The sequence below is a fragment of the Coregonus clupeaformis genome, chromosome 24 (assembly GCF_020615455.1).
Source record: "Coregonus clupeaformis isolate EN_2021a chromosome 24, ASM2061545v1, whole genome shotgun sequence".
In the NCBI taxonomy this organism is placed as follows: domain Eukaryota; kingdom Metazoa; phylum Chordata; class Actinopteri; order Salmoniformes; family Salmonidae; genus Coregonus; species Coregonus clupeaformis.
The window spans coordinates 46,752,736-46,896,914 of record NC_059215.1 but is presented as its reverse complement, the minus strand read 5'-3'; the positions used below and the strand labels follow the sequence as shown (position 1 = coordinate 46,896,914).

General features: G+C 45.4%; 1 protein-coding gene and 1 long non-coding RNA gene across 2 annotated transcripts; both read right to left on the bottom strand.

Annotated features, from left to right (window-relative positions):
• Positions 1-36,818: 36,818 nt before the first annotated feature.
• Positions 36,819-38,161, bottom strand: LOC123481808. The gene is made up of 2 exons (XR_006657326.1): positions 37,634-38,161; positions 36,819-37,570 (listed from the first exon to the last, which is right to left on the bottom strand). It is a non-coding gene; the product is annotated as an uncharacterized LOC123481808 (long non-coding RNA).
• A 342-nt stretch (positions 38,162-38,503) lies between these two features.
• On the bottom strand, positions 38,504-102,116 carry LOC121537759 (CDK5 and ABL1 enzyme substrate 2). Its single transcript, XM_041845386.2, has 9 exons — positions 101,593-102,116; positions 82,408-82,503; positions 69,504-69,581; positions 59,101-59,203; positions 54,403-54,568; positions 48,201-48,298; positions 42,436-42,542; positions 42,115-42,319; positions 38,504-38,716 (listed from the first exon to the last, which is right to left on the bottom strand). The coding sequence occupies exons 1-9, from the start codon at positions 102,111-102,113 to the stop codon at positions 38,576-38,578; spliced, it is 1,515 nt and encodes a 504-aa protein (XP_041701320.1). The 5' UTR covers positions 102,114-102,116; the 3' UTR covers positions 38,504-38,575.
• Between the last annotated feature and the right edge of the window lie 42,063 nt (positions 102,117-144,179).

Genomic DNA, 144,179 nt, shown 5'->3' with positions numbered 1-144,179 from the left:
TCTCTGTCTAAATACAAAACACCTCCCTCTCTGTCTAAATACAAAACACCTCCCTCTTTGTCTAAATACAAAACACCTCCCTCTTTGTCTAAATACAAAACACCTCCCTCTTTGTCTAAATACAAAACACCTCCCTCTCTGTCTAAATACAAAACACCTCCCTCTCTTTAAATACAAAACACCTCCCTCTTTGTCTAAATACAAAACACCTCCCTCTGTGTCTAAATACAAAACACCTCCCTCTTTGTCTAAATACAAAACACCTCCCTCTGTGTCTAAATACAAAACACCTCCCTCTTTGTCTAAATACAAAACACCTCCCTCTGTCTAAATACAAAACACCTCCCTCTGTCTAAATACAAAACACCTCCCTCTGTGTCTAAATACAAAACACCTCCCTCTTTGTCTAAATACAAAACACCTCCCTCTCTTTAAATACAAAACACCTCCCTCTTTGTCTAAATACAAAACACCTCCCTCTCTGTCTAAATACAAAACACCTCCCTCTCTGTCTAAATACAAAACACCTCCCTCTGTCTAAATACAAAACACCTCCCTCTCTGTCTAAATACAAAACACCTCCCTCTTTGTCTAAATACAAAACACCTCCCTCTCTTTAAATACAAAACACCTCCCTCTTTGTCTAAATACAAAACACCTCCCTCTGTGTCTAAATACAAAACACCTCCCTCTCTGTCTAAATACAAAACACCTCCCTCTCTGTCTAAATACAAAACACCTCCCTCTCTGTCTAAATACAAAACACCTCCCTCTCTGTCTAAATACAAAACACCTCCCTCTTTGTCTAAATACAAAACACCTCCCTCTGTGTCTAAATATATAATACAGAGGTGGACACATTCATTTTCTCATGAATAAGGTCGAGCAACCTGCAAACTACTTCATTTTTTTCTGACAGAAATAACACCATTCTCCATGCACTGTAATTTGCAAATTGATAAGAGCTATTGATAAATGCTAGGTAAATGAGTAAGCCGTTTGGATTAAGGGGATTGTAAATATAAATGACAATTGTTTTAGATCTATTTTACCTTATAATTGCTGGAGACGAACGGGAAACCAGTCATATGGCAGCAAACTGAAGCATATCAACATGTCACCTTTAACACAGTTAAGTTTATAGGCTATAGGCTTCTGTAGCCGTGCACAAATGACAGTATAGGGCCAAATCTACCGTGTTGATTTGTGATTTCTAGAATGCTTTAATTATATGCCCAGACTTTTCACTGTATTTTAACAATGTGTATCATGTTAAATATTAGCCACTATCTGTAGTCACTGTCAGTTATACCCACATACATTTATAACTGTCACTTTAGTGTTAGTTCCCTTACATTATGTATCAGTCCATTACATCCTTAGTTTACCTTTCTTTCCTCTGTCACGTTCCTGTGGTTGTTCCTGAGGATCGCTAGCAATAGTGGATCATATTAGGCTAACGGATTACAAGTTGTGTAGCCCAAACATAACACTTTGTATTCCGAACAAAAAGTTAATTGCTTTGCCACATTTTTTGCAGTATTACTTTAGTGCCTTGTTGCAAACAGGATGCATGTTTTGGAATATTTTTATTCTGTACAGGCTTCCTTCTTTTCACTCTGTCATTTAGGTTAGTATTGTGGAGTAAATACAATGTTGTTGATCCATTCTCAGTTTCCTCCTATCACAGCCATTAAACTCTGTAATTGTTTTAAAGTCACCATTGGCCTCGTTGTGAAATCCCTGAGCGGTTTCCTTTCTCTCCTGCAACTTAGTTAGGAAGGACACCTGTATATTTGTAGTGACTGGGTGTATTGATACACCATTCAAAGTGTAATTAATAACTTCACCATGCTCAAAGGGATATTCAATGTCTGCTTTTTTATTTTTACCCATCTACCAATAGGTGCCCTTCTTAGCGAGGCATTCCAAAACCTCCCTGGTCTTTGTATTTGAATCTGTGTGTTTTGAAATTCACAGCTCGACTGAGGGGCCTTACACAGATAATTGTATGTGTGTGGGGTACAGAGAGGAGGTAGTCATTCAAAAATCACGTTAAACACTATTATTGCACGCAGTGAGTCCATACAACTTATTATGTGACTTGTTAAGCCACTTTTTTTACTCTTGAATGTATTTAGGCTTGCCATAACAACGGGGTTGAATACTTTTATTGACTCAAGACATTTCACCTTTCAATGTTTTATTAATTTGTAAAAGATAATAATAAAAAACATTATTCCACTTTGACATAAGGGGTATTGTGTGTAGGCCAGTCCATTTTAAATGCAGGCTGCAATACAACATTTGGAAAATGTCAAAGGGTGTGAATACTTTCGTGCAATGACAACACACCTGGTAAGGCCCGAAGAAAATAGGGGTTTGGATATTGTTATCAAAAGGACATGACTTGTGGGGTGATACATACTCTTTCCAGCAAACACAAATGAGTTGTTAGGACATCTCCTGGACGTCCTTATGACGTCTCCTGGACGTCCTTATGACGTCTCCTGGACGTCCTTATGAGGTCCCAGTTTGCTGGCCCTAGTCAAAAAAATCCTAAATGATTCCAATAGCAAAATCCTATTAGAATCCAATAAAAAATCATATCAGGACTCCAATAGGATTGGTTCCTATAGGATCCTGTAAATTAAATTCCTATAGGATAGTCCAATAGGACTGGTTAAAAAATCTGATAGGATGTTTCTATGGGTCATACTGCAAATAAATGTGCAGCCTTGAATCACTCTCATATTGCAGTGGTGTGTTGAAGAGGTTGAGAACCTCAGGGAATTACCACTGGTGTGAGTGAGTAGGCAAAGATATGGAGATTGTGCTCTGGTTAAGGCCTTCCCACACTGTACGTCAGATTCAGTCTTTTACGATTATTGAATGTCACACTGTGCGATGTGACAAAATGAAAATCTTTGATATCAACCTGGCCAGATTGTACGATTTGTTCAGTTTTGAGTCACATTCTGCGATTGGCTTGCGAGTCTACGTCAATATACGTAGGCTTCGTCAACTGCGATGTTTCAAGCGTGGCTTCAAAAGAACAACAAGCTGTTGCTATGTTGATGATTGACAGACACTGTTCCTCTTACCTCTGTGACGGTGCGCTCCTCCGACCGAAAAGCTCTCGAATTAAAAGACGCACATCACAACACGGAAACGCTATAAGGCCGAATATAAGCCCCCATAGCTCGAATGTGATATGCGCCTCCACATAATCATTGCAATTACTCAATACAAGCGTTGATATTTTGACATTCGAAGTGTGTTTGTTATTTGTAACTAACACAGGCCATTACTCGCACCAAGTTTTCATTATACGATGTGTGAATTCTATAGTCAAATAATACTGTATTTATCCATCTGCGGTCGGGAAAATAACAATGAATAGAATAGTATCAATACTATGGCTTGACAGGTTATGATAAGTAGGCAGAGTGAATGAACGGGCTGCTGCACAGTCACTATGAGAGCTCGTTCTAGTGCACCTGGTTAAATTGTGCAAAATATATATATTTTTCTTACATTTACATTTACATTTTAGTCATTTAGCAGACGCTCTTATCCAGAGCGACTTACAGTTAGTGAATACATATATATATATTTTTTCATACTGGTCCCCCGTGGGAATTGAACCCACAACCCTGGCGTTGCAAACGCCATGCTCTATCAACTGAGCTACATCCCTGCCGGCCATTCCCTCCCCCACCCTGGACAACGCTGGGCCAATTGTGCGCTGCCCCATGGGTCTCCCGGTCGCGGCCGGCTGCGACAGAGCCTGGATTCGAACCAGGATCTCTAGTGGCACTCTGTAAATGGTTAAACTAGCGCAAAATATGTGATTGTGGCAATAATTTGAGTGTGTGTAATAAACACTATCAACCCAAAATTAAAATGTTGATTTATTTTTTACATATTATACAGAAAAATATATATAAATGCAACATGCAACAATTTTCAAAGATTTTACTGAGGAAATCAGTCAATGAGGAAATCAGTCAATTAAAATAAATTCATTAGGCCCTAATCTATGGATTTCACATGACTGGGAATTCAGATATGCATCTGTTGGTCACAGATACCTTTTTTTTTTTTTTAATGGGCCTCACAATGTGCCTCAGGATCTCCTCACGTTATTTTTATGCATTCATATTGCCATCAAATTGCCTGCCCATACCATAATCCCACCGCCACCATGGGGCACTCTGCTCACAATGTTGAGCGAGCAAACCGCTCGCCCACACAAGTGCCATACACATGGTCTGCGGTTGTGAGGCCGGTTGGATGTACTGCCAAATTCTCTAAAACGACCGGAGGCAGCTTATGGTAGTGAAATTAACATTCAATTTTCTGGCAACAGCTCTGGTGGACATTCCTGCAGTCAGCATGCCAATTGCACGCTCCCTCAAAACTTCAGACATCTGTGGCATTGTGTTGTGACAAAACTGCACATTTTAGAGTGGCTTTTTATTGTCCCCAGCACAAGGCTTTTTTGTCCAGTCATTGTAATTATTGTGTTTTCTCATGTTATGGATGGGAGAATGTAATGGATCTCATTGATTATATACCAAACTGTTGTCATCACTATCATTGGAGAACTATCATATAGCTCCCATACAATTTAATTTAAATAACTAAATGATATGCCACACCTGTCATGGGGATAGATTATCTTGGCAAAGAAGAAATGCTCACTAACAGGGATGTAAACAAATTTGTGCCCAATATCTGAGAGAAATAAGCTTTTTGTGCGTATGGAACATTTCAGGGATCTTTTATTTCAGCTCATGAAACATGGGACCAACACTTTATATGCTGAGTTTATATTTTTGTTCAGTGTAATGTGTCTCTGCTAAAAGAACAATTCAATACATTTTATGAGAGGGTTTGCAAATTTGACCAATCACTGCATTTTTACAGCATAAAATGTTTCAATGAAGTAGCACGTCAGCAATTTTTCTTGACAAATTCGACAAAATAATTGGAAATTGCCATGCAACATTTCTGAATTGCAGCAGCAACATCAAGCATTTTGGCCTGCACCTATAACAAAAAAAACGCAGCGGAATCCTGGAGGGACTGTACAGTGAGGGGAAAAAAGTATTTGATCCCCTGCTGATTTTGTACGTTTGCCCACTGACAAAGACATGATCAGTCTATAATTTTAATGGTAGGTTTATTTGAACAGTGAGAGACAGAATAACAACAAAAAAATCCAGAAAAACGCATGTCAAAAATGTTATAAATTGATTTGCATTTTAATGAGGGAAAAAAGTATTTGACCCCTCTGCAAAACATGACTTAGTACTTGGTGGCAAAACCCTTGTTGGCAATCACAGAGGTCAGACGTTTCTTGTAGTTGGACACCAGGTTTGCACACATCTCAGGAGGGATTTTGTCCCACTCCTCTTTGCAGATCTTCTCCAAGTCATTAAGGTTTCGAGGCTGACGTTTGGCAACTCGAACCATCAGCTCCCTCCACAGATTTTCTATGGGATTAAGGTCTGGAGACTGGCTAGGCCACTCCAGGACCTTAATGTGCTTCTTCTTGAGCCACTCCTTTGTTGCCTTGGCCGTGTGTTTTGGGTCATTGTCATGCTGGAATACCCATCCATGACCCATTTTCAATGCCCTGGCTGAGGGAAGGAGGTTCTCACCAAAGATTTGACGGTACATGGCCCCGTCCATCGTCCCTTTGATGCGGTGAAGTTGTCCTGTCCCCTTAGCAGAAAAACACCCCCAAAGCATAATATTTCCACCTCCATGTTTGACGGTGGGGATGGTATTCTTGGGGTCATAGGCAGCATTCCTCCTCCTCCAAACACATCTGACCACAACACTTTCACCCAGTTCTCCTCTGAATCATTCAGATGTTCATTGGCAAACTTCAGACGGGCATGTATATGTGCTTTCTTGAGCAGGGGGACCTTGCAGGCGCTGCAGGATTTCAGTCCTTCACGGCGTAGTGTGTTACCAATTGTTTTCTTGGTGACTATGGTCCCAGCTGCCTTGAGATCATTGACAAGATCCTCCCGTGTAGTTCTGGGCTGATTCCTCACCATTCTCATGATCATTGCAAGTCCACGAGGTGAGATCTTGCATGGAGCCCCAGGCCGAGGAAGATTGACAGTTATTTTGTGTTTCTTCCATTTGTGAATAATCGCACCAACTGTTGTCACCTTCTCACCAAGCTGCTTGGCGATGGTCTTGTAGCCCATTCCAGCCTTGTGTAGGTCTACAATCTTGTCCCTGACATCCTTGGAGAGCTCTTTGGTCTTGGCCATGGTGGAGAGTTTGGAATCTGATTGATTGATTGCTTCTGTGTACAGGTGTCTTTTATACAGGTAGCAAGCTGACATTAGGAGCACTCCCTTTAAGAGTGTGCTCCTAATCTCAGCTCGTTACCTGTATAAAAAGACACCTGGGAGCCAGAAATCTTTCTGATTGAGAGGGGGTCAAATACTTATTTCCCTCATTAAAATGCAAATCAATTTATAAAAAATGTTGACATGCGTTTTTCTGGATTTTTTTGTTGTTATTCTGTCTCTCACTGTTCAAATAAACCTACCATTAAAATTATAGACTGATAATTTCTTTGTCAGTGGGCAAACGTACAAAATCAGCAGGGGATCAAATACTTTTTTCCCTCACTGTATATTGCTGCACCACTGATAATACGGTCAGCTAGAGGGACTCCTCCCCTCGCTGCAAACACACTCGGACAGATGCTTAGTAAACATGTGCAAAACATATGACGCTGTAAGCTCTGTCTCTCCATTGTTGTCACACACACGGTGCAGTCAACGAGAGGGAATCAATCCTCCTCTAACTCCACACAGACACGCAGGCATGGTCATGGAAATGAGATGTAAAGGGTAACCCGACCACAGACACTCGTAGTAGAGTGTCTCTCAGGACTGAGTCACCCACATATGAGGGAACCCTCTACCTACTCCACAGAGGAACTCTGGAGCTCTGTCAGAGTGACCATCGGGTTCTTGGTCACCTCCCTGACCAAGGCCCTTCTCCCCCCCTTTTTTTTTTTTAGGGGGTAGATCAGATTTAATATTGCAGATAGATTGTAACTTCCATCAATGTAATTGTCTGCATCACTTCCAATCCTCCATGTTTTTTTTCTCGCAAATATACGTATATATATATATATACATATATATACACTGCTCAAAAAAATAAAGGGAACACTTAAACAACACAATGTAACTCCAAGTCAATCACACTTCTGTGAAATCAAACTGTCCACTTAGGAAGCAACACTGATTGACAATAAATGTCACATGCTGTTGTGCAAATGGAATAGACAACAGGTGGAAATTATAGGCAATTAGCAAGACACCCCCAATAAAGTACTGGTTTTGCAGGTGGTGACCACAGACCACTTCTCAGTTCCTATGCTTCCTGACTGATGTTTTGGTCACCTTTGAATGCTGGCGGTGCTTTCACTCTAGTGGTAGCATGAGACGGAATCTACAACCCACACAAGTGGTTCAGGTAGTGCAGCTCATCCAGGATGGCACATCAATGCGAGCTGTGGCAAGAAGGTTTGCTGTGTCTGTCAGCGTAGTGTCCAGAGCATGGAGGCGCTACGAGGAGACAGGCCAGTACATCAGGAGACGTGGAGGAGGCCGTAGGAGGGCAACAACCCAGCAGCAGGACTGCTACCTCCGCCTTTGTGCAAGGAGGAGCAGGAGGAGCACTGCCAGAGCCCTGCAAAATGACTTCCAGCAGGCCACAAATGTGCATGTGTCCGCTCAAACGGTCAGAAACAGACTCCATGAGGGTGGTATGAGGGCCCGACGTCCACAGGTGGGGGTTGTGCTTACAGCCCAACACAGTGCAGGACGTTTGTCATTTTCCAGAGAACACCAAGATTGGCAAATTCGCCACTGGCGCCCTGTGCTCTTCACAGATGAAAGCAGGTTCACACTGAGCACATGTGACAGACGTGACAGAGTCTGGAGACGCCGTGGAGAACGTTCTGCTGCCTGCAACATCCTCCAGCATGACCGGTTTGGCGGTGGGTCAGTCATGGTGTGGGGTGGCATTTCTTTGGGGGGCCGCACAGCCCTCCATGTGCTCGCCAGAGGTAGCCTGACTGCCATTAGGTACCAAGATGAGATCCTCAGACCCCTTGTGAGACCATATGCTGGTGCGGTTGGCCCTGGGTTCCTCCTAATGCAAGACAATGCTAGACCTCATGTGGCTGGAGTGTGTCAGCAGTTCCTGCAAGGGGAAGGCATTGATGCTATGGACTGGCCCGCCCGTTCCCCAGACCTGAATCCAATTGAGCACATCTGGGACATCATGTCTCGCTCCATCCACCAATGCCACGTTGCACCACAGACTGTCCAGGAGTTGGCGGATGCTTTAGTCCAGGTCTGGGAGGAGATCCCTCAGGAGACCATCCACCACCTCATCAGGAGCATGCCCAGGCGTTGTAGGGAGGTCATACAGGCACGCGGAGGCCACACACACTACTGAGCCTCATTTTGACTTGTTTTAAGGACATTACATCAAAGTTGGATCAGCCTGTAGTGTGGTTTTCCACTTTAATTTTGAGGGTGACTCCAAATCCAGACCTCCATGGGTTGATAAATTTGATTTCCATTGATAATTTTTGTGTGATTTTGTTGTCAGCACATTCAACTATGTAAAGAAAAAAGTATTTAATGAGATTATTCATTCAGATCTAGGATGTGTTATTTTAGTGTTCCCTTTATTTTTTTGAGCAGTGTATATATATACATACACACACACACATATATATATACTGTATATATTCACACACACACATATATATATATATATATATATATATATATATATAAATATAACACACACATATATACATACACACACACACACACATACAGTGCTATGAAAAAGTATTTGCCCCCTTTCTAATTTTCTCTAGTTTTGCATATTTTTGATACTGAATGTTATCAGATCTTCAACTAAAACCTAATATTAGATAAAGGGAACATAAGTGAACAAATAACACAACAATTACATATTTATTTCATAAACAAAGTTATGCAACACCCAATTCCCCTGTGTGAAAAAGTAATTGCCCCCTTACACTCAATAACTGTTTGTGCCACCTTTAGCTGCAATGACTCCAACCAAATGCTTCCTGTAGTTGTTGATCAGTCTCTCACGTCGCTGTGGAGGAATTTTGGCCCACTCTTCCATGCAGAACTGCTTTAACTCAGTGACGTGTGGGTTTTCAAGCATGAACTGCTTGTTTCAAGTCCTGCCACAACATCTCAATTGGGATTAGGTCTGGACTTTGACTAGGCCATTCCAAAACGTCCAATTTGTTGCTTTTTAGCAATTTTCATGTAGACTTGATTGTGTGTTTTGGATCATTGTCTTGCTGCATGACCCAGCTGCGCTTCAGCTTCAGCTCACAGACGGATGGTCTGACATTCTCCTGTAGAATTCTCTGATACAGAGCAGAATTCATGGTTCCTTCTATTAAGGCAAGTCGTCCAGGTCCTGAGGCAGCAAAGCATCCCCAAACCATCACACCACCACCACCACGCTTGACCTTTGGTATGATGTTCTTACTGTGGAATTTTTTTTCAATATTAGGAAAGTGTTCTTAATGTTTTGTACACTGTGTATAGCCTATTACTTCAACAATTTCTTTACAAGGCAGAATACACTGAGCATACCAAACTGCCCCCCTATTGCATGTGTTCTTAATGTTTCGTATCCTCAGTGTATCGTAGCAATGTTAAGCCAATAGGGGTTTGCAGTTGCATCACGAATCACCTGGCAACCACACCAGGCGCCATGTTGGAAGACCAGAGTCACTGTGGTGGAAGAACAACGCCACCTGCTGGTCATTTGCGATGATGGCACAACCTGTTATAAATCTCTGGCCAGAAAAAGCGTGATATTTGAAGAAATGTATTTTGTCGTAGGTACAGCTCCATACAACATAGCTAAAACGGAATGGTCCCAAAATGTGGATATGTAACCATTCATTAGCTATTGTGACATTGGTAACTACCTGGTCTTTAGCCCAAACCCCTACTATATGGAAGAACTGAAAGCATACAAAGGTTTAAAGGCATACGACTTTTTCCATTTCTGGATGGGTGAGACAAGTGAGGGTGAGACTCCTGAATGGGATTGACTTCTTGACAGCTATGTGTATTTGACACGATACTGGTTAGCCAGCTGACTTCTTCCCTCTTGTTGTTGCTACTGCCAAAGTTGGTGCACTGCTCACGTCACCCAGTCAATGACAAACCACCTGTTGAAACGTAATAATACATGTCATAATCAATACAGCCACAAGGGGGAGTTACAACACTGCGAAACCAATGACTGTAAACGTGAGAAAATCCCCAGTCCATTTGTGCTTCACACATCCATAGCCGAACTGGGATAATAATACATGTTGGTCACAAAATGTATTCTGTATTTTCTGTCAGTCAACTAAAACCCATACAGACCTCTGAATCGTGCATTCTCCCAATTTTGTCTAATTTTCTGCCATTGTAGTTGCTTAGGCTACTAACATTAGCCAATATGGTTTTTATTCTGTCTGACAGGTGTTGCACTCACAGAGTCTGCGGGAAACCGTAACCTCTCCCTGGATTATGTCAGAACAGTCAGGAAAAGTGCTGGCAGCTCACTGTGGCTGCGTGGCAGGATTGGGCGAAAGCTTGCTCCCACATCAAAAATGCAGTCCTATTTTACACTGATGCTGCGTTCAGAATAAGAGACACCAAGACTGTCACAGAGGAGAAAGCCTACCGGAAGTTGCCATCCGTCATACACAACTTGGAGTACAAGCCCCCCCCCCAAGTACTCCCGGACCTGTGGAGCGAAGCCGGGTCCTGAGGAGTTAAAAACCAACTGCGACGCCATCAAAATATCAGTGACAGAAGAACGGGCCGAGAATGTTGAAGGGGGCAACACGAGACCAATCCTCAAGCAAATTCTGGTTCTGCTACAGAGCTGGGAGGGTTACAGCATCCCACTTTGGATCTGTTTGCAAAACGGACCCCTCAAAGCCATCCCAGAGCCTTGTCAAAACAATCTGCTACCCTGAAGCGAGAAAATTCCACTCTGCAGCCACTGCATGGGGTTGCGCCCATGAACATCTTGCACGGCCTGATGACCTGCTCTCATGAGAACCTATAAATGATGAAGGCGGGTCTATTCATCAACCAGCAGTACTCCTGCATTGGTGCCAGTCCAGATGGACTTGTCAGTTGCGATTGCTGTGGAATGAGCTGTGAGGAAAACAAAGGAGGATGCTGTCAAACCAGGGGACGAGCATGTAGGAGCGAAATATCTGGAAGCAGGAGATTATGGGATCCTTAGCCAAAATCATACACCCAACTACTACTACCATGTTTAATACCAGATGAACCCATGCAATGTCCTGTGTGCAGACTTGGTTGTCTGGACTGAAGCTGACATTCATATTGAAAGAATAGAGAGAGATGCTGAATTCTTGGAGAGGAATGCATTGATTGCTGAGCACTTCTTTAAGGTTGGAGTCCTCCCAGAGTTAACTGGGAAACCTTTCTCCCAGGTCTGAGTGGCACTTACAGGTGCCAATGTGATAATGAAGATGGTTTGCCTATGACTAACCACAACAATTACACTGTATACGTTAAGATGTGTTTAAATTGTAAAATAGAGAAAGAGTTAGGCTATAAGAAACACATTTGATTTCGTCATGGGGCAAGGCAAAGCATACAGAAGTCTAGTATGTTTACAATACATTACATTGAAACTGTGTTTCTGTTTAATCAGCAGTCATAACAACTCCTGTCATTCAGGTGAAGGTGCGCTCTACTCAAATGGCACAACAGTCATTCAGTGTCACGCCCTGGCTCTGGGACTCTTTTATGTTGAGCCAGGGTGTGTAGATTCTATGTGTTTGTGTTCTGTGTGTAGGATCTAGTTTATGTGTATCTATGTTGGCCGGGGTGGTTCTCAATCAGAGGCAACGAGAATCAGCTGTTGCTTGTTGTCTCTGATTGGGACCATACTTAGGCAGCCGTTTGGCAGTAGTGTATTGTGGGATCTTGTTCCGTGTTGGTTTGTGTATTTGACCGTGGACTTCACGTATCGTTTTTTTTTTTTTGTTTGTGTGGTGAATATAAATAAAGTATGTTCGCATTCCACGCTGCGCCTTGTTCCGCTCCTTTCAACGATCGTGACATTCAGACTGACCAAGGCACAGCATACGACAACCCTCAGGAGCAAATGAGAAAGTTCATCGCCATAACACTGTCCAGCAAGGAGTATTTCTGGATGAGACTTCCAGTGACCCTCTCAACGTGTATTCTTGAATTTGCCATTTTAACGCGTCTTCTCCAACTCAACCCCATCTCTAGTTGCTTCTTTCCTCTTGTAAAGGCAGGTATCAACAGACAGGCCCATACTGTTCCCAATACTATCTGCGATATTAAAACCACAGTCTGATAGGACAGCATCTCCAGGAAGGAGCTTGCTTAAGAAGTCACTGTTTTCAGTAATATGTTTGGCCGACACCCTCCCACCCCATCCTTTTGAGATATAGGAAATTACACCTAGTTATTCCACTGTGTTAGTGCTTGTAGGAGGACCAAGTCTGTGCCTTTTCAATTAATCAATTAGGTTAATTAGGTGAATCAAATCAACCTTTCAGATTTGACTGACTTTCTATTCATATCTCAAAGTAATCGATTATGACTGTGACTGATCTGCCAAAGTTCCTTCTGAAACATGGTGTTCCGTAGCTGTTCCCCATCTGGCCAGTAGATTAGAGAGATTTCAAGTAAACATAGAGCACATCAACATTACAGGAGAATGTTCGGGACACAGTGGATACAGATACTCTAAACATGTGGCTTAAAAGTTGGACAGGTGTATTTAGCCTGAGGAACGTTAAAAGTCAACATGAGTCCCTGGAAGGCAGCGAGGCCTTGCTTGGAGTAGACCTGGGCACACACACTGAAACAACAACATTAACATCATGTAATCAGGCAAACCTGTGAAGTAGAGTCTGAATCCTGAAAAGTACATTTACAGTAGACGGTAGTGTATGGTTTCTCATTGGTCAATGCCTCAATGTCTGACAGCACCATCCCTCTCCACAGCATCCAAAGGCCAAAGCCAAGGCCACATCATCTTCTACACTTCTCTGTGCTTCTTCTACCAGTCTTATTTCCTTCCTCATCTGGGTCCTTTTACATCTGGGGCAACGGACGAAGTAGGACAAGACGTGGTCCTCTGTAGCTCAGCTGGTAGAGCACGGCGCTTGTAACGCCAAGGTAGTGGGTTCGATCCCCGCGACCACCCATACACAAAAATGTACGCACGCACGACTGTAAGTCGCTTTGGATAAAAGCGTCTGCTAAATGGCATATTATTATTAAGTTGAAACTGATGCTGCTGCAGCGTTGCTCATCTTCAGAGTGGGAGTAATACAAGCGGTTGTCGGGAGAGGTTGTGTTTTCTCTAGCAGGAGGTAAGCTTGGCTTCTTATATGGTGTTGAGTAAAGCTTAAACCATGTATTTAGATTGTAGGTAGGTATTGTAGTTAGGTATTATAGGTAGTTTACTCAGGTAGTTATTGTAGGTTATTGTAGGTTATTGTAGGTAATTATTGTAGGTAAGTATTGTATTCGGCGGACCCCGGCGAAGCACGAGGCTAGCCTACCCACTACTTGGACCAACAAAGCTAGCTAGCTAGCTAGCGGGTAGCTACTGGTAACTTTTAGCAACTGTGGTTAGTTGTTTCCAATGTTATTTCACGCTTAAGAGTACCTGTGATTGAGCCAGCTAGCTGCCACCATTCAGCTGTTTTTCTAACCTCATTATCCGAGGCATTAACGTTAGGTGGTTGGTAGCTGCTGTACTTAATTACAGCTACTGATTGCAGTCTGCCAGTTTGGCTTTATACATAGCTTGGGCTTTGTCGAGTAAGGCTTAAACTATGTATTTAGATTGTAGTTAGGTATTATAGGTAGGCATCGTGGGCTGTATATTATTAAGTAGTATAGGTAGGCATCGTGGGCTGTTGTGGGTAGTTGTTGTGTAGTTATTGTAGGTTACTTTTGTAGTCGGCGGTGCCGGGTGTAGCACGAAGCTAGCTAGCTAACTCACCTCCTGGATTAGCTGGCGAGTAGCTATTAGCAACGGTAGCAACTAAAAACAATATCCTTTTAGCCAGCTACATTCGTTCGCAGCGACGCCGTTTTTTTTTCTTCTTTTTTTTCATTTTTTTTTTCAAACAAAGTCAACACAGCAGCCATTGCTAGCTAGCCAACACTACCAGCTGGCTGTACTGTAGTAGCTAAATACAATATCTTTGTGCTAGCTAGCCAACGTTTAATCATTGCTGCGTTATGAAAGAACTAGACACGGACACGAATTATCTGTTTAGTGTGTTCACACACTATTGGTAGTTTGTTGTAACCAAGTATTGGTGCTAAACTGTGTGTTATTGGATGCTAGCATGCTAGTTAGCTATGGCGTCATAGTTAGCTAGCTGAATAAAGTAAGTTGAGTCTATTCCTTGAAACATTGAACCGCTGTAGTTTACAACAATTCTAATTTCTAAGTGGAAGTTGTGAGAGTTTTATTCGGGTGGTTCAGTGAAACAATTATAGTTTCTGAGGTGGAAGTTGGGAGAGTTATATTTTTTTTGGTGAGGGAGGCCTGCTCTCTCCTTTCCCAGATGTTTAGTTCATTTCATTCCGATCTCCTCTGCATTATTGTAGCCATCTGCTGCAGCCTGTCAACTATGCCTCTGCCTATCCCTGTTCTCTCCTCTCCGCACAGGCTACACAAACGCCTCACACCGCGTGGCTGCTGCCTCTCTAACCTGGTGGTCCCTGCACGCACCACACACCTGGAGTTCCAGGTCTCAGGCAGCCTCTGGAACTGCCGTTCTGCCACCAACAAGGCTGACTTCATCCCAGCCTATGCTACCCTCCAGTCCCTCGACTTCCTGGCGCTGACGGAAACATGGATTACCACTGAAAACACTGCTACTCCTACTGCTCTCTCCTCGTCTGACCATGTGTTCTCGCATACCCCGAGAGCATCTGGTCAGAGGGGTGGTGGCACAGGAATCCTCATCTCTCCCAAGTGGTCATTCTCAATTTTTCCCCTAACCCAGCTGTCTATCTCCTCATTTGAATTCCACGCTGTCACAGTCACTAGCCCATTTAAGCTTAATATCCTTGTCATCTATCGCCCTCCAGGTTCCCTTGGAGAGTTCATCAATGAGCTTGACGCCTTGATAAGTTCCTTTCCTGAGGATGGCTCACCCTTCACAGTTTTGGGGGATTTCAACCTCCCTACGTCTACATTTGACTCATTTCTCTCTGCCTCCTTCTTTCCACTCCTCTCCTCTTTTGACCTCACCCTCTCACCGTCCCCCCTACTCACAAGGCAGGCAATACGCTTGACTTCATCTTTACTAGATGTTGCTCTTCTACTAATCTCACTGCAACTCCCCTCCATGTCTCCGACCACTACTTTGTATCCTTTTCTCTCTCGCTCTCCTCCAACACTACTCACTCTGCCCCTACACAGATGGTAACGCGCCGCCGCAACCTTCGCTCTCTCTCTCCCACTACTCTCTCCTCTTCCATCCTATCATCTCTTCCCTCTGCTCAATCCTTCTCCCTCCAATCTCCTGACTCTGCCTCCTCAACCCTCCTCTCCTCCCTTTCTGCATCCTTTGACTCCCTGTGTCCCCTATCCTCCCGGCCGGCTCGGTCCTCCCCTCCAGCTCCGTGGCTTGATGACTCATTGCGAGCTCACAGAACAGAGCTCCGGGCAGCGGAGCGGAAATGGAAGAAAACTAAACTCCCTGCCGACCTGGCATCTTTTCACTCCCTCCTCTCTACATTTTCTTCATCTGTTTCTGCTGCTAAGGCCACTTTCTACCACTCTAAATTCCAAGCATCTGCCTCTAACCCTAGGGAAGCTCTTTGCCACATTCTCCTCACTGCTGAATCCTCCCCCCCCACCCCCCTCCCTCCCTGTGGATGACTTCGTCAACCACTTTGAAAAGAAGGTTGACGACATCCGATCCTCGTTTGTTAAGTCTAATGACACTGCTGGTCCTGCTCACACTGCCCTACCCTATGCTTTGACTTCTTTCTCCCCTCTCTCTCCAGATAAAATCTTGCGACTAGTGACTGCAGGCCGCCCAACAACCTGCCCGCTTGACCCCATCCCCTCCTCTCTTCTCCAGACCATCTCCGGTGACCTTCTCCCCTACCTCACCTCGCTGATCAACTCATCCTTGACTGCTGGCCATGTCCCTTCCGTCTTCAAGAGAGAGAGAGTTGCACCCCTTCTCAAAAAACCAACACTCGATCCCACTGATGTCAACAACTACAGACCAGTATCCCTTCTTTCTTTTCTTTCCAAAACTATTGAGCGTGCCGTCTTTAGCCAACTCTCTTGCTATCTCTCTCAGAATGACCTTCTTGATCCAAACCAGTCAGGTTTCAGGACTGGTCATTCAACTGAGACTGCTCTTCTCTGTGTCACGGAGGCTCTCCGCACTGCTAAAGCTAACTCTCTCTCCTCTGCTCTTGTCCTTCTAGACCTGTCTGCTGCCTTTGATACTGTGAACCATCAGATCCTCCTCTCCACCCTCTCCGAGCTGGGCATCTCCGGCGCGGCTCACTCCTGGATTGCGTCCTACCTGACCGGTCGCTCCTACCAAGTGGCGTGGCGAGAAGCTGTCTCCGCACCACGTGCTCTCACCACTGGTGTCCCCCAGGGCTCAGTTCTAGGCCCTCTCCTTTTCTCCCTATACACCAAGTCACTTGGCTCTGTCATATCCTCACATGGCCTCTCCTATCATTGCTACGCTGACGATACACAACTAATCTTCTCCTTTCCCCCTTCTGATAACCAGGTGGCGAATCGCATCTCTGCATGTCTGGCCGACATATCAGTATGGATGACGGATCACCACCTCAAGCTGAACCCTGGCAAGACGGAGCTGCTCTTCCTCCCGGGGAAGGACTGCCCGTTCCATGATCTCGCCATCACGGTTGACAACTCCGTTGTGTCCTCCTCCCAGAGTGCGAAGAGCCTTGGCGTGACCCTGGACAACACCCTGTCGTTCTCCGCTAACATTAAGGCGGTGACCCGATCCTGCAGGTTCATGCTCTACAACATTCGGAGAGTACGACCCTGCCTTACACAGGAAGCGGCACAGGTCCTAATCCAGGCACTTGTCATCTCCCGTCTGGATTACTGCAACTCGCTGTTGGCTGGGCTCCCTGCCTGTGCCATTAAACCCCTACAACTCATCCAGAATGCCGCAGCCCGTCTGGTGTTCAACCTTCCCAAGTTCTCTCACGTCACCCCCCTCCTCCGCACACTCCACTGGCTTCCAGTTGAAGCTCGCATCCGTTACAAGACCATGGTGCTTGCCTATGGAGCAGTGAGGGGAACGGCACCTCCGTACCTTCAGGCTCTGATCAGTCCCTACACCCAAACGATGGCATTGCGTTCATCCACCTCTGGCCTGCTGGCTCCCCTTCCTCTGCGGAAGCATAGTTCCCGCTCAGCCCAGTCAAAACTGTTCGCTGCTCTGGCACCCCAATGGTGGAACAAGCTCCCTCACGACGCCAGGACAGCGGAGTCACTCACCACCTTCCGGAGACATTTGAAACCCCACCTCTTTAAGGAATACCTGGGATAGGATGAAGTAATCCTTCTACCCCCCCGCCCCCCCCAAAAAATAAATAAAATAAATTTTTTGTAAAGTGGTTAACCCACTGGCTATAGGGTGAATGCACCAATTTGTAAGTCGCTCTGGATAAGAGCGTCTGCTAAATGACTTAAATGTTAATGTTAAATGAGTCCAGTGGACATGGTTGTCTTGATAGAGAACAGCAACCTACAGTAGATTAACTAATGAAAAGCACAGGGCTCTTGATTTTACACCGCCTTTGTTTTTATTGATCCATACAATATATTAAATACTTTTGTTCACTATCTAGCATTCAAAATAATAGATGGATAATCTCTAAATCCCCAAAAGATGTCACTACACCTCTAACGTTACACATCACCTGTGGGACAAGCCAATTTGCTAGCCTCCAGTAGTTTCTACAATGCATACATATAGACGTGTTGCGGTATAAAGGACTTACGTATGTTTTCTTATTAAATGGTAACTAACCAACCAGTTGTCTTATCCAGGACCAGGTTGCGCCAATAAACAACAGCAGTGAGACGCATACTAACGTTAATAGACTACAAGCTAACTAGCTAGCTAGCTAATGTTGGCTAACTTAAGAGTCTTGTTGTTAACATCTCGTTAGACTGTAAATGAGGACTTGGTGGACTGTATATTCTTTAGGTTAGGTTTTACTTTGTGTTCTCTCGCGTGTGCTGGTAAGGGCACAGATGACAGACAGTTAGGATTCCAGTCGAGGTGGTTTAATAACGCTGAAGATGCACGGGCACGGAACAACACCGCACAGTGTATGTAGTATGGATGGGCTAAGGTACTTAGTGGTCTGGCAACTTGCTTCAACCAAAGTGTGTGTGTGTGTGTGTGTGTGTGTGTGTGTGTGTGGGTCTGCAAGTAAAGAGAGCAATAATGATACAATAGTGAATGACAGAATACAATCTCCAATTCACATCTCTTCTAAACAATATCCATGGCTATAACATGACTACGATGACTTAACGCTATACAGGACCATAGAGCGCAATACAACGTGACTGTGACTGCACTCATTTGAGATCAAAAGGGGTGCAGCCGCACGTGTACTACAATGCATAGCGCCATCATCTTCATTACAGGGCTACAACGGCACAATGAACTTCAATACCTCTAATCAGTGAAATACAATGTAATACCCATATAATGTATACCTATACAATTACAGGGCAATATAAACAGAGCACTGGAGTCATTATCCTTAACAAATACAGGGTTAAATGTCCGAAAAGATATGACAACCAAAACCGAGCTAGTAAGCTCACAATCGTTAGCTCGCAGTAGGAACTACTCATTAGCATAACCATAAATATGAAGTTATCTTTGCAGAGTGCATCTTCAGACATAAACACACCTGAAAGATATGAAATATGTACTTGCATAATCAACAAGGACGCACACTTGCCTTGGCTAACACAATGAAAGCTAACTGGTGTGAAAACACGAGGATGGCTGGAACTTTCTCTCACTTCTCTCCAGCTGATAGTGTTAGAAATTGCGTAATTCAAATCTGGTATTGGAATAAGAATCAAGAGATCTTCAATCCAAGCTACATTTATTATACGCAAAATGTATGTATGATAAGTATGAAGGTTCGTATATACGGGTCCACTGAAATACCACGCAGGGCACTCAAGAGAACTAATCCATTGTTACAGGTTCTTCCTCAAATACTCTGACAGAGAGATAGTTCCCACCTCTCTGCTGGCCAATCAGAGTAGAGACTGAGCGTGGTTTAGACTTACTCAGCCAATCCGTTGGCGCACGGGCTGGTTCCCAGCCCCTTGGCGCTCCACCGTTCCCAGGCATAAGTTGCTATCATAATAACCTGTGGAGTCAGCACCCAAAAGACACCATTCCACTGTACTACGTTCAAGGACGGTTCACAGACAACAAAGAGGCAGTGTGCGTATCTGTGAGAAATACAAGTCTTATCTGTCACGACCCGGTGCGAGAAACAGTCACTAATAATTGTCAGAACCCAGAAGATGAGGCAGACACAGCTGTACTAGAGATGGTGGTTTAATTAAAGAACAAAATCTTCAGGCAAAGAAACTAAATCCACAATGTCCAAAAATAAAGCCAAGAGGCACAAAGAGGAAAACCTCCAAAAAACAAAAGAAACTCCACAAAGTGGTAAAAAACAGCAGGGAAAAACAAACCTCAAAAGACTACTCAAACAAAACACAAGAACTAAACCAGAGAACCTCTGGAAAATCCCACCAGAGAAATATCTATATAAAACAAGGCTTGGGCTGGGGCTGGGTGCTAACTTACAAACACTGAGCAAGGAACTGAGGAACACACAGGGTATAAATACTAACAAGGGAATTACCTACAGGTGCAAACAATAATTAGAGCAAGAAAAACAAAAGGTACAAAAAAGGTGCAATGGGGACATCTAGTGACCAAAACCCGAACAGTCATGGCCAAAACCTGACAGAATCCCCCTCCTAGGAACGGCTCCTGACGTTCCTACCAGCCTTCTCAGGGTGGAGGGCCCTGAACTGACGAATGAGGTCAGGGTCCAGTATGTCCTTGGCAGGAACCCAGGAGCGCTCCTCGGGACCGTAGCCTTCCCAGTCCACCAGATACTGCCAGGACCGCTGCACCCGGCGGGAATCCAGTATCCGGTGGACGGTATAAGCCGACTGGCCACCGATGACACGGGGCGGAGGGGGGAGGTCTGCCTGCCGGGATAAGGGGAGAAAAAACAACAGGTTTTAATAAAGAAATGTGAAATGTTGGATTGATCTTAAGTGATCTGGGTAAGTGCAGGCGAAAAGTAACGGGATTGACTCTCCAGGCAATCTTAAAGGGACCGATGAACCTCTGGGACAGCTTGCGAGACTCCACCCGTAGTGGTAGGTTCTTAGTTGAGAGCCATACTCTCTGGCCGGGGTACAGGGTAGGACCGGGACGGCGACCTCTGTTGGCTTGTCGTTGGTACTGCTGAGAGGAACGCAGAAGATTAAGACGTGCCTTCTTCCACGTAAGCCGACAGCGTCTGATGAACCTCGAGGCTGAAGGCACTCTGACTTCTGCCTCCTGGTCCGGGAACAATAGAGGCGCATAGCCAAACTGACACTCATGCGGGGACATACCAGTGGAGGAGGAGCACAAGGTGTTGTGCGCGTACTCGGCCCAAACAATGAAGGATGACCAAGTGGACGGGTTGTTGGAAACCATGCATCTGAGGGTGGTTTCCAGCTCCTGATTCATCCTCTCAGTTTGGCCATTGGACTCGGATGGTACCCTGAAGATAAACTGGCCGTGGCCCCTATGAGTTGGCAGAAGGCCTTCCAAAACCTTGAGGCGAACTGGGGACCTCTGTCGGAAACCATATCTTGCGGAATCCCAAAGACTCGGAACACATGGTTAATCACCAACTCAGCTGTTTCCTTGGCAGAAGGTAATTTGGTCAAAGGAACAAACCTGGCCGCCTTAGAAAACCTGTCGATGATGACTAGGATCGTAGTATTACCATGGGACGGAGGAAGGCCAGTAATAAAGTCCAACGAGATATGGGACCAGGGTCGGTGGGGAATAGATAGAGGGTGAAGGAGTCCTTGAGGGCGGAGGTGAGAAGATTTGCCCTGGCAGCACACGGAACAGGCCTTGATGAAAGTGGCAACGTCTTCTTTTATGGTGGGCCACCAGAACTTACGCTGGATGAACTCCAAGGTGCGGCCTACGCCCGGGTGACAGGTGAGGCGAGAGGAGTGCCCCCACCGAAGGACTTGGGACCTTGCTGCCTTGGGAACAAACAACCGATTAGCAGGACCTCCTCCAGGGCCCGGTTCGATGGCTTGAGCTTGTTTCACGGTATCCTCCACTTGCCACGAGATCGGAGCCACGATCTTAGCGGCCGGAAGGACAGTCATGTCAGTATCTTCTCGAATGGCAGGAGAGTAGATTCGTGACAAGGCGTCCGGTTTGAGATTCTTCGACCGGGTCTATAGGTGAGGATAAACTGAAATCGGCTGAAGAAAAGAGACCATCGAGCTTGTCTGGCGTTCAACCGCTTCGCCTGCTGGATATACTCCAGATTCTTGTGGTCCGTAAGCACTTGAAACGGTTGAGAAGCCCCCTCGAGCCAGTGTCTCCATTCCTTCAATGCCATCTTAACCGCTAGGAGTTCACGATCCCCCACATCGTAATTCCTCTCGGCCGGGGTAAGCCGGTGAGAGAAGAAGGCGCAAGGATGAAGCTTCTTGTCTTCACCCCTCTGAGACAGGACAGCTCCAACCCCAACCTCTGATGCGTCTACCTCCACCACAAAAGGTTCATCCGCCGTTGGTAGTGTCAGGATGGGAGCAGAGAGGATGCGCTGCTTGAGTCCTTGGAAGGCCGTCTCAGCTTCTCTACCCCACAGAAACCTTGTGTTGCCACCCTTGGTTACCGTCGAGAGAGGGGCTGCCACCGAGCTGAAGTTCTTGATGAACTTGCGGTAAAATTGGTGAAGCCCAGGAAACGCTGAACTTCCTTAACGGACTTGGGGGTGGGCCAATCCGCTACCGCCTCTACCTTCTTGGGGTCCATCTGGACTTGTCCGGGTTCCACTATAAATCCCAGGAATTGTACTCGAGAGGAATGGAATTCACACTTCTCCGGCTTAACGTACAAATGGCTGTCTAGGAGGCGTTTGAGCACTTGTCTGACATGCTTAGTGTGTTCTTGAAGGGAGCTCGAAAAGATGAGGATGTCATCCAAGTAAACAAACACAAAGATGTTAAGCATATCCCTAAGCACATCGTTTATGAGCGCTTGGAACACAGCCGGAGCGTTGGTCAGGCCGAAGGGCATCACCGAGTATTCGTAGTGACCAGTAGGCGTGTTGAAAGCGGTCTTCCACTCGTCCCCCGGGTTTGATCCGCACAAGATGGTATGCGTTCCGCAGGTCAAGCTTAGTGAAGACAACTGCTTCCTGGAGCAGCTCAAAGGCTGTGGCCATAAGGGGTAGCGGGTAGCGGTTACGGACGGTTATGGCATTGAGTCCCCGGTAGTCGATGCAAGGTCGTAATCCACCGTCTTTCTTGGCCACAAAGAAAACCCCTGCTCCCGCCGGCGAGGTAGATGGACGCATGAGGCCTGCTGTCAGAGCGTCCTTGATGTAGGTATCCATAGCAGCTCGTTCGGGAGGAGAAAGGGAAAAGATCCGACCCCTGGGAGGGCAGGTCCCCGGCAACAGGTCGATGGTGCAATCGTAAGGTCTATGGGGTGGTAGTTTGGTGGCCCTCTGTTTGCTAAATACCAGTTTGAGGTCATGGTAACACTTTCGGGAACTCGGGACAAGTCGATGGATTCTAGAGACTCGGAAGGAGAACTCTGGGAACTCGGGAAGATACAAGTGGCTTGGCACGTAGGGACCCCACTGCTTGATAGTGCCCACAGACCAGTCGATGTGAGGGTTATGGCTGTGAAGCCAGGGATAACCAAGGACGAGAGGAAACTCGGAACAGGAGATCAGATGAAAGTTCATCACTTCCTGGTGTTGGGAAACTGAAAGTCGTAAGGGGGTAGTGGCACGAGTGACAAGTCCAGATCCCAAAGGACTTCTATCCAACGTAGTAACCCTTATGGGGTCACTTAGAGGTTCAGAAGGAACGCCATTCTCCTTCGCCCAGATCCCATCCATGAAGTTACCTGCGGCTCCAGAGTCTACCAAGGCTTGAAGAGAAAACTCGTGGTCGTCCCAGGAAAGGGTAACTGGAATGAGCAGGCGGGAGTTGGATGGATGGGAGGAGGTTATGTTTCCGTTACAGTCCTCCCAGGCCTGCACGGGAGAGTGCGTTTCCCTGGAGCCCGGGACACGTGGAGCGGAAATGGCCCGGTTTGCCGCAATATAGACAGCATCGCTCCCTCATCCGGCGGTCTCTCTCAGCCTGGGAGATGCGTCCAACCTGCATGGGTTCTGGTGGAGCCAGCGAGGATAAAGGTGGAGACTCGGAGCTGGAACCGATAGGAGCTAGGGTGAGCGGTCTATGGTTTTGTTCTCTCTCTCTCAGACGCTGGTCTATGCGTGAAGCCAACTTGATAAGGGACTCGAGGTTGTCCGGTGGTTCCCGAAAGTGGCCAGTTCATCTTGGATGGTGTCAGAAAGACCCTTCAAAAAACACACTGTGAGCGCCTCGTCGTTCCAGCCACTTGCTGCTGCCACAGTGCGGAACTGGATGGCATAGTCCGTCACGCTGCGCCGACCTTGGCGGAGAGTCAGGAGCTGTTTGGCTGAGTCAGGGCCGTTGGTAGGACCTTGAAACACTCGCTTGAATTCTTCAGCAAAGGTAGAGTAGCTGGCACAGCAGGGACTTTGGGCATCCCACACAGCAGTAGCCCAGGCTAGGGCCTTTTCCGACAGCAGGGTGATGATATATGCTATCTTGGACCGGTCGGTGGGAAACGCATCGATGGTTGCAGCTCAAAGGAGAGAGAACATTGGGTGAAAAACCCCTTACAAACACTCGGATCCCCTGAGAACCGTTGGGGAGGCGGCAGACGAGGTTCAGCCAGGGGATTAACTGCCAGGGGCCCTTGAATCGGATGAACTGGAGCAGAAGCGGTTGCCGGGGAAAGTCGATCCGAAATCTGCTTTATGGAAGTCAGCATCTCTGACAGAAGTTGAGAATGTCTAGCCATTAAGGCCTCTTGCTGAACCAGAGCAGCTTCGTGGCGTTGGACAGTCCCCTCATGGTGGGACAGCATGGAAAAAAGATCCTGGGTACTGGCTGCCTCTGGGTTCATAATAATGGCTCAGTGTTTCTGTCACGACCCGGTGCGAGAAACAGTCACTAATAATTGTCAGAACCCAGAAGATGAGGCAGACACAGCTGTACTAGAGATGGTGGTTTAATTAAAGAACAAAATCTTCAGGCAAAGAAACTAAATCCACAATGTCCAAAAATAAAGCCAAGAGGCACAAAGAGGAAAACCTCCAAAAAACAAAAGAAACTCCACAAAGTGGTAAAAAACAGCAGGGAAAAACAAACCTCAAAAGACTACTCAAACAAAACACAAGAACTAAACCAGAGAACCTCTGGAAAATCCCACCAGAGAAATATCTATATAAAACAAGGCTTGGGCTGGGGCTGGGTGCTAACTTACAAACACTGAGCAAGGAACTGAGGAACACACAGGGTATAAATACTAACAAGGGAATTACCTACAGGTGCAAACAATAATTAGAGCAAGAAAAACAAAAGGTACAAAAAAGGTGCAATGGGGACATCTAGTGACCAAAACCCGAACAGTCATGGCCAAAACCTGACATTATCTATAAGAAATACAAGTTCTATCTCATCCTAGCCCCTAACGTTCCTCACATGAATCACAGCCTGTTATGTGAAACAATTTATATCAGTATAGTACAAACCTATGCTTATCATTAATGCATTCCTTCTAAGCTATTCATCACATACAGATCAAATTATGAGAAAACAAATTCACAATGGTTAACTTGATTAATAAAGCATAAAACACAGGATTAATAGAACACAAAACATAAGATTATTAAAACATAAAACACAAACAGGGAAGTAAATTTTTGCCCCCTTTAGACACCCTCTAGGGTGTCACTCCACCAAGCCTGGTAGGTCATATCCTTCATTCCTTAGGTCGGAGTCCGGGATTGGGCCGTATCTCACCATCTGTTGGGAAACCACCTTCTCCATCTCCTTTTCTCACCAACCCTCAGACACAGGAAATAAGACAACATCCACAAAGAACAAGTATACCCATAGAAGCTATAACTTCACCCAGAATAGTTACAACAATAGTTTTCCATTTACCAAATATGTTATAATAATAATAATATAATAATATGCCATTTAGCAGACGCTTTTATCTAAAGCGACTTACAGTCATGCGTGCATAATTTTTTTTTTTTGTGTATGGGTGGTCCCGGGGATCGAACCCACTACCTTAGCGTTACAAGCGCCGTGCTCTACCAGCTGAGCTACAGAGGACCACAAACCAACCGTTATCAAACCAACCGTTTATGGAGCTATCAATACCAGAGTTCTCAGCCAGTTAGTTCGTCAGCGTGGTGACTCCCTGAAGCGCTTTGGTCACGGACCCGTCCGGTGCTGTATTGTTGGAGATGAAAGTACAGCACATAGATCCAAACAGAACACAAACCCCGTCCGGCTCAGCCAAAAGCATATCTAAAGCTATTCTATTCTGCCATGTCATTAAGCTAGTTGCCGCTGTCTGCTCAGCTAATCCCTTTATTGCATCACGAGTGTGGTTTATAAATCTTTGCTGGTTATAGTAAATATAATTCATCTAATCTACGTTTTTATTAATTGTTGACCACCAGAAAATACTTGATTCAAACCCAGCTGCGATCTGATTCCTAGCTTTAAATTGTTCTGGAACCCCTTGAGGCAGTGGCGGTTCTAGACACATTTTACTAGGGGGGCCAAGGAGGGGCCAGTGTTTAATCAGGGGGGCACACATAAAAAAACTGGCAACACATGATATTCAAAGATTATAAACTTTATTTTACTTTAAAATCATATGACATTTATTATAACACGTATTTTGTACAAGAGTGCAGATGCAAGAGAGATAGTGCCATAAAAATGAAAAAATAAATAAAAAATTAAAAAGTACAGGGTACAAATACAGGGTTCATATTCAATGTGAACAAAACTCCAGGATACAACAAAGGGTACAACAATGTGCCATTTCCTATTTATGGAAGCCCCACTACTGTGGACAGTTGATTCCACATTTTGTTTTAAGAAAGAAAACTTTCTGAGTGATTTATAAACAAAACACACTACCCTGTATCCATTTAGGTAAAATAAACCAAATCAGAAAAGAAATTCAATTCAAAGAGGCTTTACTAGCATGACCATATTGACATACAGTATTGCTAAAGCACATAAACAGGGAAACGTGTTACACATTAACATCCAGTAGTCCAATAGGATGCAGACAATAAACATTAAGTTAACATTCGTTTAAAAGCAACAATCATGTCAACACAATGTAGCAATATGAACAACACTGATGGATATCAGCAACAACATGAAAACAAGAATATTACAGGTGTCTGTGTGTGTGTGTGTGTGTGTCTGTGTCTTTGTGTACTTCACTGTCAGTTGATGAGCAGGTGTACAAAAAAAGGCTTTACAACATATATGGGCAAGTCCATTTAGGACAGCACATTTCCACCATAGTTCACATTAGGAAAAAATGACAGCATGAATGCTCACTAAACAAACATATACTACATATACCTTTTTATACACATTTTTTTTCAGTAATTTTTTAAGAGTGAAAGGGAAGTAAGCAATCGCTCATCATAGGATCATACATATTTCAGTTACAATATTAGTTACAATATTAGTGTTAGTTAGATCATCATGTCAAAGCTGGACCTGCAAAGTCTGAACGACACAAGTGTGCAATGATTGGAGTGATTTTGTTTCTTTTTTCTTGCTTTGCTTGTTTTCAAAAGGAAAAATCATAGTTGGTAAAAAATAAAATAAACTTTCGTTGAAAGGTATCACACTGTATAATTTACAAATATCTAAAGAGGTTTAGTGGATGCCATAAAACATCTGTGGAGCTTGAAGATTTGTAGTACATAGATGTTTGGCAGAGATAATTCAAAATAATAAAATCATAAACTCTATCTATCTATCGGGAGAGAGAGAGAGAGAGAGAGAGAGAGAGAGAGAGAGAGAGAGAGAGAGAGAGAGAGAGAGAGAGAGAAGTGTTTCCTTAGAGCAGTACATGCAGCAATCACTTAATGGAGTGATGTCATAATGGGCCACAAAACTTTGGGGATGTGGATGGAAAGTTACAGGCAGGAGAGGGGAACCAACAGAAGCAGGTCTTGAGACATGAGTTTGCCCTTTTTGAAAACCTCTTGAGAGAGGATTGGTGGGATATATATACATACATACAAACATACATACACTCTAGTAGTGTGTGGAACTACTGGTACTGTGAGGAAAAAAAGATAGATGATGTAAAATGAAAAATAAAACAAGCTTCAGCTTCTTAAGACACGGTGGGTTCATCTAAGTAGACACATGTAACTTCATGTGGACACCAGACTGTCTTTGTCTACACATCTAACTTCATATGGACCCCAGACCGTCTCTGTCTACACATGTAACTTCATATGGACACCAGACTCTTTGTCTACACATGTAACTTCATATGGGAACCAGACTGTCTCTGTCTACACATGTAACTTCATATGGACACCAGACTCTTTGTCTACACACGTAACTTCATGTGGACACCAGACTAACTCCATTCATTTTACCGGTGGTATTGAGAACAGATAAACCCACCGTGTCTTAAGAAGCTCAAGCTTGTTGTTTTATTGTTCATTATATCTCTTTTTCCTCACAGCGGCACTCATACGCTACTAGCGTATATATCATATAGATACACTACAGCAACAGGATACGGCGGTTGTGCTGTCTGGCAAAACGGTCCACAAATACATCAAGATCCAGAGCCTTGGCCCTTCTGGACTCTATGCTCAGGACACCAAGATCACCGAGTCTCTCATCACTAGTGGTGGACCGCAGGAAGTTTTTTATCAGTTTCAGTGTGGAGAAACTGCGTTCGCAAGAGGCTGAGCTTACAGGAAGGGTTACAGCAATCTTGCACAGTCTAAAGAGCTCAAAGAAAACTTCCCTGTATGGCTCAATAAAACAAACCAGCTCAACTGTACTGCATGGCTTTTTGACTTCACCACTCTGTATTTTTCTGTCCAAAACTCTCTTAAATTGATGGAGCTCATGCCCTAAATCATCAATGTCTGCATTATACAAACGGCCAAATGAAAAAACATTGCTCTCCTTTAAAAAGGTATCACTCTGGGGACTGAGAGACTGTATGCTTCTCATGAGCTCACAGTTTGTATTGGAGAAACGTCTGTTCAACTCATTGAGCATGCTGTCAATTACAGGATAGAAAAATGATGTGAGAAACATATCTTTGTCAAGTTCTACCTCCCTCTGACCAACAGTGCTTAGCGTGCAGTAGCCACTGAGTCTAGAGCTCAGCATTTTCTGACGTTTCGCCACTGACCTTGTTGCAGAATCACACTGCTCACAAATATTCAATGCTTCATCCCACAACTCATCAAAGAAAGACTCCTGCCTGTGGTCTTTCAATGTCAGGACTAAAGCATTTACTAAGTCAACAGCACTTGACAGATCAACAGTTTGTGACTGTAACATGTCAGACAATAGCTTTGTCTCCCCAAACAACTTACGCAGAGTAACAAGATGCACAACAAATTCTAGGTCAATTTGAGCAAGAAGACCTCGGGCCTCAACAGTTCTTTCACCATGACGTTCTTGAGCAATCTCTTGCAGTAGTCGTTTAAGGGCAGGTAGAGTGTCCATGATATTACGTAGGGGCTAGAAATCGGCATGACCAACGTGTGTCGCTTAAACGTTGCAGCTCTCTGGTTCTGCCATACATTTCTCTTTGGAGAGACAGCCATTTTGGGTGCACATATGAGGAAGAAGTAAACATATAAAGACTCTGTAACAAAGAAAAAAACTCCTCCGTTTCTGGGACACTTTTGACTACATCAACTAACACTAAATTCAGACAATGAGCACTACAATGGACGTAGAAGGCAAATAAATTTAGCCTGTTCTTTGATCCTTGCCTGAACCCCTGAATGCTTACCGCTCATAACGGCAGCGCCATCGTACGCTTGGCCTACAAGGTTATTTTTGTAGTCCAGGCCATAACGTTCCAGTAAGTGTACTATTTTTCCAGTAAGCCCTGCTGCATCTAACCTCTCTGCAGATTCAAAATGGAGAAAACTCTCCTTAATGGCCCCATTGTAATAGTACCTGAGTGTGAAGGACATCTGTTCTTTTTTGAAATATCCTTTGTTTCATCTGCCATGACGCTAAAAACCTCACTTTTCTTCACTTCTTCTATGATTTCAGACCGAACCATTTCTGCCAAACAACCCAAAACCTCATTCTGGATGATCTTGCTTGTGTACTTTGCATTGTGAATGGAAGTTAATCTTCTCTTAACAAGTTGGTCGTGGTTAGCAACTGTGTTAAGAATTTCCCTAAAGTTTCCTTTGTTAGTGGACCCTTCAGATTCATCATGTCCTCTTTGTGCTATGTTTTGTGTAGCTGTAAGCAACAGCACTTCCCCAACTGTTTTAATGTATGCCTGATTTTCTTGTACTTGTTTAGTGTGTTCTTTGTCAAGGAGATCTGTTAGTGTTGCGTCAGTTCTAACAGCTCTTTGATAATCCCTCCATGCGATCATTGCACACTTGTGTCGTTCAGACTTTGCATGTAGTGAAAACCCTGCATTTCTCATAGTTGCCTTTTTCCAGTTTGTAAAACCAGGTGTTGAAACAAAAACGGTGTCTGGGGCATTTGGTGTGCTAAAATGTCTACATGCATAGCAACATATAGAGTCCGTCATTACAGAATACTCAAGCCATGGATGAGTAGTGTACCAGTTTGGTCTGAAGCTTCGTCTTCTGTCCCCCATCAGTGTGGTTGGGAATATCTTCAAGTTCGGCTGTACTGGTACGTCATACTTAGACTTGCTGATATCTGAAGAAGATGGACAGTAAACATAGGGCACAACTACAACATTTATTTACTGTATATCTGCATGTATTTCAAAATGTAGGCAAAGTATTTACTTTAAAAAAAAACAGAGCCATATTGACACAAAAATAATTAACAGCAGAAAGCAGCATTTTAAGGACACCCAGCAGGCCTACCATTACATTGTAATTGCATTGCTTTGCAAATAGTAAGAACCTTCCTCATCACAAACCTGATGGTGCAGTACTTGATCCACATGGATCCACTTGCTGTCCCTCTGGCTGTTCATCTCTCTGTCCCTGTATGCTTTCTTCTTCATGCTTCTCACCCTCTTCTTCATTCTCCTCGCCCTCTTCTTCATTCTCCTCACCCTCTTCTTCATCCTCCTCACCCTCTTCTTCATCCTCCTCACCCTCTTCTTCATCCTCCCTCACCCTCTGGAATTTCCCTCTCTTTGTCAGACCCCTCACTTTCATCACATGCTGGCTCTCCCTCTTCCTCAACTTTCTCAAAACCTCGATTTGTTTCTCTCACTTTTTTGTTTGCTGGGGCAAAAAATGACTTTATGTCCCTTCCTCGTTTCATGATAACTATTAGAAGAAGAAAAAACGTAGGGGCATGCATTACATTTTGTTACCTAACCATCCCTCCCTACTTAACACTGGCAGATAACCTGTTGATTACTTTACTAAAAATGTATTTGTTATCGCGATGCAACAGCCAAGACGGATGAAGTTACGTGGTTAACATCACAACATTGTGTAGACCTAGCAAGGATAGCCTACTAAAATTTGGATATTTGCTTCTGCTTCGATGAGTTTGCTTAGATATGATTACATTTCTAAACAAATCGAGACCAGACATTTAAAAACTTGATTTGATTTGTGTGAGGAACAAAAGGAACATGTAGGCTATGTGCAAGAACAACAAGTCACTTATGATATTAAATCGTTTTCCTTACCTTCGACTCCTGCAAATCGTAGCTCCTCTCGCAAATAGTAGTTGCTGAGCTCTCATTCACCGAAGCAGCACCACACGTGGCAGGCAGGCAGGCAGATGGCAGGATACAGTTTTTGGGTGCGCCACTCTAATTTACCCGTGTAGAACGTTGCCGTGTAGAGCGTTGCATTAGTTCCGCTTTTGGCGCTCGCGTGTAAAATAGTTATAAATTCATAATTTTTTATTTGGTCAGCACGGGGGGGCCACAGGGGTGGCCAGGGACATTTCCAGGGAGGCACGGGCCTCCCCCGGCCTCCGTGTAAAACCGCCACTGCCTCGAGGTACTGCTATCCCATCAATATATATCCTTTCATCAAAGGATCCCGGGAGGAGGTCCTACTTTCTACGTGACAACTCACCAGTCTCTGACACGTTTGATTGTTTACGTATGTAGGTGAGTTCACAATCAGTTATCACCACACAACCATCAGATGTCAGCACGGGCTTGGTTTTGGTTCCTAAAATCCTCTGGCTGCAACAAAGAGGAGAGATTAGTCATGGTCTCTTTTAGTTGTGACATTCTCTGTGTGGGAGCAGGAGCTAAGATGCCCTACCCTGTATCCTATCTGGAGCAGTGGAAACGCGTTTGAATCACGCTTCGCCATCTGGAAGTCCCACGGACGAATCTGGGTTTGGCGGATGCCAGCACAACGCTACTTGCCCCCCAATGCATAGTGCCAACTGTAAAGTTTGGTATGTAATGCTAGGTCAAAAAATCTAATAAAAAGGACCCCTTTGGGTCTCCGTAGCCTCGTCGCGAACCAAGGGAGGTGTGACAACGACGTGATTTTGGAGGTATGGCAACATGAGACTACAACTGACAATCTCAAGGTAACTCGCTCAGCTGACTTCTATTAACTTTATTCCAGCCAATAGCTTCGAAAACAGAAAACACATCAGTCCAGTCAGAAAATATATTAGATTTATTCTTCTGTCATACTGACAATAATACATTTAAAAAGTCCCATTTTATGCGATAACAAACAATTCACAAACAATAAAAAGGGGGACAACATTTAGGGGATATTACTATAAAAACAGTCCTGCACTTTGTTCAAAAGAATGTCAACTGGCGTTAGTCATGGACACGCCCTCCCTCCCTTAAATGGTACAAGGAGTAAGTGGTGTATAATATAATAATAATAATAATAATAATAATAATAAGCCATTTAGCAGACGCTTTTATCCAAAGCGACTTACAGTCATGCGTGCATAAATGTTTTCAGTCACCTGGTTGGTGTGCTACACAGAGCAGGGTTAGTTCTATGTAGGGTTGTAATATTACGCTAACTTTCCCCAAAATTCCCTGGGTTCCCAGATTTAAACAAAAATTTGGTTTATCCAATTTGGTTGATCAAATTTTACCCCAATTTTTCCTCCCCAATTTCGTAGTATCCAATTGTGTAGTTACGACCTTGTCTCATTGCGGCAACTCCACCGGGTTTCTGCTATCTCGTCAACTCCACCGGGTTTCAGCTATCTCGGCAACTCCACCGGGTTTCTGCTATCTCGTCAACTCCACCGGGTTTCTGCTATCTCGTCAACTCCACCGGGTTTCTGCTATCTCGTCAACTCCACCGGGTTTCTGCTATCTTGTCAACTCCACCGGGTTTCTGCTATCTTGTCAACTCCACCGGGTTTCTGCTATCTCGGCAACTCCACCGGGTTTCTGCTATCTTGTCAACTCCACCGGGTTTCTGCTATCTTGTCAACTCCACCGGGTTTCTGCTATCTCGTCAACTCCTTATGGAACCGTGATGCCAAATATGTTTGAAACAGACTGGCACCCAGGCTAGAGAAGGACTTAAATGTGACTGAAATAAATAGTAAAGTCAGTGCTACCTGAAGGTGCACCGATGGCTGTGTTTGAGAACATCAACGTTGTGATGCACTGTAGAGAAATGGTGACAGACAGGCTAATCTATATATATATATATAACAGGGATTAGTTATTTAGGATGCAAGATGATTTCTAGAGTCAGTCAGTCTGAAATTGATCTCGAACATTACCACGGTCTTAGTCTGAACCTTTACGCAGTCTCTGGGGCATTGGAAGCACTGTGGCCGGTGCCAGAGATTCTGAGTTTTGGTCAAAGTAAAGTCACAATGCATAAAATACCAACAATGGTTGCTACGACAATCCCATGTTTAAAAACAACTGAAAAAAACATCCCACTTTGAAGAGAAAGTTACGATTGAATGAATGTACAGCATTTGCTGACAGAATTTGTGATTGTTCTCCCTGCTTAAATAAAGGTCAAACAAATAACAAAACAAAAAAATCAGTCTTTATCTGTATAGAGATATTGCATGCATCCCAAATGGCACCCTATTCCCTATATAGTGCACTACTTTAGACTAGGGCTCATAGGGTTCTGGTCAAAAGTAGTGCACTATGTAGGGAATAGGGTGCCATTTACATTTTAGTCATTTAGCAGACGCTCTTATCCAGAGCGACTTACAGTTAGTGAGTGCATACATTATTTTTTTATTTTATTTTTCATACTGGCCCCCCGTGGGAATCGAACCCACAACCCTGGCGTTGCAAACGCCATGCTCTACCAACTGAGCTACATCCCCGCCGGCCATTCCCTCCCCATACCCTGGACGACGCTGGGCCAATTGTGCGCCGCCCCATGGGTCTCCGGGTCGCGGCCGGCTACGACAGAGCCTGGATTTCTGGTTGTCATATTGCTCAGGCACTTTATTCGTTGTGTACGTGTTTTGTGAGCAAGCTATTGAAACACAACATGTAGAACAAACGAAATATTAAACATTTCCCATTTCCTCAGTCATTATTCATTGGACATCTCCTCGGTACTGTTACTGCAATGCTGTCCACTAGATGGCGATAACGGGGTTCACGCCACTGACATTCACAGTGTTAACGCATAGTGGTAACACTGACACTATACCACCCTGGACATACAGTGGGGGAAAAAAGTATTTAGTCAGCCACCAATTGTGCAAGTTCTCCCACTTAAAAAGATGAGAGAGGCCTGTAATTTTCATCATAGGTACACGTCAACTATGACAGACAAAATGAGAAATAAAATTCCAGAAAATCACATAATAGGATTTTTTATGAATTTATTTGCAAATTATGGTGGAAAATAAGTATTTGGTCAATAACAAAAGTTTCTCAATACTTTGTTATATACCCTTTGTTGGCAATGACACAGGTCAAACGTTTTCTGTAAGTCTTCACAAGGTTTTCACACACTGTTGCTGGTATTTTGGCCCATTCCTCCATGCAGATCTCCTCTAGAGCAGTGATGTTTTGGGGCAGTCGCTGGGCAACACGGACTATCAACTCCCCTCCAAAGATTTTCTATGGGGTTGAGATCTGGAGACTGGCTAGGCCACTCCAGGACCTTGAAATGCTTCTTACGAAGCCACTCCTTTGTTGCCCGGGCGGTGTGTTTGGGAACATTGTCATGCTGAAAGACCCAGGCACGTTTCATCTTCAATGCCCTTGCTGATGGAAGGAGGTTTTCACTCAAAATCTCACGATACATGGCCCCATTCATTCTTTCCTTTACACGGATCAGTCGTCCCTGGTCCCTTTGCAGAAAAACAGCCCCAAAGCATGATGTTTCCACCCCCATGCTTCACAGTAGGTATGGTGCAACTCAGCATTCTTTGTCCTCCAAACACGACAAGTTGAGTTTTTACCAAAAAGTTATATTTTGGTTTCATCTGACCATATGGCATTCTCCCAATCCTCTTCTGGATCATCCAAATGCACTCTAGCAAACTCCAGACGGGCCTGGACATGTACTGGCTTAAGCAGGGGGACACGTCTCGCACTGCAGGATTTGAGTCCCTGGCGGCGTAGTGTGTTACTGATGGTAGGCTTTGTTACTTTGGTCCCAGCTCTCTGCAGGTCATTCACTAGGTCCCCCGTGTGGTTCTGGGATTTTTGCTCACCGTTCTTGTGATCATTTTGACCCCACGGGGGTGAGATCTTGCGTGGAGCCCCAGATCGAGGGAGATTATCAGTGGTCTTGTATGTCTTCCATTTCCTAATAATTGCTCCCACAGTTGATTTCTTCAAACCAAGCTGCTTACCTATCGCAGATTCAGTCTTCCCCAGCCTGGTGCAAGTCTACAATTCTGTTTCTGGTGTCCTTTGACAGCTCTTTGGTCTTGGCCATAGTGGAGTTTGGAGTGTGACTGTTTGAGGTTGTGGACAGGTGTCTTTTATACTGATAACAAGTTCAAACAGGTGCCATTAATACAGGTAATGAGTGGAGGACAGAGGAGCCTCTTAAAGAAGAAGTTACAGGTCTGTGAGAGCCAGAAATCTTGCTTGTTTGTAGGTGACCAAATACTTATTTTCCACCATCATTTGCAAATAAATTCATTAAAAATCCTACAATGTGATTTTCTGGATTTTTTTTCCTCAATTTGTCTGTCATAGTTGACTTGTACCTATGATGAAAATTACAGGCCTCTCTCATCTTTTTAAGTGGGAGAACTTGCACAATTGGTGGCTGACTAAATACTTTTTTTCCCCACTGTATCTTTACTCTATTCTACTGTTAAAATGAACCATACTGTCTGACAACACATTGCAAATGTATGATTACGTTCACAGTATCTATTTTTGGGGAAAGTGCAAAAAACATCCCTTTTTGAAAAAACGCAACTTAACCAAGGCCTAACTTCTGATTGACAACAGAACAGAATAGAGGGGGGAAACAAAACAGCAGAAACAATGAAAAAGTAACGTCCGTCTTTCACCTTAAAGCCTTGTGACGTAACACTGTTCATAACCGCACTATAACCATTATAACACAACGATTAGAACAGTGTGATTGAGCAATGTTGTCACTCTCTCAAGGAAAATTATATAACTTATAGACACAGAACGAAAACTAATAACAAGACACTGAATGAAATGAAAAAAACACATTGAAAATGGAAGACAAGGAAATAGCAATATGATAAATAATATAACCTCAAATGGCCTTCATACTGTAGGTCAGGGTTCTTCAATTCCGGTCCCGGAGGGCCGAAACACCTCTGTTTTTCCATCCTCTCCTTCTAAATCAGGGGCTAATTCAGACCTGGGACACCAGGTGAGTGCAATGAACTACCAGGTAGAAATAAAAAAAACAGAAGTGTTTCGGCCCTCCAGGACCGGAATTGAAGAACCCTGCTGTAAGTGAAGAAGATAATTATAATGATAAATACATGTTGAAAAAGTCTAAACATTTGAATGTAAGATTAAAGATTCAGCACCTCCATTACAGGCACATTACCAAGGGCTTGCCCCAAATGCTACCCTATCCCCCAACTACAGTGCTTCATTTCTGGTCTAAAGTAGTGCACTATGTAGGGAATAGGGGGCCATTTTGGGACGGTAACCCAAGTGTACGCTGGCACGTGTTCAGACACACATAACGATACATAAACATTACATGCACGGAGGAGGAGGAAGTCGATCACAACAACAACAACGCACCATAAAATGTGCTTGGATCAATATATTCAACGTTACCTCTAACATAGAGTGTGGTTTAATAATACACTGCTACTGTCTTTATATGTGATGTAGTACCTCAGTTCAAGGTTAGGAGGATCGGGCTCTTTTCATAGCAACAATCACCACCATCGCTTTAATACACAAAGAGTACTATAGGGAATAGGGTAGCATTTGGGATGACTCTTTACTAAGGGATGCTTGGTTATAATGCTGGAATAAGACCCTTGTGAGTTAAAAGCTACAAAGAGGTGCAAAAATAATGAAATTGTTTGGTTATAATATAAACATCCCTTTTCTTTTTTTTTAAACATCCCTTTTTTTCTCTCTCTCTCTCTCGAAGAAGAAATAGATAAAATATGATAAATATAAAAGCAAAAAAAGTTATCTTAAAAAGTTAGGATAACTAAAAGAAAAAGCTTTTTGGTTAAATGTGATGTTTCTTGTATTTGTTTTCCCTTTAACATGCTGACAGGAAGGTGATGGAGAAGGTTCTTCCCTTGTTGCTTGTTGCCCTAATGCCTGATTCCCACTAGGAGGCCAAACCGAGCCAAGCAGAGTTGTACTAGGCTGGCCTGGTTACACATCCACCATAGCTGCTGGAACCCTGAAGAGCAAAGAAAACACCCGGAGCCAGAACGGCCCTATAGTGTGAATGAAGCGTTAACTGGTATTCCTGCAAAGTGACACCTCACGTTTGATACCAATGCTACTGCTGAACTTTAGCACCCGCTAGTGGCTCATGGAAGCATGGCCACGCTGTTTAGTCCTGCCATGGAAGCATGGCCACGTTCTGTTTAGATCCACTAGTGGCCTGAGCACGTCTGGTTTAGAATCCACTAGTGGCTCATGGAAGCATGGCCACGTTCTGGTTTAGAATCCACTAGTGGCTCATGGAAGCATGGCCACGTTCTGGTTTAGAATCCACTAGTGGCTCCTGGAAGCATGGCCACGTTCTGGTTTAGAATCCACTAGTGGCTCATGGAAGCATGGCCACGTTCTGGTTTAGAATCCACTAGTGGCTCATGGAAGCATGGCCACGTTCTGGTTTAGAATCCACTAGTGGCTCATGGAAGCATGGCCACGTTCTGGTTTAGAATTTGTAGAAATGATACACTGTAGGTTGATAATAATACTATCATCAATTGTAGGAAGACTGATCGGTGCCAGAGCCTTCTCTAATTTATACTTCTTCAAGGTGAGAGTAAATACCAGTATTGTTACTGAGGTGAGTAAGCCTCAGAGTTTATGGTGCTTGGCACAGGAGGTTGGCAGCACCTTAATTGGGGAGGACGGGCTTGTGGTAATGGCTGGAGTGAAATAGTGGAACGGTATCAAATACATCAAACACATGCCATTCCATTCGCTCCGTTCCAGCCATTATTATGAGCCGTCCTCCCCTCAGCAGCCTCCTGTGGTGGTTAGGGTTTTATGAGAGTCACAGCACAGGACATAACTATGCCTTTACCCCAGAATCTCTCCATTCATTTCTCTCTCATTGTCTCTTTCTTCCCATCTCTGCTCCCTTCAAACTCCTTCATTTCTTAATCTTCTTCTAACCTCCCTCCCTCCCTCCCTCCCTCCCATGTCCACTAGGTGTAGCTCCTCCCCTCACCCCGCCCCCCCATGTCCAGTCTCCTGACCCTAGTAGGTGTAGCTCCTCCCCTCACTCCGCCCCCCCGCCCCCGCGTCCAGTCTCCTGACCCTAGAAGGCGTGGCTCCTGTCCCTGTGGGTGTGGCAGTGGGTGTGGCAGGGGCGTGGTGCTAGTTCTGCTGCACCAGTCGTCGGTAGTGTGGCATGATGGCGCTCTCAGGCAGGTACAGAGCCATCTCCAGGGCAACCAGGATGGTGAACTCAAACGGGATCAACTCTCGCCGACTGATACGGAAACGCTCCTCCAGTTTCTGCAGCGAAAGAGAAGATGGAAGAGGAGGAAGAGGAGGAAGAGACCTGTTAAAAAAGTTATGTGTTGCTCTACTTTTGCCCTTAGAGATCAGCCACAGGGTTTCCACACACTAAGGTGGATGGTGGATTTTAATCCAGAAAGACCTGACCCTTAGCAACGTAATATGAGTAATTAATATACAATATACAGTGGGGAAAAAAAGTATTTAGTCAGCCACCAATTGTGCATGTTCTCCCACTTAAAAAGATGAGAGAGGCCTGTAATTTTCATCATAGGTACACGTCAACTTTGACAGACAAAATGAGAAAAAAAAATCCAGAAAATCACATTGTAGGATTTTTAATGAATTTATTGGCATATGATGGTGGAAAATAAGTATTTGGTCAATAACAAAAGTTTCTCAATACTTTGTTATATACCCTTTGTTGGCAATGACACAGGTCAAACATTTTCTGTAAGTCTTCACAAGGTTTTCACACACTGTTGCTGGTATTTTGGCCCATTCCTCCATGCAGATCTCCTCTAGAGCAGTGATGTTTTGGGGCTGTCGCTGGGCAACACAGACTTTCAACTCCCTCCAAAGATTTTCTATGGGGTTGAGATCTGGAGACTGGCTAGGCCACTCCAGGACCGTGAAATGCTTCTTACGAAGCCACTCCTTCGTTGCCCGGGCGGTGTGTTTGGGATCATTGTCATGCTGAAAGACCCAGCCACGTTTCATCTTCAATGCCCTTGCTGATGGAAGGAGGGTTTCACTCAAAATCTCACGATACATGGCCCCATTCATTCTTTCCTTTACACGGATCAGTCGTCCTGGTCCCTTTGCAGAAAAACAGCCCCAAAGCATGATGTTTCCAACCCCATGCTTCACAGTAGGTATGGTGTTCTTTGGATGCAACTCAGCATTCTTTGTCCTCCAAACATGACGAGTTGAGTTTTTTACCAAAAAGTTATATTTTGGTTTCATCTGACCATATGACATTCTCCCAATCCTCTTCTGGATCATCCAAATGCACTTCAGACGGGCCTGGACATGTACTGGCTTAAGCAGGGGGACACGTCTCGCACTGCAGGATTTGAGTCCCAGGCGGTGTAGTGTGTTACTGATGGTAGGCTTTGTTACTTTGGTCCCAGCTCTCTGCAGGTCATTCACTAGGTCCCCCCGTGTGGTTCTGGGATTTTTGCTCACCGTTCTTGTGATCATTTTGACCCCATGGGGTGAGATCTTGCGTGGAGCCCCAGATCGAGGGAGATTATCAGTGGTCTTGTATGTCTTCCATTTCCTAATAATTGCTCCCACAGTTGATTTCTTCAAACCAAGCTGCTTACCTATTGCAGATTCAGTCTTCCCAGCCTGGTGCAGGTCTACAATTTTGTTTTTGGTGTCCTTTGACAGCTCTTTGGTCTTGGCCATTGTGAAGTTTGGAGTGTGACTGTTTGAGGTTGTGGACAGGTGTATTTTATACTGATAACAAGTTCAAACAGGTCCCATTAATACAGGTAACGAGTGGAGGACAGAGGAGCCTCTTAAAGAAGAAGTTACAGGTCTGTGAGAGCCAGAAATCTTGCTTGTTTGTAGGTGACCAAATACTTATTTTCCACCATAATTTGCAAATAAATTCATTAAAAATCCTACAATGGGATTTTCTGGATTTCTTTTCCTCAATTTGTCTGTCAAAGTTGACGTGTACCTATGATGAAAATTACAGGCCTCTCTCATCTTTTTAAGTGGGAGAACATGCACAATTGGTGGCTGACTAAATACTTTTTTTCCCCACTGTATATACACAAAAGTATGTGGACACCCCTTCAAATGAGTAGATTTGGTCCAATTCAGCCACACCTGTTGCTGACAGGTTTATAAAATTGAGCACACAGCCATGCAATTTCCATAGACAGACTTTGGCTGTAGAATGGGCTGAATTACTGAAGAGTTCAGTGACTTTCAACATGGCACCGTCATAGGATATCACCTTTCCAACAAGTCAGTTTGTCAAATTTCTGCCCTGCTAGAGCTGCCCCCGGTCAACTGTAAGTGCTGTTATTGTGAAGTGGAAACGTCTAGGAGCAACAACGGCTCAGCCGCAAAGTGGTAGGCCACACAAGCTCACAGAACAGGACCACTGAGTGCTGAAGCGCGTAGCGCGTAAAAATCGTCTGTCCTCGGTTGCAACACTCACTACAGAGTTCCAAACTGCCTCTGGAAGCAACGTCAGCACAAGAACTGTTCGTCAGGAGCTTCATGAAATGGGTTTCCATGGCTGAGCAGCCGCACACAATCCTAAGATCACCATGCGCAGTGCCAAGAGTCAGCTGGAGTGGTGTAAAGCTCGCCGCCATTGGACTCTGGAGCAGTGGAAACGCGTTCTCTGGAGTGATGAATCACGCTTCACCATCTGACAGTCCCACGGATGAATCTGGGTTTGGCGGATGTCAGGAGAATGCTACCTGCCCCAATGCATAGTGCCAACTGTAAAGTCTGGTGGAGGATAAATAATGGTCTGGGGCTGTTTTTCATGGTTCGGGCTAGGCACCTTAGTTCCAATGAAGGGAAATCTTAACCCTACAGCATACAATGCCATTCTAGACAATTCTGTACTTCCAACTTCGTGGCAACAGTTTACGGAAGGCCCTTTCCTGTTTCAGCATGACAATGCCCCCATGCACAAAGCGAGGTCCATAGAGAAATGGTTTGTCGCGATCAGTGTGGAAGAACTTGTCTGGCCTGCACAGAGCCCTGACCTCAACCCCATCGAACACCACCTTTGGGATGAATTGGAACGCCGACTGCGAGCCAGGCCTAATCGCCCAATGTCAGTGACCGACCTCACTAATGCTCTTGTGGCTGAATGGAAGCAAGTCCCCTCAGCAATGTTCCGACATCTAGTGGAAAGCCTTCCCAGAAGAGTGGAGGCTGTTATAGCAGCAAAGGGGGGGGGGACCAAACTACATAATAATGTTCGATGAACAGGTGTCCAGTTTTGGTCATGTAGTGCATGTGATGACTGAAAGTTGACCCAGGTAAACCTCTGATGTCATCATGTCTGTTAAAACAAGAAAATGACGCCCAGACAAACTGTGAATGTCTTCTGGGCTCTGCCCCCCTCCCCCCCCCCTCGCTCAGCTTTTTTAGGCCAGGTATATGCTTCAAATGGGTCCGGGAAACCAGCCCATCCCAGCCCAGCCCTTTGCACTAAAGCATTACTCCATAAAGATACACATACAAGAGCAGAATGTGAAAGACGCATACATCTATGAGCTTGCGTGATGTCTTGCTCCTTGAGGTCAACTTATAAAAGGCTTTATATAGCATACGTAAAGTCTTCATAAGCACTACATAGATGCTTCACAAAGCATTTAGAGGCTTTTATGTCATTCTAAAGGGATAACACGTACGTCTATGAGCTGCGTGACGTCCTGTTTCTTGAGGTCGCTGCTGATCTTAGCGGCGAGCAGCACACAGGCTCCAGAGACCAACTTCCTGTTGTGTTTGTTGAGTCGCCCCTGGAGGACCAGCTTCTCAAAGTAAACAAACGCCATCGCCACAGTGACTGCCTGCAGGCCGCAGTCGTCACCCACTGTACGCATCTCCCTCTTTAGACTGGAGAGAAGGGGGGGAGGAGAGAGGGGGAAAGAGAGGGGGAGAGAGAAAGGCAGGTGTTAGGATAAGAGTAAGACAAAGCATACTGAACATGACCACACACGGCAGTAGTATACCTCCTGATCTTGCTGAGAGTCAGCTTGACGTGAGGAAACTTCTCTTTAAACGTCTCGTTCATGTCCTTCTTCAGATCAGACGGCTTCACGTACTCTATCACTGTTGTCTACAGGGGGAGAGAGATAGGGAGGGAGAGGGAGGGAGAGAAGACGTAGGGAGGGAGTGGGGTAGGGATGGAGAGGGAGACAGATTGAGGAAGGAGAGAGGGTTGAGAGAAGGAGGGAGGGGTGAGAGAGAGGGGGAGGAGGGAGACAGAGGGAGGAGGGAGAGAGGGAGGAGGGAGAGAGGGAGGGAGGGAGGGGTGAAAGAGGGAGGGGAGAGAGAGGGAGGGAGGGGTGAGGGAGGGGAGAGAGAGGGAGGGAGGGGTGAGAGAGGGAGGGGAGAGGGAGGGAGAGAGAAATATAATATTGAACTTCTGTATAGCGTTTTTGGTTTGGCACAGCGACAAGAAGGTCCATCAAATCAAATCAAATTTTGTTTGCCACATGTGCAGAATACAACAGTGAAATGCTTACTTACAAGCCCTTAACACTTAGTTTTCTTAAAACTGCATTGTTGGTTAAGTATAAAATAGATAAGATACAAATTTAAATTTAAAATAATTAAAGAGCAGCGGTAAAATAAAATAACAGTAGGGAGGCTACATACAGGGTGTACCGGTACAGAGTCAATGTGCGGGGGCACCGGTTAGTCGAGGTAATTGAAGTAATATGTACATGTGGGTAGAGTTAAAGTGACAATGCATAGATAACAGAGAGTAGCAGCAGCGTAAAAGAGAGGGTGGGGTGGGGTGGGGGGGGAACATTTAGCTGTTCAGGAGTGGAGCCGGAGCACCAGTCTAGGTCCAAAAGGCTTCTTAACAGATTCTACGCCCAAGCAATAAGACTCCTGAACAGCTAATCATAGCTTGGGGGTAGAAGCTGTTAAGAAGCCTTTTGGACCTAGACTTGGCGCTCCGGTAGCGCTTGCCGTGCGGAAGCAGAGAGAACAGTCTTGACTTGGGTGACTGGAGTCTTTGACTAGGGCCTTCCTCTGACACCGCCTGGTATAGAGGTCCTGGATGGCAGGAAGCTTGGCCCCAGTGATGTACTGGGCCGTACCCACTACCCTCTGTAGCGCCTTGCAGTCGGAGGCCAACATACCAGGCGGTGATGCAACCAGTCAGGATGCTCTCGATGTTGCAGCTGTATAACTTTTTGAGGATCTGAGGACCCATGCCAAATCTTTGTTGTGCCGTCTTCACAACTGTCTTGGTGTGTTTGGACCATGACAGTTTGTTGGTGATGTGGACACCAAGGAACTTGAAGCTCTCAACCTGTTCCACTATCAATCAATTCAATCAATTTTATTTTATATAGCCCTTCTTACATCAGCTAATATCTCGAAGTGCTGTACAGAAACCCAGCCTAAAACCCCAAACAGCTAGTAATGCAGGTGTAGAAGCACGGTGGCTAGGAAAAACTCCCTAGAAAGGCGAAAGCCTAGGAAGAAACCTAGAGAGGAACCAGGCTATGAGGGGTGGCCAGTCCTCTTCTGGCTGTGCCGGGTGGAGATTATAACAGAACCATGCCAAGATGTTCAAAAATGTTCATAAGTGACAAGCATGGTCAAATAATAATCAGGAATAAATCTCAGTTGGCTTTTCATAGCCGATCATTAAGAGTTGAAAACAGCAGGTCTGGGACAGGTAGGGGTTCCATAACCGCAGGCAGAACAGTTGAAACTGGAATAGCAGCAAGGCCAGGCGGACTGGGGACAGCAAGGAGTCACCACGGCCGGTAGTCCCGACGTATGGTCCTAGGGCTCAGGTCTCTCAGTTGGCTTTTCATAGCCGATCATTAAAGAGTTGAAAACAGCAGGTCTGGGACAGGTAGGGGTTTCGTAGCCGCAGGCAGAACAGTTGAAACTGGAATAGCAGCAAGGCCAGGCGGACTGGGGACAGCAAGGCCCCGTTGATGAGAATGGGGGCGTGCTCAGTCCTCTTTTTCTTTCTGTAGTCCACAATCATCTCCTTAGTCTTGACCACGTTGAGGGAGAGGTTGTTATCCTGGCACCACACGACCAGGTCTCTGACCTCCACCCTATAGGCTGTCTCATCGTTGTCGGTGATCAGGCCTACCACTGTTGTGTCGTCGGCAAACTTAATGATGGTGTTGGAGTCGTGCCTGGCCATGCAGTCATGGGTGAAGAGGGAGTACAGGAGGGGAATGAACACGCACCCCAGAGGGGCCCCCGTGTTGAGGATCAGCGTGGCAGATGTGTTGTTACCTACCCTTACCACCTGGGGGCGGCCCGTCAGGAAGTCCAGGATCCAGTTGCAGAGGGAGGTGTTTAGTCCCAGGGTCCTTAGCTTAGTGATGAGCTTTAAGGGCACTATGGTGTTGAACGCTGAGCTGTAGTCAATGAACAGCATTCTCACGTAGGTGTTCCTTTTGTCCAGGTGGGAAAGGGCAGTGTGGAGTGCAATAGAGATTGCATCATCTGTGGATCTGTTGGGGCGGTATGGAGTGGGTCTAGGGTTTCTGGGATAATGGTGTTGATGTGAGCCATGACCAGCCTTTCAAAGCACTTCATGGCTACAGACTTGAGTGCTACGGGTCGGTAGTCATTTAGGCAGGTTATCTTAGTGTCCTTGGGGACAGGGACTATGGTGGTCTGCTTGAAACATGTTGGTATTTCAGTGAAGACACTTGCCAGTTGGTCAGCGCATGCTCGGAGTACGCGTCCTGGTAATCTGTTTGGCCCTGCGGCCTTGTGAATGTTGACCTGCATGCTTCAGTGTTGCTTGCCTCGAAGCGAGCATAGAAGTTATTTAGCTCGTCTGGTAGGCTCGTGTCACTGGGCAGCTCGCGGCTGTGCTTCCCTTTGTAGTCTGTAATAGTTTGCAAGCCCTGCCACATCCAACGAGCGTCGGAGCCGGTGTTGTACGATTCAATCTTAGTCCTGTATTGACTCTTTGCCTGTTTGACCGTTCGTTGGAGGGCATAGCGGGATTTCTTATAAGCGTCCAGGTTAGAGTCCCGCTCCTTGAAAGCGGCAGCTCTACCCTTTAGCTTAGTGCGGATGTTGCCTGTAATCCATGGCTTCTGGTTGGGGTATGTACGTACAGTCACTGTGGGTACGACGTCATCGATGCACTTATTGATGAAGCCAGTGTACTCCTCAATGCCATCGGAAGAATCCCGGAACATATTCCAGTCTGTGCTAGCAAAACAGTCCTGTAGCTTAGCATCTGCGTCATCTGACCACTTCCTTATTAACCGAGTCACTGATGCTTCCTGCTTTAGTTTTTGCTTATAAGCAGGAATCAGGAGGATAGAATTATGGTAGATTTTCCAAATGGAGGGCGAGGGAGAGCTTTGTACGCATCTCTGAGTGTGGAGTAAAGGTGGTCTAGATTTATTTTCCTCTGGTTGGACATTTAACGTGCTGGTAGAAATTAGGTAGAACGGATTTAAAAGTTTCCCTGCATTAAAGTCCCCGGCCACTATGAGCGCTGCCTCTGGATGAGCGTTTTCTTGTTTGCTTATGGCCTTATACAGTCGTGGTCAAAAGTTTTGAGAATGACACAAATATTAATTCTCACAAAGTCTGCTGCCTCAGTTTTTATGATGGCAATTTGCATATACTCCAGAATGTTATGAAGAGTGATAAGATAAATTGCAATTAATTGCAAAAGTCCCTCTTCGCCATGAAAATGAACTTAATCCCCAAAAAACATTTCCACTGCATTTCAGCCTTGCCACAAAAGGACCAGCTGACATCATGTCAGTGATTCTCTCGTTAACACAGGTGATAGTGTTGACGAGGACAAGGCTTGAGATCACTCTGTCATGCTGACTGAGTTAGAATAACAGAATGGAAGTTTAAAAGGAGGGTGGTGCTTGAAATCATTGTTCTTCCTCTGTTAATCATGGTTACCTGCAAGGAAACACATGCCGTCATCATTGCTTTGCACAAAAAGGGCTTCACAGGCAAGGATATTGCTGCTAGTAAGATTGCACCTAAATCAACCATTTATCGGATCATCAAGAACTTCAAGGAGACAGGTTCAATTGTTGTGAAGAAGGCTTCAGGGCGCCCAAGAAAGTCCAGCAAGCGCCAGGACCGTCTCCTAAAGTTGATTCAGCTGCGGGATCGGGGCACCACCAGTGCAGAGCTTGCTCAGGAATGGCAGCAGGCAGGTGTGAGTGCATCTGCACGCACAGTGAGGCGAAGACTTTTGGAGGATGGCCTGGTGTCAAGAAGGGTAGAGAGGAAGCCACTTCTCTCCAGGAAAAACACCAGGGACAGACTGATATTCTGCAAAAGGTACAGGGATTGGACTGCTGAGGACTGGGGTAAAGTCATTTTCTCTGATGAATCCCCTTTCCGATTGTTTGGGGCATCAGGAAAAAAGCTTGTCCGGAGAAGACAAGGTGAGCGCTACCATCAGTCCTGTGTCATGCCAACAGTAAAGCATCCTGAGACCATTCATGTGTGGGGTTGCTTCTCAGCCAAGGGAGTGGGCTCACTCACAATTTTGCCTAAGAACACAGCCATGAATAAAGAATGGTACCAACACATCCTCCGAGAGCAACTTCTCCCAACAATCCAAGAACAGTTTGGTGACGAACAATGCCTTTTCCAGCATGATGGAGCACCTTGCCATTAGGCAAAAGTGATAACTAAGTGGCTCGGGGAACAAAACATCTACATTTTGGGTCCATGGCCAGGAAACTCCCCAGACCTTAATCCCATTGAGAACTTGTGGTCAATCTTCAAGAGATGGGTGGACAAACAAAAACCCACAAATACTGACAAACTCCAAGCATTGATTATGCAAGAATGGGCTGCCATCAGTCAGGATGTGGCCCAGAAGTTAATTGACAGCATGCCAGGGCGGATTGCAGAGGTCTTGAAAAAGAAGGGTCAACACCGCAAATATTGAATCTTTGCATAAACGTAATGTAATTGTCAATAAAAGCCTTTGACACTTATGGAATGCTTGTAATTATACTTCAGTATACCATAGTAACATCTGACAAAATTATCTAAAAACACTGAAGCAGCAAACTTTGTGAAGACCAATACTTGTGTCATTCTCAAAACTTTTGACCACGACTGTACAGTTCATTGAGTGTGGTCTTAGTGCCAGCATCGGTTTGTGGTGGTAAATGGACAGCTATGAAAAATATAGATGAAAACTCTCTTGGTAAATAGTGTGGTCTACAGCTTATCATGAGATACTCTACCTCAGGTGAGCAAAATCTCGAGACTTCCTAAACATATTTTGTGCACCAGTTGTTGTTTACAAATATACACAGACCGCCACCCCTTATCTTACCGGAGTCAGCCGTTCTATCCTGCCGATGTAGCGTATATCCCGCCAGCTGTATGTTATCCATGTCGTCGTTCAGCCACGACTCGGTGAAACTTAAGATATTACAGATTTGAATGTCCCGTTGGTAGGATATCCGTGATCGTAGGTCGTCTATTTTGTTTTCCAATGATTGTACGTTGGCTAATAGGATTGATGGTAGAGGCAGATTACTGCACTGTGTCAGTAGGATCCTTACAAGGCACCTCTCCCTTCATCTATCTCTCATTCTCTCTCTCACCATGTATGAGGAGAAAATAAGGAGTGTGTGTCCTCTCTCACCATGTATGAGGAGAAAATAAGGAGTGTGTGTCCTCTCTCACCATGTATGAGGAGAAAATAAGGAGTGTGTGTCCTCTCTCACCATGTATGAGGAGAAAATAAGGAGTGTGTGTCCTCTCTCACCATGTATGAAGCGAAGATCAGGACTCTCTTGTGTTTCCCACAGGGCCACTGGGGGTCACTCAGAAGGTTGGGGTCATAGTCTGATGTGTCATCCACACCTGGAGAGCACAGAAACATACACATAAATACATATACATTAATACACAGACAATAATACATACGTTGCTATTGTTCACATAAAGACTTATACAAACAGTACATTCACATACAGAATGACAGATGCAGTCCATGTACTGCTTAAAAATGTGTTACGTGTGGGCTATGAATTGAAGTCCATAGTTTCTATAAGCCTACTGCACTGTGTCTGTCTGTCTGTCTGTCATTACATTAGCTGGTTTCTATAAGCCTACTGCACTGTGTCTGTCTGTCTTTACATTAGCTGGTTTCTATAAGTCTACTGCACTGTGTCCGTCTGTCTGTCATTAGCTGGTTTCTATAAGCCTACTGCACTGTGTCTGTCCGTCTGTCTGTCATTAGCTGGTTTCTATAAGCCTACTGCACTGTGTCTGTCTGTCATTACATTAGCTGGTTTCTATAAGCCTACTGCACTGTGTCTGTCTGTCTGTCTGTCATTACATTAGCTGGTTTCTATAAGCCTACTGCACTGTGTCTGTCTGTCTGTCTGTCTGTCATTACATTAGCTGGTTTCTATAAGCCTACTGCACTGTGTCTGTCTGTCATTACATTAGCTGGTTTCTATAAGCCTACTGCACTGTGTCTGTCTGTCATTACATTAGCTGGTTTCTATAAGCCTACTGCACTGTGTCTGTCTGTCATTACATTAGCTGGTTTCTATAAGCCTACTGCACTGTGTCTGTCTGTCTGTCTGTCATTACATTAGCTGGTTTCTATAAGCCTACTGCACTGTGTCTGTCCGTCTGTCTGTCATTAGCTGGTTTCTATAAGCCTACTGCACTGTGTCCGTCTGTCTGTCCTTAGCTGGTTTCTATAAGCCTACTGCACTGTGTCTGTCCGTCTGTCTGTCATTAGCTGGTTTCTATAAGCCTACTGCACTGTGTCTGTCTGTCTGTCCTTAGCTGGTTTCTATAAGCCTACTGCACTGTGTCTGTCTGTCTGTCTGTCTGTCATTACATTAGCTGGTTTCTATAAGCCTACTGCACTGTGTCCGTCTGTCTGTCATTAGCTGGTTTCTATAAGCCTACTGCACTGTGTCCGTCTGTCTGTCCTTAGCTGGTTTCTATAAGCCTACTGCACTGTGTCTGTCTGTCTGTCTGTCATTACATTAGCTGGTTTCTATAAGCCTACTGCACTGTGTCTGTCTGTCTGTCATTACATTAGCTGGTTTCTATAAGCCTACTGCACTGTGTCTGTCTGTCTGTCTGTCATTAGCTGGTTTCTATAAACCTACTGCACTGTGTCTGTCTGTCTGTCCTTAGCTGGTTTCTATAAGCCTACTGCACTGTGTCTGTCTGTCTGTCCTTAGCTGGTTTCTATAAGCCTACTGCACTGTGTCTGTCTGTCTGTCATTACATTAGCTGGTTTCTATAAGCCTACTGCACTGTGTCTGTCTGTCTGTCTGTCATTAGCTGGTTTCTATAAGCCTACTGCACTGTGTCTGTCTGTCTGTCCTTAGCTGGTTTCTATAAGCCTACTGCACTGTGTCTGTCTGTCTGTCCTTAGCTGGTTTCTATAAGCCTACTGCACTGTGTCTGTCTGTCTGTCTGTCTGTCATTAGCTGGTTTCTATAAGCCTACTGCACTGTGTCCGTCTGTCTGTCCTTAGCTGGTTTCTATAAGCCTACTGCACTGTGTCTGTCTGTCTGTCCTTAGCTGGTTTCTATAAGCCTACTGCGCTGTCTGTCTGTCCTTAGCTGGTTTCTATAAGCCTACTGCGCTGTCTGTCTGTCATTAGCTGGTTTCTATAAGCCTACTGCACTGTGTCTGTCTGTCTGTCCTTAGCAGGTTTCTATAAGCCTACTGCACTGTGTCTGTCTGTCTGTCCTTAGCTGGTTTCTATAAGCCTACTGCACTGTGTCCGTCTGTCTGTCCTTAGCTGGTTTCTATAAGCCTACTGCACTGTGTCTGTCTGTCTGTCTGTCTGTCATTACATTAGCTGGTTTCTATAAGCCTACTGCACTGTGTCTGTCTGTCTGTCTGTCTGTCATTACATTAGCTGGTTTCTATAAGCCTACTGCACTGTGTCCGTCTGTCTGTCCTTAGCTGGTTTCTATAAGCCTACTGCACTGTGTCTGTCTGTCTGTCCTTAGCTGGTTTCTATAAGCCTACTGCACTGTGTCCGTCTGTCTGTCCTTAGCTGGTTTCTATAAGCCTACTGCACTGTGTCTGTCTGTCTGTCCTTAGCTGGTTTCTATAAGCCTACTGCGCTGTGTCTGTCTGTCTGTCCTTAGCTGGTTTCTATAAGCCTACTGCACTGTGTCTGTCTGTCTGTCCTTAGCTGGTTTCTATAAGCCTACTGCGCTGTCTGTCTGTCATTAGCTGGTTTCTATAAGCCTACTGCACTGTGTCTGTCCGTCTGTCCTTAGCTGGTTTCTATAAGCCTACTGCACTGTGTCTGTCTGTCTGTCCTTAGCTGGTTTCTATAAGCCTACTGCACTGTGTCTGTCCGTCTGTCTGTCCTTAGCTGGTTTCTATAAGCCTACTGCACTGTGTCTGTCTGTAATTGAATGCCTGGCATTAATGTTGACCCACAATTCACTTTGTCAAGTTGAGCAGCGCTCTGGAACACTTAACCTGGATATCAGCGTTGGCAACACTCCCGGGCTACGTCCCAAATGGCACCCTATTCCCTATGGGCCCGGGTCTAAAGTAGTGCACTACATAGGGAATAGGGTACCATTTAGGATACAGTTCCTACATTCACCACCACCTGTCTCTGGGATCTGTCCCTGTCACCCTGACATCACAGAACAACTAACAGCTAGCGCAGCACACACACACACACACACAGGGAAGGGAGGCACGAGCACACACACACACACACACACACACACACACACACACACACACACACACACACACACACAAGGAAGGGAGGCACGAGCACACACACACACACACACACACACACACACACACACACACACACAGCTTTGTGTCTAGCTAATGAAGGGTCTCTAAATCGGGGACGTAGCGATGGACCAGGGCCGGACAGAGAGTACAGTGCTGTGATAATGACCATCTGTGGTAATCTGAAACACACAGAGACACAAACAAAAGCCATCCTCTCTCCCCCCTCTGTCTGTCTGTCTCTACCTCCCCTCTGTCTCTACCTCCCCTCTGTCTCTACCTCCCCTCTGTCTCTACCTCCCCTCTGTCTCTACCTCCCCTCTGTCTCCTCTCCTGTCTCCCCTCTGTCTCTACCTCCCCTCTGTCTCTACCTCCCCTCTGTCTCTACCTCCCCTCTGTCTCTGTCTCCCCCTCTGTCTCTGTCTCCCCCTCTGTCTCTGTCTCCCCCTCTGTCTCTGTCTCCCCCTCTGTCTCTGTCTCCCCCTCTGTCTCTGTCTCCCCCTCTGTCTCTGTCTCCCCCTCTGTCTCTGTCTCCCCCTCTGTCTCTGTCTCCCCTCTGTCTCTGTCTCCCCCTCTGTCTCTGTCTCCCCCTCTGTCTCTGTCTCCTCTCCTGTCTCCCCTCTGTCTCTACCTCCCCTCTGTCTCTGTCTCCCCCTCTGTCTCTGTCTCCCCCTCTGTCTCTGTCTCCCCCCTCTGTCTCTGTCTCCCCCTCTGTCTCTGTCTCCCCCCTCTGTCTCTGTCTCCCCCCTCTGTCTCTGTCTCCCCCTCTGTCTCTGTCTCCCCCTCTGTCTCTGTCTCCCCCTCTGTCTCTGTCTCCCCCTCTGTCTCTGTCTCCTCTCCTGTCTCCCCTCTGTCTCTACCTCCCCTCTGTCTCTACCTCCCCTCTGTCTCTACCTCCCCTCTGTCTCTACCTCCCCTCTGTCTCTACCTCCCCTCTGTCTCTGTCTCCCCTCTGTCTCTGTCTCCCCCTCTGTCTCTGTCTCCCCCTCTGTCTCTGTCTCCCCCTCTGTCTCTGTCTCCCCCTCTGTCTCGGTCTCCCCCTCTGTCTCGGTCTCCTCTCCTGTCTCCCCTCTGTCTCTACCTCCCCTCTGTCTCTACCTCCCCTCTGTCTCTACCCCCCCAGTCTCTCCGTGTCTCCTCCCCCTCCGTGTCTCCACCCCCTCCGTGTCCCCTCCCCCTCCGTGTCTCCTCCCCCTCCGTGTCTCCACCCCCTCCGTGTCTCCTCCCCCTCCGTGTCTCCACCCCCTCCGTGTCCCCTCCCCCTCCGTGTCCCCTCCCCCTCCGTGTCCCCTCCCCCTCAGTGTCTCCTCCCCCTCAGTGTCTCCTCCCCCTCAGTGTCTCCTCCCCCTCAGTGTCCCCTCCCCCCTCAGTGTCTCCTCACCCTCAGTGTCTCCTCACCCTCAGTGTCTCCTCACCCTCAGTGTCTCCTCACCCTCAGTGTCTCCTCACCCTCAGTGTCTCCTCACCCTCAGTGTCTCCTCACCCTCAGTGTCTCCTCACCCTCAGTGTCTCCTCACCCTCAGTGTCTCCTCACCCTCAGTGTCTCCTCACCCTCAGTGTCTCCTCACCCTCAGTGTCTCCTCACCCTCAGTGTCTCCTCACCCTCAGTGTCTCCTCACCCTCAGTGTCTCCTCACCCTCAGTGTCTCCTCACCCTCAGTGTCTCCTCACCCTCAGTGTCTCCTCACCCTCAGTGTCTCCTCACCCTCAGTGTCTCCTCACCCTCAGTGTCTCCTCACCCTCAGTGTCTCCTCACCCTCAGTGTCTCCTCACCCTCAGTGTCTCCTCACCCTCAGTGTCTCCTCACCCTCAGTGTCTCCTCACCCTCAGTGTCTCCTCACCCTCAGTGTCTCCTCACCCTCAGTGTCTCCTCACCCTCAGTGTCTCCTCACCCTCAGTGTCTCCTCCCCCTCAGTGTCTCCTCCCCCTCCGTGTCTCCTCCCCCTCAGTGTCTCCTCCCCCTCCGTGTCTCCTCCCCCTCCGTGTCTCCTCCCCCTCCGTGTCTCCTCCCCCTCCGTGTCTCCTCCCCCTCCGTCTAAATAAACAGGTCACACACTATAGTGCTCGTTATATTAGTATTATTGTGTCTGAAGCAGCGTTTCAGTAAACAGCATGTTTTGTGTGTGTGTGTGTGTGTGTGTGTGTGTGTGTTTTCAGCTGCTACTATACAGGACAGTTCAGCACCACAGGCAACCCAGCATGACAGGCAACCCAGCATGACAGACAACCCAGCATGACAGGCAACCCAGCATGACAGACAACCCAGCATGACAGGCAACCCAGCATGACAGGCAACCCAGCATGACAGGCAACCCAGCATGACAGGCAACCCAGCATGACAGGCAACCCAGCATGACAGGCAACCCAGCATGACAGGCAACCCAGCATGACAGACAACCCAGCATGACAGGCAACCCAGCATGACAGGCAACCCAGCATGACAGACAACCCAGCATGACAGGCAACCCAGCATGACAGGTCACATTAAAGCCAGCATGACAGGTCATATTAAAGCCAGCATGACAGGCAACCCAGCATGACAGGTCATATTAAAGCCAGCATGACAGGGCACATTATAGCCAGCATGACAGGGCACATTATAGCCAGCATGACAGGGCACATTATAGCCAGCATGACAGGGCACATTATAGCCAGCATGACAGGGCACATTATAGCCAGCATGACAGGGCACATTAAAGCCAGCATGACAGGGCACATTAAAGCCACCATGACAGGGCACATTAAAGCCAGCATGACAGGGCACATTAAAGCCAGCATGACAGGGCACATTAAAGCCAGCATGACAGGGCACAGCAAAGCCAGCATGACAGGGCACAGCAAAGCCAGCATGACAGGGCACAGCAAAGCCAGCATGAGAGGACACAGTAAAGCCAGCATGACAGGCCACAGTAAAGCCAGCATGACGGGCCACAGTAAAGCCAGCATGACAGGGCACAGTAAAGCCAGCATGGTAGCATGGTGCAGTAGAGGTCATAGCCCCGTGGACAGCAGGTGCAGTTAGTCCACAATATGATAATAGCTCCCTCTGAAGGACTAGGAATTTTCACCATATTACTTACCAATATGGTGCAACCTACATCCATATGATGCAACCTGGTTAAATAGAGATTAAATAAAAAATAAAAAGTCCAGTCCTATGTTGGAGTTAAGGTGGCGTTTCTGGGTTAGGGGTCAGGTGTTAGAGCCAGGTCTTACCCAGGTCCAGTCCCACGTTGCTATTCAGCCTGGTTGGGGTGTAGTTTCTGGGGTTACTGTTCCGGGTCACCTGGTTGAGGGGCACCTGGAGGGTAATGTCCACCGAGGGGGTCTTCTGGCGGACCAGGGCGTTGGTCGGATACAGAAACTGGGCATACGACACCGTCTATGGAGGAAGATCAATCAACCAATCAATCAATCAATCAATCAATTATACATGCAGGAACAATCCCACAGTTTAGGATTTACAGTCGATCTGCTGATGGCCAGAGGGACAGGACAGCATAGCAGCACAGCTGGATACAGAGAAACTACAGCACTGAAACAGCTGGTTACAGAGAAACTACATCACTGAAACAGCTGGCTACAGAGAAACTACAGCACTGAAACAGCTGGCTACAGAGAAACTACAGTACTGAAACAGCTGGCTACAGATAAACTACAGCACTGAAACAGCTGGCTACAGAGAAACTACAGAACTGAAACAGCTGGCTACAGAGAAACAACATAACTGAAACAGCTGGCTACAGAGCAGTGCAGGAAGAAAAATAAGTCATACACTCATAATAATCATTTTCTGTCCTTTTATTTTTGTACTGCTAGAGAACCTAACGACACAGCAGGACAGAGCACAGGGAAGCGAACCACAGCGCAGTGGGAAACGGAACGGTGCAGTTCAATTCACACTGCTGTGGACTGCAGGTGCAGTTTAAGGGGGGGGGGTCTCTATCTGTTTGGACTACTCTAGCTTTGGGGGGCCTATGCACCTACCTAGACAATAATCTAGGGCTAGGTGGAAGACTGCTACTAGGTGCATCGTACCTAAGCATCCCTTCTGGGATGTCACAGGGAGATAGAACGGGGTAGATGAGGACATCGCTCAACCAACCAACCAACTAACTACCTACCTACCCAAAACTACCATGAATTGTTTATGAGGTCTAATGTATGATTTTGTTACATTAAATCATTCAGTAATGACTAGAAAGAAATTATGGCAATCATCAGTTTTTAAATCGTCAGTAAGAAACTGCTAGCCATTGGCTGCTAACAGCTGAGAACTGCTAGCTAACTGGCTGCTAACAGCTGAGAACTCCTGAGTGGCGCAGTGGTCTAAGGCACTGCATCGCAGTGCTAACTGTGCCACTAGAGATCCTGGTTCGAATCCAGGCTCTGTCGCAGCCGGCCGCGACCGGGAGACTCATGGGTGGCGCACAATTGGCCCAGCGTCGTCCAGGGTAGGGGAGGGAATGGCCGGCAGGGATGTAGCTCAGTTGATAGAGCATGGGGTTTGCAACGCCAGGGTTGTGGGTTCAATTCCCACGGGGGGCCAGTATAAATAAAAAAAATGTATTCACTAACTGTAAGTCGCTCTGGATAAGAGCGTCTGCTAAATGACGTAAATGTAAATGTAACTGCTAGCTACCTGGCTGCTAACAGCTGAGAACTGCTAGCTAACTGGCTGCTAACAGCTGAGAACTGCTAGCTATCTGGCTGCTAACAGCTGAGAACTGCTAGCTAACTGGCAAGCACAAAAACAGTCAACAACTTCGGGAGTACAGACCCCTGGGCCAGCTCCCTGCCATCCACGACCTCTATACCAGGCGGTGTCAGAGAGAGGCCCTAAAAATTGTCAAAGAATCAAGCCACAGACCGTTCTCTCTGCTACCACACGACAAGCGGTACCGATGCACCAAATCTGGAACCAACAGGACCCTGAACAGCTTCTAAGCCATAAGACTACTAAATAGTTCACCAAATAGCTACCCGGACTATCTGCATTGACCCTTTTTGCACTAACTCTTTTGACTCATCACATACGCTGCTGCTACTGTTTATTATCTGTCCTGTTGCCTAGTCACTATATCCCTACCTACAGCATATGTACATATGTGTAAATGATAAGTGTGTAAATGATAAACACATTAGTGCAATAAAATGAAGAAATTGATTAAAATGCTGGACGTGAATGCTGGAATTAAACAATAACTATGCAAATGAGTAAAAGCTGTGTGCTTTAAGGAAATAGACGTCTGGCTCAAATACAAGCCTGGCTCAAATACAAGCCTGGCTCTAATAAGCGCCTGTTGTGTTCAGTGATTTAATGTGGAACTGAGCGTTTTAAACTACTTTGCAGATACGAAACAGACAATCATAATATCAGTCAAAAATATCAAATTCCGGGGCCTTCCGAGTGGCGCAGTTGTCTAAGGCGCTGCATCGCAGGGCTTGAGGCGTCACTACAAACCTGGGTTCGATCCCGGGCTGTTTCACAACCGGCCGTGACCGGGAGTCCCATAGGGCGGCGCACAATTGGCCCAGCGTCGTCCGGGTTAGGGGAGGGTTTGGCCGGGGGGGGGGGGGGGGGGGGCTTTACTTGGCTCATTGCGCTCTAGCGAGTCCTGATTTTGGTCGTCAGTTGAACAGTGTTTCCTCCGACACATTAGTGCGGCTGACTTCCGGGTTAAGCTGGCAGGTGTTAAGGAGCGCGGTTAGGCGGGTCATGTTTCGGAGGACGCATGACTCGACCTTCGCCTCTCCCGAGCGATGAGACAAGATCGCAATTGGATATCACGAAATTGGGGAGAAAAAGGGTGTAAAAAATATTTAATTATAAAAAATAATAATGATAATAATAAAAATGACATTCCCAGTTGATGCTACAAAACCAACTTTATTAGAGGTTTTAAAAATAGGTTCTATTTGACTCAACATTCTATGACGTACAGTAAGGCATTGTTAGCAGAATTGATGGATGCAGTTCAATACATGACAAATATAATTCACCAATAAATGTCTTGGTAGTCCAAACAATATTGCTATCAGGTTGTACATTTTTTTACATTTACATTTTAGTCATTTAGCAGACGCTCTTATCCAGAGCGACTTACAGTTAGTGAATACATTTTTTTTATTTATACTGGCCCCCCGTGGGAATTGAACCCACAACCCTGGCGTTGCAAACGCCATGCTCTATCAACTGAGCTACATCCCTGCCGGCCATTCCCTCCCCTACCCTGGACGACGCTGGGCCAATTGTGCGCCGCCCATGAGTCTCCCGGTCGCGGCCGGCTGCGACAGAGCCTGGATTCGAACCAGGATCTCTAGTGGCACAGTTAGCACTGCGATGCCGTGCCTTAGACCATTGCGCCCACTCAGGAGACCATCACAGCTGGCCTGGTACATTGCTTGCTGCCTCCATTCGGGACGCACTGTTTCAGTTTCAATTACTCAATATTTTGGACAAAAACGGACGAATGCAACTAAGGCTGGGAATGTCAATACAATCAAACTAGCAAGGGCAATGATCACAAATCAGTCATAACGTGTCTAATAGGCTAGCGTATCTATTTATGTAGCAAGGTAAAAACAAGGAGCCTAACGTTAGCTAGTTAGCTGCTAGGAGGATGTCATGTCATTGGAGTAGTGTGTGACTGACTTTTCTCCCCTCATATCATTTTTCGATGGCCTCAGCTAGAGATGCAGGTGTCATTTGGTTAGCTAGCAATAAATGTGAATCGCTTTGCTAGCTAGCTATGCTGAACTTGAACGACCGTTATCCAGTTGTCTTGCTTTCGCAAATTCACTCTGGCTATCTACTCCGATTTCAGAGCACTCTTGTCTGAGTGTGCCAGAGCGCAGAATAACTGATTAATTTACAAAAACGCTCAACACCCACTGAATATGATCGACGTCAGTAAACCTAGGCAAAAAAAAGTAATAGTTAGTCAAGAAAGCTCTAGATAACATGTAAACAGCCTAACCAGCTCTGCAAGGGAGAGTAAAATGGTCAGAGTGAGGTGTTCTCTCATTTGTGTCTGGAAGTAGCTAGCAAGCTAGCCAACTTTAGCTAGTTAGCTTGGGTGCTTGGTTGGGACAAGCGTGCATTTGCAGGCTAGCTGCAGAAGGACGAGTAGGCTACAATTCCCCAAAGTTTTTCAATGAACTTTTGACGGCCAACTAGCTGAAAAAGTTTGAGAGGGTTTATCTAATGTTCCTTCGTTAGAATTTTAGCTCATCTTGCTCTGGCTAGCATTAGTTGTTGTTCTTGATGTGCATAACTCTGAGGGAGAGAGAGCCTACCTTTTCATGGTGGTTTGATCAATAGGACTGTAAAGTTCCCAAATGTAAGAGGACTCCCGTGGTGTTTATATACAGTATTTGCAGAAATCCATTCAGGTGTATTTGGTGGCTTTTGGCGAATGCGTTCTAATGATCTAAAGTCGCGCTGTTGCTACTGCCTGTAAACACACAGTCCAGTTCAAAGTGAATGATGGCAGGCCCATGTGGCAAATGACTTGTTTGTATAAAGGCCTACTGTAGCTCTGATTGTCTATAGCGCACTGGTCTGTGTAGACTCCGGTCTTGGACGAGACAGATGTTTTTATTAGGTTTTATTTACTGCAGTGTGTATTAATTGTCCAAACGCACGGCAGCTTTCCCACTCTATATTGCTATAGAATTTTCACAAATGCCTTAGTATTATAATATAAGTACAGTGTGTCCCCAGTACCTTGCAGTAGAGGGGGGATATAAGTACAGTGTGTCCCCAGTACCTTGCCGTAGAGAGGGGGGAGGATATAAGTACAGTGTGTCCCCAGTTCCTTGCCGTAAAGGGGGGAGGATATAAGTACAGTGTGTCCCCAGTACCTTGCCGTAGAGAGGGGGGAGGATATAAGTACAGTGTGTCCCCAGTACCTTGCCGTAGGGCTCCAGGTCTAACCCCTCCAGTCCAGGCATCATCTCCAGAGCGGTAGAGATGTTCCCTGATGAATGTCTATGCCTGTCCAACTTGGGGTCACTGTGGAGATGAGACAAACAGAGAGAGAAGAGCGAAAGAGAAAAAAAAAGAGCGTCGGAGAGAGAGAGAATAAAAATGAGGAGAGCGAAAGAGAGAGAGAGAGAGAGAGAGAGAGAGAGAGAGGAAGAGAGAGAGAGAGAGAGAGAGAGAGAGAGAGAGAGAGAGAGAGAGAGAGAGAGCCAGAGAGAGAGAGAGAGAGAGAGAGAGAGAGAGGAAGGAGAGAGAGAGAGAGAGAGAGAGAGAGAGAGAGAGAGAGAGAGAGAGAGAGAGAGCCAGAGAGAGAGAGAGAGATGAGAATTACTTCAGAGCTTCAGGACCCCATCAGTCCCATAGCATTTACCAGTCAGTAATTGGAGAGGAGAGAGTCAGATGGATAGTTCCAGACACAGGAGAGAGTTTATGGTCGTTAGTTATGACAGCCTGAACCATGTCTTTGGATGGGGGAAGCACTTCGAAGTGGAGCTCTTCCTAGACTAGGCAGATCATTCATTCATTATTCATGACAGTTGTAGTATCATCTCTGTCAAGCAATAGGCCCTACTAGTGCTGAGCGATTACGGCTTTTTGAGGTCGATTTTGGCTTCGGTTGAATTATAAATAAAATAAAATCACGACCTCATTATGCGAGTTGAATGCTGTAACAACACAGAATAAAACAATTAAAGAGAAGTCCCATGACGATAGTGACATTACTTATTAACCATCAGTTAATTAAAATATGTCAGTTGTTGTGTACATCACATTCGTTTCATTTGATGACTTTATTATTTCATTCCAAGTTTAATCTCATCTCTACAGAGCTGCTGCCTATATTGTCTGACAAAAATCACTATTTTAGTAGTTCTTCCAAAGTAAATAAGGCATACTATTATGACTGCTGAATACAAACACCTAGAGAAGCAAATGCTCCCTCTTGATCGTGTATTATTTTGTCTCTTTAAGTAGCAGGCATAAAATAAACACAGACCGTACAAGTAGTCGCACAATGGATTATGGTCATTGTAGTTAAATTATCACGTTTTTCTGCGGTAAACTATGTAGAAGATTGACCTGTTGGAAAACTCCCTGCAACGTCGCACAGTACGGGATCTGATTTATCTCTAGCGAAACTGCTGCGCAATGTGCATATTTATAGATACACACGGCATGGCATGGCTTAACGTGACCACGCCCCCGAGTACGGAACAGCCATAGGGTACTCCCGTTACGCCCATGTTAAAATTGCCTACTTTACGCATAACCCGACAAACGGCTGTATTATTTTTTATTTTCATTCTATAAAAAGATTTAGGATATGCTTGGTTGGCCATTTTTTATAAAAAAAAGCACCCAGAGAAAATTATTTAGTGTAGAGGTGCTGACTAATGACGAATAAACTGTAAACTATAAAAATCAATAAAAAAGAGAGTCGCACATAAATTCTATGTAAAACACCAACGTTTCGGCGTCACTGTGCCTTCTTCAGGGTGGCCATTTTTAAACATACTTCCTTGTCGTCTTAAATCAACAAACTTCATCATACCTAAAAACACTTTCATGCTAAACGTAAATAGGTTTGCATTAACAGATAAGACTGTCGCATGGAATGTACGCCACGATTATCAGCCAAAGAGCCAATTCCGACAGACTTTCTTCAACTAGCTAACTAACCCGGCTATTAAAGATGCTGAAAGGCAAATGACGTTTAATCAACTGGCCAAGGACTAGGTTAGACGAACCTCATGGTTTTCAGATGATGATGAAAGGCTGTTAGCTCTGGATACTTCCACCATTGTTCCAATGGTGGAACAAGCTCGGATTCACTCACCACCTTCCGGAGACATTTGAAACCCCACCTCTTTAAGGAATACCTGGGATAGGATAAAGTTGGCCAGTTGATTAAACGTAATTTGCCTGATTGGTGGAGTGCTGCAGAGACGGTTGTCCTTCTGGAAGGTTCTCCCATCTCCACAGAGGAACTCTGGAGCTCTGTCAGAGTGACCATCAGGTTCTTGGTCACCTCCCTGACCAAGGCCCTTCTCCCCCGATTGCTCAGTTTGGCCAGGTGGCCAGCTCTAGGAAGAGTCTTGGTGGTTCCAAACTTCTTACATTTAAGAATGATGGAGGCCACTGTGTTCTTGGGGACCTTCAATGCTGCAGAAACTTTTTGGTACCCTTCCCCAGATCTGTGCCTTGACACAATCCTGTCTCGGAGCTCTATGGACAATTCCTTCGACCTCATGGCTTGGTTTTTGCTCTGACATGCTGTGGGACCTTATATAGACAGGTGTGTGCCTTTCCAAATCATGTCCAATCAATAGAATTTACCACAGGTAGACTCCAATCAAGTTGTAGAAACATCTCAAGGATGATCAATGGAAACAGGATGCACCTGAACTGAATTTTGAGTCTCATAGCAAAGGGTCTGAATACTTATGTCAATAAGGTATTTCAGTTTTTTATTTGTAATACATTTGCAAAAATATCTAACAACTTGTTTTCGCTTTGTCATTATTGGGTATTGTGTGTAGATAGCTGAGGATTTTTATTTTATTTAATCCATTCTAGAATAAGGCTGTAACGTAACAAAATGTGGAAAAAGTCGAGGGGTCTGAATACTTTCCGAAGGCACTGTATTTAGATCGAGATTAACTTCTATCGCTAGCCAGCCAGCTAACGTCAGCTAACCGGCGAAAAAACTAGGGGTAAACAAACAGTGACGTAAGTATTATGTGATAGCTTTACTTTGTGTAATTTGTATATATATATATATATATATATATATATATATATATATATATATATATATATATATATATATATATATATATATATATATATATATATATATATATTGTTTAAACCTTTATTTAACTAGGCAAGTCAGTTAAGAACAAATTCTTATTTACAATGACGGCCTACCCCGGCCAAACCTGGACGACGCTGGGCCAATTGTGCGCCGCCCTATGGGACTCCCAATCACGGCCGGTTGTGATACAGCCTGGAATCGAACCAGGGGGGTCTGTAGTGACGCCTCAAGCACCGAGATGCAGTGCCTTAGACCGCTGAGATGCAGTGCCTTAGAACGCTGAGATGCAGTGCCTTAGACCGCTGAGATGCAGTGCCTTAGACCGCTGAGATGCAGTGCCTTAGAACGCTGAGATGCAGTGCCTTAGACCGCTGAGATGCAGTGCCTTAGAACGCTGAGATGCAGTGCCTTAGACCGCTGAGATGCAGTGCCTTAGACCGCTGAGATGCAGTGCCTTAGACCGCTGAGATGCAGTGCCTTAGACCGCTGAGATGCAGTGCCTTAGAACGCTGAGATGCAGTGCCTTAGACCGCTGAGATGCAGTGCCTTAGAACGCTGAGATGCGGTGCCTTAGACCGCTGAGATGCAGTGCCTTAGACCGCTGAGATGCAGTGCCTTAGACCGCTGAGATGCAGTGCCTTAGAACGCTGAGATGCAGTGCCTTAGACCACTGAGATGCAGTGCCTTAGAACGCTGAGATGCAGTGCCTTAGACCACTGAGATGCAGTGCCTTAGAACGCTGAGATGCAGTGCCTTAGACCGCCGAGATGCAGTGCCTTAGAACGCTGAGATGCAGTGCCTTAGACCGCTGAGACGCAGCGCCTTAGACCGCTGAGACGCAGCGCCTTAGACCGCTGAGACGCAGTGCCTTAGACCGCTGAGATGCAGTGCCTTAGACCGCTGAGATGCAGTGCCTTAGAACGCTGAGATGCAGTGCCTTAGACCGCTGAGATGCAGTGCCTTAGACCGCTGCGACGCAGTGCCTTAGACCGCTGAGATGCAGTGCCTTAGACCGCTGCGACGCAGTGCCTTAGACCGCTGAGATGCAGTGCCTTAGACCGCTGCGACGCAGTGCCTTAGACCGCTGAGAGGCAGTGCCTTAGACCGCTGAGATGCAGTGCCTTAGACCGCTGAGACGCAGTGCCTTAGACCGCTGAGAGGCAGTGCCTTAGACCGCTGCGACGCAGTGCCTTAGACCGCTGAGAGGCAGTGCCTTAGACCGCTGAGAGGCAGTGCCTTAGACCGCTGAGATGCAGTGCCTTAGACCGCTGAGAGGCAGTGCCTTAGACCGCTGAGAGGCAGTGCCTTAGACCGCTGCGACGCAGTGCCTTAGACCGCTGAGAGGCAGTGCCTTAGACCGCTGAGAGGCAGTGCCTTAGACCGCTGAGAGGCAGTGCCTTAGACCGCTGAGAGGCAGTGCCTTAGACCGCTGAGATGCAGTGCCTTAGACCGCTGAGAACGCAGTGCCTTAGACCGCTGAGAGGCAGTGCCTTGGACCGCTGAGATGCAGTGCCTTAGACCGCTGAGAGGCAGTGCCTTAGACCGCTGAGATGCAGTGCCTTAGACCGCTGCGACGCAGTGCCTTAGACCGCTGAGATGCAGTGCCTTAGACCGCTGAGACGCAGTGCCTTAGACCGCTGAGAGGCAGTGCCTTAGACCGCTGAGATGCAGTGCCTTAGACCGCTGAGATGCAGTGCCTTAGACCGCTGAGATGCAGTGCCTTAGACCACTGAGAGGCAGTGCCTTAGAACGCTGAGACGCAGTGCCTTAGACCGCTGAGAGGCAGTGCCTTAGACCGCTGCACCACTCGGGAGCACAAGTTAGCAGGAAGGGTAACAAATTAGAGTGACAGAATAAGTATCATGCAAATCATTTGTAGTTGTGACAGCCAAGTACGTTAATAAAGACACGTGACGCTGCTGCAAACATTTATTGAAATGACAAAAAAAAAAAGTGTCTTGCTTAGGATGACGCCAAAGTTAGGCTACATGGGAGTAACGGGAGTGCCCTAAGGCTGTACCCTACTCGGGGGCGTGGTCACGTTAAGCCACGCCTCGCCGTGTGCATCTATTAAGCTCACAGAAAAAACGGTCAATTAGTTGTTTAAAATCTGAAAAATAACCAACATTTCAGTTAATCGCTCAGCACTAGGCCCTACTAAAGGAACAGCCATTGTAGTGTAGTAGAATCTAGCAGGAACGGCCACTAGTAGTAGAATCTAGCATTGTAGTGTACTTTGACTGATCTGTGGCAGTGTAAAAGTACTAAAGGAGTACAGGAGAAATACAGCGAGGATGAGACAGGAAGGCTGAGGCAGCTGATAACACACCATGAAAAAGAGACCCAGTTCCAGTCCCAAATGGCACATACTCCCTATATAGTGCACTACTTTTGACCAGGGCCCATAGGGCTCTATATAGGGAATAGGGAGCCATTTGGGACTCAGACCTACCAAGCGCAGACCGCTCTCTCTCTCTCTCTTTCGATGTCTCTCTTTCGATCTCTCTCTTTCACGCTCTCGCTCTCTTTCACTCTCGCTCTCTGTTGGGCAAGCTGTAGATAACGTAGCTGTCGTTTGTGGTTAGCGGTGTCTCTAAAGTCACACCTACTGTATAGCACAGCCAGTCAAATCCTATTCAAGACAATCCTTTGTCCCCCCTCTCTCTCTCTCATGTCGATCTCCTTAGGAGACTTTGAGACATGCACGCAGGCAATAGCATAGCGGCTGCTGCTTGAGGAGTCTCTGCTCTTTCTTTAAAAACTGACAGATGCTTTTAAAAAGAGGCCTGCAGACCAGCATAGAGCACTCCCTACCCAGCAAATCATAATTGGTCCTGTGAAGGTTCCCAGAACATTCGTTAGGTCGTGGTAAATGTTCTCACAACAACAACAACAACTGTCCAGTCGTGGTGATGATTATAGAATGTTTCTATAAAACATTTGCCTGGTGTTGCAAGAACGTTCCCAGAACACATTTAAATCTGTTCTTTAAAAAGGTTCCCAGAATGTTTTATTAGGTTGTGGGAACAGTCCGGTGTTGCAAGAATATTGACAGAACAGCCTTTCTGAGTTCTTTAAAGAACATTTAATTAGGTTGTGGGAACAGATTAAATGTGTTATAGCAGAGGTACTCAACTCTGACCCTACGAGGTCTGGAGCCTGCTGGGTTTCTGTTCTACCTGATAATTAATTGCACCCACCTGGTGTCCCAGGTCTAAAATCAGTCCCTGATTAGAGGGGAACAATGAAAAAATGCAGTGGAACTGGTTTTCGAGGTCCAGAGTTGAGTTTGAGGGTGTTATAGGAACATTCTTGCAACATCAGTTGAATGTTTTATACAAACATACAAACTTTTGGGGAATGTTCTGTGGTGGTTGTCACAGATGTTGTGCACAACACTTACTGAATGTTAGGAAATCATTCCAAGGATATTTCATCAAAAAGTTTTTTTTCATAAACAGATTTGATCAAAAACATTCTCTGAATGTTTTAGGGATGTTCTCATCCTAAATGTTAGATAGAACCCTAACTACAACTGAATCGTAGCGAACGTTCTAGGAATGTTCCTGGTTTGCTGGGGATTTTGTCTCCATGTGTCTTACAGTAGCACCCTCCCTCCCAAAAACGGGTCACAACTCCTGCGGCTCTGTCGCACGCTGGGTATGTACATAGGGGACTCCTACGGTAGGTACACATACGGCTCATCTCTTGGCATTTAATGAGGGAACACCCCACTGACCATTTTACTCGCCCTAGCAGAGCTGGTTAGGCTGTTTTCATGTTATCCAGAGCGTTGGTGACAGTAACTGTGCTGCTGGCAACAATTTAATCACGCTTTTTTTTGTCTACGTTTACTGACACCGGCCGTATTCAACGGGTGTTGTGCGTTCGTAAATTCATCAGTTATTCTGCACTCTGGCATACTCAGACTGAATTTACAAACGCACCCGAAATGGTTACTTGCATAGTGGAGTCTTTTGTTAAGACATGTAGCTAGCTAGCTAGGTAAACAAGGAACCATAATCCCAACTCATGAATATGCAGGTAGCTAACCAACACGGTTCAATGTTAGCAAATGGCTCTGAGATACAAATAATAAGATCATACACGTAACGTTAGCTAGCGAGCCAGCCAGCTAATGTTAGCTAGCTAACAGTACACTTTAACTTGAAATGAAACCACTTTCTGTCAAAATTAGACTTACCCGTATACATCATGCATGTCACGGATGCCATGGTTGCCCTTAGTTTGAAGATGTAATCTGGAGACAGGTGTTTTCTCCATCTCTTTAGCTATCATACTCTAATTCCACTGATTTCAAAACTCGATCCTCCAGAAAGTGGAGAGCAACACTTATGCAGCTCCACTACACAATAAAAAATGTTTAAAGCCGCGTTAGACAGGATTACCTACACATATTGACCTGCTCAAATAGACAGAAGCGTGCTATACGGCAGACCAATCCAAACTCCTCCCTCAGCATGACCAGCCCACATCATTTACTCCTGAGTGGCGCAGTGGTCTAAGGCACTGCATCGCAGTGCTAACTGTGCCACTAGAGATCCTGGTTCGAATCCAGGCTCTGTCGCAGCCGGCCGCGACCGGGAGACTCATGGGCGGCGCACAATTGGCCCAGCGTCGTCCAGGGTAGGGGAGGGAATGGCCGGCAGGGATGTAGCTCAGTTGATAGAGCATGGCGTTTGCAACGCCAGGGTTGTGGGTTTGATTCCCACGGGGGGCCAGTATAAAAAAAATATTATAATAATGTATTCACTAACTGTAAGTCGCTCTGGATAAGAGCGTCTGCTAAATGACGTAAATGTAAAAATTTTAATGTAAATGATCTCAGCCAATCATGGCTAGTGGGAAGGTTGCTGTCTTTTTCTGTGGCTTAACCAACTAGGCTTGTAATTTAATAATTTTATTTAGTATTTACAGATGGCATACAAATGTGTTATTAAGGTACATGAATGTTCCAGAAGGCATTTCTGGCAAAAAAAAGTTTAAAAAAAGTTTACGTTCAAATGGCTCTCCTGTGAAGTAGTGACCCGCGACATACGCCTAGTTTCCTGAAACGAGTCACGTATTAGAGACACATATTTCTCTCAGATTACACAGACCCACAAAGAATTCGAAAAACAAACCCAATTTCGATAAACTCCCATATCTTTTGGGTGAAATACCACAGTGTGCCATCACAGCAGCAAGATTTGTGATCTGTTGCCAAAAGAAGGACAGTCCAATTCCACAGACGGATCATTCATGGTTTCTGCGTTGGGACGCTCGGTCCTTTCCCAAACTCCGGGCCGTGGGGCTGGAAGACTGAAATTGTTCCATTGAAACAGCACTGGAACAGCTCCCTTCTTCAGACGTCTGCGCCCAGCTGGAGTCGGAGGCTCCATCACGTCTTCCCTTAGAAAGTGTCGGCTGCAGACTCGTGTGTTTGTTGTAAGAAAGTTGACTCGTCGAATGTTAAAATCACCCACCGTTTATGTAACTCACTGTCTTTGGGAAAAGTAAAAAAAACTAAACAGAAGAATTGCATCTGGCAGACACTGTACATTGCGGCACACAGCAGTGACGGCTGGAAGAGCTGTCATCCCGTTTTTTTGACAGGACACTTTCGTACGTTTACACGTCATCGTGTTATAAGTCAAGACGAAGTATTACAAGTAAAAACATTAACATAAACATTAAGATAAACAACAACAACAACAACGAAAATTAACCGTTTCGGATGTTTTTGACGACAAGCATTCAATGCTAGCAACCGGAGGTTTACATCCATCCTGAGATTTAACCGGAAATACGTCATGCTCTCGCCGGTGCATATCGCCTACTGAATTGAGAGGAGGGGTGAGGAGTGGGCGAGGGGTTAAGGAGAGAGAGAGGAGAGGTGATGAGGGGGTGAGGGGTTAAGAAGTGGAGAGGGGTGACCGAGGGGTTAAGGAGAGAGGAAGAGGGGTGATGAGGGGGGTGAGGGGTTAAGGAGTGGAGAGGGGTGACCGAGGGGTTAATGAGAGAGAGGAGAGGTGATGAGGAGCGGGCGAAGGGTTAAGGAGAGAGGAGAGGAGGGGGCGAGGGGTTAAGGTGAGAGGAGAGGGGTGAGGAGCGGGCGAGGGGTTAAGGAGAGAGGAGAGGAGGGGGCGAGGGGTTAAGGTGAGAGGAGAGGGGAGATGGGTGAGGAGCGGGCGAGGGGTTAAGGAGAGAGAGAGGAGAGGGGTGAGGCCAAGAGCCTTTAGCTCTTCTGTGTCTGAGGGAAAGGTTGACAAACAGCGACACATGAAGCGGGGTAAGAAGGGGTGACACACAGAGACACATGGTGACCCCAGGAGGGGACAGAGAGGTGACACACAGAGACACATGGTGACCCCAGGAGGGGACAGAGAGGTGACACCCAGAGACACATGGTGACCCCAGGAGGGGACAGAGAGGTGACACCCAGAGACACATGGTGACCCCAGGAGGGGACAGAGAGGTGACACCCAGAGACACATGGTGACCCCAGGAGGGGACAGAGAGGTGACACCCAGAGACACATGGTGACCCCAGGAGGGGACAGAGAGGTGACACCCAGAGACACATGGTGACCCCAGGAGGGGACAGAGAGGTGACACCCAGAGACACATGGTGACCCCAGGAGGGGACAGAGAGGTGACACCCAGAGACACATGGTGACCCCAGGAGGGGACAGAGAGGTGACACCCAGAGACACATGGTGACCCCAGGAGGGGACAGAGAGGTGACACCCAGAGACACATGGTGACCCCAGGAGGGGACAGAGAGGTGACACCCAGAGACACATGGTGACCCCAGGAGGGGACAGAGAGGTGACACCCAGAGACACATGGTGACCCCAGGAGGGGACAGAGAGGTGACACCCAGAGACACATGGTGACCCCAGGAGGGGACAGAGAGGTGAGGAGGGGTGAGGAGGACTGATGAGGAAGGAGGGGAGAGGATGACGGGCTAGCTTGCAGGTCTGTGACTCAAGGAACGTGGAAAAGGGTGACACACAGGGACACAGCTGGACTCTAGGATATATGACGGGACAAAACAGTTTCTGGATGCATTCATGACTCAGTCACAGGATTGCAATGCATTACAGATGTTCATATTCAGCATTGCTCTGCAGTCTACACTACCAGGTACAAGTAGCTTTGTGTGTGAATGAAAATAAATGCTCAGTGCCTTATAAAATAGTGTGATCATGTGACTGAACAGCAGAGTTTGTGCAATTATATATATATATATATATATATGTATTTTTTTGTCATTTAGCAGACGCTCTTATCCAGAGCGACTTACAGGAACAAATAGGGTTAAGTGCCTTGCTCAAGGGCACATCGACAGATTTTTCACCTAGTCGGCTCGGGGATTAGAACCAGCGACCTTTCGGTTACTGGCACAACGCTCTTAACCACTAAAGCTACCTGCCGCCCTATTTAATGGTGTGAGGAAGCAGCACAGTGCTAAAGTGACACAGTGTGAAGGGAATAAGTTGTACTGTACCTGATGTGAAAGCTCTCTCCATAGGGTAACACTGAAAAGGCTGCACACAGAGAACGCTTGGCGCAGATCAATACGATCCTGGAGAGACAAAAACAACAGCAACAAGACGTTAGGGAGGAAGGGTGAGAGAAAGAGAGACAGAGAGAGAGCGAGAGACAGAGAGAGAGACAGAGAGAGAGAGACAGACAGAGAGAGAGACAAAGAGAGAGACAGAGACGTAGTGAGCTCATGGGCTCCTGAGTTTTTCTGCAAAAAGATAGAATTGGAGTTAGATAAAGGAAGATTAACTTGAAAAAAATGTTCTGCAATGACTTTATACAGGATACTAACCTCAACATCAAAACCTTCAATCCAAATCCAAATTCCAAACCTAAAACCTTGATTTAGGACAAAATGACCTGAATGGATTATTACTACTACCCAGGACTTCTAACAAACCAAAACCTGCAGAAGAAACACAGCGGAACCAGGAAATACCATCCAACACAAAGTAAAAAAGACAGTAATCTCTAGGTAAGTTTGTTATATAAAGCTAAGTAAATAAGTCTACTAAGCTACCAAGCTGCCAGGACAGAACAGACCAACTTCAATTAGCACTGAAGTGTGAAGTCAGATGTGGCAGGAGAGTTTCACCCCAACAGTGGCAGGAGAGTTTCACCCCAACAGTGGCAGGAGAGTTTCACCCCAACAGTGGCAGGAGAGTTTCACCCCAACAGTGGCAGGAGAGTTTCACCCCAACAGTGGCAGCATCATGCTGTGGGGGTGCTTTGCTGCAGGAGGGACTGGTGCACTTCACAAAATAGATGGCATCACGAGGAAGGAAAATGATGTGGATCTATTGAAGCAACATCTCAAGACATCAGTCAGGAAGTTAATGCTTGGTCGCAAATGGGTCTTCCAAATGGACAATGACCCCAAGCATACTTCCAAAGTTGTGGCAAAATGGCTTAAGGACAACAAAGTCAAGGTATTGGAGTGGCCATCACAAAGCCCTGACCTCAATCCTATAGAAATTGTGTGGGCACAACTGAAAAAGCGTGTGCGAGCAAGGAGGCCTACAAACCTGACTCAGTTACACCAGCTCTGTCAGGAGGAATGGGCTAAAATTCACCCAACTTATTGTGGGAAGCTTGTGGAAGGCTACCCGAAACATTTTACCCAAGTTAAACAATTTAAAGGCAATGCTACCAAATACTAATTGAGTATATATAAACTTCTGACCCACTGGGAATGTGATGAAAGAAATAAAAGCTGAAATATATCATTCTCTCTACTATTATTCTGACATTTCACATTCTTAAAATAAAGTGGTGATCCTAACTAACCTAAAACAGGGAATATTTATTAGGATTAAATGTCAGGAATTGGGAAGAACTGAGTTTAAATGTATTTTGCTAAGGTGTAGGTAAACTTCCGACTTCAACTGTATGTATCAGATGCTCAACATGCTATGCTCACAATTACTGGTCAGAGCCTAAACCACATGAAAACAACACTAGACACTTTATGGAACACAAAGCCTTTACTATCTCATCCTGGAATATACACACATACGCCCAGGCCGTGAGCAGGCAAACAGGCCCAACCCCCACTCTTACACTAGCCCAAGCCAATGGCATGTACCAGATGCTCAGCAGGCTCTGCTCACACCTACTGGTCTGAGGCCAAACCACACGACTAACAACATTAGACACTTTATGGAACACAAAGCCTTCACTATTTCATCCTGGAATATCCAAGGCCTGAGGTCATCTGCATTTGGCCTAAAGAGCAGGAACCCAGACTTCATCAAAGAAATCTGAAATACAGACATTGTCATCCTACAGGAAACATGGTATAGAGGAGATGGACCCACTGGAGGCCCTCTAGGTTACAGAGAGCTGGTAGTCCCATCCACCAAACTACCAGGTGTGAAACAGGGAAGAGACTCAGGGGGTATGCTAATTTGGTATAGAGCAGACCTAACCCACTCTATTAAATTAGTCAAAACAGGAAAATGTTACATTTGGCTAGAAATTAATAAGGAAATTATCTCAACAGAGAAAAATGTCTTCCTGTGTGCTACCTATATCCCCCCACTAGAATCCCCATACTTTAACGATGACAGCTTCTCCATCCTAGAGGGTGAGATCAACCATTTCCAGACCCAGGGACATGTACTAGTCTGTGGCGACCTAAATGCCAGAACTGGACAAGAACCTGACATCTTGTGCTTCTGTCCCCAACCAAGGAGTGCCTACAGCAGCACCTAGATCTTCTGCACAGATTCTGTCAGACCTGGGCCCTGACAGTAAATCTCAGTAAGACAAAAATAATGGTGTTCCAAAAAAGGTCCAGTTGCCAGGACAACAAATACCCTTTATGGTTGTGAGGTCTGGGGTCCGCTCACCAACCAAGAATTCACAAAATGGGACAAACACCAAATTGAGACTCTGCATATCCTCCGTGTACAACGTAAAACACCAAATAATGCATGCAGAGCAGAATTAGGCCGATACCCACTAATGATCAAAATCCAGAAAAGAGCCATTAGATTCTACAACCACATAAAAGGAAGCGATTCCCAAACCTTCCATAACAAAGCCATCACCTACACAGAGATTAACCTAGAAAAGAGTCCCCTAAGTAAGCTGGTCCTGGGGCTCTGTTCACAAACAGAAACAGACCCCACAGAGCCCCAGGACAGCAACACAATTAGACCCAACCAAATCATGATAAAACAAAAAGATAATTACTGGACACATTGGAAAGAATTTACAAAAAAACAGAGCAAACTAGAACGCTATTTGGCCCTAAACAGAGAGTACACAGTGGCAGAATACCTGACCACTGTGACTGACCCAAACTTAAGGAAAGCTTTGACTATGTACAGACTCAGTGAACATAGCCTTGCTATTGAGAAAGGCCGCCGTAGGCAGACCTGGCTCTCAAGAGAAGACAGGCTATGTACACACTGCCCACAAAATGAGGTGGAAACTGAGCTGCACTTCCTAACCTCCTGCCAAATGTATGACCATATTAGAGACACATTTTTCCCTCAGATTACACAGACCCACAAAGAATTCAAAAACAAATCCATTTTTGATAAACTCCCATATCTATTGAGAGAAATACCACAGTGTGCCATCACAGCAGCAAGATTTGTGACCTGTTGCCACAAGAAAAGGGCAACCAGTGAAGAACAAACACCATTGTAAATACAACCCATATTTATGTTTATTTATTTTCCCATTTGTACTTTAACTATTTGCACATTGTTACAACACTGTATATATACATAATATGACATTTGAAATGTCTTTATTCTTTTGGAACTTCTGAGTGTAATGTTTACTGTTAAAATGTATTGTTTATTTCACTTTTGTTTACTATCTACTTCACTTGCTTTGGCAATGTTAACATACGTTTCCCATGCCAATAAAGCCATTGAATTTTGAGAGAGAGAGAGAGAGAGAGAGAGAGAGAGAGAGAGAGAGAGAGAGAGAGAGAGAGAGAGAGAGAGAGAGAGAGAGAGAGAGAGAGAGAGAGAGAGAGAGAGAGAGAGAGAGAGAGAGAGAGAGAGAGAGAGAGAGAGAGAGAGAGAGAGAGAGAGAGGGGGGGGGGGGAGAGAGAGAGAGAGAGAGAGAGAGAGAGAGAGAGAGAGAGAGAGAGAGAGAGAGAGAGAGAGAGAGAGAGAGAGAGAGAGAGAGAGAGAGAGAGAGAGAGAGAGAGAGAGAGAGAGAGAGAGAGAGAGAGAGAGAGAGAGAGAGAGAGAGGTCTGTCACTACATGCAATTGTACTTTTTGACCTTCATCAAAAACTCTTTGGCAGTATTTCCATGTGAATTTCATGTCAACACAGCACCACTGAAATAGGCTGGTGGGTAGCATTAATTCTAGATTTTCCAGGCTACCACTGAATTGCATCAAGAGGGAAACAAGGCAGCTGTGGGCTGTGGTGCCCTGCATCAGCTGGAGGATCAGATGTGGCCAACAGCTAACGTTACACAGTGCTGCTACTTCATAGCATAACTAAGGCTCTGTTTTTCTCCAATAGCTAACATTACACAGTAAATGTAATGTTTATGAGGGGACATACACAGTCCTACTCACCCCTGTCCTTACCCTACACACCCCTGTCCTTACCCTAATGGGACCAATATCAGCTGGTTACCTTACGTTGCCAAATAGGATGTTAGCCAAGATGCTAACCTAGTACATAACAAGGCCACCAGCTTATGTATCAGTATCTTTGACGTGACACAGAAAAAAACTGCACCCTAATCCTTATTTAGTGCACTTCTTTTGACCAGGGCCCATAGGGCGTCACTTAGGCCATTTGGGGTGGAACCACAGTCCGTCGCCAACAGCTAACATTACACAGCACTTAGCTACTTCATGAGGACCTGGTTTTCCCTTTAAGCCATCTTTTTATGAGAGAGGGTTGGCTTACTAAGGCTGATCTGATTTAGAGAGAGAGGGTTGGCTTACTAAGGCTGATCTGATTTAGAGAGAGAGGGTTGGCTTACTAAGGCGAGTAAATGTGATTTAGAGAGAGAGAGGGTTGGCTTACTAAGGCTGATGTGATTTAGAGAGAGAGGGTTGGCTTAGTAAGGCTGATGTGATTTAGAGAGAGAGGGTTGGCTTACTAAGGCGAGTAAATGTGATTTAGAGAGAGAGAGGGTTGGCTTACTAAGGCAGATCTGATTTAGAGAGAGGGTTGGCTTACTGAGACGAGTAAATGTGATTTAGAGAGAGAGGGTTGGCTTACTAAGGCGAGTAAATGTGATTTAGAGAGAGAGAGGGTTGGCTTACTAAGGCTGATCTGATTTAGAGAGAGAGGGTTGGCTTACTGAGACGAGTAAATGTGATTTAGAGAGAGAGGGTTGGCTTACTAAGGCGAGTAAATGTGATTTAGAGAGAGAGAGAGGGTTGGCTTACTAAGACGAGTAAATGTGATTTAGAGAGAGAGAGAGAGAGGGTTGGCTTACTAAATTTGCTGAGTAGAGTGTTGGAGGCTATTTTGTAAATGACATCGCCGAAGTCAAGGATCGGTAGGATAGTCAGTTTTACGAGGGCATGTTTAGCAGCATGAGTGAAGGAGGCTTTGATGCGAAATAGGAAGCCTGACAGTGAGAGGACGTTTCTTTTTTTGCTGAGTATATATGGTCGTGACTTTACTAGGGCTGTGTCCTTAAAATATAACCCCTATTGTCTATATAGGTGCACTACTTTTGACCAGGAGCATTAGGGTTCTGTCCAAAAATAGTGCACTAAATCTGATGGTAATAGCACGTTTTTTAAAAATTATTATTTCGTTTTAAGCCTTACCCAAACCATAGCCCTAACCTCAACCACTCTGAATTAATACCTCAACTTAACCCTATGAGTTGTTTCTGTTTTAACCCTGTAACCACACGGAATTAATGCGTCAATAATACACGTTCATCTATAATACCTCGAATTTGTTGAAAATGTCACTGTATTCCCTATAGAGTGCACTACTGTTGAGCTAGACGCTTAGGGCTCTGGCCTCTATCTCAGATCTCACGATCACAATCTTTCCCAGCATGCATGGGAAAGAGTCAAGGGGAAAACCCTCACCGCATGGGAAAGAGTCAAGCGGAACACCCTCACCGCATGGGAAAGAGTCAAGCGGAACACCCTCACCGCATGGGAAAGAGTCAAGGAAACACCCTCACCGCATGGGAAAGAGTCAAGCGGAAAAGTAAAACAATGCCAGTGAGTCCTGGTGGGTTTATAATGGGCATTGGGTAAACATAGCTCTCTTGTTCCTTATCTGGCGTGGACCCAGATGACAGTGTGTGTGTGTGTGTGTGTGTGTGTGTGTGTGTGTGTAGTGTGCCCTGGGGACGAGCTGTCTGGCAGTACAGATAACCAGTATGTGACATGGCATAACTCTAGACCTGTGTTCTGTTGGATGACTGAGTGTGTTCTGTTGGATGACTGAGTGTGTTCTGTTGGATGACTGAGTGTGTTCTGTTGGATGACTGAGTGTTCTGTTGGATGAGAGAATGAGTGTGTGTGGGAATCAGGGTTGGGGTCAGAATTAGATTTTTAGTTTACTTCCTGAATTGACTGAATTTAAATAATTTACCCCAACTTTGGTGGGAAAGGAAGGTATTCAGTTAGATGTGTGTGTGGGAACCACAGATGTTAACTATATACCTACTGGTCTTGTTCAAGCAATGACATGGCAGACAGTATCTCTCCCTCTCTGAGAGAGAGCGAGAGGGAGATACAGTGGGGGAAAAAAGTATTTAGTCAGCCACCAATTGTGCAAGTTCTCCCACTTAAAAAGATGAGAGAGGCCTGTAATTTTCATCATAGGTACACGTCAACTATGACAGACAAATTGAGAAAAAAAATACAGAAAATCACATTGTAGGATTTTTAATGAATTTATTTGCAAATTATGGTGGAAAATAAGTATTTGGTCACCTACAAACAAGCAAGGTTTCTGGCTCTCACAGACCTGTAACTTCTTCTTTAAGAGGCTCCTCTGTCCTCCACTCGTTACCTGTATTAATGGCACCTGTTTGAACTTATCAGTATAAAATACCTGTCCACAACCTCAAACAGTCACACTCCAAACTCCACTATGGCCAAGACCAAAGAGCTGTCAAAGGACACCAGAAACAAAATTGTAGACCTGCACCAGGCTGGGAAGACTGAATCTTCAATAGGTAAGCAGCTTGGTTTGAAGAAATCAACTGTGGAAGCAATTATTAGGAAATGGAAGACATACAAGACCACTGATAATCTCCCTCGATCTGGGGCTCCACGCAAGATCTCACCCCGTGGGGTCAAAATGATCACAAGAACGGTGAGCAAAAATCCCAGAACCACACGGGGGGGACCTAGTGAATGACCTGCAGAGAGCTGGGACCAAAGTAACAAAGCCTACCATCAGTAATACACTACGCCGCCAGGGACTCAAATCCTGCAGTGCCAGACGTGTCCCCCTGCTTAAGCCAGTACATGTCCAGGCCCATCTGAAGTTTGCTAGAGTGCATTTGGATGATCCAGAAGAGGATTGGGAGAAGGTCATATGGTCAGATGAAACCAAAATATAACTTTTTCGTAAAAACTAAACTCGTCGTGTTTGGAGGACAAAGAATGCTGAGTTGCATCCAAAGAACACCATACCTATTGTGAAGCATGGGGGTGGAAACATCATGCTTTGGGGCTGTTTTTCTGCAAAGGGACCAGGACGACTGATCCGTGTAAAGGAAAGAATGAATGGGGCCATGTATCGTGAGATTTTGAGTGAAAACCTCCTTCCATCAGCAAGGGCATTGAAGATGAAACGTGGCTGGGTCTTTCAGCATGACAATGATCCCAAACACACCGCCCGGGCAACGAAGGAGTGGCTTCGTAAGAAGCATTTCAAGGTCCTGGAGTGGCCTAGCCAGTCTCCAGATCTCAACCCCATAGAAAATCTTTGGAGGGAGTTGAAAGTCCATGTTGCCCAGCGACAGCCCCAAAACATCACTGCTCTAGAGGAGATCTGCATGGAGGAATGGGCCAAAATACCAGCAACAGTGTGTGAAAACCTTGTGAAGACTTACAGAAAACGTTTGACCTGTGTCATTGCCAACAAAGGGTATATAACAAAGTATTGAGAAACTTTTGTTATTGACCAAATACTTATTTTCCACCATAATTTGCAAATAAATTCATTAAATATCCTACAATGTGATTTTCTGCAAAAAAAAATCTATTTTTGTCTGTCATAGTTGACGTGTACCTATGATGAAAATTACAGGACTCTCTCATCTTTTTAAGTGGGAGAACATGCACAATTGGTGGCTGACTAAATACTTTTTTCCCCCCACTGTATACGACATGACCAAAAGTATGTGGATACCTGCTGAACATCTCATTTCAAAATCATGGCCATTAATATTGAGTTGGTCCCCCCCTTTGCTGCTATAACAGCCTCCACTCTTCTGGGAAGGCTTTCCACTAGATGTTGGACTTGCTTCCATTCAGTCACAAGAGCATTAGTGAGGTTGGACACTGATGTTGGGCGATTAGGCCTGGCTCGCAGTCGGCGTTCCAATTCATCCCCAAGGTGTCGATGGGGTTGAGGTCAGGGCTCTGTGCAGGCCAGTCAAGTTCCTCCACATCGATCTCGCCAAACCATTTCTGTATGGACCTCGCTTTGTGCACAGGGACATTGTCATGCTGAAACAGGAAAGGGCTTTCCCCAATCTGTTGCCACAAAGTTGGAAGCACAGAATCGTCTCGAATGTCATTGTATGCTGTAGCGTTAAGATTTCCCTTCACTTGAACTAAGTAGCCTGAACCATGAAAAACAGCCCTAGATTATTATTCCTCCTCCACCAAACGTTACAGTTGGCACTATGCATTGGGGCAGGTAGCATTCTCCTGGCATCCGCCAAACCCATATTCGTCCATCGGAATGCCAGATGGTGAAGCATGAATCATCACTCCAGAGAACGCGTTTCCACTGCTCCAGAGTCCAATGGCGGTGAGCTTTACACCACTTCAGCCGACGCTTGGCATTGCGCATGGTGATCTTGGGCTCCTGAGTGGCGCAGTGGTCTAAGGCAATGCATCGCAGTGCTAACTGTGCCACTAGAGATCCTGGTTCGAATCCAGGCTCTGTCGCAGCCGGCCGCGACCGGGATACTCATGGGCGGCGCACAATTGGCCCAGCGTTGTCCAGGGTAGGGGAGGGAATGGCCGGCAGGGATGTAGCTCAGTTGATAGAGCATGGCGTTTGCAACGCCAGGGTTGTGGGTTCGATTCCCACGGGGGGGCAGTATAAAAACAAATATGTATTGTGATGTCACGAGAGGCTGTGTCCTGGAGGGACGTTACATCCCCCTGAGGTGGCTGCAAACCCAGACAGCTATGGCTCCATCTGCTGGTATGGTCGGGAACTCCACCCCTCTATGGCCAATCTTCCCACGCAGCTGAAACAAATGAGGAGCTGATGAGCTGAAGGTTTGGGAAGGGAAGAGACACACTGAGGGAGTGTGTGGGGGGGGGGTGAAGAGACACAGTCTCCAACCTGGGCTCTCTGGAGGACAAGAGTGCTGCACGTCCACTTCCATGAGGAATATAAGGATTTGGAGATACTTACCTTTGGGAAATACTCACCTTTGGATATATGCACCTGTGGAAATACGTGAGAGACATTTGGAAGGACTTTTGCTGGGTTGGCCACTAGCTGCAACGTGGACTACAGTAAGGCTGGGGAAAAGTTATCTGAGCGAGTGAGAATTATGATTTTGGATGTGGAAGAGACATCCCTGAACTGTTAACCCTTAAAGAGCCACAAGAGAACATAATTTTGTTATATTTTCGTTAATTTCCCAAGACCTATAATAAATTCCTTGTTTTGTTTGAACCTTGTCTCCTTGCACTACTTGAGCAATCCCGCTGAAAGCTGTGTAGCCTCTCGTGACGTCACAGTATTCACTAACTGTAAGTCGCTCTGGATAAGAGCGTCTGCTAAATTACTAAAATGTAAATGTAAATGTAAATCTTAGGCTTGTGTGCGGCTGCTCGGCCATGGAAACCCATTTCATGAAGCTCCCGACTAACAGTTCTTATGCTGACGTTGCTTCCAGAGGCAGTTTGGAACTCGGTAGTGAGTGTTGCAACCGAGGACAGACCATTTTTACACGCTACACGCTTCAGCACTCGGCGGTCCCGTTCTGTGAGCTTGTGTGGCCTACCACTTCCCGGATGAGCCGTTGTTGCTCCTAGACGTTTCCACTTCACAATAACAGCACTTACAGTTGACCGGGGCAGCTCTAGCAGGGCAGAAATTTGACGAACTGACTTGTTGGAAAGGTGGCATCCTATGACGGTGCCATGTTGAATGTCACCGAGATCTTCGGTAAGGCCAGTCTACTGCCAATGTTTGTCTATGGAGATTGCTGACAAATGTATAAAATCGAGCACACAGCCATGCAACGGGTGTGGCTGAAATAGCCAAATCCACTAATTTGAAGTGTTGTTCACATACTTTGGTATATGTAGTGTAGTATCTTAAATCTATTGTTATGGCGCTGTCTTAATTAAATTAAATTCAAATGGCATGTTAAGTGTTAGTAAATTGCCAAAGCAAACATATAGACACATATCAAATCAATAATGTCAGTGAGGGAAAAAACTATTTGATCCCCTGCTGATTTTGTACGTTTGCCCACTGACAGAGACATGATCAGTCTATAATTTTAATGGTAGGTTTATTTGAACAGTGAGAGATAGAATAACAACAAAAAAATCCAGAAAAACGCATGTCAAAAATGTTATAAATTGATTTTTTTTACATTTTAAATGAGAGAAATAAGTATTTGACCCCTCTGCAAAACATGACTTCGTACTTGGTGGCAAAACCCTTGTTGGCAATTACAGAGGTCAGACGTTTCTTGTAGTTGGCCACCAGGTTTGCACACATCTCAGGAGGGATTTTGTCCCACTCCTCTTTGCAGATCTTCTCCAAGTCATTAAGGTTTCGAGGCTGATGTTTGGCAACTCGAACCTAAAGCTCCCTCCACAGATTTTCTTTGGGATTAAGGTCTGGAGACTGGCTAGGCCACTCCAGGACCTTAATGTGCTTCTTATTGAGCCACTCCTTTGTTGCCTTGGCCGTGTGTTTTGGGTCATTTTCATGCTGGAATACCCATCCACGACCCATTTTCAATGCCCTGGCTGAGGGAAGAAGGTTCTCACCCAAGATTTGACAGTATATGGCCCCGTCCATCGTCCCTTTGATGCGGTGAAGTTGTCCTGTCCCCTTAGCAGAAAAACACCCCCAAAGCATAATGTTTCCACCTCCATGTTTGACGGTGGGGATGGTGTTCTTGGGGTCATAGGCAGCATTCCTCCTACTCCAAACACAGCGAGTTGAGTTGATGCCAAAGAGCTTGATTTTGGTCTCATCTGACCACAACACTTTTACCCAGTTCTCCTCTGAATCATTCAGATGTTCATTGGCAAACTTCAGACCGGCCTGTATATGTGCTTTCTTGAGCAGGGGGACCTTGCGGGCATTGCAGGATTTCAGTCCTTCACGGCGTAGTGTGTTAACAATTGTTTTCTTGGTGACTATGGTCCCAGTTGCCTTGAGATCATTGACAAGATCCTCCCGTGTAGTTCTGGGCTGATTCCTCACCGTTCTCATGATCATTGCAACTCCACGAGGTGAGATCTTGCAAGGAGCCCCAGGCCGAGGGAGATTGACAGTTATTTTGTGTTTCTTCCATTTGCGAATAATCGCACCAACTGTTGTCACCTTCTCACCAAGCTGCTTGGCGATGGTCTTGTAGCCCATTCCAGCCTTGTGTAGGTCTACCATCTTGTCCCTGACATCCTTGGAGAGCTCTTTGGTCTGTCACCAGCAAAGCACACCCACACCATAACACCTCCTCCTCCATGCTTTACGGTGGGAACTACACATGTGGAGATCATCCGTTCACCACATCGCGTCTCACAAAGACACGGCGGTTGAAACCAAAAATCTCACATTTGGATTCAGCAGACCAAAGGACAGATTTCCACCGGTCTAATGTCCATTTCTCGTGTTTCTTGGCCCAAGCAGGTCTCTTCTTCTCATTGGTGTCCTTTAGTAGTGGTTTCTTTGCAGCAATTCGACCATGAATGCCTGATTCACGCAGTCTCCTCTGAACAGTTGATGTTGAGATGTGTCTTACTTGAACTCTGTGAAGCATTTCTTTGGGCTGCAATTTCTGAGGCTGGTTACTCTAATGAACTTATCATCTGCAGCAGAGGTAACTCTGGGTCTTCCTTTCCTGTGGAGGTCCTCATGAGAGCCAGTTTCATCATAGCGCTTGATGGTTTTTGCGACTGCACTTGAAGAAACGTTCAAAGTTCATGAAAGTTTCCGGATTAACTGACCTTCATGTCTTAAAGTAATGATTGACTGTTGTTTCTCTTTGCTTATTTGAGCTGTTCTTGCCATAATATGGACTTGGTCTTTTACCAAATAGGGCTATCTTCTGTATACTCCCCTACCTTGTCACAACACAACTGATTGGCTCAAACACATTAAGGAAATAAATTCCACAAATTAACTTTTAACAAGGCACACCTGTTAATTGAAATGCATTCAAGGTGACTACCTCATGAAGCTGGTTGAGAGAATGCCAAGAGTGTGCAAAGCCGTCATCAAGGCAAAGGGTGGCTATTTGAAGAATCTCAAATATAAAATATATTTTGATTTGTTTAACACTTGTTTGGTTACTACATGATTCCATATGTGTTATTTCATAGTTTTGATGTCTTCACTATTATTCTACAATGTAGAAAATAGTAAAAAAATCAAATAAAAACCCTGGAATGAGTAGGTGTGTCCAAACTTTTGACTGGTACTGTATCAATACACACATACACACAGTTTAATAATATTTTGGGGAATTTAGCAGCAGCGGCCGCAATCACACACTATTGTATTAAAGGGTCAGTCTACCCTCATAACAGCCTTGAGCTGCTCTCTGACCCACTAGACTGATTTAATAATAGACCCAGCAGTAGAACAACAGACAGAGACAGAGCAGAGCCAAGTTCCAACAGGTGTTAAGGTGATCATTTAATAATACAAATAATAATAATGGTCCTCTGAATGAGGAGTTAAACTGTGGACAGGCTTTACATTTTCCAGTTCCTCTTGGCTACTTTCAGTGGCATGTAGCCTTGAATTAGGGCCAACGATCAGGAGTCCAGAGGTACTACAAACTGTATATTCCTCATCTACAGTTCTGTTTTGCAAAGAAACTGAAGAAAGGAAGTGTTCTGGGAGACTGAGGAAGTGCTTCAGTCAGTATTCTGGGAGACTGAGGAAGTGCTTCAGTCAGTGTTCTGGGAGACAGGAAGTGCTTCAGTCAGTGTTCTGTGAGACTCACCTGCTGCCTCGTGTGTCGTATTGTCTCATGTTCTTGATGAAGTGGACCTTCTTCACAGGGCGATGTCTGGGGGAGCCCAACAGGTTACGAGTCCGACTGTGGGGGAGGGGTGGTTGAGGAGAGAAAGAGGGAGAAGAAATAGAGTCATGAAACATTTACATTTTAGTCATTTAGCAGACGCTCTTATCCAGAGCAACTTACAGGAGCAATTAGGGTTAAGTGCCTTGCTCAAGGGCACATCGACAGATTTTTCACCTAGTCGGCTCGGGGATTAGAACCAGCGACCTCTCGGTTACTGGCACAACGCTCTTAACCACTGAGCTACCTGCCGCCCCATGAAACATGGCAACACAGCAGTCAAGAGCCGCGGATACCCCACCTGAGAGTGTAATTCACAGTTCCCCGTCTCAACAGTAATTACTCATCATAGTCCCTTTGGTTGCCATGGCAGTAGTAATAGCAAGCAGCATAGTCTGCGCTCTCTGTTAATTTATAGATATATTCATAATTCATATTTTTTGTAAAACAAATTCCAATTAAACCTGTGACCACCATGTGTGTGTGTGTATTCCCTGGGGGGAGAATTACATCTGTGATCTCTGTGGCCTCAGAGACTTTGAGGACACCCATCTCCACCTCTTTCTGAGGACACCATCTCCACCTCTTTCTGAGGACACCATCTCCACCTCTTTCTGAGGACACCCATCTCCACCTCTTTCTGAGGACACCATCTCCACCTCTTTCTGAGGACACCATCTCCACCTCTTTCCTCCCTCCCTCCCTCCCTCCCTCCAAGGGACGCCAGGCTTCTGAAGGCACTGTATGCCTAATTTTTAAGATGGAAAATGGTTGAAAAATGTATCTATGCATTAATTTCTCAAAAATATAGACACTTGCTTTCATTTGACATCCAGTTTAATATGCTCCTATGAACTTCACATGTTGATGCTCATGGGTCTTTTTCGATGTAAATGCCCATCTGCAAAAGAACACATCTCATGTCAACCCAAACCTTATATCTGCAAAAGAACACATCTCATGTCAACCCAAACCTTATATCTGCAAAAGAACACATCTCATGTCAACCCAAACCTTATATCTGCAAAATAACACATCTCATGTCAACCCAAACCTTATATCTGCAAAAGAACACATCTCATGTCAACCCAAACCTTATATCTGCAAAATAACACATGTCAACCCAAACCTTATTTCTGCAAAATAACACATCTCATGTCAACCCAAACTTGTGGTGGTGATAAGCGGATAGAATGCAGCTATCTGGCACCCAATCAACTGAGCTGAGCTGAAAACTCACCTCAACTGAACATTTTTGGTTGCGTTTTCATGTGTGATTTTATCCTATTAATTTGCACAAAAACGGATACAGTTTGAGAAACAGCCAGATACAGTGGGGGAAAAAGTATTTAGTCAGTAATTCCACTATGGCCAAGACCAAAGAGCTGTCAAAGGACACCAGAAACAAAATTGTAGTCCAGAAAATCACATTGTAGGATTTTTATTGAATTTATTTGCAAATTATGGTGGAAAATAAGTATTTGGTCAATAACAAAAGTTTCTCAATACTTTGTTATATACCCTTTGTTGGCAATGACACAGGTCAAACGTTTTCTGTAAGTCTTCACAAGGTTTTCACACACTGTTGCTGGTATTTTGGCCCATTCCTCCATGCAGATCTCCTCTAGAGCAGTGATGTTTTGGGGCTGTCGCTGGGCAACACGGACTTTCAACTCCCTCCAAAGATTTACTATGGGGTTGAGATCTGGAGACTGGCTAGGCCACTCCAGGACCTTGAAATGCTTCTTACGAAGCCACTCCTTCGTTGCCCGGGCGGTGTGTTTGGGATCATTGTCAGGCTGAAAGACCCAGCCACGTTTCATCTTCAATGCCCTTGCTGATGGAAGGAGGTTTTCACTCAAAATCTCACGATACATGGCCCCATTCATTCTTTCCTTTACACGGATCAGTCATCCTGGTCCCTTTGCAGAAAAAACAGCCCCAAAGCATAATGTTTCCACCCCCCATGCTTCACAGTAGGTATGGTGTTCTTTGGATGCAACTCCGCATTCTTTGTCCTCCAAACACGACGAGTTGAGTTTTTACCAAAAAAGTTATATTTTGGTTTCATCTGACCATATGACATTCTCCCAATCCTCTTCTGGATCATCCAAATGCACTCTAGCAAACTTCAGACGGGCCTGGACATGTACTGGCTTAAGCAGGGGGACACGTCTGGCACTGCAGGATTTGAGTCCCTGGCGGCGTAGTGTGTTACTGATGGTAGGCTTTGTTACTTTGGTCCCAGCTCTCTGCAGGTCATTCACTAGGTCCCCCCGTGTGGTTCTGGGATTTTTGCTCACCGTTCTTGTGATCATTTTGACCCCACGGGGTGAGATCTTGCGTGGAGCCCCAGATCGAGGGAGATAATTGCTCCCACAGTTGATTTCTTCAAACCAAGCTGCTTACCTATTGCAGATTCAGTCTTCCCAGCCTGGTGCAGGTCTACAATTTTGTTTCTGGTGTCCTTTGACAGCTCTTTGGTCTTGGCCATAGTGGAATTTGGAGTGTGACTGTTTGAGGTTGTGGACAGTTGTCTTTTATACTGATAAGTTCAAACAGGTGCCATTAATACAGGTAACGAGTGGAGGACAGAGGAGCCTCTTAAAGAAGAAGTTACAGGTCTGTGAGAGCCAGAAATCTTGCTTGTTTGTAGGTGACCAAATACTTATTTTCCACCATAATTTGCAAATAAATTCATTAAAAATCCTACAATGTGATTTTCTGGATTTTTTTCCCTCAATTTGTCTGTCATAGTTAACGTGTACCTATGATGAAAATTACAGGCCTCTCTCATCTTTTTAAGTGGGAGAACTTGCACAATTGGTGGCTGACTAAATACTTTTTTCCCCCACTGTAGAATAGTGGTTTTTAAAAGTAGGGTTTCGGAGTTAGATTAAAGCAGACATTCCCCCGATTTAAAATGTAAAGTTTACAGAAGGTAATATTCAATGCAAACGTCTAGTTTCATCCTTAATGAAAATCAAATTAGGTCAACATCATGTTCCTATTTCTGTACAGAAAGCTTTGGCTATGTATTTCTGTTCAAAACGAAACCACACACAGCCACTGTGTTCCTGCGTCCCAAATGGCACCCTATTCCCTACACAGTGCACTACTTTAACCCTCTTCCCTACATAGTGCACTACTTTAACCCTCTTCCCTACACAGTGCACTACTTTAACCCTCTTCCCTACACAGTGCACTACTTTAATCCTCTTCCCTACACAGTGCACTACTTTAATCCTCTTCCCTACACAGTGCACTACTTTAACCCTATTCCCTACATAGGGCACTACTTTAACCCTATTCCCTACATAGGGCACTACTTTAACCCTATTCCCTACATAGGGCACTACTTTAACCCTATTCCCTACATAGGGCACTACTTTAACCCTATTCCCTACATAGGGCACTACTTTAACCCTATTCCCTACATAGGGCACTACTTTAACCCTATTCCCTACATAGGGCACTACTTTAACCCTATTCCCTACATAGGGCACTACTTTAACCCTATTCCCTACATAGGGCACTACTTTTGACCAACTAAATTGGGACACAGCTGTGTAGCCTACTGCTACATCTACTACTGAAGCGGCAACGTAGTTGAAGCTACTGAAGCAGTAACGTAGTTGAAGCTACTGAAGCGGCACTGTAGTTGAAGCTACTGAAGCAGTAACGTAGTTGAAGCTACTGAAGCAGTAAAGTAGTTGAAGCTACTGAAGCAGTAAAGTAGTTGAAGCTACTGAAGCAGTAACGTAGTTGAAGCTACTGAAGCGGCACTGTAGTTGAAGATACTGAAGCAGTAACGTAGTTGAAGATACTGAAGCAGTAACGTAGTTGAAGCTACTGAAGCAGTAACGTAGTTGAAGCTACTGAAGCGGCACTGTAGTTGAAGCTACTGAAGCAGTAACGTAGTTGAAGATACTGAAGCAGTAACGTAGTTGAAGCTACTAAAGCAGTAACGTAGTTGAAGCTACTGAAGCAGTAACGTAGTTGAAGCTACTGAAGCGGCACTGTAGTTGAAGCTACTGAAGCAGTAACGTAGTTGAAGCTACTGAAGCAGTAAAGTAGTTGAAGCTACTGAAGCAGTAAAGTAGTTGAAGCTACTGAAGCAGTAACGTAGTTGAAGCTACTGAAGCGGCACTGTAGTTGAAGATACTGAAGCAGTAACGTAGTTGAAGCTACTGAAGCAGTAACGTAGTTGAAGCTACTGAAGCAGTAACGTAGTTGAAGCTACTGAAGCGGCACTGTAGTTGAAGCTACTGAAGCAGTAACGTAGTTGAAGATACTGAAGCAGTAACGTAGTTGAAGCTACTAAAGCAGTAACGTAGTTGAAGCTACTGAAGCAGTAACGTAGTTGAAGCTACTGAAGCAGTAACGTAGTTGAAGCTACTGAAGCAGTAACGTAGTTGAAGCTACTGAAGCAGTAACGTAGTTGAAGCTACTGAAGCAGTAACGTAGTTGAAGCTACTGAAGCAGTAACGTAGTTGAAGCTACTGAAGCAGTAACGTAGTTGAAGCTACTGAAGCAGTAACGTAGTTGAAGCTACTGAAGCAGTAACGTAGTTGAAGCTACTGAAGCGGCACTGTAGTTGAAGTTACTGAAGCAGTAACGTAGTTGAAGCTACTGAAGCAGTAACGTAGTTGAAGCTACTGAAGCGGCACTGTAGTTGAAGCTACTGAAGCAGTAACGTAGTTGAAGCTACTGAAGCAGTAACGTAGTTGAAGCTACTGAAGCGGCACTGTAGTTGAAGCTACTGAAGCAGTAACGTAGTTGAAGATACTGAAGCAGTAACGTAGTTGAAGCTACTGAAGCAGTAACGTAGTTGAAGCTACTGAAGCAGTAACGTAGTTGAAGCTACTGAAGCGGCACTGTAGTTGAAGCTACTGAAGCAGTAACGTAGTTGAAGCTACTGAAGCAGTAACGTAGTTGAAGCTACTGAAGCAGTAACGTAGTTGAAGCTACTGAAGCAGTAACGTAGTTGAAGCTACTGAAGCAGTAACGTAGTTGAAGCTACTGAAGCAGTAACGTAGTTGAAGCTACTGAAGCAGTAACGTAGTTGAAGCTACTGAAGCAGTAACGTAGTTGAAGCTACTGAAGCAGTAACGTAGTTGAAGCTACTGAAGCGGCACTGTAGTTGAAGCTTAATCATCTCTTTTATTTTCCTCTTCTCCTACTCGTTGCATGTCACACTGGATATCCGCCGTGCTAAAACTAGCTTAGAAAATATATTAAGAAAACCCTCCAAGAGAGAAAAAAACAAAAAAAACATGATTATATAATGACTGTAAAAAACATTAGGAACACATTCCTAATATTGAGTTGCACACCCCCCCTCCCCCCCTTTCCCTTAGAACAGCCTCAATTCGTCGGGTCATGGTGTCAAAAGAATTCCACAGGGATGCTGGCCCATGTTACAGCCTTATTATACATTGGATTAAATCGTTTTTTTGTCCTCATCAATCTACATACAATACCGCATAATGACAAAGCAAAAACAGTTTTGAATTTTTTGCTAATGTATTAAAAACAAAAAACTGAAATATGACATTTAGATAAGTATTCAGACCCTTTACTCAGTACTTTGTTGAAGCACCTTTGGCAGCGATTACAGCCTCAAGTCTTCTTGGGTATGACGCTACAAGCTTGGCACACCTTAGTGGTTAAGAGCGTTGTGCCAGTAACCGAAAGGTCACTGGTTCTAATCCCCGAGCCGACTAGGTGAAAAATCTGTCGATGTGCCCTTGAGCAAGGCACTTAACCCTAATTGCTCATGTAAGTCGCTCTGGATAAGAGCGTCTGCTAAATGACTAAAATGTAAATGTATTTGGACAGTTTCTCCCATTCTTCTCTGCAGATCCTCTCAAGCTCTGTCAGGTTGGATGGGGAGCGTCGCTGCACAGCTATTTTCAGGTCTCTTCGATCGGGTTCAAGTCCGGCATCTGGCTGGGCCACTCAAGGACATTCAGAGACTTGTCCCGAAGCCACTCCTGCGTTGTCTTAGCTGTGTGCTTAGGGTCGTTGTCCTGTTGGAAGGTGAACCTTCACCCCAGTCTGAGGTCCTGAGCGCTCTGGAGCAGTTTTTCATCAAGGATCTCTCTGTACTTTGCTCCGTTTATCTTTCCCTCGATCCTGACTAGTCTCCCAGTCCCTGCCGCTGAAAAATATCCCCACAGCATGATGCTGCCGCCACCATGCTTCACCGTAGGGATGGTGCCAGGTTTCCTCCAGACATGATGCTTGGCATTCAGGCTAAAGAGTTCAATCTTGGTTTTCATCAGATCAGAGAATCTTGTATCTCATAGTCTGAGAGTCCTTTAGGTGCCTTATGGCAAACCAAGCGAGCTGTCATGTGCCTTTTACCGAGGAGTGGCTTCCGTCTGGCCACTCTACCATAAAGGCCTGATTGGTGGAGTGCTGCAGAGATGGTTGTCTTTCTGGAAGGTTCTCCCATCTCCACAGAGGAACTCTGGAGCTCTGTCAGAGTGACCATTGGGTTCTTGGTCACCTCCCTGACCAAGGCCCTTCTCCCCCGATTGCTCAGTTTGGCCGGGCGGACAGCTCTAGGAAGAGTCTTGGTGGTTCCAAACTTCTTCCATTTAAGAATGATGGAGGCCACTGTGTTCTTGGGGACCTTCAATGCTGCAGAAATGTTTTGGTACCCTTCCCCAGATCTGTGCCTCGACACAATCCTGTCTCAGAGCTCTACAGACATTTCCTTCGACCTCATGGCTTGGTTTTTGCTCTGACATGCACTGTCAACTGTGGGACCTTACATAGACAGGTGTGTGCCTTTCCAAATCATGTCCAATCAATAGAATTTACCACAGGTGGACTCCAATCAAGTTGTAGAAACTCAAGGATGATCAATGGAAACAGGGTGCACCTGAGCTCCATTTTGAGTCTCATAGCAAAGGGTCTGAATACTTATGTAAATAAGGTATTTCTGTTTTTTATTTTTAATACATTTGCAAATATTTCTAAAAATCTGTTTTCGCTTTGTTATTATGGGGTATTGTGTGTAGATTGATGAGGAAAACTATTAATTTAATCAGTTCTAGAATAAGGCTGTAACGTAACAAAATGTGGAAAAAGTCAAGGGGTCTGAATACTTTCCCAAGACACTGTAGCTATAACCCTGAGAACTGGACATTCTCCCTCTGCTGTGTTCTGTCGCTCGCTCTATCCCCTCCCCCCTTTCTCACCCTCTCCACCCCCCTCATCCCTTCTCTCCCCCCCCTCCTCCCTCTCTCTCTATCTGTTGTCTGTAATCAGAGGTCCTGAGCTGACTGAGGATCAGTGTGCTGATCTTGGTTTAAGGTTTCAGGGGCTGCCAGCCGTCAATCAGAGGCTGTGTGACGTCACCGTCTGGGGCTTTATCTTAAATACCCTTACAGCAGTGCTGTTAGGCTAAAGTTAATGGCTAGTGCTACAGTCCTATCAGTGTGCCCAATATGCTAATGGTGCCCTGCTGTTAGTGTTGGCAGCTAGCTTAAATCAGTGTACTGTGCTGTTAGCACGAGGCTAGCTTTATCAGTGTACTGTGCTGTTAGCACGAGGCTAGCATCCTTGTGGATTGGGACACAGCCGAGCCTACTGACTGACTGTGACAAATTGAAACCCAACCGCCAACCCAATCTCATTTGAAACGAAAATTACAATCCGTTTTGTATTAGCATTGCGCAATGACTTTAAAATCACAGATTAACAATCCCTAGCCTAACATTTTCCTCTTATTTGGAGGTCGAAGGTTGGCTGACATCAATTTAAAAGACATTATCCCATTTTGTGGGAAAATTGCAGACTGATAATTCCAGGTGTCCCAAATGGCACCCTATTACCAAATGGGCCCTGGTCAAAACTAGTGCACTATATAGAGGATAGGGTACTATTTGGGAAACAGATCCACCCATCATATAATTTCAGTTCAAATCTGTTATATAGTCTAGATTGTTTTGTTATTGTTCCAAACGACAGGTGGTCAATGGGTCAGACAGACAGGTGGTCTATTGGACAGAGAGGCCTGTACAGTGGCTTTGCGAAAGTATTCACCCCCCTTGACATTTTTCCAATTTTTTTTGCCGTACAACCTGGAATTAAAATGGATTTTTTGGGGGGTTTGTATCATTTGATTTACACAACGTGCCTACCACTTTAAAGATGCAACATCTTTTTTTTTTTATTGTGAAACAAACAAGAAATAAGACAAATAAAACAGAAAACTTGAGCGTGCATAACTATACACCCAGTCTCAAATCTCTGGAAGACAAACAGGTTTCCCTCAAGAATTTCCCTGTATTTAGCGCCATCCATCATTCCTTCAATTCTGACCAGTTTTCCAGTCCCTGCCGATGATTAACATCCCCACAGCATGATGCTGCCACCAACATGCCCTGTGGGGATGGAGTTCTCGGGGTGATGAGAGGTGTTGGGTTTGCGCCAGACATAGCGTTTTCCTTGATGGCCAAAAAGCTCAATTTTAGTATTATCTGACCAGAGTACCTTCTTCCATATGTTTGGGGAGTCTCCCACATGCCTTTTGGCGTACATCAAAAGTGTTTGCTTATTTTTTTCTATAAGCAATGGCTTTTTTCTGGCCACTCTTCCGTAAAGTCCACCTCTGTGGAGTGTACGGCTTAAAGTGGCCCTATGGACAGATACTCCAATCTCCGCTGTGGAGCTTTGCAGCTCCTTCAATGTTATCTTTGGTCTCTTTGTTGCCTCTCTGATTAATGCCCTCCTTGCCTGGTCCGTGAGTTTTGGTGGGAGGCCCTCTCTTGGCAGGTTTGTTGTGGTGCCATATTCTTTCCATTTTTGAATAATGGATTTAATGGTGCTAGATGGGATGTTCAAAGTTTTGGATATTTTTTTATTACCCAACCCTGATCTGTACTTCTCCACAACTTTGTCCCTGACCTGTTTGGAGAGCTCCTTGGTCTTCATGGTGCCGCTTGCTTGGTGGTGCCCCTTGCTTAGTGGTGTTGCAGACTCTGGGGCTTTTCAGAACAGGTGTATATATACACTGAGATCATGTGACAGATCATGTGACACTTAGATTGCACACAGGTGGACTTTATTTCACTAATTATGTGACTTCTGAAGGTAATTGGTTGCACCAGATCTTATTTAGGGGCTTCATAGCAAAGGGGGTGAATACATATGCACGCACCACTTTTCCGTTATTTATGTGCATTCATTTCACTTCACCAATTTTGACTATTTTGTGTATGTCAATTACATGAAATCCAAATAAAAAATCCATTTTTGTTGTAATGCAACAAAATAGGAAAAACGCCAAGGGGGATGAATACTTTTGCAAGGCACTGTATTTGGAGAAAAAGGAACCATGCATGTTATCTGTCCTGGAACGGCTGTTAGAAGGGTACAAAAGCTGAAAAACATGGGTACATCCAGGTATTTTCCGCAGGTGCTGGAGTTGTAGACAAACTCATGGAAAAACAGAAAACTGCACACTTTTTTTTGGAATTCCATGCTTATCTAAACTATGACCTATCACAAATCAGTTTTCTTGATGTGATGATGGTTACTAAGGACAACCCCCCCCCCCAATTGATCTCTATAGGAAACCTACAGACAGGAACACCCTCCTTGGAGGTGACAGTTTCCATCCACGTCCATTTATTAAAAAGTCTCCCTGTAAGTCAATTCAGTCGCATCAGAAGAAGATGCAGCTCCGATACTTCTTACCTGAAACAGACCACGGACCGAGACACAGAGGTTTAAGGAAAGGGGGGTACAAAGACAATTGGGTAAAACATGCCAATGATCGTTTTGAAGGGACTAACACAGTTAGAAAGCCTTCAACCAAAAGTTAAAGAAACAGCAGAACATGTCTCCTCACGCTTCACCCAATACTCACCATTGGGGAAGGCATTTAAGGACATTAAATCAGGAAGCACTGGTACATTATTGATACTGACCCACAATTGAAACCCATTTTTAAATATCCACCACGAATGGTCTTTAAAAAAAGACCCCCCCAAACGTGAGAGGCATTGTGGTTAAATCTGATTACCCACCAGTGAAAAGGGAAACTTTCTTGGACAAGGTTCCTGAGGGTAATTACAAATGTGGCCAATGTGCTCAATGCAGCTTCCCGTACAAATGCAACTCATTTACACCCACCCCCCCGCACAGGACAAATATTTAAGATCAAAGGCCTGATTACCTGCATGTCCACCAATGTTGTTCACATGTTAAAATATCCTTGTGGTCTGTCTTACATAGGGGAAAACCCCTAGAAGCCTTAAAGACACGGATCAGTGAGCACCGCAGCAATACACGGACAGGTGAGACAAAAACTCTGGTTGCTGTTAATTTTGTACAAGCTGAACATCCTATTAGTTCTCTGAGATGCATTGGAATAGAACTGGTCAAGATGTCACGCAGGAGGAGGGGACATTGAGTGGAAACTTCTTCAAAAAGGGAATCTTTCTGGATCCACAGGCTCAACACACCGTCTCCTCTCGGCCTTAACGAGGAGTTTGAATTGAAACCGTTTTTATAATTTCAAAATGTCAACATAATATTATTATTTTTAAATCCTAATTGAATATTGTATGTGTATGTATATTACTGTAAATACTGATCATATTCCTTGTGTATGATCATAGATTTTGATACATTGAATGTTAATATTGTGTACCCAGACTATTTGCACTGCTACGTTATACATTTTTTAAACCTCCTGTTTCAGGAAGTGATGTCACTGATTACTGCCCCTATAGGACCTTCGACCCCCACCTGGGATACGGATGCCTGATGAACCCCCAAGGGTGGAAATGTTGTTATAAATAATATCACCTGGAAGCATGAGCAGCAGTGTGAGGCATTTTCCTTTCTGTTTACCATGAGTATCTGTCCTGGAATGACGATCTGTTAGAAGGGACCATGTACGTTATCTGTCCTGGAATGGCTATCTGTTAGCAGATAAATAGACATTATGGTTTGCAGGCTAGAGGCTGGGACCGTGTGTGTGTGTGTGTGTGTTTGGGAAGAGAGGGGGCAGAGCAGAGGACAGTCAACATGGGTCAGGACACACACACAGTCCGAGCTGGTCATGCTGATTTTACAAAAACATAGTGTGTGCGTGTGTCATCATCATGCTGTAGGGAGTGGTTTGTTTCAGTTATTGGTTTAAGCCTAGCTAAGACCATTATCAGATGTGAAAATGTCCCAAGACAGAATAACAACCATGTTTAAATACCCCTCCCTACCCCACAGACAGCTGATGTCATCCAGATTCCAGCGTAGGCCTGGTTCTCACAGAGCAGCCTCTGCTGTGGTCTGTGTGTGTTAATCTCTGTCTCACCTGTCTTGTATGAGCAACATGTTTATTTTACCAGGCAGTTCAATTAAGAACAAATTGTTATTTACAAAAACAGCTTACTATGGCTACTAGCCCTCTGGCTACAATTGAGGAGTGATTAATAAACAAGCTACTAGCATCAATAAACATTAAGCTACTAGCATCAATACTCTCAATAAACATTAAGCTACTAGCATCAATAGTCTCAATAAACATTAAGCTACTAGCATCAATAGTATCAAACATTAAGCTACTAGCATCAATAGTCTCAATAAACATTAAGCTACTAGCATCAATAGTCTCAATAAACATTAAGCTACTAGCATCAATAGTCTCAATAAACGTTAAGCTACTAGCATCAATAGTCTCAATAAACATTAAGCTACTAGCATCAATAGTCTCAATAAACATTAAGCTACTAGCATCAATAGTCTCAATAAACATTAAGCTACTAGCATCAATAGTCTCAATAAACATTAAGCTACTAGCATCAATAGTCTCAATAAACATTAAGCTACTAGCATCAATAGTCTCAATAAACATTAAGCTACTAGCATCAATAGTCTCAATAAACATTAAGCTACTAGCATCAATAGTCTCAATAAACATTAAGCTACTAGCATCAATAGTCTCAATAAACATTAAGCTACTAGCATCAATAGTCTCAATAAACATTAAGCTACTAGCATCAATAGTCTCAATAAACGTTAAGCTACTAGCATCAATAGTCTCAATAAACGTTAAGCTACTAGCATCAATAGTCTCAATAAACATTAAGCTACTAGCATCAATAGTCTCAATAAACATTAAGCTACTAGCATCAATAAACGTTAAGCTACAAGCATCAATAGTCTCAATAAACGTTAAGCTACTAGCATCAATAAACATTAAGCTACTAACATCAATAGTCTCAATAAACATTAAGCAACTAGCATCAATAGTCTCAATAAACATTACGCTACTAGCATCAATAGTCTCAATAAATCTTAAGCTACTAGCATCAATAGTCTCAATAAACATTAAGCTACTAGCATCAATAAACATTAAGCTACTAACATCAATAGTCTCAATAAACATTAAGCTACTAGCATCAATAGTCTCAATAAACGTTAAGCTACTAGCATCAATAGTCTCAATAAACATTAAGCTACTAGCATCAATAGTCTCAATAAACATTAAGCTACTAACATCAAGGCTCAATAAACATTAAGCTACTAACATCAAGTCTCAATAAATGTTAAGCTACTAGCATCAATAGTCTCAATAAACGTTAAGCTACTAGCATCAATAGTCTCAATAAACATTAAGCTACTAGCATCAATAAACATTAAGCTACTAACATCAATAGTCTCAATAAACATTAAGCTACTAGCATCAATAGTCTCAATAAACGTTAAGCTACTAGCATCAATAGTCTCAATAAACATTAAGCTACTAGCATCAATAGTCTCAATAAACATTAAGCTACTAACATCAAGTCTCAATAAATGTTAAGCTACTAGCATCAATAGTCTCAATAAACGTTAAGCTACTAGCATCAATAGTCTCAATAAACATTAAGCTACTAGCATCAATAGTCTCAATAAACATTAAGCTACTAGCATCAAGTCTCAATAAACGTTAAGCTACTAGCATCAATAGTCTCAATAAACATTAAGCTACTAGCATCAATAGTCTCAATAAACATTACGCTACTAGCATCAATAGTCTCAATAAACGTTAAGCTACTAGCATCAATAGTCTCAATAAACATTAAGCTACTAGCATCAATAGTCTCAATAAACATTAAGCTACTAGCATCAATAGTCTCAATAAACATTAAGCTACTAGCATCAATAGTCTCAATAAACATTAAGCTACTAGCATCAATAGTCTCAATAAACATTAAGCTACTAGCTTCAATAGTCTCAATAAACATTAAGCTACTAACATCAATAGTCTCAATAAACATTAAGCTACTAGCATCATTAGTCTCAATAAACATTAAGCTACTAGCATCAATAGTCTGTGACAACCACCAAGGTAATGTATGGTTCAGGCCAGGGTGAGGGTAACTTACTGAATTGAATTGACCCCAAGCCTGCTGCGTTTGTTGTCGCTGTTCTGCCAAGCTGAGTTTGACATCATGTTGTGTGTGTGTGTGTGCGTGTGTGTGTGTGTGTGTGTGTGTGTGCGTCACTGTGAGAGACCTGAACTGACCACAACAAACCTCTATTTACACAGCTGGCTGACTCTATACATGCAGGCTAACAACCACAATGTGACTCAGTAGAAGAATAGACAAACAGAAAGATGACAAATAACATTTTAAAAAATTATAAATGACTGAATTCAAATGAATTAGGCCTAATATATTTTTGATTTGTCATACTGTGTGGCACCCCACCAAATGTAATACTGATAGCAACTCCTTGTCAATATATTGAATTATTTTATATGCACTGACTGCACTAAGTTACAGTGCTGCGGTGAGACAAGTCACCTGACAGAACCCTTGTGTGTGTGTTTGTTTATGTGTGTCACTGAGAATTTGACCTGAGCTGACCCCCACAACCCACCTCTATTGACTCAGCTGGCTGACTGACAACATACGGCTCTATATACCAACCACACTGTGACTCAGCTGGCTGACTGACAACATACGGCTCTATATACCAACCACACTGACTCAGCTGGCTGACTGACAACATACGGCTCTATACACCAACCACACTGTGACTCAGCTGGCTGACTGACAACATACGGTTCTATACACCAACCACACTGTGACTCAGCTGGCTGACTGACAACATACGGCTCTATATACCAACCACACTGTGACTCAGCTGGCTGACTGACAACTTACGGTTCTATATACCAACCACACTGTGACTCAGCTGGCTGACTGACAACATACGGCTCTATATACCAACCACACTGTGACTCAGCTGGCTGACTGACAACATACGGCTCTATATACCAACCACACTGTGACTCAGCTGGCTGACTGACAACATACGGCTCTATATACCAACCACACTGTGACTCAGCTGGCTGACTGACAACATACGGCTCTATATACCAACCACACTGTGACTCAGCTGGCTGACTGACAACATACGGCTCTATATACCAACCACACTGTGACTCAGCAGGCTGACTGACAACATACGGCTCTATATACCAACCACACTGTGACTCAGCTGGCTGACTGACAACATACGGCTCTATATACCAACCACACTGTGACTCAGCAGGCTGACTGACAACATACGGCTCTATACACCAACCACACTGTGACTCAGCTGGCTGACTGACAACACACGGCTCTATATACCAACCACACTGTGACTCAGCTGGCTGACTGACAACATACGGCTCTATACACCAACCACACTGTGACTCAACTGGCTGACTGACAACATACGGCTCTATACACCAACCACACTGTGACTCAGCTGGCTGACTGACAACATACGGCTCTATATACCAACCACACTGTGACTCAGCTGGCTGACTGACAACATACGGCTCTATACACCAACCACACTGTGACTCAGCTGGCTGACTGACAACATACGGCTCTATATAGCAACCACACTGTGACTCAGCTGGCTGACTGACAACATACGGCTCTATATACCAACCACACTGTGACTCAGCTGGCTGACTGACAACATACGGCTCTATATACCAACCACACTGTGACTCAGCTGGCTGACTGACAACATACGGCTCTATATACCAACCACACTGTGACTCAGCTGGCTGACTGACAACATACGGCTCTATATACCAACCACACTGTGACTCAGCTGGCTGACTGACAACATACGGCTCTATATACCAACCACACTGTGACTCAGCTGGCTGACTGACAACATACGGCTCTATATACCAACCACACTGTGACTCAGCAGGCTGACTGACAACATACGGCTCTATATACCAACCACACTGTGACTCAGCTGGCTGACTGACAACATACGGCTCTATATACCAACCACACTGTGACTCAGCTGGCTGACTGACAACATACGGCTCTATATACCAACCACACTGTGACTCAGCTGGCTGACAGACAACATACGGCTCTATATACCAACCACACTGTGACTCAGCTGGCTGACTGACAACATACGGCTCTATATACCAACCACACTGTGACTCAGCAGGCTGACTGACAACATACGGCTCTAATAACCAACCACACTGTGACTCAGCTGGCTGACTGACAACATACGGCTCTATATACCAACCACACTGTGACTCAGCTGGCTGACTGACAACATACGGCTGTATATACCAACCACACTGTGACTTAGCTGGCTGACTGACAACATACGGTTCTATATACCAACCACACTGTGACTCAGCTGGCTGACTGACAACATACGGCTCTATATACCAACCACACTGTGACTCAGCTGGCTGACTGACAACATACGGCTCTATATACCAACCACACTGTGACTCAGCTGGCTGACTGACAACATACGGCTCTATAAACCAACCACACTGTGACTCAGCTGGCTGACTGACAACATACGGCTCTATATACCAACCACACTGTGACTCAGCTGGCTGACTGACAACATACGGCTCTATATACCAACCACACTGTGACTCAGCTGGCTGACTGACAACATACGGCTCTATATACCAACCACACTGTGACTCAGCTGGCTGACTGACAACATACGGCTCTATATACCAACCACACTGTGACTCAGCTGGCTGACTGACAACATACGGCTCTATATACCAACCACACTGTGACTCAGCTGGCTGACTGACAACATACGGCTCTAATAACCAACCACACTGTGACTCAGCTGGCTGACTGACAACATACGGCTCTATATACCAACCACACTGTGACTCAGCTGGCTGACTGACAACATACGGCTGTATATACCAACCACACTGTGACTCAGCTGGCTGACTGACAACATACGGTTCTATATACCAACCACACTGTGACTCAGCTGGCTGACTGACAACATACGGTTCTATATACCAACCACACTGACTCAGCTGGCTGAGTAACAACATACTACAAAAGTTAAATCTGAGTTAGAAATGTATATTAAAGAAAAATACATCACTATTTTAGAAAAAATCTTTACAAGGTAAAGAAGAAAATAACATTTCTGAACTTAAGTAGGAATATGATATTTTACTGAATGAAGAGAGCCAACAACTACAGGTTAAACTAAAATAAAGCATACTATTTAATGGAAACTAAACCTGGTAAACATCTCACAGCCCTCACAAAACGAATACACGCCAAACCAGTAATAATTTTAAAATGTAAAGTTACAAATGCATTAATTAGAAACAACAATGCGATTAATGACCATTTTAAATGCTTCTATGAAAATCGATATAAATCAGAATTACACAACAGTGGGACTGATCCTACAGCCTTCTTAGACTCAACAACCCTGAAGCAGCTATCAGCAGACAAAAAGAAAAAAAAGAAAAAGAAAAACAGATCACCCAAAAATACAAATTAGACAGTTAAACCAGACTTGATATATATTAATCAAAAAGGGTTTATTAAAAATAGACACTTACAAACAAATTCAAGAACATGTTTCAATTTAATACAATATGCTAAAAACAAAACAAGATATGGCATTTTTCTATTAAAAACTTTGAAAGCTTTCAACTTTCCAACTGAAATAAATGCAATATAAATATTATATAAATGTCCTAAAGCAAAAATACACATGAATAATACATTATCTGATTAAATAGCTTTAGAAAGGGGCACAAGACAGGGATGTCCACTCTCCCCTTCTGTTTGCACTGGCAATTGAACCGATTGCAGAAAGAATTAGACAGGACCAAAACATTACAGGTATGCAATATAACATGCACATATTATATTGCATACCATCTATCCTACCCAACGGTGATGCAGTGAGACAAGTCACCTGATAAAAACCCCTGCACGGAAAGTGCAAAGTTGGCACATTATAAAAAGCCCCCCCACAAAACTGTAGACTCCAACATACCTCTGCTATTCACACAGTACAAGTAGTATCTTGTTCCTATTCGTTTTAAATGAGCAGGCAATCCACCGCAGTCACCCTTTGTGGCATAGGCGGTCCGCATCCCAAAATGGCACCCTATTCCCTTCCTAGTGCACTACTTTTGACCAGAGCCCTATGTCAAAGTAGTGCACTGTGTAGGGAATAGGGTGCCATTTTGGGATGCAAGCATAGGCTATCCACATGCAGTTAGCGCTGTGCTGAGGAAACTGCAGTTGAGTGACTGGTAACTTGTCCTGCTTGGTAAGATCCAATACAGTTGAGTGACTGGTAACTTGTCCTGCTTGGTAAGATCCAAAACATGTAATAAAAACTGGGGTTCCAACCCCTCCTGTAAACACACTGTAGTTTACATTTACATTTACATTTTAGTCATTTAGCAGACGCTCTTATCCAGAGCGACTTACAGTTAGTGAATACATATATTTCTTTTTTTATACTTGCCCCCCGTGGGAATCGAAACCCACAACCTTGGCGTTGCAAACGCCATGCTCTACCAACTGAGCTACATCCCCTGCCGGCCATTCCCTCCCCCATACCCTGGACGACGCCGGGCCAATTGTGCGCCGCCCCAATGGGTCTCCCGGTCGCGGCCGGCTGCGACAGAGCCTGGATTCGAACCAGGATCTCTAGTGGCACAGCTAGCACTGCGATGCGGCGCCTTAGACCACTGCGCCACTCGGGAGCCTGTATTACCACAATCCATCACAGTTATCCATAGCTTTGTAGACTAGCTATACGCATAGGTTACAGTGTGTGTGTGTGTGTGTGTGTGTGGAGAGGAAACTGCAGTTGACTTAGTTGCTTATTTTACTATGGGGAAGTGATTGACCAATAATACACATTTTTTTGGTCAACAAAATGAGTAGCCCAATCACAGCATTATTTAATCTGCATTTCTTCTTCTGCTATTTATTCTGTTACCAATACTATTTACACGTTAAAAGTATCTTCTGATTACAATTATTGTCTCATCTTTTAAATAAATGCAATCTATTAGCTTCCAAAATGTAAGTAGGTATATCTAGCTGTGTGATAACACATTCTGATGGAGTGGCTTGTCCTGCACATGGTTAAAAAAACCCAGAATGCATTGAGTGAATGTTGGAAAAATATATTGGTTCCTTTCTAAACATAGCAATGTGAATGCAAACAGGACTCAGGCCACAAAATAGGTGAAGTGATCTGGCAAAATAGTTGAGTCCTCCTTCAAAGGCAAGGGCAGTGTGAATTAAAAGAGAACTGAGTTCTTTGTTGTTTTTTTTAAACCTGAGAGTTCACTTATATGTGGACTATACGTGAAAACACTATAATTGACCTGGTTGATGTTACTGCGATCATGTAATAGCAAAGTATTACAGCAAGTCGTGATGAGACAATGTAACCTGTTGATGTCCGTGTGTAAAACGATACATTAAGTCCAGTCTAACTGAACTTAGTAAAATGGCCTGTCAGGCTGCTTGTTACATGAACAAAGTAGCCTAATACAGCCAGTCGAGAGAAGATACAATGTAACCAACTGATGTTTGTTGTGTGGTTAAAATGAGACATTTTATCATTGTATCAACGCTACAATGTATCAAGACTCACACACGTCGATACAGTTGAAATGACAAGCCCAGGGATAGAGACAGGAAGGACTTTGAGTGAGTGAGGTGTCATTTCAAACGATACCAGACACACAGCACTAAAACCTGTGCCTCCAGGACACGAATTACAAGGCACTAAACTCACCTCCGTCCCGATTCCGAAGTCACCGAATTACAACTCTGGACCGACAGCAATGTGGAGGACTTACGCCGTCCGAGGGGAGTAGGAAGGAGACCTGAGGGAGAGAGGAGGTTTCCCTGTGAGGAAAACGACCCTCCTCGCCTCTCCAGAAATACCTCCGTGGTCCCATCATTGAACGAGTCCGAAGGCAGAACGAGAATTGGCGGGACAGTGATGACTCCGAGTCTCGGAACGGGGCTAACGTTCCCAACGGCCCCGCAGCTCACGGACGTTGGTAGGTTAGCGAAGGTCCCGTAGCTAGATACCGTTAACATCCCTGCCACTGTCGCCCCGATATCTCCCCCGAGCAACTCGCTGTCACGGTTTCCATGGTCTTTCCGCTGTACTGGCCGTCCGTCTAGTGAAATGTTACTAAGGAAAAAGAGAGCTGCTTGTCTCCGCCGCGAATCTCTACTTTTCCTCAGGTGTTCTTTACGCGGTTTGGTAGTGTTGTTATCCAACGTACTGCAGGCGGCAGCCGCCATTCTCGAGTGAGGAAGTCTCTCAAGCTGTAAAGGCATTCCACCAGCGGGAGAGGACTTGATCACGCCCCCTATGCTTTCTATTGGACGGGAGCGACTAATAGATAAACAAAAAGATGGACCGTAGAGAAAGCTGAGGTCGGTTTGGTTTTTGTGAAATGGTTTTTAAATGGTTTTTTTTTTTGTTGCCCTGAACGCCCTAAGTCAAAACATTCTAACAATTTGAGAAAATAGCAATTTACTAGACTTCAGACGGACACGAATAATGAACTGCAGCTCAGTAGCCTATTGGGCTATTACAGTACATTTGACAATACAAGCTCTTTTCTCAATAACCCCTATAATAATTAGGAAATATCTGTGTTATTAACAATAAGGACATTATCTAGGGATAAATAAGCCTAAACAATGTATTTTAACGTTTACAATTTTCGGTTAGCAAAGACTATTGAGACATCTGTGACAGATATTAGGCAACATTAGTAGATTTGGGAAATGATGAAATGATGAACATTGAAGAAATAATCTGGGGGGGACCAAACAATTGATTCCCATTCATAATCATATTTTCCCTAACCTAACCCAAACCTTAACCTAACCCTATCTCTTAACCCCTAACCCTAGTTGTAACACTAAACCTAATCCCTAAAATAGCCTTTTTCCTTGTGGGGACCGGCGAAATGTCCCTCTTGTCCGAATTTTCCTTGTTTTACTATCCTTGTGAGGACTTCTGGTTGCCACAAGGACAGTAAAACAAACACACACACACACGTGCACTAAAAGTAGTGCACTATATAGGAAATAGGGTACTATTTGAGAGGAAATAGGGTACTATAGGGTACTATTTGAGAGGAAATACGGTACTATTTGAGAGGAAATAGGGTACTATTTGAGAGGAAAGAGGGTACTATAGGGTACTATTTGAAAGGAAATAGGGTACTATAGGGTACTATTTGAGAGGAAATAGGGTACTATTTGAGAGGAAATAGGGTACTATTTGAGAGGAAATAGGGTACTATTTGAGATGCAACCTACATTTCTCTGACTATCACTATCCTCCTCCTGCTGTTTCTCTGGTCTCTCTCTGTTGCATCCCCCATGTCTCTTTCACTAATCATCACTCTCTCTCTCTCCCTCTCCTCCATCTCCCTCCCTCCCCTCCATAGGGTGTCATTTGGGATGTAGCCATGGTCTGACATGTTTCCAAAGACCAGTCAAGGGGACACAGAAAAACTGAGTGTCTACATTCTCAAAGCTAAAGGAGTTTGAGGGAATGATTACCGCTCATTTGGTGACTCACTACTTCCTCACTGAGAGTGAAGCTACTGATATGGAAACAAAAATATGGCCACTCATGACTCAGGTGCCACCTACTGCCATTGTGCCCTTGAAAGAGAAACAGAGAGAGAGAGAGAGAGAGAGAGAGAGAGAGAGAGAGAGAGAGAGAGAGAGAGAGAGAGAGAGAGAGAGAGAGAGAGAGAGAGAGAGAGAGAGAGATGGTGATAGAGAGAGAGAGAAAGAGAGATAGAGAGAGAGAGAGAGAGAGAGAGAGAGAGAGAGAGAGAGAGAGAGAGAGGGAGAGAGAGAGAGAGAGAGGGAGAGAGAGGGAGAGTGAGAGAGAGACAGATAGAGACAGAGAGAGATGGTGATAGAGAGAGAGAGAGAAAGAGAGATGGTGATAGAGAGAGAGAGAGAGAGAGAGAGAGACAGAGAGACAGAGAGAGGGAGATTGAGCAATGCCGAGATAATAATCCTCCTCCTCTATGTCTCCCTTCCACCCCCCTGCTCTCCCTGCCACCCCCTGCTCTCCCTGCCACTCCCCTGCTCTCCCTGCCACTCCCCCTGCTCTCCCTGCCACCCCCCTGCTCTCCCTGCCACCCCCTGCTCTCCCTGCCACCCCCCTGCTCTCCCTGCCACCCCCTGCTCTCCCTGCCATCCCCCTGCTCTCCCTGACCTTAACACTAACCTTAACACTAACCCTAACACTAACCTTAACACTAACCTTAACCTTAACACTAACCTTAACCTTAACCTTAACACTAACCTTAACCTTAACACTAACCTTAACTCTAACACTAACCTTAACACTAACCTTAACCTTAACACTAACCTTAACTCTAACACTAACCTTAACACTAACCTTAACCTTAACACTAACCTTAACACTAACCTTAACCCTAACACTAACCTTAACACTAACCTTAACACTAATCCTAACACTAACCTTAACACTAACCTTAACACTAACCTTAACCTTAACACTAACCTTAACCTTAACACTAACCTTAACACTAACCTTATTCTTACATCCTCCTCTGTCCCCTCCCCTCCTCTCCTCTCTCCTCTCCTCTCCTTGTCTCTCTCCCCTCCTCTCTCCTCCCCTCCTCTCCTCTCTCCCCTCCTCTCCTTGTCTCTCTCCCCTCCTCTCTTCTCTCCCCTCCTCTCCTCCTCTTCACTCCTCTCCTCTCCTTTCCCTCACTACAGAAAATAATCCTCATTCTCCATGTCTCCATGACACCCCCGTGTTCATGTTGGAATCCCAGGGCCTCGATGTCATGTGTGATGTCACTGATCCTCCGGTTGAAGTCCTGAGACCCTGAGGGGAGTGACCAACTGTCGTAACCCTGCACGGCCGTCACCGACGTACTGCTCATGCGCCGTGTGATCCGTCCGAAGCTGTCCGCCGGGATGCCCCCCACACGGATGGCAATGCCTTCTGGGAAGCTTTAGAAGATGCCAACATCCTTGTCTGGGATAAAGGGTTGCATGCCTGTAGGGAGGAGACAAGGGAACAGAAAGGGGGACAGTTAGAATGCCTATACAATTCCTATAGAGGAACAGACAGTGGGACAGTTAGAATGCCTTTTTTATAATGTAATATAAATAAAAGTTGTTATAATGGGTTAGTTTAGTGAGGCTTAGTGTGTGTTAGTGTGGCTCTAGGAGTGTGGAGTTGTTGTAATGGTTTAGTTTAGTGAGGAGACAGAAGGACAGTGCAGGAAACTCTGAAACACCCTAACGTCCTTGTCAGGGATGAAGGGACGCATGCCTGGTGGAAGATAGACAGAGAGGAAAACACATGGTCAGACTTAGTTGCCTGGGAAACAGACAGGGCAGCAGTCATTCCTGGGGAAGAGACAGAAGGCAACAGGGCTTAGTATGGGACTAGGCACAATGTTATAGCTGGCCCACAGTTGGTGACTAGTGCTGAATGAATGAAACATACCTGGGAGAGGACAGGAGGATGGGGAGGATTAATGTGTCTTAATGTGGCCCTGCCTGCCAAGGTTACAGCACACAGCTGGTGCACATTGACTAGGCTTCGTGTTGAGACTGGAGATATCCTAGTGCTCCTAGCTCTTCCATTCCTCTTTCCCCAGCGTCTCTGTTTTCTGTGCTCCTGGTTCAGATTTATAGGAAGTTGGTACCAAGTGTGAAAGTGGTGTGACATTATTGTTTAGCTGTTTCCGTCAGACAGCACTGCTCTCATATTAATCTATATTCCAGTCACAATGACTGGGTTGGCATTCAACAGCAATGATTAGCATCCAAATACACACAAACTCTCTCTCTCACTCTCACTCTCACTCTCTCTCTCTCTCTCTCTCTCTCTCCCTCTCTCTCTCTCCCCCCCCCTCTCTCTCTCTCTCTCTCTCTCTCCCCCTTCTCTCTCTCTCCCTCTCTCTCCCTCTATCTCTCTCCCCCTCTCCCCCTCTCTCACCCCTCTATCTCTATCCCCCTCTTTCTATCTCTGCCTCTCTCTCGCTCTCTTCCCCCCTCTCTCTCTCTTAATCTCTCTCTCGCTCTCTCTACCCCTTTCTTTCTCCCTCTCGCTCTCTCGCTCTCTGCCCCTATCTCTCTCGCTCTCTCTTCTCTCTCTCTCTCGCTCTCTCTCTCTCTATCCCTCTCTGCCTCTCACTCACTCTCTTCCCCTCCCTCTCTGTCTTTCTGTCTTAATCTCTCTCTCTCCCCCTCTCTCTCGCTCTCTCTCCCTCTCCCTCTCTCTCTCTCTCCCTCCCCCCCCTCTCTCTCTCTCTCTCTCTCTCTGTCTCTCTCTCTCTCTCTCTCTCTCTCTCTCTCTCTCTCTCTCTCTCTCTCTCTCTCTAATCTGTTTATTTAGCCTCTCCCGCTCTCTTTCTCTCACAAATACAGTCACACACAACAAAAAATGCACAAACATTGCATCAGAAAAGCTGAAATCAACTGAATGTGTGTTTGTGTGTGTAGACGCATCAGTTTGTGGTCTCTCCTTGAACGTAAACACTCATTAAGTTGACTGGGAGAGTGGGAGTGCCGTTCCAGTTTTACAATGAGAGACAGATTGGACTCCCCAGCCCTGAATATGGACTAGTTTCAGTATTTGGCTCTGTATTAGGTATGCCTAAACCCAGCTTTATAAACAGCCAGGGGTGGAACACTTTGAGAACCTGGTTCCGCTGGGTTCCCCCCATTCCCACCGCTGTATATAAATGTTTATAACACTGCATTGCTAAAAGGTGGTCCTCTGTAGCTCAGCTGGTAGAGCACGGCGCTTGTAACGCCAAGGTAGTGGGTTCGATCCCCGGGACCACCCATACACAAAAATGTATGCACGCATGACTGTAAGTCGCTTTGGATAAAAGCGTCTGCTAAATGGCATATTATTTATTTATTATAAAAGACTAGTTTCGTGACATTGACGAAGCTATGGAGATGTGGCGTCTCACCACACCTGCACGTGTGTGTGTGTGCGTGCATGCTTGTTTGTGTGTGTGTGTGTGTATGTGTGCATTTTATCTCACCCAGTATTACAGTGGGAGCCACAATGCGGGAGCCACATTGGCAGAATTCAATCCCTGAGAGAGCCGCCACCTTACCACGTTAACTGCAAATTAAATGTCTCAATTACGTAGTTTTGTCTGCTACCTGTAGACTTTCCATCACCATGAAGAAAAACAATACAGTAATTGAGTACATTGCGACATCAAGTGGTTTGTGGTGATGTGTTGATGTGGTTCAGTTGATAGAGCGTGGCGCTTGCAATGCAAGGGTTGTGGGTTCGATTCCAACGGGGGACCAGTATGAAAACGTATGCACTCACTACTGTAATTTGCTCTGGGTGAGAGCGTCTACTAAAACTGAAAATAAATGAATAGAACATTTTCAGTTTTCACATAGAAATAAGTATTTCAAGAAACTGGAAAAACATATCAATCAAGTATTTTTATATTCCATAAGTATTATCAGATTAAACTGTTTTGTACACATAATTATCAGACTCAAGTTACAAATGCTGGTAAACACTCAAATACATTTAGCTTTAAAAAAAAAAATCACAAAAGTAGTGCACTGGGCCTTTACTTGTCCTGTATTAGAAGACCGATATAGATGTCATGTTAGAGCAGGGTTCTTCAATTCCGGTCCTGGAGGGCCGAAACACCTCTGTTTTTCCATCCTCTCCTTCTAATCAGGGGCTAATTCAGACCTGGGACACAAGGTGAGTGCAATTAACTACCAGGTAGAAATAAATAACAGAAGTGTTTCGGCCCTCCAGGACCGGAATTGAAGAACCCTGTGTTAGAGTAACTTACTAATAAACATCCCTATGTAGGAGCAACATACTAATATGTTGGAGCGACATACTAATATGTTGGAGCGACATACTAATATGTAGGAGCGACATACTAATATGTAGGAGCGACATACTAATATGTAGGAGCGACATACTAATATGTAGGAGCGACATACTAATATGTAGGAGCGACATACTAATATGTAGGAGCGACATACTAATATGTAGGAGCGACATACTAATATGTAGGGGCGACATACTAATATGTAGGAGCGACATACTAATATGTAGGAGCGACATACTAATATGTAGGAGCGACATACTAATATGTAGGAGCAACATACTAATATGTAGGGGCAACATACTAATATGTAGGAGCAACATACTAATATGTAGGAGCAACATACTAATATGTTGGAGCAACATACTAATATGTAGGAGCAACATACTAATATGTAGGAGCAACATACTAATATGTAGGAGCAACATACTAATATGTAGGAGCAACATACTAATATGTAGGAGCAACATACTTAATAGTTTGATGAGTGGAAGTGTGCCTGCTGCTCCTTGACTTATGCAAAACATTTCTACAAACCTGTTTTTGCTTTGTCATTATGGGGTATTGTGTGTAGATTGATGAGGGAAAAAACTACTTAATCAATTTTAGAATAAGGCTTTAACATAATCAAATGTGGAAAAAGTCAAGGGGTCTGAATACTTTCCGAATGCACCGTAGACTTAGTATTACTGTCTTAGCTACAATATACATATCTCCCTGACATATTACATCATTTATGCAGCAGCATACAATACATTTTTGTACCTTGTTGTGCTGTGCTCACTTGAACAGGAAGGTGGCACGGCAGTCCTTCTTGTGGGCACATTTTGTCATCATTCTTTGTCTTAAAAGTCTGGCATTCTCTGGATTTATGGTGCTTTCAAGACAACTGGGAACTCGGAAAAAAAAAGAAGGTTGAATCATGATGTAAGTGATCTTCAGGTCGGAGCTCTAGAAAGAGTCCCGAGTTCCCAGTATGAAAAATGAATGCACTCACTAACTGTAAGTCGCTCTGGATAAGAGCGTCTGCTAAATGACTAAAATGTAAAAATGTTCCCGACTTGGAATTCCGAGTTGGATGACCGTTCAAAACGTATTTTCCCAGTCGGAGCTCGTTTTTTTCCCAGTTGTCTTGAACTCACTGAAGACTGAGATTTCCCAGTTCCGAGTTTCCAGTTGTTGTGAACGCGGCAGAAGTCATGCTGGATTGACAGCGTGGCCAATCTATTCAACCTTTTCTGGCCCGTGGTGTTGAATGTTTATCCTTTTAAGCTTGGAAAAGAGACCCTTAAACCCAGACTTGGACCACACACCCTCTCCACTGAATAGCAGTCTAGTGATCGCTTTGCAACGCTTGCAGTTAGCCACTGATTCCTTCCAAACCACTCATTGTTGAATTTGCATTTTCCAACTTGTTGTGTAATGTTTATGTCCAATGGCCGATGAACACCGATACGTTTTATCTATAATTTATCATCATATGACAAGGACTGAAAAGGATTTGCCAGTAGATTGTCGACGTGATTCATGACGGTGACTGCTTGTCTAGCTGGCTAGCTAAGATTATGAAAGAATGATGTTGACATGATCAGCTACGGTAGCTATAACGTGATTTGACGTAATTTTATCTGTGGCCAATGACTTTGAGCCTTCTTGGATGGGCACTTCTAATGTAACTCTATGGCAGCACCCAAGGGACTTGAATTTTTTAGCTCTCCTCGTAGATTTTGCGGTGACAGAGTGTCCCCCATGAGTGGCAAAACACTGAGCCAATCACGGCGCAACTAGAGAACATTACCAACCCCTACGCTCTGTATTTTCCGATGGCTGCCCCACCACCACAGAAAGCACTGAGCTGGCTGCCCCTCCACCACAGAAAGCACTGAGCTGGCTGCCCCTCCACCACAGAAAGCACTGAGCTGGCTGCCCCACCACCACAGAAAGCACTGAGCTGGCTGCCCCTCCACCACAGAAAGCACTGAGCTGGCTGCCCCACCACCACAGAAAGCACTGAGCTGGCTGCCCCACCACCACAGAAAGCACTGAGCTGGCTGCCCCACCACCACAGAAAGCACTGAGCTGGCTGCCCCACCACCACAGAAAGCACTGAGCTGGCTGCCCCACCACCACAGAAAGCACTGAGCTGGCTGCCCCACCACCACAGAAAGCACTGAGCTCGGCTGAAACACCTGCATGTTGGAGCTACCTGAGCTCGGCTGAAACACCTGCATGTTGGAGCTGCCTGAGCTAGGCTGAAACACCTGCATGTTGGAGCTGCCTGAGCTAGGCTGAAACACCTGCATGTTGGAGCTGCCTGAGCTCGGCTGAAACACCTGCATGTTGGAGCTGCCTGAGCTCGGCTGAAACACCTGCATGTTGGAGCTGCCTGAGCTCGGCTGAAACACCTGCATGTTGGAGCTGCCTGAGCTCGGCTGAAACACCTGCATGTTGGAGCTGCCTGAGCTCGGCTGAAACACCTGCATGTTGGAGCTGCCTGAGCTAGGCTGAAACACCTGCATGTTGGAGCTGCCTGAGCTAGGCTGAAACACCTGCATGTTGGAGCTGCCTGAGCTAGGCTGAAACACCTGCATGTTGGAGCTGCCTGAGCTAGGCTGAAACACCTGCATGTTGGAGCTGCCTGAGCTAGGCTGAAACACCTGCATGTTGGAGCTACCTTAAGTAAGCAACAAAGACACCATGTTTGTATGCGGCTTTATTAACTCAATGATTTTTTATTTATTTTTTACATCGTTTGCAAACTGATATGTGACACGTATTAATGCCAAAATAACATGCAAAACAGGCAACAACAAAAACATATATATATATATTTTGCTTAACAGGTGGGGCTCAAAATAGGAGGGGCTTTGCCCTGAATGGCGGGTCGCCACCAAACAGAACAGCCTGTACTCTCTGGACAGCAGGTCGCCACGGAACAGAACAGCCTGTACTCTCTGGACAGCAGGTCGCCACGGAGCAGAACAGCCTGTACTCTCTGGACAGCAGGTCGCCACCAAACAGAACAGCCTGTACTCTCTGGACAGCAGGTCGCCACGGAACAGAACAGCCTGTACTCTCTGGACAGCAGGTCGCCACCAAACAGAACAGCCTGTACTCTCTGGACAGCAGGTCGCCACGGAACAGAACAGCCTGTACTCTCTGGACAGCAGGTCGCCACGGAACAGAACAGCCTGTACTCTCTGGACAGCAGGTCGCCACCAAACAGAACAGCCTGTACTCTCTGGACAGCAGGTCGCCACGGAACAGAACAGCCTGTACTCTCTGGACAGCAGGTCGCCACGGAACAGAACAGCCTGTACTCTCTGGACAGCAGGTCGCCACGGAACAGAACAGCCTGTACTCTCTGGACAGCAGGTCGCCACGGAACAGAACAGCCTGTACTCTCTGGACAGCAGGTCGCCACCAAACAGAACAGCCTGTACTCTCTGGACAGCAGGTCGCCACCAAACAGAACAGCCTGTACTCTCTGGACAGCAGGTCGCCACCGAACAGAACAGCCTGTACTCTCTGGACAGCAGGTCGCCACGGAACAGAACAGCCTGTACTCTCTGGACAGCAGGTCGCCACGGAACAGAACAGCCTGTACTCTCTGGACAGCAGGTCGCCACCAAACAGAACAGCCTGTACTCTCTGGACAGCAGGTCGCCACGGAACAGAACAGCCTGTACTCTCTGGACAGCAGGTCGCCACCAAACAGAACAGCCTGTACTCTCTGGACAGCAGGTCGCCACGGAACAGAACAGCCTGTACTCTCTGGACAGCAGGTCGCCACGGAACAGAACAGCCTGTACTCTCTGGACAGCAGGTCGCCACCAAACAGAACAGCCTGTACTCTCTGGACAGCAGGTCGCCACGGAACAGAACAGCCTGTACTCTCTGGACAGCAGGTCGCCACGGAACAGAACAGCCTGTACTCTCTGGACAGCAGGTCGCCACGGAACAGAACAGCCTGTACTCTCTGGACAGCAGGTCGCCACGGAACAGAACAGCCTGTACTCTCTGGACAGCAGGTCGCCACCAAACAGAACAGCCTGTACTCTCTGGACAGCAGGTCGCCACCAAACAGAACAGCCTGTACTCTCTGGACAGCAGGTCGCCACCAAACAGAACAGCCTGTACTCTCTGGACAGCAGGTCGCCACCGAACAGAACAGCCTGTACTCTCTGGACAGCAGGTCGCCACGGAACAGAACAGCCTGTACTCTCTGGACAGCAGGTCGCCACGGAACAGAACAGCCTGTACTCTCTGGACAGCAGGTCGCCACCAAACAGAACAGCCTGTACTCTCTGGACAGCAGGTCGCCACCAAACAGAACAGCCTGTACTCTCTGGACAGCAGGTCGCCACCAAACAGAACAGCCTGTACTCTCTGGACAGCAGGTCGCCACGGAACAGAACAGCCTGTACTCTCTGGACAGCAGGTCGCCACGGAACAGAACAGCCTGTACTCTCTGGACAGCAGGTCGACACCAAACAGAACAGCCTGTACTCTCTGGACAGCAGGTCGCCACGGAACAGAACAGCCTGTACTCTCTGGACAGCAGGTCGCCACGGAACAGAACAGCCTGTACTCTCTGGACAGCAGGTCGACACCAAACAGAACAGCCTGTACTCTCTGGACAGCAGGTCGCCACGGAACAGAACAGCCTGTACTCTCTGGACAGCAGGTCGCCACCAAACAGAACAGCCTGTACTCTCTGGACAGCAGGTCGCCACGGAACAGAACAGCCTGTACTCTCTGGACAGCAGGTCGCCACCAAACAGAACAGCCTGTACTCTCTGGACAGCAGGTCGCCACGGAACAGAACAGCCTGTACTCTCTGGACAGCAGGTCGCCACGGAACAGAACAGCCTGTACTCTCTGGACAGCAGGTCGCCACGGAACAGAACAGCCTGTACTCTCTGGACAGCAGGTCGCCACGGAACAGAACAGCCTGTACTCTCTGGACAGCTCCTGGGGACTCAGCTTGGACCTCAACTACTACAGGGAGAGGGGGAGGGGAAACACAGGTTACAGGGGGAAATTACAGGGTGACAGGGTTGAGAAAGCTCCCAGCCAGTACTGTCCAAGCAGCAGGGCAAACTGCTGGCGGCTCCTGGGGGGGGTGAGGGCTGTGTGTTTATTTGTTGGGCACAGGGGAGGGTAGTATGTTATTTCCTGGTTTGGTGAGGGCTGTGTGTTTATTGGTTGGGCACAGGGGAGGGTAGTATGTTATTTCCTGGTTTGGTGAGGGCTGTGTGTTTATTGGTTGGGCACAGGGGAGGGTAGTATGTTATTTCCTGGTTTGGTGAGGGCTGTGTGTTTATTGGTTGGGCACAGGGGAGGGTAGTATGTTATTTCCTGGTTTGGTGAGGGCTGTGTGTTTATTGGTTGGGCACAGGGGAGGGTAGTATGTTATTTCCTGGTTTGGTGAGGGCTGTGTGTTTATTGGTTGGGCACAGGGGAGGGTAGTATGTTATTTCCTGGTTTACGTTCGCTCTTTTGCAGGTTTTACTATATAATTTCTTCCATCCACATATCAAGGTGTTTTGGTACTTCCCTTATGCAATACGCTTTTCCCTGTGCTGACTTTTACTATTACCACAGGACAATATAGTCTACCAGTCTAACGCTCTATCCTGACCTCTATCCACCATTCATAGAGACACAATAGTGTGAGGTGGATCATTTGTCCAGATCCGCAATAGGCTAACTAGCAATCGTACCACTCATAAAAGCATTCAAAGCTGCATCAAATTTCAATATGAATCAACAAGAACAAATAGGAATAGCTGATAGGCATAGGAGAGGCAGGTAGCTTAGTGGTTAAGAGTGTTGGGCCAGTAATCGAAAGGTCGCTGGTTCGAATCCCCGAGCCAACTAGGTGAAACATCTGTCGATGTGCCCTTGAGCAAGGCACTTAACCCTAATTGCTCCTGTAAGTCGCTCTGGATAAGACCGTCTGCTAAATGACTGTAATGTAATGTAACAGTGAAGACATGAAACAAAAAGCCCAATTGATCTTGTTTAGTGACAATACCAGTGCTTCATTTGAACAGGATCCGGCACCTCTCAGATTTTACTTTGTTTGTTCCGGTACGTATTTGCCCAGATCCAGTACCTCTCGCAGCATGATTTATTAATTGTTTCACTGTTCTCACTGTAGACATTCTAATAAAAGCGATCAGTGTTAAATCAAGTTGCCTCCTCGTTATTTCTCCTGCCCTCCAGAAAGACCATCATGTAAAAGCACGGTGATCCTTCTGTGTAATCATTCTATCCTGCCACACTGATTCCAGACCTGCTCTCTTATTTGTACATAGAGGTTATGGGGAGGGCCAGTGGGGTAAGTAACTGATCTTGACACAGGTCTTGGTAGTGGTGGTCAGCTACTGAAGAGGTCCCTACGTAATCACGTCACGTAGCCTAGTCTAGTTGTTGATAAGAAAAGTCAATCGAAAGATGGTGAATCGAATCCAGAACAAGCCAGAGAACTGTCAGTGCCGGAGGAGAGGAGTGAGGGGCAAACTGTTCCTGATGACGATGCTAATCCCGCCAGTTCAGCATCACCACCGGCACCTCCACTAGCTAGTAGGCCTACTAGCGAGTCAGACTCAACGGGAGACGGGGAGCTGGGGGGGAGACGGGGAGCTGGGGGGGAGACGGAGAGCTGGGGGGGAGACGGGGAGCTGGGTGGGAGACGGAGAGCTGGGGGGGAGATGGGGAGCTGGGGGGAGACGGGGAGCTGGGGGGGAGACGGGGAGCTGGGGGGGAGGGGGGCAATGCATCCACCGACGAAGTGCTCGGAGCAGGTGCAATTTGCAGTTCAAGAACAAGCAAACGTGTAACCCCTGGCTTGTCATGCAGAATTCAAAGTTGGGCTGTACAACATGCAAAAAGGTAGGGAGGTTGGGGTCTAGAAACGACTGGAGGGGATTAAACTAGCAAAAGACTGGGTGGAATGGACAGTAAATCAGACGTACAAAAACATCAACAAAGAGCCTTCAGATAAAAGGTTTTTGAACAGGCCTGAACCAAGGAGCATTTGGTGGCAGCAAGCCTGGTAGAAAAGGCTAAAGAGGACACCCAGGTTAACACTCAAAAAGAAGAAGAAAGAATAGCCACTACAGCCGGAGTCTTCAGACCAGAAGGAGGCTAAACATCACAGCCACAGGCCCGCTCCTGGCTTGGAGCAAGAAGTTGACTCTCAGGAGTTAAATGGACTTGACATGGGGAGAGTAATTGTGGGAGATTTTGAAAACTAAGGTAGGACATTTTATTCCCTTAACCTTCACAGCAAAAGAACAAGTTTGTAATCTGAATATGTGCTTCATATGATCACATCAGCAGGAGGCTTATATATTATCATATGCGTGTTCTGCTGTAGCCTACTTTGATTTATTTTATTTAATCCGATATTGTGATATTTGTTCTACTGCTACATTGACGTCTTGAAAATTATATGAAATTCGGGTCTTGCAAACCCCACAGCTGAGTATGTGTGCACATGGCGGGTGTTCTGAAGTGTCGTCTAGAAATGTTGCTGTACATTGATGTCTAGAAAATTATGCTATAAGAAATTCAGACTTGTGTAAGCCCCGCAGCTATACTCAAGTATGTGGGCGTACAGCAGTGACGTCTAAAATGCTTTGAATTAATCAGCACCTTGGAGAGCGCTGTCCGTTTCACCACCAAAGGTAGTAGGCTACCTGGAGAGCGCTGTCCGTTTCACCACCAAAGGTAGTAGGCTACCTTGAGAGCGCTGTCCGTTTCACCACCAAAGGTAGTAGGCTACCTTGGAGAGCGCTGTCCGTTTCACCACCAAAGGTAGTAGGCTACCTGGAGAGCGCTGTCCGTTTCACCACCACAGATAGTAGGCTACCTGGAGAGCGCTGTCCGTTTCACCACCACAGATAGTAGGCTACCTGGCTGCTACGTTGTGTTTGACACATTTTTTCTCAATGTGTTTCGGTACGTCACAGCCCTCCGGATACCCCCTCTCGAACTCAATATGTACCTCACAGCCCCCCAATTATCCTACCCAGACTATAGTAGACTATAACACCATAATTATCCTACCTAGACTATAGTAGACTATAACACCATAATTATCCTACCTAGACTATAGTAGACTATAACACCATAATTATCCTACCCAGACTATAGTAGACTATAACAATACAATTATCCTACCTAGACTATAGTAGACTATAACAACACAATTATCCTACCTAGACTATAGTAGACTATAACACCAAAATAAAATGAATAACTGCATTATTGTTTTCAAGTGAGTACAAAATTCTAATCAAGGCTGCAGTGAAAATGCCATTTGAACAATGGCGCAAAAGCCCTGTGATTTGAATGTTTCATTGGATCTGGATCAGTTGTGGGTCCTACTCTGGACAGTTCATAAGGTCTAGAAAGGCTCAGTAGCAGGCCAGTTTCGCTGAATTTTTCACTTCTGAAACTGAATGCGCCGTCTGTTTCAGATCGTCGTCTCCCAAGTCATCCTGTAACAATGTGGCCACATATTCAGGGAAGCTTAGCTCTGCCTCCTCTCCAATCCGAGCGGCTGTTCCTCATGAACCTAGAATCCAACGCTTCAATATAAACCTAAATATTTATCATTTAAACTTTTAAAATGTTTTACCTTTTATACGTGGCATAAAAAAAAACCCAGTTATAATGTTTTAATCTGATTAGTCTACTTCAAAAGTATTCTGGAGGCATGCACACGTTCATCCAAAATATCATCCCAGTATCCTGGCTTGACATGAACCAGGTTTCCATCCATACTTTTTAAGCGAGTAACGTAGTTTAGATGTCATGACATCATGGGAAAGCATGCAGTTTATTAGGCTACAGATGAAATAAATTATATGATTAACTTCACAGGGTGGTGAAAGTGCACGGTGATGAGGTCGATGCTCCTTTCCAGGCCTGCACACAGATGTTGGCTAGAGCGCATATGCCAATACCAGAGTGGGCACATTCGTTATACCTACGCAACACTTCTTGTGACAAAACAAGTTGAAAATGTATGGAAACCTATTTAACTTGTATTTTTTATTCTGTGCACGGGAATTTAACCTTAAATGTTAATTTTATGTGCACTACGTATTTACGCACAGACTTTTATCTGCAACAAGTACATTTGAAAGAAACACAACTCTGATGGGAAAATGCGCCAGAGGTTTCCCTTAGCAGGTAATTGCGGCTTTGGCTTAAAAAATTTTTTTAAAGCCAATAAATAAAATTGTAGTGGGACTGATTGGTGGAGTGCTGCAGAGATGGTTGTCCTTCTGGAAGGTTCTCCCATCTCCACAGAGGAACTCTGGAGCTCTGTCAGAGTGACCATTAGGTTCTTGGTCACCTCCCTGACCAAGGCCCTTCTCCCCAGATTGCTCAGTTTGGCCCGGGCGGCCAGCTCAAGGAAGAGTCTTGGTGGTTCCAAACTTCTTCCATTTAAGAATAATGGGGGTCACTGTGTTCTTGGGGACATTCAATTCTGCAGACATTTGTTGGTACCCTTCCCCAGATCTGTGCCTCGACACAATCCTGTCTCGGAGCTCTACGGACAATTCCTTCGACCTCATGGCTTGGTTTTTGCTCTGACATGCACCATCAACTGTGGGACCTTTATATAGAACAGGTGTGTGCCTTTCCAAATCATGTCCAATCAATTGAATTTACCACAGGTGGACTCCAATCAAGTTGTAGAAACATCTCAAGGATGATCAATGGAAACAGGATGCACCTGAGCTCAATTTCAAGTCTCATAGCAAAGGTATTTCTGGGTTTTAATTATAAAAATGTGCAAACATTTCTAAAAACCTGTTCCCTGGTCACGTTGTCCAGCGTAACATTTTTCCTAAAGGAAAACCTGAAATGCTAATTTTGTTTATATGCAGATTTTAGAATATTCGCATTAAAATTCTGTCGCCAATTGGATGGAAAGCTAGCTATAGACTCCCTAAAGACCGTGGCAGGTGTGCTACCTGAGCCCAAATGATTGTGCCATTATCCAATACATTGCCTATGATAGGCTACCGCACATTAGGCACGACAGAAAAACATAAAAGCCCATAGACGTAGCAATGCTCTCTTGGATAAGTAAATGAAACAATCTAATCTTTCTGAGTGTGGACTGCATTACTGTATTGTACTATACTGTATTATCTGGACTAGAATTACGCAACTCTTTCAAACCATGAACCTGGGAGAGAACATGTGATGCTGGTGCAGGACATGAGGCCTATGAAGTTACAATTATAGGCTAGCGAATTTGATTTTAATCTTTTAATATAATAGGGCCATTTTAATTTTTTTATAATATTTCCCCTAAAGTTGTGCTTATTATCCTACCTCCTCTTTCTCTATTGCTGCTTCATTCTTTCCTCGCTTTCAACAGTAGAGTGAAATGTTTCGTTGTCCTGATCTTCACCATTGTAATGACGCGCTTGAATAATATAGGACTAGAATTAGATGTTTTTTGTTTTCTCTATAGCCTACCAGCATCCTGCGTTCTCTCTTCTTTCCCCGCCCCTTGATTTCTATTGGCTGTTGTATTTAACGTTCAGCAAACGAGAGTTTATATCCCTCTTCCAGTAGTCTGGAATAAATTCTTATAGAAGATCTAAAAAGAAATTCATCCAGCAAGCTATTCTGGTCTAGCTGTTCCTGGGACTCCAGGAGCTTTTTAAGGAGACAGGGGGCGCACTGTACGTATTGCGCAAGAGACAAAGGCTATATACATTTACATTTTAGTCATTTAGCAGACGCTCTTATCCAGAGCGACTTACAGTTAGTTAGTGAGTGCATACATTATTATATATTTTTTTCATACTGGCCCCCCGTGGGAAACGAACCCACAACTCTGGCGTTGCAAACGCCATGCTCTACCAACTGAGCTACATCCCTGCCGGCCATTCCATTTACATTTACATTTTACATTTTAGTCATTTAGCAGACGCTCTTAACCAGAGCGACTTACAGGAGCAATTAGGGTCAAGTGCCTTGCTCAAGGGCACATTAACGTCATTTAGCAGACGCTCTTAGCCAGAGCGACTCACAAATTGCACGTTCACCCTATAGCCAGTGGGATAACCACTTTACAATTTGGGGGGTTAGAAGGATTACTTTATCCTATCCCAGGTATTCCTTAAAGAGGTGGGGTTTCAAATGTCTCCCGGGAAGGTGGTGAGTGACTCCGCTGTCCTGGCGTCGTGAGGGGAGCTTGTTCCACCATTGGGGTGCCAGAGCAGCGAACAGTTTTGACTGGGCTGAGGGGGGAGCTATGCTTCCGCAGAGGAAGGGAGCCAGCAGGCCAGAGGTGGATGAACGCAATGCCCTCGGTTGGGTGTAGGGACTGATCAGAGCCTGAAGGTACAGAGGTGCCCCCTCCCACTGCTCCATAGGCAAGCACCATGGTCTTGTAGCGGATGCGAGCTTCAACTGGAAGCCAGTGGAGTGTGCGAGGAGGGGGTGACGTGAGAGAACTTGGGAAGGTTGAACACCAGACGGGCTGCGGCATTCTGGATGAGTTGTAGGGGTTTAATGGCACAGGCAGGGAGGCCAGCCAACAGCGAGTTGCAGTAGTCCAGACGGGAGATGACAAGTGCCTGGATTAGGACCTGTGCCGCTTCTTGTGTAAGGCAGGGTCGACTCTCCGAATGTTGTAGAGCATGAACCTGCAGGAGCGGGGTCACCGCCTTGATGTTGGCGGAGAACGACAGGGTGTTGTCCAGGGTCACGCCTAGGCTCTTCTCACTCTGGGAGGAGGACACAGCGGAGTTGTCAACCGTGATGGCGAGATCATGGAACGGGCAGTCCTTCCCCCCGGAGGAAGAGCAGCCCCGTCTTGCCAGGGTTCAGCTTGAGGTGGTGATCCGTCATCCATACTGATATGTCTGCCAGACATGCAGAGATGCGATTCGCCACCTGGTTATCAGAAGGGGGAAAGGAGAAGATTAGTTGTGTATCGTCAGCTAGCAATGATATGAAAGGCCATGTGAGGATATGACAGAGCCAAGTGACTTGGTGTATAGGGAGAAAAGGAGAGGGCCTAGAACTGAGCCCCTGGGGGACACCAGTGGTGAGAGCGCGTGGTGCGGAGACAGCTTCTCGCCACGCCACTTTGTAGGAGCGACCGGTCCGGTAGGAGCGCAATCCAGGAGTGAGCCGCGCCGGAGATGCCCAGCTCGGAGAGGGTGGAGAGGAGGATCTGATGGTTCACGGTATCAAAGGCAGCAGACAGGTCTAGAAGGACAAGAGCAGAGGAGAGAGAGTTAGCTTTAGCAGTGCGGAGAGTCTCCCGTGACACAGAGAAGAGCAGTCTCGAGTTGAATGACCAGTCCTGAAACCTGATTGGTTTGGATCAAGAAGGTCATTCTGAGAGAGATAGCAAGAGAGTTGGCTAAAGACAGCCTGGCTAATAGTTTTGGAAAGAAAAGAAAGAAGGGATACTGGTCTGTAGTTGTTGACATCAGTGGGGTTCGAGTGTTGGTTTTTTGAGAAGGGGAGCAACTCTCGCTCTCTTGAAGACGGAAGGGACATTCCCTCCCCTACCCTGGACGACGCTGGGCCAATTGTGCGCCGCCCCATGGGTCTCCCGGCTATAAGTTAGAAGCTTACTGTATGTATAGCCCATCATTCATTAGCTAAATATAAGGCTAATAACTGCATTGAATTTACTACCTGAAAGTATTACCTGAAAGAGGTAGGCTAGGACAGGGTTTCCCAGGACCAAGTTTGGGAAACCCTTTTTTTACATTTTTTTGTCATTTAGCAGACACTCTTATCCAGAGCGACTTACAGTTAGTGCATACATACTGTATATACGATATCTACACTATATATACAAAAGTATGTGGACTCCCATTCAAATTTGGCTATTTCAGCCACACCTGTTGCTGACAGGTGTATACAATTCGAGCACACAGCCATGCGACCTCCATAGACAAACATTGGCAGTAGAATGGCCTTTTACTGAAGAGCTCAGTGACTTTCAACGTGGCACCGTCATAGGATGCCACCTTTCCAAAAAGTCAGTTCGTAAAAATTTCTGTCCTGCTAGAGCTGCCCCCGGTCAACTGTAAGTGCTGTTATTGTGAAGTGGAAACGTCTAGGAGCAACAACGGTTCAGCCGCAAAGTGGTAGGCCACACAAGCTCACAGAACGGGACCGCCAAGTGCTGAAGCGTGTAGCGTGTACAAATTGTCTGTCCTCGGTTGCAACACTCACTACCGGGTTCCAAACTGCCTCTGGAAGCAACGTCAGCACAAGAACTGTTCATAGGGAGCTTCATGAAATGGGTTTCCATGGCCGAGCAGCCGCACACAAGCCTAAGATAACCATGCGCAATGCCAAGTGTAGGCTGGAGTGGTGTAAAGCTCGCCGCCATTGGACACTGGAGCAGTGGAAACGCGTTCTCTGGAGTGATGAATCACGCTTCACCATCTGGCAGTCCGACGGACAAATCTGGGTTTGGCGGATGCCAGAAGAACGCTACCTGCCCAAATGCATAGTGCCAACTGTAAAGTTTGGTGGAGGAGGAATAATGGTCTGAGGCTGTTTTTCATGGTTCTGTGCTTCCAACTTTGTGGCAACAGTTTGGGGAAGGCCCTTTCCCGTTTCAGCATGACAATCCCCCCGTGCACAAAGCGAGGTCCATACAGAAATGGTTTGTCGAGATCGGTGTCGAAGAACTTGACTGGCCTGCACAGAGCCATGACCTCAACCCTATCGAACACTTTTGGGATGAATTGGAACGCCGACTGCAAGCCAGGCCTAATTGCCCAACATCAGTGCCCGACCTCACAAATGCTCTTGTGGCTGAATGAAAGCAAGTCCCCGCAGCAATGTTCCAACATCTAGTGGAAAGCCTTCCAAGAAGAGTGTAGGCTGTTATAGCAGCAAAGGGGGGACCAATTCCATATTAATGCCCATGATTTTGGAATGAGATGTTGGACGAGCAGGTGTCCACATACTTTTGATCAAATAGTGTATGTATAGCAACATGCAACAATTTCAAAGATTTTACTGAGTTACAGTTCATAAGGAAATCAGTCAATTCAATTAATTAGCACCTAATCAGTCAAATCAATTCATTAGCCCCTAATCTATGGATTTCACATGAATGTGAAGACAGATATGCATCTGTTGGTCACAGATACCTTTAAAAAAAGTAGGGGCGTGGATCAGAAAACCAGCCAGTTTCGGTGTGATCACCATTTGCCTCATGCAGCACTACACATCTCCTTCGCATAGAGTTGATCAGGCTGTTGATTGTGGCCTGTGGAATGTTCCACTCCTCTTCAATGGCTGAGCGAAGTTGCTGGATATAGGTGGGAACTGGAACATGCTGTCGTACACGTCGATCCAGAGCATCCCAAACTGTTCAAATAGTGTGCAAAGCAGTCATCATGGCAAAGGGTGGCTATATATTTTTAACACTTTTTTGGTTACTACATGATTCCATATGTGTTATTTCATAGTTTTGATGTCTTCACTATTATTCTACAATGTAAAAATAAAGTAAAACCCTTGAATAAGTAGGTGTGTCCAAACTTTTGACTGGTAGTGTACATCTATTCATTTTGAACAGGATTATCTATTTTGGATGCAATTTTAATGGAATTTATGGAGAGAGAGAAGTGCTTTGACACTTGTGTGATAGCACTGTGTGATATGACACATGATATGATTTACAATAAAACAATAATGTGTAAATTAGACACGTGCTTAGTCTTTATATTACTGTAGAAAAATGCAGGCCCGGTGCCAGAACGAATCAGTCGGACGTGCATTTTGAGTTTGACTATGTTGCCTAGGCTACAAGGCTGAGCCATGCCAAATTAAATCAATAGTTCTTATTTTGTTCATTAAACAGACAATACACACTTACATTCCCCAGCCCTGATCACAGTCAACAAACATATATTAATATTATTAATAGTAAGATTTAATAATAAAGGAATAATGGAATACATTAATATAAAGGAATATAACAGAATAACATATAAATAATATTTTTTCCCACACAACTTGAGTGTCACCGAACGTGTGTAACCGCTGTCAGAAAAGTGTTATTCATCACACCATATGGTTACCAGTTATTTTAATAAATCCATTGAATATCACAAAGAAATCCATTATCAATACATCCTAAGAAACATTATAATACTAATAAAATGAATTCTGTAGGCTAGCCTCTCCTGAGTCACTAGAGATCCTGGTTCGAATCCAGGCTCTGTCGTAGCCGGCCGCGACCGGGAGACCCATGGGGCGGCGCACAATTGGCACAGCGTCGGGGAGGGGAGGGGAGGGAATGGCTGGCAGGGGATGCAGCTCAGTTCGTAGAGCATGGCGTTTGCAACGCCAGGGTTGTGGGTTCGATTCCCACGGGGGGTATCAAAAAGTAATGTATGCACTAACTGTAAGTCGCTCTGGATAAGAGCGTCTGCTAAATGACAAAAATGTAGCCACATTGCCACGATCACCAGCAACTGTAGCAGTGGTTTCGACAAGTGGAGTTTCAAGCGGCACTTGTTGCAGCAGATGATGCATTCTTTGAAAACCAATTTCTTATATCCATTTTGAAGGTAGCCAGGCCTACTGATCACTGAGGCTGTTGTGTTTAACTAACGCGCCACCCACTGCTAATTCGAAATGGCGGTAAAAAAGAGAAGCTACTTCGTAGTCCCGTGTAGCTCAGTTGGTAGAGCATGGTGTTTGCAACGCCAGGGGTTGTGGGTTCAATTCCCACGGGGGGCCAGTATGAAAATGTATGCACTCACTAACTGTACGTCGCTCTGGATAAGAGCGTCTGCTAAATGACTAACATGTAACGGTGCATATGACAGGTGTAAAACCCTGCCAGTAATAATTACTTGAGCCATATGTAACAATACAATTATTTTTGAGGTAATTTAAACTTTAAATGGCCTATATCATACATAAATCAGTGTAAAAAAATAAAAGAGAGAAGAAAATCATGTATTTGTTTTGTAAAGTTTCATTCAACCATGTATTTCATTGGCCAGGGGGTACGGTAGGGCGGGCCAGACCCCCTAAGGCCCCGCCCATAACGCCAGCCCTGAGAAAATGTAGGGACCACAATGGAAATAAGTCCCAGACTTTAAATTATTTGTGTAGATATGTTTTATTTTTTATTTTTTTACTGACAAATAAAAATTTATAAATCAATCCAAGCTGTGCAGCGACATTTTGATGAATGGAAAGAGACATCTGTTACAAAACACCAAAAAGTTTAATGACATTCGGAGATTGTCAAGCCAAGCCATACATTTTAGTCATTTAGCAGACACTCTTATCCAGAGCGACTTACAGTTAGTGAGTGCATACATTTTCATAACGGCCCCCCGTGGGAATCAAACCCACAACCCTGGCGCTGCAAACGCCACGCTCTACCAACTGAGCTACGCGGTACTCTCCGTTACCACAGACTATGTCAATAATATTACAGCTCAGACCTCTCATTGGCTGATTCTACTCTCTGTTACCATAGCCACGGGAAGTATGTGTGATGAGGGAGCTGCAGTTGTGTTTTTTTCTTCTCACAAAATGTAGTGCACTGGGCCTTTAATAGTCCTGTATCTGCAGACTGATATAGGCGTCTGCAGGGCCATGCAAAAAAAAAACGATGTCGGTTACAACAGGCTCTGGCAATAATATAATGTTATGCTGCAGCACCTGGGGATTCAGTTTACATTTCAGTCATTTAGCAGATGCTCTTATCCAGAGCGACTTACAGTAGCAATTAGCATTAAGTGCCTTGCTCAAGGGCACATCGACAGATTGTTCACCTAGTCGACTTGGGGATTAGGACCAGCGACCTTTCGGTTACTGGCACAACGCTCTTAACCACTAAGCCACCTGCCACCCCTTACTTCTCAGCTGGACGATACAGGGACACAGTGGAATTAATATTTCATGACAACAAGGGAACAACGACTGCAGGAATTACCACAACAATGGTACTACTACCAAACTCATAACATGAACAGCAAGAAACACATTTCTTATAGACAATAACAGAAGACAGAATCCAAACCAAAGAGCTCTATAAATATTAATTGATTGATTTCCCTCTGTGGCCCCAGGCTGTGGGTCTTGGCCATAATATATGGATATATCATATATCCTAATTCTATTTCTATGGATCCCGCCTGTCTGGTGATCATTGAGTAATTGATTGATTTATTGATTACGCTCTCTGTGGCCCCAAGCTGTGGGTTATAGAACGGTTAAAGCTAATCTATGTTCCTGTCTGTCTTACGGTGATCATGTTACTGTATTTGTATTTATTGTGAATCACCATTAGTTCCTGCCAAGGCAGCAGCTACTCTTCCTGGGGTTTATTATGGATCCCCATTAGTTCCTGCCAAGGCAGCAGCTACTCTTACTGGGGTTTATTATGGATCCCCATTAGTTCCTGCCAAGGCAGCAGCTACTCTTCCTGGGGTTTATTATGGATCCCCATTAGTTCCTGCCAAGGCAGCAGCTACTCTTCCTGGGGTTTATTATGGATCCCCATTAGTTCCTGCCAAGGCAACAGCTACTCTTCCTGATCCTCCGTAGCTCAGCTGGTAGAGCATGGCGCTTGTAATGCCAGGGTAGTGGGTTTGATCCCCAGGACCACCCATACGGGAAAATGTATGCACGCATGACTGTAAGTTGCTTTGGATAAAAGCGTCTGCTAAGTGGCTTATTTATTAATGATCCCAATTAGTTCCTGCCAAGGCAGCAGCTACTCTTCCTGGGGTTTATTATGGATCCCCATTAGTTCCTGCCAAGGCAACAGCTACTCTTCCTGGGGTTTATTATGGATCACCATTAGTTCCTGCCAAGGCAACAGCTACTCTTCCTGGGGTGTGGCAACATTAAGGCAGTTATACATAATGTATATTCCTCATTTACAGTTCTGTTCTGCAAAGAAACTGAAGAAAGAAACTGAAGAAAGGAAGTGTTCTGGGAGACTGAGGAAGTGATACCTCTGTATTCCGGCATACCGGTCCCATTAATAAACTAGGATATTCTGCAGGCAACAGACAAAAGACTGAACACACTCCCATCATTAGCGAAGAGAAAGAGCCAGCAGGCCAGCGCGAGGGAGAGAGAGGAGGGGCAGGCAAAACCGTGCGCATATGTTTTGGTAATCTGCATCTGGCAGTCTTGTCTTGCATGCCTTGCAAATTCCCCAAAGTAGCCTAAAATATGCCTTTTCCTCTCTGTTTTTCTTTAAATTACCCAACTTTCCCCAGGCCTTTAAAGCCATATAGCCTTAGTTAGGCTACAACACGGAAAATAATATGTTTTGAGATAACAGCACTGTGATTTTTAATTATGTGGGAAAACGTCATTTTTCGGTTAGGGGATTTTTGTTAATGTTAAGGGATCTCAATTTCGTTTAAACGTTTTAACGTTCACAACCCTAGTTTTAATCAATTATTTTGTGACATGTGAATATATTTCGTATAGTTTTATCTAAAAACGATAACTTTTTAAATGTTTCACTATTTACATTTTTTTTTTTTTATTCACTGAGGAGGATGGTCCTCCCCTTCCTCCTCTGATGAGCCTCCACTGGTGTATTTATGACGGAATATTTATGTGTTTATTATGAGGCGTGTGTACCAGTTTAGAGTTATCTAAGAGTATTACAGTTTCTGTTATTGTAAAGTATTATCTAACAGTCTGCTTGCTGATTGGATATGCTGTCTGTCACTCATTCCTCTGTAACCAGTAGCGGTCTGGCGTGGTGTAGTGTATTCTGGCCCGGTCAACACACACCTGACCGCAGATGAACTGAAACATCGAACAGATCAGAGCACAATTCTCCTCCGCTGTATCCTGTAGAGACACACACACACACACACACACTATGGTTAGGAGAGCACAGTGTGTGTCTAGACGTTTGTGTGTGTGTGTGTGTGCATGTTGTTGTGTGTGAAATAGTGAGTGAGATAGAGAAGGAGAGAGAGTGTACTAGTGGTTGTGTGTGTGTGTGTGTGCGTTTGTGCGTGTGCGTGTGTGTGTGTATTGGAGCATAGTTGATCCCCAGGCGTTGTATTTCTGTTTCCTGCAGTAATATTCTGTTGTGATTGGCTGGCTAAGTACCATACAGATGACGGTTCTTAATTTGACCCCTTTCGTCGCAGGAGGAAAATTATCCTGCAGCAGGAGGATTTGAATATCTGAATGAATATTTTTTGTACACAGTGCACGCTGTACCTACATAGTACCTTCTTCAGGCTACGTGCTACAGTGCATCTCATGTGAAATCTTATGTGGATTATAATAAATTGACATATTTGTAGGGGGTGGATGTATTTTTGGTTAGTGAAATATACACTGCTCAAAAAAATTAAGGGAACACTAAAATAACACATCCTAGATCTGAATGAAATAATCTTATTAAATACTTTTTTCTTTACATAGTTGAATGTGCTGACAACAAAATCACACAAAAATTATCAATGAAAATCAAATGTATCAACCCATGGAGGTCTGGATTTGGAGTCACCCTCAAAATTAAAGTGGAAAACGACACTACAGGCTGATCCAACTCAAAATGAGGCTCAGTAGTGTGTGTGGCCTCCACGTGCCTGTATGACCTCCCTACAACGCCTGGGCATGCTCCTGATGAGGTGGCGGATGGTCTCCTGAGGGATCTCCTCCCAGACCTGGACTAAAGCATCCACCAACTCCTGGTCAGTCTGTGGTGCAACGTGGCGTTGGTGGATGGAGCGAGACATAATGTCCCAGATGTGCTCAATTGGATTCAGGTCTGGGGAACGGGCGGGCCAGTCCATAGCATCAATGCCTTCCTCTTGCAGGAACTGCTGACACACTCCAGCCACATGAGGTCTAGCATTGTCTTGCATTAGGAGGAACCCAGGGCCAACCGCACTAGCATATGGTCTCACAAGGGGTCTGAGGATCTCATCTCGGTATCTAATGGCAGTCAGGCTACCTCTGGCGAGCACATGGAGTGCTGTGCGGCCCCCCAAAGAAATGCCACCCCACACCATGACTGACCCACCGCCAAACCGGTCATGCTGGAGGATGTTGCAGGCAGCAGAACGTTCTCCACGGCGTCTCCAGACTCTGTCACGTCTGTCACATGTGCTCAGTGTGAACCTGCTTTCATCTGTGAAGAGCACAGGGCGCCAGTGGCGAATTTGCCAATCTTGGTGTTCTCTGGCAAATGCCAAACGTCCTGCACGGTGTTGGGCTGTAAGGACAACCCCCCACCTGTGGACGTCGGGCCCTCATACCACCCTCATGGAGTCTGTTTCTTACCGTTTGAGCAGACACATGCACATTTGTGGCCTGCTGGAGGTCATTTTGCAGGGCTCTGGCAGTGCTCCTCCTGCTCCTCCTTGCACAAAGGCGGAGGTAGCAGTCCTGCTGCTGGGTTGTTGCCCTCCTACGGCCTCCTCCACGTCTCCTGATGTACTGGCCTGTCTCCTGGTAGCGCCTCCATGCTCTGGACACTACGCTGACAGACACAGCAAACCTTCTTGCCACAGCTCGCATTGATGTGCCATCCTGGATGAGCTGCACTACCTGAGCCACTTGTGTGGGTTGTAGACTCCGTCTCATGCTACCACTAGAGTGAAAGCACCGCCAGCATTCAAAAGTGACCAAAACATCAGCCAGGAAGCATAGGAACTGATAAGTGGTCTGTGGTCACCACCTGCAAAACCAGTGCTTTATTGGGGGTGTCTTGCTAATTGCCTATAATTTCCACCTGTTGTCTATTCCATTTGCACAACAGCATGTGAAATTTATTGTCAATCAGTGTTGCTTCCTAAGTGGACAGTTTGATTTCACAGAAGTGTGATTGACTTGGAGTTACATTGTGTTGTTTAAGTGTTCCCTTTATTTTTTTGAGCAGTGTTTAGATCAATTGTTGTATTATATGTTGAAGGCAAGCAATAGGCAGAATAAGTTATTTATTTCCTCAGTGCTTGTGTGGTTCAGCCACCGACCCTGACCCTCTGGCCCAGTGCCCTTTGACTCATGGATGAATGTCAATTTTTTTTTACACATAAATTCTGCGTGGTTACAAGGTTATTCAGTATGGTTACAGGGTTAAAACAGAAACAACTCAAAGAGTTAAGTTTAGGTAATAATTCCGAGTGGTTAAGGTTAGGGCTACGGTTTTGGGGAAGGCAAAAAAAAAAGACAAAAAAATAGAAGGAAAATGGAAAAAGTAAAAACCAATATAATTTTTTTTTTTTTAAACAATGTAAAAAAATAAATGCTAGAGCGTTGTGAACTGCCGTAGCGCAGTGGTCTAGCTGTGCCACTAGAGATCCTGGTTCGAATCCAGGCTCTGTCGTAGCCGGCCGCGACCGGGAGACCCATGGGGCGGCGCACAATTGGCCCAGCGTCGTCCAGGGTAGGGGGAGGGAATGGCCGGCAGGGATGTAGCTCAGTTGGTAGAGCATGGCGTTTGCAACGCCAGGGTTGTGGGTTCGATTCCCACGGGGGGGGGGCAGTATGAAAAATAATGTATGCACTCCCTAACTGTAAGTCTCTCTGGATAAGCACGTCTACTAAATGACTGAAATGTAGAGCACTGTGAACTGCCGTAGCGCAGTGCTCTAAATAGCGAGCTCCAGCGCTGAGCCCCATGAGTTCGTGCCCATTGCTGGGCAATATGGTGACCTGCCTGAGCCTACATTAGATCCACAAGTTAATTGCGTTTATTTAAATGTTTCCAAGAAGTAAAACGAATAGTCGGACAATTTACACATCAAAGAAAAGTGTCTCAGCTCAATGAAATCTTTTTTTGGATAGGCTAAAATGCATAAACATCTTGACAGCTTTACTAAATGCAATATTAAAGCCACACCATACAGGCTTTCAATCTAAACCAAAGACCAGAACTATATTGACAAATTATACACAGCCTAACTATAAAACGTGAGCAAGCATCGACACAGTCCCGTGTAATTCAGTTGGTAGAGCATGACGTTTGCAACGCCAGGGTTGTGGGTTCGATTCCCACGGGGGCCAGTATGAAAAAAAAGTGCTGGTGAATGACTGAAAAAAAAAAAAAACACTGGAGGAAGGTTAATCGTTCTACATCTGTCAATCAACTGATGGCCCAAATCAGCTCATCAATTCACACAGTTGGTGGAGAGAATTTTGCAGTTTTAAAGTGTATTTCCTGCATTTCTACACATTTTGTCACGTCTAATGTGTATTCATGGGATATTTGAGTGACAAAAAAATTACAACAATATCTATGGGCTAAAAAACCTAAAAACGTAAGCTGACATGGGCTAGTTGATCTGGACATTTCTGACAAGTTATAAATAGCTCTCTAAGGTAATTGGGGCGCGCACAATTGGCCCAGCGTCATCCAGGGTAGGGGAGGGAATGGCCGGCAGGGATGTAGCTCAGTAGAGCATGGTGTTTGCAACGCCAGGGTTGTGGGTTCGATTCCCACGGGGGGCCAGTATGACAAATATAAAATAATGTATGCACTAGCTGTAAGTCGCTCTGGATAAGAGCGTCTGCTAAATGACTAAAATGTAAATGTAAAATGGTATGCAATGACTGACAGGACAAGAGGAACTGATGATGCACTAACCAATTTCGAAATTGCTCCTTGTGCATTCTACTATTACAACTTTCAAGAGTACGTTTAAAGCCATGCTGAGTTCCTTTATAAGAAAATAAAATACAAATTTTTTTTTAGGGGGTCCGGGGGAATAATGGAAACTAATGTTGGTGTAGACTGTTGTTATTATTCTAATAGTTTATTTATGATGTTATCCAAAAGTGTCTGGTCAATTCTTATCAAGATCGGGGCTTAAATATCCCATATTTGAAATGTGTAAATAATTCATGTCAATCGAGGGAGTTGAGTTCTTTGTGCCAGAAGGGCGTGGCTATATACACATATATATAGGCCTATATATGTACTCTGAAGGCAGCAGCCCTAACCACTAGACCCCCCCGGGGACACCAGTGGTGAGAGCACGTGGTGCGGAGATAGATTCTCGCCACGCCTCTTGGTAGGAGCGACCGGTCAGGTAGGACGCAATCCAAGAGTGAGCCGCGCCGGAGATGCCCAACTCGGAGAGGGTGGAGAGGAGGATCTGATGGTTCACAGTATCAAAGGCAGCAGACAGGTCTAGAAGGACAAGAGCAGAGGAGAGAGAGAGTTTGCTTTAGCAGTGCGGAGAGCCTCCGTGACACAGAGAAGAGCAGTCTCAGTTGAATGACCAGTCTTGAAACCTGACCGGTTTGGATCAAGAAGGTCATTCTGAGACAGATAGCAGGAGAGTTGGCTAGAGACGGCACGCTCAAGAGTTTTGGAGAGAAAAGAAAGAAGGGATACTTGTCTGTAGTTGTTGACATCGGAGGGATCGCATATAGGTTTTATGAGAAGGGGTGCAACTCTCGCTCTCTTGAAGACGGAAGGGACATAGCCAGCGGTCAAGGATGAGTTGATGAGCAAGGTGAGGTAAGGGAGAAGGTCTCCGGAAATGGTCTGGAGAAGAGAGGAGGGGAAAGGGTCAAGAGGGCAGGTTGTTGGGCGACCGGCCGTCACAAGTCGCAAGATTTCATCTGGAGAGAGAGGGGAGAAAGAAGTCAAAGCATAGGGTAGGGCAGTGTGAGCAGGACCAGCAGTGTCATGTAACTTAACAAACGAGGATCGGATGTCGTCAACCTTCTTTTCAAAATGGTTGACGAAGTCATCCACAGAGAGGAGGGGGGAGTATTCAGCAGGGAGGAGAAGGTGGTAAAGAGCTTCCTAGAGTTAGAGGCAGATGCTTGGAATTTAGAGTGGTAGAAAGTGGCTTTAGCAGCAGAAACAGAGGAAGAAAATGTAGAGAGGAGGGAGTGAAAAGATGCCAGGTCCGCAGGGAGTCTAGTTTTCCTCCATTTCCGCTTGGCTGCCCGGAGCCCTGTTCTGTGAGCTCGCAATGAGTCGTCAAGCCACAGAGCAGGAGGGGAGGACTGAGCCGGCCGGGAGGATTGGGGACATAGAGAGTCAAAGGATGCAGAAAGGGAGGAGAGGAGGGTTGAGGAGGCAGAATCAGGAGATTGGAGGGAGAAGGATTGAGCAGAGGGAAGAGTTGATAGGATGGAAGAGGAGAGAGTAGTGGGAGAGAGAGAGCGAAGGTTGCGACGGCGCATTACCATCTGAGTAGGGGCAGAGTGAGTAGTGTTGGAGGAGAGCAAGAGAGAAAAGGATACAAAGTAGTGGTCGGAGACATGGAGGGGAGTTGCAGTGAGATTAGTAGAAGAACAGCATCTAGTAAAGATTAGGTCAAGCGTATTGCCTGCCTTGTGAGTAGGGGGGGACGGTGAGAGGGTGAGGTCAAAAGAGGAGAGGAGTGGAAAGACAACAACACGGTTTAGCACCAATACTCGGCCACAACAAACCACCAGTGTGTCAACACGCCAAGCAGATCATTCGTGTCCGTGTCTAACGTTGTGGGTTAGTCCCGACAGCTTGAGCGAGTCCGTCGTCAACTTATTCAGCCAGTTAGTTAGCTAGAATAGTTAGCATACTAGCTAGCCATTGCTTTCTGCCAACGAAAAAACCCGTCCTCCCACGGCACGAACACACAGAGAGAGCCAAGCTAACGTTAACTAGTCACCCATGTCCATGAATTCCCTTGAACGACTCTGGTTACCAGTATGTAAAAACAAAACACAAATATAGGTTATAACTTACCCCTAGCAGCTACTGTTAGCTAGCCAAGTGAAAAGCTAGCCACTGAATCGACTCAGCCAGTTCGAAACGACGGTTGTTGATGTGTACGGCTACATTTCAGATATATTTTTGTACATTTGAATGTCGCAGTAATAGGACCTAGGCCTAGCGTTTGAGCGAGCGTGAGATACAATTATTTTGATAGCGAGCCCTACAAACAGAACAAGGCTCATCTTAATTTCCTGATGCAGCAGGAAGATTCTCTGTGACAAAAGAGTGATCACGTTAAGATCCGACTTCGCCCAGTCAGTGTGATATAGATTGGTTCAGATGCTCTCTCTGCTGCTGGTACACATACACACACACACACACACACACACACACAGGACGCAGACACACACACACACACACACACACGGACGCAGACACACACACACACACCCTTCCTGTCTCTTTCATGCTGATCGTGACGTCCAACCCCACAGCTCTACTGAAGCCGACCTCTCACTGTGACGTAATGCTGCTGATTATGCAATGTGTCCTAGTAGTGTGTGTGTGTTTGTGTGTGTGTGTTTGTGTGTGTGTGTGTGTGTGTGTTTGTGTGTGTGTACTTCTGTGTCACGGTCAGTCTGACCCGATCAAAGCACTGGCTATTTCACACCCTGAGAGAACAAAACTCCTAGGAATAAAAATCTTAAATCTAACAACAGTTCTCCTTTGAGGGATGATTTATTACTGTACATTTACATTTTAGTCATTTAGCAGACGCTCTTATCCAGAGCAACTTACAGTTAGTGAGTGCATACATTATATTTTTTTATTTTTTCATACTGGCCCCCCCCGTGGGAATCAAACCCACAACCCTGGCGTTGCAAACGCCATGCTCTACCAACATCCCCTGCCGGCCATTCCCTCCCCTACCCTGGACGACGCTGGGCCAGTTGTGCGCCGCCCCATGGGTCTCCCGGTCGCGGCCGGCTACGACAGAGCCTGGATTCGAGTCCCTCGCTGTAGAGCGAGGGACTGAGATTCGACGTTTGGGACGCAGCTTTACAGGTATATCATTCTCTAGTCGTTTTTTTGAGACCAGAGGCCTGAACTATTCTACAGTTCTACAGTGAGTGGCGGGAATGGGATTCAACGCTCTGTTTGTTGTGGAAAGTGGATGAGTTAGGGATCTATAATATAGGCAATGGCCTGTTAGACCAATGATTTTGTCTACGTCCCCAATGGCACCCTGTTCCCTTTATAGTGCACTACTTTTCACCAGGGTCCATAGAGGGCTGGTCAAAAGTAGTGCACTATAAAGGGACTAGGGTGCCATTTGGGATGACAATTTTTTCTGTAGAGCTTCAGACCAGTGGTGTGTTCGGGAGGAGCAAAACATGTGTGTGTGTGTGTGTGTTTGTGTGTGTGTGTGTGTTTGTGTGTGTGTGTGTTTGTGTGTGTGTGTGTGTGTGTTTGTGTGTGTTTGTGTGTGTGTGTGTGTGTGTGTTTGTCCTTGTTCTTCCCCACAGCCTATTTGACCAGGTTTCAGTAGTCACCGGGGCACAGAGTGTGTGTGTGTCCCATGTCTCTCCCTGTTCTCCACAGCCAGTATGATCAGGTTTCATTAGTCACCTGGGCACGGTGTTGGCTCCAGGGGGTTTTGGGGCACCCCGGTGACTACTGAAACCTGATCAGACTGGCACACACACACACACCCAGTACAGGCCCGCCTGCGTTCCCAGCTCCCACCCTGGGATGCTTCTTCTCCCAGCTCCCCGTACAGGCCCGCCTGCGTTCCCAGCTCCCACCCTGGGATGCTTCTTCTCCCAGCTCCCGTACAGGCCCGCCTGCGTTCCCAGCTCCCTCCCTGGGATGCTTCTTCTCCCAGCTCCCGTACAGGCCCGCCTGCGTTCCCAGCTCCCTCCCTGGGATGCTTCTTCTCCCAGCTCCCCGTACAGACCCGCCTGCGTTCCCAGCTCCCACCCTGGGATGCTTCTTCTCCCAGCTCCCCGTACAGGCCCGCCTGCGTTTCCAGCTCCCACCCTGGGATGCTTCTTCTCCCAGCTCCCCGTACAGGCCCGCCTGCGTTCCCAGCTCCCTCCCTGGGATGCTTCTTCTCCCAGCTCCCCGTACAGGCCCGCCTGCGTTTCCAGCTCCCTCCCTGGGATGCTTCTTCTCCCAGCTCCCCGTACAGGCCCGCCTGTGTTCCCAGCTCCCTTCCTGGGATGCTTCTTCTCCCAGCTCCCGTACAGGCCCGCCTGCGTTCCCAGCTCCCTCCCTGGGATGCTTCTTCTCCCAGCTCCCGTACAGCTCCGCCTCGTCTCCCAGCTCCCTCCCTGGGATGCTTCTTCTCCCAGCTCCCCGTACAGGCCCGCCTGTGTTCCCAGCTCCCTTCCTGGGATGCTTCTTCTCCCAGCTCCCCGTACAGGCCCGCCTGCGTTCCCAGCTCCCTCCCTGGGATGCTTCTTCTCCCAGCTCCCCGTACAGCTCCGCCTGCGTTCCCAGCTCCCTCCCTGGGATGCTTCTTCTCCCAGCTGCCTCCAGGCTTCCCCCCTGCTCCATGCCTCTTCTGTCAGCTACCTATACAGTGTAGATTGGATTTGATTAAACATACAATGGTACACTTTTACTTTAGCATTTTACAATACATAAAACTAAATAGCAGTGCAGCTTACATGAGATGATAAGATCATGAATGTATGGGTATCTGTAAAGCACTTCGAGAAGGTGGCGCTGCAGTGGATAGCTGCCGTCTGACACGTTCCTGACCAATTCTGCTATTTTGTGTGTTTTTTTAAAACGCTGATCTTAACTTTTTTTGTATATAATATTTCCGCCATTATTTCCTATGAGCGAAAACAGCTTCTGGACATCAGAACAGTGATCACTACTAGCCTCGATTTGGATGAAGATTTCTACTTGAATGAGTCGGCAGCTGTGGACGTACTGCTCATTCTGGACCAGGCCCGAAACCCCGGGACCCGAAAGAGGAATAGACGGCTCATGAATAAGGGGTTAAATATGTGTCCAAAAAAAGAAAATATTTCCTGATCTTTCTTATATAGCTCCTAGATACAGGACAGACACTTTAAAACCTTATTCCTTATGATGATTGTCACGGTTTCGGCCGAGGCTGCTCCTCCTCCTTGTTCGGGCAGGCTTCGGCGGTCGTCGTCCCCGGAGTACTAGCTACCACCGTTCGATGTTTCATGTTTATTTGGTTTTGTCTGTTTGTACACCTGTCCCTTGTTAGTGTTTGATTTGGTTTCCTATTTAGTTATCGTGTGTTGGGTCAGGTGTTATGTGTGATTGGTTATTGTCTAGCTGTTGCTCTCGTTATTACTCTCGTGTTTTGTTGTTTTCGAGAGTCCGCACTGTGTGCGCTTATTGCCTTTACGCACGTTGTATTTTGTGCGTAATTTGTATTTTGCCTCCCGGTTGGGTTGGCTGTTCGCCTGTTTGGTGCTGACTTCATTTACTAAAGTCTGTTCACGAACGCCCGTGTTTCCTGCGCTTGATTTCCACACCGCATCTACACTCAGCTACTGACAATGATTTTTTTTACTGTATTTTTATGAGTGTGTTATTCAATGCATTCCTATGTGCTATAGTAGTAAATATTCAATATTGTATCAAATAATTGTACAATTTTTTTTTTAATGCCTCAATGGGTCTTAAAATTCTAAATCAAATAACAATTCCATGTTAGCTTATTCCCTTATAGGAGGACAGAAGCTGAAGGAGGACAGAAACTGTAGGAGGACAGAAACTGTAGGAGGACAGAAACTGTAGGAGGACAGAAACTGTAGGAGGACAGAAACTGTAGGAGGACAGAAGCTGAAGGAGGACAGAAACTGTAGGAGGACAGAAACTGTAGGAGGACAGAAACTGTAGGAGGACAGAAACTGTAGGAGGACAGAAACTGTAGGAGGACAGAAACTGTAGGAGGACAGAAAGCTGTAGGAGGACAGAAACTGTAGGAAAGAATGCGGGACAGAAACTGTAGGAGGACAGAAACTGTAGGAGGACAGAAACTGTAGGAGGACAGAAACTGTAGGAGGACAGAAACTGTAGGAGGACAGAAACTGTAGGAGGACAGAAACTGTAGGAAAGAAGCTGTAGGAGGACAGAAACTGTAGGAGGACAGAAACTGTAGGAGGACAGAAACTGTAGGAGGACAGAAACTGTAGGAGGACAGAAACTGTAGGAGGACCTCTCATTCAGATTACAGCATTTGTTTTTTGTTTTTTTCACGTCAGTACAATGTACAGAAAAGGCTAGTTGTATAAACAGACTGTCTGCTGGTCCTTCCTGACATGTTTCTGGCTGAAAATGCATGATCAATCTTTCTCACAAACTATTTTTTTAGTGTAGACCCTCTACTTTGAATCGGTCATTCTCACAAGCCATCGCTGGGAAGAATGCCAAGAGTGTGCAAAGCTGTCATCAAGGCAAAGGGAGGCTATTTGAAGAATCTCAAATATAAAATATATTTTGATTTGTTTAACACTTTTTTGGTTACTACATGATTCCATATGTGTTATTTCATAGTTTTGATGTCTTCACTATTATTCTACAATGTAGAAAATAGTAAAAATAAAGAAAAACCCTTGGATGAGTAGGTGTGTCCAAACTTTTGACTGGTACTGTATATCTAGCTGATAATTATGAAGTAAACCGTTTGCTTTGTGTATGTGTTGTTTGGTCTCTATTGTTGCCATGGTCCTGGCTGGAAGAAGGTTCAGTGAACGGGGAGATGCAGCGTGAGGTTATACAGTAGGGGGGGGAGTGCTTCTCAAATGTAATGTTTTATGCGTTCTCCACACTCTTCCTCACGAGAACACGCTCAAGAGAAGGTCCTCGGGGGAATGCACCTGGGAGCATGAGAGAGTGGAGCATGGTAGGGTGCATATTGAGAAACAACCCTAGTGTTCATTAAAGCTGTCCCATCCTCTCTGATATAATACTCCAATGAGGACACCACTAGGGTTGCGTCCCAATAATCTTTCCTTCCTCCTGAAGTGTGCACTTATTCACTAGTTTTAAAAGCATTGGGCTAGAGGGAGTTTCCATTTACCAGTAAATTCCTTTTCGAATCGACGATGGGGAGTGAACAAGTGCACTGCACACTTCAGGAGCTAGCTAGATTCAACGGTCTGTGTGTGTGTGTGTGTGTGTGTGTGTGACATTAGGTCTTCTGAATATTACATTTTTATTTACAACGTTTTTTCGGTCAGGGACAATGTAAAACAATAACATACATCTTGTGAGAAGTGATGCGTTGCTTCAGAGTAAGGAAACAGCTCATTTACATTTTAGTCATTTAGCAGACGCTCTTATCCAGAGCGACTTACAGTTAGTGAATACATATTTGTTTCATACTGGCCCCCCATGGGAATTGAACCCACAACCCTGGCGTTGCAAACGCCATGCTCTATCAACTGAGCTATATCCCTGCCGGCCATTCCCTCCCCTACCCTGGACAACGCTGGGCCAATTGTGCACCGCCCATGAGTCTCCCGGTCGCGGCCGGCTGCGACAGAGCCTGGATTCGAACCAGGATCTCTAGTGGCACAGTTAGCACTGCGATGCAGTGCCTTAGACCACTGCGCCACTCAGGAGTCTACCTCTGTAGTCCCCAGTCATATGACAACATTATATACAAAAGGACATCAATACCTGAGACATTTAAAACACAAGTCAGGACAGACAGACACGCTTCAAAACTGAGGTCAAGACACAAAACACAGAAGCAATTGCACATGTATTGCTGTTGTAAAACAAACACATGGTAAAATCTGGACCTGATGAAATTGCATGTGTGTGTTTTGCTGTGTATTCTGTTGCATTAATAAAGGCACTGTAGACTTTTAGATTAAACATCAATAGGAGCATGTCATGATTAGATTTAATACATTGTTTTGCCTCGGACAAGAAAGCTCGGAAGCTTGTGTGATGTGACTCCAGCACGTGAAGATGGCGCTGCAGTGGATAGCTGCCGTGTTACACGTTCCTGACCAATTCTGCTATTTTGTGTGTTCTTTTACGCTGATCTTTTATTTTGTACATAATATTTCTACCATAATTTCATATGACCGAAAATAGCTTCTGGACATCAGAACAGAGATCACTAGCCTCGATTTGGAGGAAGATTTCTGCTTCAACAAGAAGGCAGCTGTGGATGTACTGCTCATTCCGGACCGGACCGGACCAGGCCCTTATCCCCGGGACTCGAAAGAGGAAGATAGAGGTAATCGAGCCAGCATCCTGACGAGACTACATCCTGACGAGACTGCATCCTGACGAGACTGCATCCTGACGAGACTACATCCTGACGAGGCAGCATCCTGACGAGGCAGCATCCTGACGAGACAGCATCCTGACGAGACTGCATCCTGACGAGACAGCATCCTGACGAGACAGCATCCTGACGAGACTGCATCCTGACGAGGCAGCATCCTGACGAGACAGCATCCTGACGAGACTGCATCCTGACGAGACAGCATCCTGACGAGGCAGCATCCTGACGAGGCAGCATCCTGACGAGACAGCATCCTGACGAGACTGCATCCTGACGAGACAGCATCCTGACGAGACTGCATCCTGACGAGACTACATCCTGACGAGGCAGCATCCTGACGAGGCAGCATCCTGACAAGACTACATCCTGACAAGACTGCATCCTGACGAGACAGCATCCTGACGAGACTGCATCCTGACGAGACTACATCCTGACGAGGCAGCATCCTGACGAGGCAGCATCCTGACGAGGCAGCATCCTGACGAGCCAGCATCCTGACGAGACTACATCCTGACGAGGCAGCATCCTGACGAGACTACATCCTGACAAGACTACATCCTGACAAGACTGCATCCTGACAAGACAGCATCCTGACGAGACTACATGCTGACGAGACAGCATCCTGACGAGACTACATCCTGACGAGACTACATCCTGACGAGACTACATCCTGACGAGACTACATCCTGACAAGACAGCATCCTGACGAGACTACATCCTGACGAGACTGCATCCTGACGAGACAGCATCCTGACGAGACTACATCCTGACGAGACTGCATCCTGACGAGACTACATCCTGACGAGACTACATCCTGACGAGACTACATCCTGACGAGACTGCATCCTGACGAGACTACATCCTACATCGATGAGCAAATAAACCTCCTCTGTTCTCCGTTCTACTGGCCAACGTACAATCCCTAGAAAATGAATGGGATGAGCTCCGTTCCCTAGAAAACACTGTCCTATCAACGGGACCTGAAGAACTGTAATATCCCATGTCGTGGCTGAACAAGGACATGGATAATGCACATCAATCTGGTTTTTCTCTGCATCGTCAAGACCGAACGGCAGCTTCGGGTAAGGTTAAGGGGGGGGGGTGTGTCTCTTTGTTAACAACAGCAGGTGCGCCGATCTCTAATGTTAAGGAAGTGTCAAGGATTTGCTCGCCTGAGTTAGAATACCTCATGATAAACCGCAGACCATACTATTCACCAAGAGAGTTTTCATTTATATTTTTCGTAGCTGTCTGTTTACCACCACAAACTGATGCTGGCACTAAGACCGCACTCAACGAACTGTATAGGGCCATAAGCGAACAGGAAAACGCTCATCCAGAGGCGGCGCTCCTAGTGGCCGGGGACTTTAATTCAGGGAAACTGAAATCTGTTATATCTTATTTCTACCAGCATGCCACCTGTCTAACTAGAGGCTATAAAACTCTATATCACATTTACTCCACACACAGAAACACATACATAGCTCTCCCTCACCCTCCATTTGGCAAATCTGACCATAACTCTATCCTCCTGATTCCTGCTTACAAGCAAAAACTCAAACGGTGCAAAGAGGGTCAATGCAGATAGTCCGGGTAGCTATTTGGTTAACTATTTGGTAGTCTTATGGCTTGGGGGTAGAAGCTGTTCAGGGTCCAATTGGTTCCAGACTTGAGAGGAGAGAGGAGCAGGGACCTGTGTGTGTGTGTGTGTGTGTGTGTGTGTGTGTGAGAGAGAGAGAGAGAGGGGGAGAGAGAGAGAGAGAGAGAGAGAGAGAGAGAGAGAGAGAGAGAGAGAGAGAGAGAGAGAGAGAGAGAGAGAGAGAGAGAGAGAGAGAGAGAGAGAGAGAGAGAGAGAGAACTGACTCATGCTAGTTAGACCAACTTGTTGCTGCCATAGGTTATCTATCATACCATCTGGTGGTGCCTGTCGTGACTGCATCAAATCGTTGTAAAGAAGCTAGCTAGCTACAGTAGCCAGCTAAGTTAGCTAGCTACAATAAAGCAACATGTTTCTGTGCTCCCCGTCCAATGTCTACATTCAATTGAAACATCAGCCTAACAGCCTCATTGTAGCGTATTCCTTCTCATTCAGCCAACTTCATTCCGTAATTTTAATTTCATTTTGCATGGATTAGAATTCTTCCACTTCACTTGTTACACACGGAGCCTCTGACTGTAGCGGCGCTGTAATTGGACAATAACAACCAGCTACACGGGTGAAATGTTTGTTGGCTACCAATGGGTATTTTTGACGGGGAGCACTCCTAAAAAATGTCATAAAAATGTTGTTTTAATAACAATTTTGAACGTAATGGACTATCCTCGTAGGTTATGTAGCAATGTCACATAGATAATTGTATTTACATTTAGACAAAGCCCGCAAAAAAAGGAATACTCTCCCAAGTAATCGAATACTAACGTCTATTCTGATATTCTGATATGTTAACATGGATAACCCTGCTCATCCCTAGTGTATGGTGTGTGTGGATGGTGGGAGACCAAGTGGCTAACATTCATTCTCTGCTGCTGGCACTGTGTGACAGAGCCTGAGACGGCACTGACAGCTCACGCACAGAAACGATGTGTGTGTGTGTGTGTGATGGGACTGACACCTCACACAAAGGGAGACAGAGTAGTCTGTGTGTGTGTGTGTGTGTGTGTGTGTGTGTGTGAGAGAGAGATGGGACTGACAGCTCACACAAAGGGAGACGGAGTAGTCTCTCTGTGTGTGTGTGTGTGTGTGTGTGAGAGCGAGAGAGAAATGGGACTGACAGCTCATGCTGAGGGAGACAGAGTAGTGTGTGAGAGAGAGAGAGAGAGAGAGAGAGAGAGAGAGAGAGAGAGAGAGAGAGAGAGAGAGAGAGAGAGAGAGAGAGAGAGAGAGAGAGAGAGAGAGAGAGAGAGAGAGAGAGAGAGAGAGAGAGAGAGAGAGAGAGAGAGAGAGAGAGAGAGAGAGAGAGAGAGAGAGAGAGAGAGAGAGAGAGCGCTGACAGCTCATGCTGAGGGAGACACACACTATTAGAGACCTGCTGGTTTAACACACCCCTGACTGGGTGGCTGGTCACATGCCCCAGCAACCATGAAGTGTGTGTGTGTATATGTGTTTGTACAGCGTATCTCTCTAGGTTTTTCATTGTACCATAGGCTATTGTGTACCATGGGCGGCGCACAATTGACCCAGCGTCGTCCAGGGTAGGGGAGGGAATGGCCGGCAGGGATGTAGCTCAGTTGATAGAGCATGGCGTTTGCAACGCCAGGGTTGTGGGTTCGATTCCCATGGGGGGCCAGTATAAAAAAAAAAAAAAAATGTATTCACTAACTGTAAGTCGCTCTGGATAAGAGCGTCTGCTAAATGACTAAAATGTAAATGTATGTAAAATTTATATTCTATGCTTTCTATAAGCCATGAGCTTATAAAGTCAGAGATTTCCAACAATGCCTCCTTGCTCTACTATCTAAATGATGATCCACCAGCCACCACAGCAGTTACTGGAACATTCAGATTCACATTCATTTGAAGGAAATCTGATAGCAGCTAAATTTAGCAGTGATTTAATATTACAGAAAAAAAAACGTGTCTTCAGAATTAAGAGGTGTTTAAAGACATAACATTAAAGTATGGTGTAAATACATCCAACCACAAATAAAACAAACAAACACACACACACACACACACACACACACTAAACAAAGCATAACCGCACTTCCAAAGGCCTAAACAATAGAACGACGGCCATCTTGTCTGTGCCACTCTACCTCTGTAGCAGAACTCTCTGCCTGAGGAAACCTTTCAAATACTGGGCCCGAACACGACAGAACTGAACAGAACTTACCTTCTTGGCTTTCTTAGTGGGCTCATAGTCCATCCATGTAGCAGGCCGTGGATGGTGTGTGTGTGTGGTATGTGGTGTCTGTCTGTGAGCTGGTTGTGGACTATGGGCTGACAGCTGGGACGTGTGTGTGTGGTATGTGGTCTCTCTCTGTGAGCTGCGAGCTGGTTGTGGACTATGGGGCTGACAGCTGGGACGTGTGTGTGTGTGGTATGTGGTGTCCCTCTGTGAGCTGCGAGCTGGTTGTGGACTATGGGGCTGACAGCTGGGACTATGGGCGGGACGTGTGTGTGTGTTCCTGACGCTCCAACGAATCCCACAGGAGAGTCACAGGAAACAGAGGAATCCTACTTCCTGTTAGAGGGGAAACTCCACCACAGCCTGATAATAAACTCCCCTCTGACCTGAGAACAGAGGAACATACACACACACACACACACACACGCACACGCACACGCACACGCACACACACACACACACACACACACACACACACCACACACACACACACACACACGTGGGATGCAGACACAGTGGCACATACGCACTCATCCTCCTTGCATGTGTACAGGCGCTCACCAGTTCAGCCCACAAGTATAAACATGAACGTCCACTAAAGTACACTTTGTGCAATTCATTTTCACAACAAAACTATTTGTGTGACAGTTCAGCATGCCATTCCTTTCCTTCCATTTAAGGGAGTGAACGTTACTTATAATAAGGGAGTAAAATCAGACCTCTCTGAAATGGAAATGGATGGCCCTATTTACCTAAACCCTCCCTGAACACTTGAAAAAAAACAAAAAAAAACTAGTGACACTCCCCTGTACCCCAAAATAATAATTAAAACAAAGTGGATAGCAGAGAACATGTCTACCGTTTATCCTGACTTCTTGGACAGACCAGAGCCTTAGATATGCAGTTTTAGAAACTGTTCTTCGTCCTGTAAGCGTTACATGGCGACGCAGGAAGTTTGGTAGCACACAGGGCTGCGGGCCAGAAGGTTGTGGGTTCGCAGACCACCGTGGACAAGAGTAGGGGTAGAAAGTTCTCCTTTATAGTAAAAGCACTACATTAGTCTATCATCATATTTGCAGGTACAACAAAAAACTGCCTTTTATAAAGGTTTCATTCAATTCTACGTCATTTTACATATTAGCAGAATCTTTTTTTAATACCACACAAATTACAGAAAGTTCCAGGCTGAGAATGGACAGAGAGAGAGGCCTGTGTGTTCATCTTATCATATTTCTCCAATGCCAAATCAGTGTGTCTTGTTTGCAACAAAACTATCCCTGTCTGCAAATAATTACATCTGAGACATCATTAGGAATCTGAGCATTGTACTTTCAGAAGTTAGGCCTACCTTTCTACCCCAGACAGAGTAGGCCTACCGACACATCAAAACGTAAGCTTTAACTTCTGGCTACTCTTCTTCTGTGGCTTAACCCAACGAGAGAAGGTCACAAGTGTTTTCCCTAAAAGTTGTTTGGGTTTAAACATCTTCTATTGTGAATAGCTTAATTCCATTGATAGTGACAGAATTCAACCTGGTCTCAGAACATTTCGTACCGGACTCATACATAGATGATGTAATACCAATAGTGTATTTTTCGAAACTTACCC

What these genes read in the sequence shown, in the direction of transcription:
- LOC121537759 (XM_041845386.2), bottom strand. Translation starts at nt 102,113, where the DNA reads ATGGCGGCTGCCGCCTGCAGTACGTTGGATAACAACACTACCAAACCG. An exon ending in TACGACACACGAGGCAGCAG is followed by an intron (nt 69,582 to 82,407) that starts GTGAGTCTCACA and finishes TTGTCTCTCCAG; the next exon opens with GATCGTATTGATCTGCGCCA. An exon ending in ACCTGGAGCCCTACGGCAAG is followed by an intron (nt 54,569 to 59,100) that starts GTACTGGGGACA and finishes CTTCCTCCATAG; the next exon opens with ACGGTGTCGTATGCCCAGTT.